Here is a 144179-nt window from a genome sequence, read left to right as displayed (position 1 = left end):
TACTTGTTATTATAAAATCATAAGGAAAGAAAAATTACCAACAGGATTTAAAAATTATCTCTGGAAGATAATTTTTTACTGTTTAAAATATCTCTAGCCATATGTATACACCATGTTATTCTTAAGAAACTTTATATTAACTCAGTATTTATAGGTGTTAAACTAGCCTGTCAATTCTTTCTTATACATATGAAACTAACATATCAATTCTTTTGTATTCAAAACTCAGAAATTATGGTTACTTGATTTTTTTAGTTTGTTTGTTCTTTCCTGATATGAAGTTTGAGTCCTGCTTGATAATCATAGATGTATTTGAAAACCTTTATATCTCCAGCTAGGATAATCATAATTTTATTACTATTTTTAATATCTAGATCATTCCTTCAATCTTTACCTACTATTCCAAAAGGCACAGATAGGAAATTAGAGTTGTTAGTGTGCTGTTTACAGGGAAATAAGAAGAAAACCTTGTGAATTTTCAAATAGGGTTTTATATTTCTTTCTTAGCTCATAGTAGTACTTTAAAATGACTCATAATTTCATACTCACAAAAGCATTTCTCATCTACAATTTAAAAGTTATCTTTTAAGATCAATTTTAAAAAGGAATCTTCTTGTAGCATCTTGAACTGGTGTTTTACTATTAAACCTTTTCATTACACTAAAAAATGCTTATAATTGTAATATCCCAGACATGAATATTTGCACATATTTATAAAAAATATTTTTATGTCCTTGAAACAGGTGTTAAAATATATAACTGAAAATTTTAATGTCATAGTTTTCTTCCCCTGGTATTGTTTTATTTTCAAAAGTTCAGAATTCTGCATAGGTTTGCATTGATTATACCAGGTTAGCATATTTTACAAATAGTTATCTTAACAGCTATGCTTTTCCTGAATAAGGCTATCTATTTCTAATCCAAAGGTATTTATCCAAATCCTTTTTTTCTGAGCCCCTTGTGTGCCTCAGATTAATTCATTACTCCCCAAACTGAAGGCCTTGTTCCTGACGCTTCCCTTTTCCCTGACTCTTTGTAACTTACACTGTTATCTGTTTTCCCCATTCTAGTAGACAGCATCACTGAATTGCTGCAGCAGGAAAGATATCGGACTCCATACTTCCTTGAAATTACTGCATCCAGTCACTCAGCAACTTCAGTATTTTCCACCTGTTTATCATTTTTCATATCTTATTATCATAATCTACTTTCTCACCTATAATCTTGAAATATTCAAGTTTTGCTTCCCTGATGTTTATCTTTATGTTGCTGCCAGAGTAATCTTTCTGAAATATATTTGTCAATCTTTTCATTACTCTTGGCTGTGAAGTTTGTTTTAGAATGATTTTTACTGTTTTTATTTGGCTGTTTCTAAAGCCAAATTCAACTTTTTAACTACAGTTTCATGGAAACTCTGGGTAATGGGCAGTGTTTAGTTTGCTTCCTGTCCACTCTGGAGCATTGCTTGTAGTGTTTTTTTGTTTTTGTTTTTTTTTACAATGCTGTCCTGTAAAATAATGTCATGTTTGCTACTCCCTGGTGCAGTGTAGTCTTTCCCCTTTCATTTGAAAAAAAGCATGGCACCAAATAAAATAAAATATATTTGTGATGATGTAACCCTTTACTTGTGTAACTAGATGCCTGTCACATGAAGAAAAAAGGTGACAGTTACTTTTTGCCATTTGACCCGGTCCTTCCGTTTTGTCTCTCTGTAGGGTTCCCAGTAACTGTGCTCTAGTTTTCCACATGACTTATTCACATTGTTTCACACCTCGTCCTTTTCTTGGGCTGCCCTTCGCAGAATCTTCCTCACACCCCGGCTCTGTACTCTGTCTTCTGAGACACAGCCCTTTGTCACAGCATTCCTTGAGCTTCACGGGCTCACCTGCCTCCTCTCTCCTTTATGTTCTTCCTGTCCTTGGTCCACTTCAGTTGCAGAGCTGTTGAAGGACACTTTTCTGCCCTCTTGTTTGTTTTTACATGTCTCTGCCTTGCCTAGAACACAGAACAGAATCGCTCTTTTCTTTACATTTCTAACTTCTCTGAGGACAGCGTCTATAATTTCTTAGACAACAGTGAATGTCATCTTACTGATTGACTGAATGACCAAATAAATGAATATGTTATCTGAAGTTGGGTTTTTGTTTTATTTTGTCTTGTTTTTATAGGAAGGAGCCACAAAGCCAGAGATTGTAGACAAAGAAAGTGATACAGATATTACTGAAAGGGCTCCCCAAGAGCAAAGAAATCATGACCGTTTGAGTTCTGTTGATGGAACACACAGAAATGATAGAAGTGGTAAGTAAGTGAATGTCTGCGGATTTTTTTCTATGCTTAAAAGCGCAGATAAAAACCTTTAAAGTGTATAGATGCAAATATGGCATCCATTTCTTTTTAAGTGTGTTTCTTTTGCTTTCTTTCTTCAGAAGTGTCCCAAGTACTACCAACTTTTTCTTCCTGAAAATGCTTCAACCCTCTGAAATTCTTTTCCACTAGTTCATTTTATTGAACTATTTGTGGATAGAGATAGACATATATGTATTAAAATTCATAGTAGTATCTGTGATTCTATTTTACAGATATGACATAAGAGAAGAGGAAGATATAGAATCACCTTGGGGTTCTGAGGTACTGTCTTCTGTTATTATTTTGAAATGTAAACAATGGAGTGATGTAAAAACGTAAACGCAGAAGATGCTGTGACTTTCTCACCTTTGGATTTGCCCATCAACATTTTTTTTTATTTTTAATCTGATTTTAATCTTTATTTTTAATTATTGATTTTTAATCAAGAAGATAATTCTGTGCTAAATACTACCATATAGTACACTTTAGCTCATTATCAAGGTTTACTTAATGAAATCAGTGTAATACAGAAACTGAGGCTTAGAAGTCATAAGGAAACTGTTTGTGTTCTGAAGTTACATTTATCTAAAAACTGAAACATTGTTCCAGGTGAGTCTATGATGAAATGTTCCTTTCTTTCTTTCTTCCTCTCTTCCTTCGATTTTTGTTGGAGTACAGTTGATTTACAATACTGTGTTAGGTTCAGGTGTGCAGCAAAGTGAACCAGTTATATCTCTCTATATGTATATCGCCTCTGTTTTAGATTCTTTTCCTGCATGGGCCAGTACAGAATGTTGAGTGGAGTTCCCTGTACGATACAGTAGGTCCTTACTAGTTATCTGTTTTATACACTGTAGTGTGTAGTGTGTTTGCGTCATCCCCAATCTCCCAAGCAAATGTATATTTCTTTGGCACATGTGCATGTGTAAAACTGCTGGAGAGGGCCAGAGAGAAACGGGTTGAATTGTGGTTTTTTACCATGTCAACATTGAAAAGATAGTGCTTGAAACTTGAAGGTATTATTAGGTTTGGATTGTCAAGTTAATCTGCAAGGAACATTTCTAGAGAAGCAAAAGCATAGCGAATAGTAAGAAATATGTGGCATAATAACAGCAGTTAGCTTTGCTTTGTGATGTTTTAGTGAGTACAAACCATTTTGGATAGTTTAACCAGCATGCGCAGAGAACCTTTATGGCAGCCATCCTTGAAGTAGCATGAAGCAGCAGTGCTCTGTTTGAAGGCGGCAGCTATGGAAGGAGATGAGAAGGGCCTGATCTCTTAGGTGCAGGGAGCTGCTGCCTGCTGATACAGCACCGTGTTTGAAGTCAGCATCCTGAATCTGTCACTTAGCAGCTGTGGATCTTGGCAAACCTGTCTTAACCGGGTTAAATGTAGGCAGTTTTTAAAAGTAGGATATTTTCTTCAAAAGGAATTAGGAAATCTTCCTGCAACTCAGTATTAATTTTAACAGAGTATCTCTGAGAGCCTTCCATGGAAGTATGTGGCTCTTTTATCTGGAGCTGCTGGTCAAAGAGGAAAAATTACGTTAAATGGACAAGTAGAAGGTAAGAACTATATTTTATAGAAAAGTCATTTGACAGAATGTTAATTTAAAAAGGAAACGCTGATATATTCTAATAGGCAAAGAAAATCACCTGTCAGATGTGTAGTGAGGTAAAAGACAAGAAAAGGAGGGAAGTAGTGTTCTTATTAGGTGTCAGCCACAGATTAAATTGAGAATCCAGTTTAAGGAGCTAAGTGACTTAGCTCCTGGACTTCCTTGGTGGTCCAGTGGTTAGGACTCTGTGCAATTAAGAGTCTCCAGTGCAGGGGATGCTGGTTCGATCCCTATTCAGGGAACTAAGATTCCATTTGACGCATGGGCCAAAAAAATAAAAAAAAAATTAATTCTATTTCAAGATACTCTATGGCCTGAGGAAGGTTGAGGAACAAGAGGAAAGGGAATGAGGGATTAGAGAGGCAGACGGTGTAGGGAGGAAATGAAGGAAAGGAAGCACAGGTCTGTGGGGGGAGGGGGCAATAAGTAAGATAACGCTTTAGAAAAAGGGAGAGTATTTGATATGGACGATGCATTTGAAGTGAGCGTCCAGCTCCAAAAGGTGTCAGAAAAGAACAGCAGAGCTTTCCCCTCTTCCTGTTTTTCTCATTGTTAGGAAGGCATTCAGGATTGCAGTCCCTGGGCATGCAGAGCTGTGCGTTATCCTCTGTGGAGGAGCACTGGCATAGGTGCTCAGCTGTAAATGTTTGAAAATTGGTGTCATACAAAATGTTGGTGCTTTATAGGATGCTGTCACATGGGCCAACAAAAGAGAACTAGAAAGAAGGAGCAAGCAGGGGCCGTGATACGGAGATCAAGGAACCTACAGCCTGATAGAGAGTCCACTGGAAAGTTTCCAACTTGTAATGCAGTTTCACTTTGGGGGGAAGTGTCAGAGTGAGGAAGTTGAGTCTAAGATTTCAGGAGAATAAATTAAGTTGAAGTAATGTAGAAGCAGTCTCAGTATAGACCAGAGTTTCTCAGATTTTAACTGGTAGCCTGGGGACCTTGTGTGAAGTGCACATACTGAGCAGGAAGTCTGAGAATCTGTGTTTCTAACAAGCTCTGCAAGTAGCAAGGGCGTAGCCTTACATTTAGAGAAATCTGGAAGTAGAGCTTTGGAGAGTTCAGGACAAGGAAAAGCATTATTTTGTTTTCTTTCTAAACATGTCTGTAGCCAGAGGGAAGCAAAGAGTTGAAGTAGCAATTACAGGTGTAAGATACCATTGCTAAGCAAAGAGGGAAAAAGAAGTGGTGGGGATGATCCATAGAAAGAATTTAAAGGGGGAAGAATTAGGACCACAGATCCAGAGATTACCCTTTATAGAGGAAAGAATCTAGTGAAAGGACAAAGGGAGGAAAGTAAGGCCTTAGGGAGGTGAGTTGGGAGTTGAGGAAACTTGAAGGAACTCCTTCTAGATGGCTTCAGTGTATTTGCAATGAGAAGAGATAAGATCATTGTTGCTCAGGAGAAAACTGGAAGTGGGAGGGGGTGCTAGAAGTGGGGGAAACTCCAGCCACTCCAAATACCTATCAGGCATCAAAGATATATGTTGCATCGTTATTTGTTATTCAAATTAGATTAATGTGACTATGGGGGCATTGAGGTTTTTGACAGTTGTTTCACAGAAATCCTTTGAAGCAGTAACATGGTGTACCAAACCAAACTAAGTTTTGAAACAAAACAGATTGATAGGGTTCATTCCGTAAATACTCAGTTCAGATCAGTCGCTCAGTCGTGTCCGACTCTTTGTGACCCCATGAATGGCAGCATGCCAGGCCTCCCTGGCATGGTCCATCACCAACTCCAGGAGTTCACTCAGATTCACGTCCATCGAGTCAGTGATGCCATCCAGCCATCTCATCCTCTGTCGTCCCCTTCTCCTGCCCCCAATCCCTCCCAGCATCAAAGTCTTTTCCAATGAGTCAACTCTTTGTATGGGGTGGCCTAAGTACTGGAGCTTCAGCTTTAGCATCATTCCTTCCAAAGAAATTGCAGGGCTGATCTCCTTCAGAATGGACTGGTTGGATGTCCTTGCAGTCCAAGGGACTCTCAAGAGTCTTCTCCAAAACCACAGTTCAAACGCATCAATTCTTCAGCACTCAGCTTTCTTCACAGTCCAACGCTCACATCCATACATGACCACAGGGAAAACCATAGCCTTGACTAGACGGACCTTAATCAGCAAAGTAATGTCTCTGCTTTTGAATATGTTATCTAGGTTGATCATGACTTTTCTCCCAAGGAGTAAGCGTCTTTTAATTTCATGGCTGCAGTCACCATCTGCAGTGATTTTGGAGCCCCCAAAAATAAAGTCTGACCCTGTTTCCACTGTTTCTCCATCTCTTTCCCAGGAAATGATGGGACTGGATGCCATGATCTTCGTTTTCTGAATGTTGAGCTTTAAGCCAACTTTTTCACTCTCCTCTTTCACTTTCATCAAGAGGCTTTTTAGTTCCTCTTCACTTTCTGCCATAAGGGTTGTGTCATCTGCATATCTGAGGTTATTGATATTTCTCCCAGCAATCTTGATTTCAGCTTGTTTCTTCCAGTCCAGCATTTCTCATGAGGTACTCTGCATATAAGTTAAATAAGAGGGTGACAATATACAACCTTGACATACTCCTTTTCCTATTTGGAACCAGTCTGTTGTTCCATGTCCAGTTCTAACTGTTAATTCCTGACCTGCATACAGATTTCTCAAGAGGCATGTCAGGTGGTCTGGTATTCCCATCTCTCAGAATTTTCCACAGTTTATTGTGATCCACACAGTCAAAGGCTTTGGCATAGTCAAGAAAGCAGAAAGAGATGTTTTTCTGAAACTCTCTTGCTTTTTCCATGATCCAGCAGATGTTGGCAATTTGATCTCTGGTTCCTCTGCCTTTTCTAAAACCAGCTTGAACATCAGGGAGTTCACGGTTCATGTATTGCTGAAACCTGGCTTGGAGAATTTTGAGCATTACTTTACTAGCATGTGAGATAAGTGCAATTGTGTGGTAGTTTGAGCATTCTTTGGCATTGTCTTTCTTTGGGATTGGAATGAAAACTGACCTTTTCCAGTCCTGTGGCCACTGCTGAGTTTTCCAAACTTGCTGGCCTATTGTGTGAAGCACTTTAACAGCATCATATTTCAGGATATGAAATAGCTCAACTGGAATGCCATCACCTCCACTAGCTTTGTTGGTAGTGATGTGTTGTAAAGCCCACTTGACTTCACATTCCAGGATGTCTGGCTCTAGATGAGTGATCACGCCATTGTGATTATCCAGGTCGTGGAGATCTTTTTTGTACAGTTCTTCTGTGTATTCTTGCCACCTCTTCTTAATATATTCTGCTTCTGTTAGGTCCATACCATTTCTGTCCTTTATCGAGCCCATTTTGGCATGAAATGTTCCCTTGGTATCTCTAATTTTCTTGAAGAGATCTCTACTCTTTCCCATTCTGTTGTTTTCTTCTATTTCTTTGCATTGATCACTGAAGAAGTCTTTCTTATCTCTTCTTGCTATTCTTTGGAACTCTGCATTCAGATGCTTATATCGTTCCTTTTCTCCTTTGCTTTTCACTTCTCTTCTTTTCACAGCTATTTGCAAGGCCTACCCAGACAGCCATTTTGCTTTTTTGCATTTCTTTTCCATGGGGAAGGTCTTGATCCCTGTCTCCTGTACAATGTCACGAACCTCATTCCATAGTTCATAGGGCACTCTATCTATCAGATCTAGGCCCTTAAATCTATTTCTCACTTCCACTGTATAATCATAAGGGATTTGATTTAGGTCATACCTGAATGGTCTAGCAGTTTGCCCTAGTTTCTTCAATTTGAGTCTGAATTTGGTAATAAGGAGTTCATGATCTGAGCCACAGTCAGCTCCTGGTCTTGTTTTTGTTGACTGTATAGAGCTTCTCCATCTTTGGCTGCAAAGAATACAATCAATCTGATTTCGGTGTTGACCATCTAGTGATGTCCATGTGTAGAGTCTTCTCTTCTGTTGTTGGAAGAGGGTGTTTGCTATGACCAATGTATTTTCTTGGTAAAACTCTATTAGTCTTTGCCCTGCTTCATTCTGCATCCAAAGGCCAAATTTGCCTGTTACTCCAGGTGTTTCTTGACTTTCTACTTTTGCATTCCAGTTCAGTTCAGTTCAGTTCAGTCACTCAGTCATGTCCGACTCTTTGCAACCCCATGAATCGCAGCATGGCAGTCCTCCCTGTCCATCACCATATCCCGGAGTTCACTCAGACTCACGTCCATTGAGTCCGTGATGCCATCCAGCCATCTCATCCTCAGCCGTCCCCTTCTCCTCCTGCCCCCAATCTCTCCCAGCATCAGAGTCTTTTCCAATGAGTCAACTCTTCGCATGAGGTGTCCAAAGTACTGGAGCTTCAGCTTTAGCATCATTCCTTCCAAAGTAATCCCAGGGTTGATCTCCTTCACAATGGACTGGTTGGATGTCCTTGCAGTCCAAGGGACTCTCAAGATTCTTCTCCAACACCACAGTTCAAACGCATCAATTCTTCGGCGCTCAGCTTTCTTCACAGTCCAACTCTCACATCCATACATGACCACAGGAAAAACCATAGCCTTTACTAGGCGGACCTTAGATAGCAAAGTAATGTCTCTGCTTTTGAATATGCTATCTAGGTTGGTCATAACCTTTCTTCCAAGGAGTAAGTGTCTTTTAATTTCATGGCTGCAGTCACCATCTGCAGTGATTTTGGAGCCCCCCAAAATAAAGTCTGACACTGTTTCCACTGTTTCCCCATCTATTTCCCATGAAGTGATGGGACCAGATCCCATGATCTTCGTTTTCTGAATGTTGAGCTTTAAGCCAACTTTTCCACTCTCCTCTTTCACTTTCATCAAGAGGCTTTTTAGCTCCTCTTCACTTTCTGCCATAAGGGTGGTGTCATCTGCATATCTGAGGTTATTGATATTTCTCCCGGTAATCTTGATTTCAGCTTGTGTTTCTTCCATTCCAGCGTTTTTCATGATGTGCTCTGCATATAAGTTAAATAAGCAGGGTGACAATGTACAGCCTTGACGTACTCCTTTTCCTATTTGGAACCAGTCTGTTGTTCCATGTCCAGTTCTAACTGTTAATTCCTGACCTGCATACAGATTTCTCAAGAGGCAAGTCAGGTGCTCTGGTATTCCCATCTCTTTCAGAATTTTCCACAGTTTATTGTGATCCACACAGTCAAAGGCTTTGGCATAGTCAAGAAAGCAGAAAGAGATGTTTTTCTGGAACTCTCTTGCTTTTTCCATGATCCAGCAGATGTTGGCAATTTGATCTCTGGTTCCTCTGCCTTTTCTAAAACCAGCTTGAACATCAGGGAGTCAACGGTTCACGTATTGCTGAAGTCTGGCTTGGAGAATTTTGAGCATTACTTCATACTTAAATTGAAGAAAGTAGGGAAAACTGCTAGACCATTCAGGTATGACCTAAATCAAATCCCTTATGATTATACAGTGGAAGTGAGAAATAGATTTAAGGGCCTAGATCTGATAGATAGAGTGCCCTATGAACTATGGAATGAGGTTCGTGACACTGTACAGGAGACAGGGATCAAGACCTTCCCCATGGAAAAGAAATGCAAGAAAGCAAAATGGCTGTCTGGGTAGGCCTTGCAAATAGCTGTGAAAAGAAGAGAAGTGAAAAGCAAAGGAGAAAAGGAACGATATAAGCATCTGAATGCAGAGTTCCAAAGAATAGCAAGAAGAGATAAGAAAGCCTTCTTCAGCGATCAATGCAAAGAAATAGAGGAAAACAACAGAATGGGAAAGAATAGAGATCTCTTCAAGAAAATCAGAGATATCAAGGGAACATTTCATGCCAAGATGGGCTCGATAAAGGACAGAAATGGTCTGTACCGAACAGAAGCAGAAGATATTAAGAAGAGGTGGCAAGAATACATGGAAGTATTGTACAAAAAAGATCTTCATGACTTAGATAATCATGATGTGATCACTCATCTTGAGCCAGACATCTTGGAATGTGAAGTCAAGTGGGCCTTAGAAGGCATCACTATGAGCAAAGCTAGTGGAAGTGATGGAATTCCAGTTGAGCTGTTTCAAATCTTGAAAGATGATGCTGTGAAAGTGCTGCACTCAATATGCCAGCAAATTTGGAAAACTCAGCAGTGGCCACAGGACTGGAAAAGGTCAGTTTTCATTCCAGTCCCCTATAATGCAAAGGACATCTTTTTTGGTTAGTTCTAAAAGGTCTTGTAGGTCTTCATAGAACCGTTCAACTTCAGCTTCTTCAGCGTTACTGGTTGGGGCATAGACTTAGATAACTGTGATATTGAATGGTTTGCCTTGGAGACGAACAGAGATCATTCTGTTGTTTTTGAGACTGCATCCAAGTACTGCATTTCGGACTCTTTTGTTGACCATGATGGTACTCCATTTCTTCTGAGGGATTCCTGCCCACAGTAGTAGATATAATGGTCATCTGAGTTAAATTCACCCATTCGAGTCCCTTTTAGTTCGCTGATTCCTAGAATGTCGACGTTCACCCTTGCCATCTCTTGTTTGAGCACTTCCAATTTGCCTTGATTCATGGACCTGACATTCCAGGTTCCTATGCAATATTGCTCTTTACAGCATTGGACCTTGCTTCTATCACCAGTCACATCCTCAGCTGGGTGTTGTTTTTTCTTTGGCTCCATCCCTTCATTCTTTCTGGAGTTATTTCTCCACTGATCTCCAGTAGCATATTGGGCACCTACTGACCTGGGGAGTTCCTCTTTCAGTATCCTATCATTTTGCCTTTTCATACTGTTCATGGGGTTCTCAAGGCAAGAATACTGTTCTCAATGGCAAAGTGGTTTGCCATTCCCTTCTCCAGTGGACCACATAAATACTAGAATTGTTAATTTTTGATAAGTACTACACTGATTTTGAAACATGCAAGATTCTTAATATCTAATAATTGTGTGACAGATAAATTTATTATTTCCTTTTTGATGATTGTATTTCAATATTGAGAATTTATTATACATTATTTTCCAGATGTGTCTTATATACCTTCTTGCATGATTGGATCGAGAGACTTTCAGATGGCTAACCTAGAGGAGCCAAGACATGTAGGCATACCAGTAGCCCACATGGGTATGAGAAAAAGTGAATATTTTTATGAACCATTATTCTACAAGTGTGTATCCCAGCTAATCAGTTCATTACTCTTTCTCTGATGAATAATGAATTATGCATTCAGTTGAACTATCATCCCAGCTGTGCACTTCTTAAATGACTGGACAGATTGAAGAACATGATAAATACTTGTAGTATAATGGTGTAAATGATACTGCTGTAGTGCATTCTAGATAATGCTGTTGCATTTTGCCATCTACTTTCACATTTATATCTTTGGGGTCATGATTTGTTCCTCTGATTAAGATCACTTTTCTCCTCATCAGTCGGCATGTTCACATTGGTCTGTGTGCACTTTAATATTTTATAAACTCATTGAAAACATAATGTTACTTCTGAAATCTTAACTGCATGTTTTGTTAAACCTTTATTTCTATTTTTTCTTCACTATGTATACTGGATTCATAGTCTGTCTTGCTGGTGTCCTAACATCCCCCTGAAAAGACACTGAAACCGAATGTATTCACTGCCAAGGCCGAGCACAAGGATTTCTGCTCAGTACTAACTCTGCATGAATGTAGAGCTGGCTTTCATGTTTACATGTAATTAACTCTATGTCCCTTTTGCCTTTTAGATTCTCCTGAGAAATATCCTAATGTGAAGGTAAAATCGTTTATGTTTTTATCTTGAATTATGAAATGTGGATTGTATCAAAGGTACATTATTTATTAACCAACTTGTTTCCAAACCCATTCAGCTTGCAGTCTTAGTGAAAGATTCTGTTCCTAGTAAAACAGTCGGAATGAAGGATTTACAAACATCCACTTCAGGTAAATTTTGCAATACACATGTAACTCTGAAAAGAGGGACACTGAAGTATTTGAAATGCTCAGTCTTCATGCTGCTAACTTTTTTTTTTGCAAATTTAATTGAAGCATTTGATATACATAAGGCAAATGTTATTGTTGGTATCCATGTTTTGAAAAAAAGATAGGTACAAGCATAAGAATAAGAAATTTTAAAAATGTAAACTTGAACTCAATATGTTTCTGTATATGTTTCAATACCCTGAAGTTCTCAGTTTGAAATCTGTATACTTCTTAGGGATTCTCAGAAATTAATTATTAGATCCTAAGATTTTTCCAGTGTCCAAAAATGCTTATTTGAACTCTGACCTTTACCTAGAGTAAAGCTTCTCTTGCTAATATATCAGTTGTATTTCAGCTTATAATTATTTCATTTTAGTGTTGTTATACAGATTAATGTAGGCCAACCAGATGTTTTGTTTTGCAGACTTTGTGTGTGTGTTGTGTTTGTGGTGCCTTTGATTATTAGAAGTAGGGGAAGTACTCATAGTTTAATGACTTTTTGGTAGACATAATCTTTTAAAACAGTGATTCTGAAAGTTTTGGCTTTAGGATCCTTTTGTACTTCTAAAAATTATTAGAATGCCACGGAACTTTTGTTTAAGTCGGTTGTATTTATTGATGTTCACCGTATTGGAAAACAAAGCTGAAAAACTTAAAATGCAAGAACACAGAACCATAATGGCTAATTCCATTTGTCATTAGAGTTATAATGTCACATATTTTGTCTCTGAAGAACTCCACTGTGCACTCAGAAGAGAATGAGAATGGAAGTAACATTTAGTGTTGTTATGAAAATAGTTCTGACCTCATGGACCCCCTGACTTGGTCTCTGAACTTCAGGGATTCTCAGGGCACACTTGAGAACCACAGTTTTAAACTGTTGAAGTGGTTAGATGTGAAATGATAAAGGGGGCCCTGAATTGAAACGGGGTTTAAAGTTTCAATTATACATTTCTTGCTTGTTTCTTTGACTTCTCTTAAGAAATTTAGACCTGACAGCTCTTTTTTTTTTTTTTTTTTTTTTTTTTTTTAAGCAAACATTTTTGTGTTATATTCCTTCTTGTCTCATGGTGCTCTGTGCTCTGTGGATCCAGTGTTGTCTTTGACTTCACATGGAAACAATTAGTCACACACAAGCCTATCATTTCTTATATGTTTGTGATGTTTATCCAAGGCTTAAAAAATGGGTTCTGAAGATATTGATAGATTGAAAAAAGGCTGTCTATTTGTAATTAAAGTAGTTGTTGTTGGTGATGTTCAGTCGCTAAATTGTGTCCAACTCTTTGTGACCCTATGGACTTTAGCATGCCAGGCCTCCCTGTCCCTCACCATCTCCCCGACTTTGCCTAGTCATGTCCACTGAATCAGTGATGCTATCCAACCATCTCATCCTCTGCTGTCTCCCTCTCCTCCCCTCAGTCTTTTCCATCATCAGGGTCTTTTCCAGTGAGTTGGCTCTTCACATCAAGTGTCCAAAGTATTGGAGCTTCAGTTTCAGCATCAGTCCTTTCAGTGTGTATTCAGGGTTAATTCCCCTTAGAATTGACTTGTTTGATCTCCGCTCTCCAGGGACTCTCAAGAGTCTTCTCTAGCATCAGTTCTTTGGCACTCAGCCTTCTTTATGGTCCAACTCTCACATCTTTCTGTGACTACTGCAAAATCCATAGCTTTGACTGTACAGACCTTTGTTGGAAAAGTGATGTCTTTGCTTTTTAATACATTGTCTTGGTTTGTACCATTAATTAAGGTAGTACCTCACACTAAACTGTGGAAAATTCTGAAAAAGATGGGAATACCAGACCACCTGACATGCCTCTTGAGAAATCTGTATGCAGGTCAGGAAGCAACATTTAGAACTGGACATGGAACAACAAACTGGTTCCAAATAGGAAAAGGAGTACGTCAAGGCTGTATATTGTCACCCTGCTTATTTAACATCTATGCAGAGTACATCATGAGAAACGCTGGACTGGAAGAAACACAAGCTGGAATCAAGATTGCCGGGAGAAATATCAATAACCTCAGATATGCAGATGACACCACTCTTAATGGCAGAAAGTGAAGAGGAACTAAAAAGCCTCTTGATGAAAGTGAAAGAGAAGAGTGAAAAAGTTGGCTTAAAGCTCAACATTCAGAAAACGAAGATCATGGGATCTGGTCCCATCACTTCATGGGAAATAGATGGGGAAACAGTGGAAACAGCATCAGACTTTATTGTTTTGGGCTCCAAAATCACTGCAGATGGTGACTGCAGCCATGAAATTAAAAGACGCTTACTCCTTGGAAGAAAAGTTATGACCAACCTAGATAGCATATTCAAAAGCAGAGACATTACTTTGCCGATGAAAGTCTGTCTAGTAAAGGTTATGGTTTTTCCTGTGGTCATGTATGGATGTGAGAGTTGGACTGTGAAGAAGGCTGAGCGCTGAAGAATTGATGCCTTTTAACTGTGGTATTGGAGAAGACTCTTGAGAGTCCCTTGGACTGCAAGGAGATCCAACCAGTCTGTTCTGAAGGAGATCAGCCCTGCGATTTCTTTGAAAGGAATGATGCTAAAGCTGAAACTCCAGTACTTTGGCCACCTCATGTGAGGAGTTGACTCATTGGAAAAGATTATGATGCTGGGAGGGATTGGGGGCAGGAGGAGAAGGGGACGAGGAAGGATGAGATGGCTGGATGGCATCACTGACTCGATGGATGTGAGTCTGAGTGAACTCTGGGAGTTGGTGATGGACAGGGAGGCCTGGCGTGCTGCGATTCATGCAGTCGCAAAGAGTCAGACACGACTGAGTGACTGAACTGAACTATTCAATAAAAGTGTTTTTAAAAGCATGGTCTCTAGAACACACAATATTGTCATGCATAATTCAATGTAACATAAATGCCATAAATTTTGTTAATAAAATATTTGTATGTTGAGGAAAAATAATTATTAAAAACATTCTTATGGAATACAAAATATGTAGTAGAGATTGAGTGAATCAAAGTAAGTAATACTAGAAAATTAGCAAGTAGAAAAAATGAGACATTAGTTAACATCTCTTCATGAATGGCAGTGAAGTGTAAGATATAATAAGCTCTGAAGGACTAGTGAGTGAGGGGAGAGGAGGGCATGGAACTGATCTCTGAAGTAAGACTGTACAAGTTAGTCAGAGTAGTATTCTTACTGACATTCTAACAAATGGAAACTGTTTTCAGAGTTTTCAGATTCCGATTCTCCTAGTTTGAGCCTCAATAATGAGACTTATCAAAGAGCAGGGAAGGGGGCATTCAAAAGTTCATCGGTGTCCACCGGTGTCACAATCAATGAGCAAAAATCAGTCAGCATCCACAAAATTTGGACAGATGACTGTAATAGATAAAAGATGACTTTGGAGTGGTGTTTCTGGGGAATTACACACTCCATGACCTGTGCCAGTTTCAGTTGCCAGAAAACAGAAAAAGCAAACAAGGTAATGCGGAAGCCCTGGGCACTCAGCTGTGGGCCACCTGGGCACGACCTAACTGTTATTCTGATGCTTCCAAATTAGATTTTGTGGCAAAACCTACCTTGTGCTGACTCCTTTTATGCAACCTACAGCCAAGCAATACCTCTTAGCAAGGTGTTTGCATTCTCCCTCTGGCCATAGTAATACAATAAATACTAAGAGAGTTAGGACAAAGTAAGTTTGTTTAGCCTAGTATTTAGCATACAGCTGAGAGTGGGTAGCAGGATTATATTTAGAACTCTCGGACTAGTTGGGAGACTTAGGTAGACATCTAGAGACTGCCTTTTCAAAATGTAACTTCATAGCAATATTAAAGGAGTACTGTATCATTTAAAAGCAGTATCAGTTCAGTTCAGTCGCTCAGTCATGTCCGACTCTTTGCGACCCCATGAATCACAGCACGCCAGGCCTCCCTGTCCATCACCAACTCCCAGAGTTCACTCAGACTCACGTCCATCGAGTCAGTGATGCCATCCAGCCATCTCATCCTCTGTTGTCCCCTTCTCCTGCCCCCAATCCCTCCCAGCATCAGAGTCTTTTCCAATGAGTCAACTCTTCGCATGAGGTGGCCAAAGTACTGGAGTTTCAGCTTTAGCATCATTCCCTCCAAAGAAATCCCAGGGTTGATCTCCTTCAGAATGGACTGGTTGGATCTCCTTGCAGTCCAAGGGACTCTCAAGAGTCTTCTCCAACACCACAGTTCAAAAGCAGTATATAGAAAGTCAATTCTGATTCTACCCAGTCTGTTGAGTAACCATGTCTAATATATGTTGTGCATAAATACCAACTAATTCAGCTCCTTTAATCAGTCATATGGTCAGAGCTATAGTAAGAAATCATATACTGTTTCTTTTTTTCACTCCTAGTTTTTTCTTTTCTATCCTCACCTATAGGGTTAACCTTGCATTTACAAAAGATTCTCAGTTATTTCCTAGAATAGTGACTACAAGCTATAAATGCAAAGTGTTTTGTTTTTTTTTAATCTATAGAAGTGACTTGTTTGCCCTTGTTTCTCCATTAGCTTGCTATGTCCACAAAACACAAATTCAGATAAAACCTATCCAGTCCCTTCAACAGAGGAAGATGTGAAATAGGAAAACTACAAAATAAATAGAAGCAACTTCAGACCATTCATGTAGATCATTTCTCATCTCAGTCGATACCATTTATAAAGTAACCAGCAGAGTCTACTCCTTCAGGGTCCCTGGATTTGTACATTTACTCATTTCATAAAGATTTATTCTATACTGGACTCAGAAAATTTTATATCCTAAATATTTCTGGAAATGCTCCCCCTGTTCAGTCCTGCATCACCTTTGTTTTTTTTTCCATTAATAATGCCTTCAGATTCATCTCCCTCCATTTGTTTGTATGCCCTTCAAATTCATTCCTATTGTAGCATTAAGAGTCACCTCTCTCAAAAGCAAGTGTGACTGTGAACCACTCTTCAAATCACATTAATGTCCAAACATCATAAAGTGACACATGAGGCTTTCATAATCTGACTTCTGCCTGACTCTTCATCTCTTGCCCTTTCTGTCATTTGCTATGGGATTCTGAATTGCTGGTGATGCCCTCCTGACCTGTCTCTGTACTTTCTCAGATATTTACCCTGTTGTGTGTGTGCTTCTCTCCCCATCTTGTTACAGCCTTGCATGCCTTCCCTCTCCTTCCCTTGGACTGTATAAGTTTCCTCTCAGGGATTATCTCTAGAAAAGCATTCCCTGACATGTTTTATCTACATTTTTCTTTAAACTCCAGAGTCTAGTACAGATCAGAAAGCTGATGAATAATTATTGAATAAAATAAATAAGGTCTAAAAAGTGATTTTTAAGAGCTTGTCCTGTGCAGTTTAGGAGCCTAGAAGATAGACATGTGAAAAAATAATTTACAATTCAGGTGATGAAGATACACTAGAAAAATCTATAAAATATTAAGGTAGCTACAAGGAAAGGGATACCTGTTTATCTGAGGAAAGATAGCTGTAATCAAGCACAACTTCACAAAGCAGGTTGAGTCTTAAAAGATGAGAAGTGATTTGTCAGAAGAGGACAGGGTAGCATTTCAGATTAAGGAATTAATAAAAGCATAAAAAGTAAGAAGAATTTCGTAAACCATGAATAATGTTGCAGTTGAAGCTTGGCATGTTGTTAAAAAGGTACTGTTATGAAGTAGAGAAGAGAATGTATTGTGACTTTATATGTCTGTCGTGTATTTTGAAATTTTGTTTTGTTTCTGATTGTTTTGTTCATTGATGTTTGGATGATTTTGTGAATGAATCTTTGAGCTGTTTGTGTGCCCATATCCTGGTGACATCTGGTATTTTCCAAATTGTTTGTTGAAATTTTAGATCATTGAAAGTATGTCGTAAAGAAGTAAATATTCAGCTGAAGATTGAGACTGATTTAAGATGTCATTTGATATTGTATTTTAAATACATGTTTTAAATAAAGATTATGTCTTTTATCTAAATATTCTAAGTAATTTTAACTAAACATACAGATTTGTCAGCAGAACTGGACTTAGAAATGACATCAGAGGAAGAAGAAGAAAAACCTGTTGGAGATGAAAATAGCCATTCCCAGGTATGTAAAAATGCAAATTTAAATTTCTGTTTTAATACTATTTCCTATGCTTCAACAGCATAATACAGTGTGTAGCAGAGGTCATAACAAATAAAATTACCTTTCAAAATTAGCCTTTTAGAATCAATAGATAATAATTTAATAGTTTTTATGGCACCTTAATTATTAAACTTCACATATTGTTAGAATCTATTATATTTATTGTTTGTTTTTGGAATTGAGGGAAAACAATTCCTGACTATTGTTTACTTCTTCCAGTTTTATAACTTCATTACATGATTAAGAAGGTGATATCAAATACTGAATTGTAAGAGTAAACAGTTGAAATTATGAACAATATGACAATGATGATCCCTGACCTAGATACATGTAGAGAGAAATCATTCCCAGTGGTTCAGGGTTTTCCATTGAAATTGCCAGTCAGTGATGCCAAGATGAAAGAGTCATTCTGTCTGTGATCTCGGCATAATTGATTAGGGGTGTACATTCAGGGAGAGAGTGGGGTCATAGAATCAACCCAGTTACCTATTAAGAGAATCAAAGCTTCCAGATTGGACCTTTGTTGTTAGGACACAAATAATAACTTTCTAATTTATCTCATTTTGGGGTGAGAAATCAATAAATATTACTAAAAATGCTTTATCCACTTTCATTGGTAGATATTAGAATAGAACTGAATGTAGGGGCTTCTTTGGTAGCTCAGCTGGTAAAGAATCCACCTGCAATGCAGGAGACCCCAGTTCATTTTCTGGGTCAGGAAATTCCCCTGGAGAAGGGTTCGGCTACCCACTCCAGTATTGTTGGGCTTCCCTGGTGGCTCAGATGGTAAAGAATCCACCTGTAATGTGTGAGACCTAGGTTTAATCCCTGGGTTGGGAAGATCCCCTGGAGGAGGATGTGGCAACCTATTCCAGGGTTCTTGCCTGGAGAATCCCCATGGACAGAGGAGCCTGGCGGGCTACATTCCTTAGGGATGGAAAGAGCCAGACATGACAGAGCACACACATAACTGAATGTAAGCAGGTAATATGTATTGATGAGTAACACTATCATAATATATAATTTGCATTAAAATTTAGGGATTTGTTCCTCTTTCTGATTGTTGTTAATTTGATTTTGGTTTCTAGTAATATAAAGTTTGTCTGTTTTGCATGTATTAGTCGTTAGAAAAAAATCTTACAAATGTGCTGTTGCTGCTGCTGCTGCTAAGTCGCTTCAGTCGTGTCCGACTTTGTGCGACCCCATAGACAGCAGCCCACCAGGCTCCCCCGTCCCTGGGATTCTCCAGGCAAGAACACTGGAGTGGGTTGCCATTTCCTTCTCCAATGCATGAAACTGAAAAGTCAAAGTGAAGTCGTTCAGTCGTGTCCGACTCTTAGCGACCCCATGGACTGCAGCCTACCAGGCTCCTCCATCCATGGGATTTTCCAGGCAAGGGTACTGGAGTGGGCTGCCATTGCCTTCTCTGCAAATGTGCTGTAGGGACTCTCTATTTAAGATATAGTGAGGTGAAATATTTTTAAGTGAGGAAGCCTTTATAACATTAAAAATCATCTAATTAATTTTCGGTAGATTTAACGTATGAATTACTTAATTCAAACAGTGACAAAATTGGGTTTGTGAGTTCATGTTTTTCCTCTATTTTAGGCTAAGGCAAGTTATTTTTCACTTCTTACTTGTGATCCGGTGGTTTGTGAGTAGCTAAGCATAGATTAAGAAGTTTAGTGTTAAATTTTAATAATTTTAGATTTCCAACATGGACACTTCAGGATATTTTAAATGACAAATACATGTACTTCCTTCCTCTTATGTATTTAATAACAATTTTAATAAAAATAAAAATAAAATTAGAATAAACAATATAAAATAAATTAAAAATAAAAAATTTAATAACAAATACATGTACTGCCTTCCCAATATATGTATAAGGCTTCCCTTGTGGCTCAGCTGGAAAAGAATTTGGCTGCAGTGCAGGAGACCTGGGCTCAATTCCTGGGTTGGGAAGATCCCCTAGAGAAAGAAAAGACTATCCACTCCAGTATTCTAGCCTGGGGAACTCCATGGTCTGTATAGTCCATAGGGTTGCAAACAGTCAGACACAATGGAGTGGCTTTCACTTTAACTTTCACATGTACTCCCACATATTCTTTAATCTTCACTTGCAGATATTTCTTTTGAGACAGACTTTTACATTATGTTGTTTAATAAAATGTAATAAGTTTTGACACCTGTGATTTTGTCACATAGGTAGTGTAAACTCCCACCCCCAAAAAATTATCTCCAAAGGAGAAAACTGAGTTTTGAGATGCTGTACGATTTTTCTTCCTTCCAGTAATAGATTTTTAAATTTCTTTGCTTGCTTGCTCTTTTGTGTAAGAGGTGCCTTGACTGAGTTTTAATAACAGACAAAAATCTGTGGGTATTCTCCTTTAAAAGGAAAAGGAGGTCAGCCCTATCCCCAGCTAAGGCATTAAATTACTTGGGCAGTCATGCTTTTATCTTATCTGATTCATTTGATTAATTCATTTGATAACTTATCAGATTCAAGGTTACAGAATTTTATCATCTCTTTTGGTGCCATAAAATGCTAGGGAATGCCACTTTAGGGGCTTTGAAGAAATCATTTAGTTTATCTTTGTGTATGATGTTAAGAAGGGTTCTAATTTCATTCTTTTACATGTAGCTGTCCAGTTTTCCCAGCACCATTTATTGAAGAGGCTGTCTTTTTCCCATTGTATATTCTTGCCTCCTTTGTCAAAACTAAGGTACTCATAGGTGCATGGGTTTATTTCTGGGCTTTCAGACTTGTTCCATTGGTGTATATTTCTGTTTTTGTGCCAGTACCATAATGTCTTTATGACTGTAGCTTTGTAGTATAATCTGAAGTCAAGAAGGTTGATTTCTCTGGCTTGATTGGACTAAAATGGATTAAAGACCTAAACGTAAGACTAGAAACTATAAAACTCTTAGAGGAAAACATAGGCAGAACACTCGATGATTTAAATCAAAGCAAGATCATCTGTGACCCACCTCCTAGAGTAATGGAAATAAAAACAAAAGTAAACATGTGGGACCTGATTAAACTTAAAAGCTTTTGCACAGCAAAGGAAACTATAAGCAAGGTGAAAAGACAATCCTAAGAATGGGAGAAAATAATAGCAAATGAAACAACTGACAAAGGATTAATTTCCAAAATATACAAGCAGCTCATACAACTCAATATCAGAAAAACAGTCCAATCAAAAAGTGGGGAAAATACCTAAATAGACATTTCTCCAAAGATGATATACAGATGGCTAACAAACACATGAAAAGATGCTCAACATCGTTCATTATTAGAGAAATACAAATCAAAACTACAATGAGAGATAACTGCACACCAGTCAGAATGGCCATCATCAAAAAGTCTACAAGCAATAAATGCTGGAGAGGGTGTGGAGAAAAGGGAACACTCTTGCACTGTTGGTGGGAATGTAAATTGATCCAGTCACTATGAAAGGCTATATGGAGATTCCTTAAAAAACTAGGAATAAAACTACCATATGACCCAGCAATCCCACTCCTAGGCATATACCCTGAGGAAACCAAAACTGAAAAAGACACATGTATCCCATCATTCATTGCAGCACTGTTGCTATAGTTAGAACATGGAAGCAACCTAGATGTCCATCAATAGATGAATGGATAAAGTTGTGGTTCATCACACAATGGAATATTACTCAGCCATAAAAAGGTATGCACTTGAGTCAGTTCTAATGAGGTGAATAAACCTAGAACCTATTATATAGAGTGAAGTAAGTCAGAAAGAGAAAGATAAATATTGTATTCTGACACATATATATGGAATCTAGGAAAATGTTACCGAAGAATTTATTTACAGGGCAGCAGTGGAGATTCAGTCATGGAGAATAGACTTATGGACTTGGAGCAAGGGGAAGAGAGGTTGAGATGCATGGAAAGAGTAACATGGAAACTTACATTACCATATGTAAAAAGATAGCCAACAGGAATTTGCTGTATGGCTCAGAAAACTCAAACAGGGGCTTTGTATCAACCTAGAGGGGTGTGATGGGGGGAAGGGGAGATGGGAGGCAGGTTCAAAAGGCAGGGGATATATGTATAACTTTGGCTGATTTATGTTGAGTTTTGACAGAAAACAACAAAATTTTGTAAAGCAATTTTGTTCAATTAAAAAATAATTTGAAAAAAAGAAAAAGACAAAAAAATCATTTAACCTTTCTTGGTTTTACTCCTATTTCTGGTAAATAATGGGGCTACAATAGATAATTATTTCTATACCCTTTAGCTATAAAGTTTGATGGTTATTGAATGTGGAATTGGGAAGCATTATTTATATTCCAGAATTCCACACTAACAACTCATCAGTTTCACTCTACTCCTTGTGTTTTGGTAAACTTTGGTTCATATATTTTAGTGAACACCATCACTTTTTTGTTATATCCTGGATCCAAATGAACAAAGAAATGTAAAAGGCAGTGGGGAAAGAATAGCTTTAGTGTTTTTGAAGCACTAAGGTGTCACATCCTCTAAATCTGTCTGTTTAATGGAAAATCCAGGTGGTAAAGACTGAAGAGGATAGATTTCGTGTGTTTTGTCTTTTTATTTCTGTCTCTGCCAGTTATATTGGGAAGACTGGGGATGAATAATTGCATCATCTTAAGGAAGCCTTTTTTGAAATTTTGTTTCTTTTTGTCAAACAAGAAGAAGTAGGATTTACAAATATTTCAGTGACTTGTTAATGATAAAATTAAAGTAAGCACAAAAAGATTTTTTTATCACTTAAAATCAGGCCAAACCCTGAGTCAAATAATAAAATTAATGAAAACAGCAAAAAAAGATGTTTATAATTAAGTAACAGAATTTCTTAGTGTCAAACTTTCATTAAAGGTTGAAGAAGAAAAGAAGAAGCACAAAAGTAGTGAAGCGGAAGTATCAGACCATGTATGTGATACTGCTGATGAGAGTGGATTGATTCAGCAGGGAAAGAGTGGAGGAAACAGCAATCAGGAGTTTGCTGCTATGGAGAATGAAGGTTCTGATCAGTTCAGTTCAGTCACTCAGTCGTGTCCAACTCTTTGCGACCCCATGAATCGCAGCACGCCAGGCCTCCCTGTCCATCACCAACTCCCGGACTTCACACAGACTCATGTCCATTGAGTCAGTGTTGCCATCCAGCCATCTCATCCTCTGTCGTCCCCTTCTCCTCCTGCCCCCAATCCCTCCCAGCATCAGAGTATTTTCCAATGAGTCAACTCTTTGAATGAGGTGACCAAAGTACTAGAGTTTCAGCTTTAGCATCATTCCTTCCAAAGAAATCCCAGGGATGATCTCCTTCAGAATAACAGCAGGTCATTTGTTATTTTTCTGTGAAATAAGTTTGGATGTGAGAGTTGGACTATAAAGAAAGCTGAGTGCTGAAGAATTGATGCTTTTGAACTGTGGTGTTGGAGAAGACTCTTGAGAGTCCCTTGGACTGCAAGGAAATCCAACAAGTCCATCCTAAAGGAAATCAGTCCTGGGTGTTCATTGGATGGACTGGTGTTGAAGCTGAAACTCCAATACTTTGGCCACCTGATGCGAATAGCTGAGTCATTGGAAAAGTCCCTGATGCTGGAAAAGATTGAGGGCAGGAGGAGAAGGGGACAACAGAGGAGAAAATGGTTGGATGGCATCACTGACTCAGTGGACATGGGTTTGGGTAAACTCCGGCAGTTGGTGATGGACAGGGAGGTCTGGCGTGCTGCAGTCCATTGGGTTGTTAAGAGTCAGATACGACTGAGTGACTAAACTGAACTGAACTGAACTGAGCTAATGGTTGTGATGATCACATTTTACATTTTGCTAGGGATATAGTTATTTTTATTTTTTGTCCTTTAGACATAATACTAAAGTTAATTTAACATACCACCATATTACAGTATTAGAGTATTCTGAATTTGACTGCCTACTTGCCTTTACCAGTGTTTGGTATATTTAAATATATTTTATGTCACTACTTAACATCTTTTCATTTCAGTTTGAGGACTTCTTTCAGCACTTCTTATGAAACAGGTCTAGTGGTGAGGAACTCCCTCACCTCTGATTTTTCTGGGAAAGTTTTTATTTCTCCTTCATTTCTGAAACATAACTTTTCTGGATAAAGTATTCTTGGTTGGCAGGTTTTTTTTCTCATATCACTTTGAGTATGTTCATGGATGGAAGCCAAATTGTTGTTGATGGTGGGGGAACTGATGAGGTACTGGTCTTTCAGCCATAATGCTGAAATCACCCCATCATGTGGGTGGTTTAAAAGTAAACTGCCTCGCCGCCCCTCCACCCCAAATATTTCCTTGATTTTTTCTTTCATGGTGTATGTGCCGCATGTCATTTAAAAAGTCACCCAAATTAAGCGTTACTTTTTTTTTTTTAGTTTTTTTTTTTTTTCCTTTTTGGCTGTGCTGGGTCTTTGAAGCTGCAGTGCTTGGGCTCCTCAGCGTGGTGGCTTCTCTTGATGCTGAGCATGGGCTCTAGGGTGCTGGCTTCAGTAATTGTGCAGCATGGGTTTAGTTGCCCCGTGGCATGTGGGGTCTTCCTGGACCAGGGATCGAACCAGTGCCCCCTCACTGGCAGGCAGACTCCTAAGTACTGGACCATCAGGGAAACCCCTAAATTAAGCATTATTGTATTTAAAAGCAAAACAGAAAATAAAGTGTAAATCTAATTATGACTCCCATGGGTAAGAGTCGTTGTGTTAGGCAGTGAACTCTAGGTTTCCAGTGTAGCCCTTGAGGTTCTTCCCAATGTCTCTCCAAAGATGCACCTCTCTGCTTTCTATCATATGTTTCATACTTTTCCTTCCAGGTTCCTAGGAAACAGACTAGATGCTAAGTGCCTGATCTTTGTGCTCCGTATTCTAATCTCCAAGTAGAATGATTTTCTCCATTTTTTCTTCTTTGTAACCTCTCTTCACTTCTTCTGTAAAGCCTTCCTTATTTCACTGATCACTTTCATATATCAACTCCTACATATCACATCATATCATAATTGTATATCTGTCTTTGAGGCAAGAATTTGTGTTTTCTTGCATATGGTTGGTACTTAATAACTATTTTGTGAATTAATCAATGATTTAAGATGGGTAAGTGTAGGAATTTTACAAGAATTTCTTCTTTATTCTTTATCAGTTGAATTATTAGAAAATATTGGCTTTTTTGTGGATTTTTTAAAAGTGATCCTGGCATGCATAGGAAGGAAGTAAAGAAAAAGGACACTAGCAAATGGACACCAGAAGAATGTGTGATTGCACCAATATTTGAAAAGACCGATTCACTGACTGGTGGTCTGCTGCATGTTAATGATGACAGCATTTTAAGTGAAGTGGATCAGGATGATGACAGGTAATATCTACAAATTCTTTATTTCTAGAGGAAGAAATAAGCACTGACTACTTCTTCTGGAAATAGAGCAGCATAATATAGTGTATAGACCAAGACAACAGATTCCTCAACTATAGTGGACAAACACTGCTGAAAGATTAAAGTGAAGACTGATGCCTTTGGCCAGAAATCATTTCAGTAAATAGTCTCCTTGAAAGCTGGACTGTACTGAATACATGTAAACATCCCTGTAGGGAATATTTGCTGGGACAGGCAATAGAGAACTAGATGGTAACTGAAGAGGAATGTGGAGTTCAAAGGAGTTTCTTGTTTTATGTTAGATGGGAGCTCTTAGAGTATGTATGCTGTTAGAAATGAGCCAGCAGAGGACGTGTTTATTGAGTTTAATCTTGTTTGCATTTCCAGTATTAGAAAGCTTATTGATTGTATGGCATTATCTTTAAACTATTACAGTAAACTTACTTACATAATACTTCTGTTATATATATAGTTTTATGGTAAGGGCTTGTTTGTTGGTTCTGAAGTGTAATATTCCTATGTAATTGCATGTGTGGATGATTCTATCCTACATAGATTTTAATTGCAAATAGAACTGCCTTATGACCCAGCAATCCCACTGCTGGGCATACACACCAAGGAAACCAGAATTGAAAGAGACACATATACCCCAATGTTCATTGCAGCACTGTTTATAATAGCCAGGACATGGAAACAACCTAGATGTCCATCAGTAGATGAATGGTTAAGAAAGCTGTGGTACATATACACAATGGAGTATTACTCAGCCATTAAAAAGAATACATTTGAATCAGTTCTAATGAGATGGATGAAACTGGAGCCGATTATACAGAGAGAAGTAAGCCAGAAAGAAATACAGCAATACAGTATACTAACACATATATATGGAATTTAGAAAGATGGCAATGATGACCCTGTATGCGACACAGCAAAAGAGACACATATGTGTAGAGCAGACTTTTGGACTCTGAAGGAGAGGGAAAGGGTGGGATGATTTGGGAGAATGGCATTGAAACATGTATACTATCATGTAAGAAATGAATCGCCAGTCTATGTCCAATGCAGGATACAGGATGCTTGGGGCTGGTGCACGGGGATGACCCAGAGAGATGTTATAGGGAGGGAGGTGGGAGGGGGGCTCATGTTTGGGAACGCATGTACACCCGTGGTGGATTCATGTCAATGTATGGCAAAACCATTACAGTATTGTAAAGTAAAATAAAGTAAAAATAAAAATTAAAAAAAAATAAAATTAAAAAAATGTAATCATGAACTTACAAACCCTTAGGCTATACTGAATAGGATTTGATCATTCCTTGATGATTCTATTTGATAGTAACATCGTGAGTAACTATGATTTTGTAAGATACACTGAACCATTACATCATATCAACGTCATAGTTGTTTGTAGATTCTAAGGAAAAGGGAAATTTTTGTTTATATTCAGCAGAAAAAAAAAACTACTGACAATCTTTCACAAATTAATTAATTTTGGTTTGTAAAGTTCTAAGTTAGAAAAACTATGCTTCCCATAATAAGAGTATTATCAAAACGTATTGTGTCCTCAATAAGTGTATATCAGATTCATGAATAAACAGCAGAATGGTTGAATGAATGCCTACTGATGAATTTCTTTACAAAAGCACGTGTTTAGTGAAAGTAGATTTCCAGCACTGCCTACCTCTAAAGTCTTTTTATTTTTGAGAAACGTGTTAAAATTCAGAAATTATTATTTATTGTTATAACTGGACATGGAATAATAATATAGACTCATTTGCTATCATATTACTTAATAAGACTTATTTAAATATTACTTTCTCAGCATATTTTTGAACTGCAGTGTTGAAGCCAGATTTCCTGAGTTTGAACTCTGGGTCTGTTGGTGACCTGCTGTGTGGGCTTGGGCAACTTACTCAGCCTTTCTGTGCTCCGTTTCTTCCTATGTAGAGGACCTAATGTATTACCTATCTCCCAGAATATTTGTGAGGATTAAGATGCCATTAAGACATATAAAGTGCTTATAATAATGCATAGCAGTTGCATAGGATGTCCTCAGAAGGCTAATATCATGGTTATTAAAACTGGGCTTCTTTCTTATAAGAACTTAAGGAATACTTCCCAGATAGGTTTTATTGCTGTGAAACATAGTTCTTATTGAAAATAATAACTGCAAGAAATCCTGGTATACTGGTTCCCTTCACATAATGCAAGTAATATTATGTTTTTCCTTTTCTTTGATCTAAATTAAATGCTTTATTAATATTATAAATGTATTTTGTTTGTCCTTTAATGTTACTCTTCTTTATTGTTTTAATCCTTTTATAAAAATATTACTTACCAATGCAAATGCAAAGATTTTATATAAAAAACAAAGTTTAAGTATTTGTATTTTTAAGTATTTAATATTAGCCTGAAAAGAATCATTTGTTTTTTCAGGCCTGCAAAGATAAAATCTAATGAAAATAACAATGTATAGTGAAAAAGTTAACTATAAAAAATATTTTCCTAGTAAAAAATACTTTGGAAAAGGAATAGTAGCAAAATATAAAATCTTGCTTTGTTGTAGAGACATATACTTTGACAACTTAATTTAGAAACACATTGATAAAGTTATCCTTTTGATAAAGAAAATCTGTCCTTTTAAAAAGTGTCTGTTTTTGCTTTAATGAAGAGATATTTATCACCTTTGTACAGTTAGTATGTTCTATAAGTATTTTAAGGACATTATGAAATAGTATTATTTATGCATAGGTGAAAGAACAAATTAATTCTGTGGATGACCTTGATGACTTAACTCAGTCATCTGAAACAGCTTCTGAGGATAGTGAGTTGCTTTACTATGAGAATTCCATGTTGCTAATTGAACAACTTGACACAAGGTGTACAGGTAGGACTGCAGTGTAAATATAAATACAATGCCTGTTTGTGTATGGTGTAGTAGCAATACATGTACACCTTGTCTAGTACTGCTCTAGAGCCAGGGATATGTTACAGTGCTGTGCATCTCAGAAGTAGGTTCTGTATTAAAAGAACACGAATGTGAGTGTATACTCTGCGCCACAGGCCTATGATCATTCTCACTCACTGTACCTTCTGTTGACTCTTCTTTCCAGTGCCTTCACCCAAGGTCAGATTAGCATCACTTTCCTTCTGGAATAGCTGAAATAATCTCAGAACTTCTTTCCCTGCCGTTCTACCTCCCAGAAGCTCAGTCCACACAGCAACTACAATTATTATCTATTTTTAAAAGTTCAGATCTCTTCATGTTACCCCTTTGCTTAAAGCCCAACTGTTGCTTCTCTTTGTGTCATGGTTAAAGGTCACAATTGTCTAGCTTCATCTTGTTTTATTTTTTACCCTTCTTTCCACATGAATTTTAGCATCAGCATATCAGTTTCCTAAAATGTCTGCTGGTCTTGTGTTTTCATTTTCATTCAGTTCAAAATATTTTGTAATTCTTCTTTTCATTACCTCTTTGATCCAAGGGTTATTTAGATCTGTGTGATTTAGTTTCCAAATATTGAGAGTTTTTCAGAGATCCTTCTGTGCTCTTGCTTCTTATGATTTGTTAGGTGCATCCAGAAGGACCCTGGGGCTAGGGCTGATTATTTCCTGCCTTGGAAGCAAGACCTTGCTGACCACCCTGTTCATTCTGCTGGTACCTAGGAGTTTTTCCAGCCTGGCTCATGAGAATAGATAGAATTCCTGGGACTGAGTGAGCACCAGTCACAGGTTCCTGTAGTCTTTTCAGGTGGTTTCTCCCTGGTCTCAGGTGGTTTCTCCCAGATGGGCGCTGTTCGTTCCTCTGCTGAATGCCAAGTGGCTCTTCTTCAGATCTCCAGGGTCCTTTTCCTCTCTGTTCCACTCTCTCCTCTCTGCGGTCCTGATCTGTGATCTCTGCCCACTTTGGTTTCACCAGACTGTCAGCTTCATCACCTCCTGTCAGGGAGTCTGGTTGACTCAGCTTCCATTCCTTCTCTCCACGTTGGGGCCTGGAAATTCTGTCCAGGCAGTGAGCTGGGGCGTTCCTTAGGCTAACCTCCTGTGTTTCCAGGATCATTGTCTTTCATTCCTTAAAGTCCTTTGTCATGAAAATCATCGTTTAATGTGTTTTTTGGCATCGTTTTTGCCTGCCCCACTCAGGAAGGTAAATCAGTAGCTGTTCACTCTGTTTTGGTTAAAAACATTTGGCAGCTGGAGACTGTGCACAGGGTTGTTCCTCCTACTCTAGTTACTATTTCCTGCTCATCCTTCATTTCTCAATGTGACAACTCTTCCCCAGGGAAATCTTTCCTGCACCCAATCTATGTCAAGTTCTGTTATGTGATTATAGAACTCTCTTTTCTTAGAGTACCCTCTGAGTTCATAATTATTTTATTTATCTTTCTGTTCTACTATACTTCAAGCTAAACAAGAGCCAGGGGAGTCTGTTTTAATTGCCGAGCTTAGAATAATGTCTTCCACATTGTAGACACTTAATATTTTTTCAATGCCTGGATGTGTGAATGTGAAAGGCACAGTCCATTATACTCAAAAATTACTCACATAATTTTTTTGTTTGTTTTTATCTTTTTTTCTTTATCATGCAGATTCTGTTAGCTTGTTGAAAATCTGGGATACGATTCTTGCGTATGAAAGATTCACTTCAGTTCAGTTCAGTCACTCAGTCGTGTCCAATTCTTTGTGACCCCATGGGTCGCAGCACACCAGGCCTCCCTGTCCATCACCAACTCCTGGAGTTCACTCAGATTCACGTCCATTGAGTCAGTGATGACATCCAGCCATCTCATCCTTTGTCATCCCCTTCTCCTCCTGCCCCCAATCCCTCCCAGCATCAAAGTCTTTTCCAAAGAGTCAACTCTTTGAATGAGGTGGCCAAAGTACTGGAGTTTCAGCTTTAGCATCATTCCTTCCAAAGAAATCCCAGGGCTGATCTCCTTCAGAATGGACTGGTTGGATCTCCTTGCAGTCAGAGGGACTCTCAAGAGTCTTCTCCAACACCACAGTTCAAAAGCATCAATTCTTCGGTGCTCAGCCTTCTTCACAGTCCAACTCTCACATCCATACATGAACTACTGGAAAAAACATAAGTGAAGTAAGTGAAGTCGCTCAGTCGTGTCCGACTCTTTTCAACCCCATGGACTGTAGCTTACTAGGCTCCTCTGTCCATGGGATTTTCCAGGCAATAGTACTGGAGTGGATTGCCATTTCCTTCTCTAGCGGATCTCCCCACCCAGGGATCGAACCCGGGTCTCCTGTATTGTAGACAGACACTTTACCATCTGAGCCACCAGGGAAGTCCTGGAAAAACCATAGCCTTGACTAGATGGACCTTCATCAGCAAAGTAATGTCTCTGCTTTTGAATATGCTATCTAGGTTGGTCATAACTTTTCTTCCAAGGAGTAAGTGTCTTTTAATTTCATGGCTGCAGTCACCATCTGCAGTGATTTTGGAGCCCAAAAAAATAAAGTCTGACACTGTTTCCACTGTTTCCCCATCTATTTCCCATGAAGTGATGGGACTGGATGCCATGATCTTTGTTTTCTGAATGTTGAGCTTTAAGCCAACTTTTTCACTCTCCTCTTTCACTTTCATCAAGAGGCTTTTTAGCTCCTCTTCACTTTCTGCCATAACGGTGGTGCCATCTGCATATCTCAGGTTATTGATATTTCTCCCGGCAATCTTGATTCCAGCTTGTTTCTTCCAGTCCAGCGTTTCTCATGATGTTCTCTGCATAGAAGTTAAATAAGTAGGGTGACAATATACAGCCTTGACGTACTCCTTTTCCTATTTGGAACCAGTCTGTTGTTCCATGTCCAGTTCTAACTGTTGCTTCCTGACCTGCATACAGATTTCTCAAGAGGCAGGTCAGGTGGTCTGGTATTCCCATCTCTTTCAGAATTTTCCACAGTTTATTGTGATCCATGCAGTCAAAAGCTTTGGCATAGTCAATAAAGCAGAAATAGATGTATTTCTGGAACTCTCTTGCTTTTTTGATGACCCAGTGGATGTTGGCAATTTGATGTCTGATTCCTCTGCCTTTTCTAAAGCCAGCTTGAACATCAGGGAGTTCACAGTTCACGTATTGCTGAAGCCTGGCTTGGAGAATTTTGAGCATTACTTTACTAGCATGTGAAATCAGTGCAATTGTGCAGTAGTTTGAGTAACCTAGATAGCATATTGAAAAGCAGAGATATTACTTTGCCAATAAAGGTCTGTCTAGTCAAGGCTTTGGTTTTTCCAGTGGTCGTGTATGGATGTGAGAGTTGGACTGTGAGGAAAGCTGAGCGCCGAAGAATTGATGCTTTTGAACTGTGGTTTTGGAGAAGACTCTTGAAAGTCCCTTGGACTGGAACGAGATCCAACCAGTCCATTCTGAAGGAGATCAGCCCTGGATGTTCTTTGGAAGGAATGATGCTAAAGCTGAACTCCAGTTCTTTGGCCACCTCATGTGAAGAGTTGACTCACTGGAAAAGACTGTAATGCTGGGAGGGATTGAGGGCAGGAGGAGAAGGGGATGACTGAGGATGAGATGGCTGGATGGCATCACCGACTTGATGGACGTGAATCTGAGTGAACTCCCGGAGTTTGTGATGGACAGGGAACCCTGGCGTGCTGAAATTCATGGGATTGCAAAGAGTCAGACACGACTGAGCGACTGAACTGATCTGAATATTGAACAGGACCTTAAACGGCCAAAAAGAATCTGACAAAGATGAATACAGCTGGAGGCATCTTCCTCTTCGACTTCAAAGTACATCAAGGAGCTGTAGTAACCATCCCAGTGAGGAACTGGCAGGAACATAGACACATGGACTCCAGGAAAGAATAGAGCCCAGGGATGAAGCCACATGTATGCGGTCAGTTCATGAAAATCAAACCAGGAGCGAGCGAAGAGGAAATGGCAGTCTTCTTAAGAAACAGTGACAGGAAAACTGGTCACCTACATGGAAGAACATCAGTGAAGGTCATCCTCTAGATCATCTAACAGAAATCGAAGTGAAAACCCGTCATTTTGCACATGTATGAAAGATTAGTGGGACTTAAAAAAGAGCGACTGTGAACTGCTTAGTGGAAAGATTAAAAAAGTGGAAAGTAAGGTTTGTGGGCTATGGAAAGAGCTGTCAGAAACCAAAGAAGTGAAATCACAGTTAGAACATCAGAAAGTGGAGTGGGAACAAGAGCTCGGCAGCTTGAGGTACTGTACATCTCTCTTTTAAAGAAATATTTGAACTATTGTTTCCTTTAATACTGCAGAGATGTAGATGTGTCGTAAGGACTAGCTTATCCTCTAGGATTTTACAGAGGAGAAAGTGGTACTAGTATTGTGGAGTGTGAAATTCTTGGAAATATAGCAGGTTCTTAACAGTGAATGCTTCTAATAACTTAATGTATGTTTTTCCTAATCATCATTTTCATGACCATAAAGAAGTCCACCATAATGGAAACCTTATTAATTATTTAGCACATTGACTTTTGGTTGTTTTTCACTTTCTGTTATATTTAATACTACAAGAAATGCTTTTTTCTATAAATTCATTTCTACCTTTCTAATTATTTTGAATATTTTCTTTAATAATATTGTATTATTTCGTCAAAGTATGAGAACTTAAAGAAGGTCTATGATCTATATTTCTAAACTATTCTTTAAGAAGTTTATATTACTTTACATTCCCATGCACAGATGTATACAGTAGTTATTTTTCTCAAGACAGAAAAAAATAATGGATGGAGTTTTATTCTTAACCCTCTGCATGAAAACTGTGAGAATTATTTAGTGTTTTTCATTATATTTTCCCCCATTTTACTATTTTAAGCATTATGTAGAGGGAATGAAAGTTATTATAGCAATGAATAATCTCATGATTTTCTAAGAAAAGCTGTATAAATTTTGCAGGTTCAGCTTAAAGCAAGAAGAGCAGAGAAGAAATGCTGATATGTTGTGTGAAAAAATTAGGGAGCAGTGCTGGGATTCATGGGGTCGCCATGCCCCGTTATCCAGGAGCCCGAGCCCTGACGGCCCTGAGGAGACAAAGCTCCCACCAGCTGGTCACCGAGCCCAGTCTGAAGGCAAAGCGTCCTGCCCCCGCGGGTCAGAGGGGGTTTGGCGCCCCCTGCGGGCCGGCAGAGAAGAGCAGGCAGCGCCGTGCTCACAGACCTCAGAGGGCTCACCCAGAAGCAGCTCTGCCGTGAGCACTCAGACTGGAAGCCCAAAATGAAATGGAGCAGAATAGCTCCATGACCCTCCTCAAAACAGGGCTAAGGAACAATCAGAGCCTGTATGGAATGCAGCCATAAAAAGGAACATATTTGAGTCCGTTCTAATGAAGGGGATGAACCTAGAACATATTAAACAGGGAAGACAGTCAGAAAGAGAAAAACATGGAATCTAGAAGGATGGGTCTGACGAATCTGTTCACATAGCAACAACGGAGATGCAGACATAGAGAACAGACTTATGGACAAGGGTGGGGAACAAGAGGGAGAGGGTGAGATGAATGGAGAGAGCAGCATGGATACATGTACACTGACATTTGCAAATAGACAACCAGTGGGAATTTGCTGTATGACTCAGGGAACTCAAACTATGGAGAACAGTGTGGAGATTCCTTAAAAAACTGGAAATAGAACTGCCTTATGACCCAGCAATCCCACTGCTGGGCATACACACGGAGGAAACCAGAATTGAAAGAGACACGTGTACCCTAGTGTTCATCACAGCACTGTTTATAATAGCCAGGACCTGGAAAAAACCTAGATGTCCATCAGCAGATGAATGGATAAGAAAGCTGTGGTACATATACACAACAGAGTATTACTCAGCCATTAAAAAGAATACATTTGAATTAGTTCTAATGAGGTGGCTGAAACTGGAGCTGATTATACAGAGTGAAGTAAGCCAGAAAGAAAAACACCAATACAGTATACTAACACATATATATGGAATTTAGAAAAATGGTAACAATAACCCACTATGCGAGACAGCAAAAGAAACACAGATGTATAGGACAATCTGCTGGACTCTGTGGGAGAGGGAGAGGGTGGGATGATTCGGGAGAATGGCATTGGGGTCGCAAAGAGTCGCACAGGACTGAGCAACTGAACTGAACTGAAGAGGAAGACCAATATAGTAAAGAAGTTGAAATGAAACAGCAACTTGAACTCACTCTCAGAGCACTGGAAATGGAACTGAAGACTGTGAGAAATGATCTGAATCAGGTAGAGCAATCTTTGGTGAAATTTTCAAATTTCTGACACTATGTCAATATTATGTATAGTATCCCTTTAATTTAATATGTATTTTTAGGTTTAGAACAAAATTGTTATCTGAAGAATGAACTGTGACATTTAGAGCTTAAGTTATTAATTTCTTGCCATTCTTGGCTTCTCATAGATGGTCTGTGTATGTTTTCTGAGTGGAGGAATGGACATAAATCAAGCTTAATCATTAACATAATGGTTGGCATTTTTGATAAATTAGACAGAGTAGTATTCTTAATTTCAATCCATGTATTAATTTTGGCTTTTTTATGTTAAAATACAAGCTAACTTGCGTTGACACTGTGAAGAAACTAGTTAAGTGCTTTGTAAAGAAATTTTCCTTCACAATACTATGTCTGCCTATGTTTTTGCTCTGTGATAAATTTAACAGGCATTTAAATTAAGATCTGAGTTATTCATCTGGGAATCCTTGTGCTTAAAAAGGCTACTTCCTTTAAACAGGGTTTTTTTTTTTTTCATTTTAGATTCTTCTGCTAAGCTTTTAACTTTTTTTTTTTTTTAATGTATAGGCCCAAAACTTCATATAATGTCTCTCCAGGTCATAGAAGAGCGAAATGACACTCAGAAGCAGCTTTCTCGAGAATGGAATGCCAGAATGTTACAGGATGGAATTCTGGCTAATCACCTTGCCAAAAATAAAAAAAAAGATATAGAAATGGCTAATAAGGAAATGAACTGAGGTATTTTCTATAGTCATTTTCAAATATGTGTATATGTCTCTGTGTATGTATATATTTTAGAAACCAACACTACACATCATAGAAAGTGTAGAGGATTTTGAAGGCCTATATATCTATATTTTGAGGAGGGAAACATTTTCCATCTGTTGGATTAAGTAATATTTGTAATTCAAATCCGTTTGTCTGCTGCAGATAGGTAGTGACACACAATGGCCTCATCCAAGGAGAGGCCTTTAATATTTTCCATAGGAATTGATCTCAAAGTTTTTGCAACTGTCTTGGAAGAGCCGGCACCCTGATTGTGGTTTAGGCAAGGAAGACCGTGTGTGGTCCACCATCGACTGCGCTACCCAACCAAGTCCCTCTGCCTCGGAGTGAATGTGTCGGTCTCTCCATGCACGGCATCATCTTCAGTGTCTAAATCAGAGTCCGTTCTTGGCTTCACTGTCATTTCTTTAACCAGTACCCTATCAATGACCTTTTCACATCATTTACAGGTTTTCAATTCATAAAAACTGTGCCATCAGTTGTTAAAACACTTTTGAACACCTTAAAAAGTTGTTTCTATAGAACAAACTTATAAAAGTCCCCCCTCCCCCTCTAAAGAAAACACACTTTGCTACTGACAGATATTCTGGTTGTTGGTAGTGATGTCATTTCCTCAAAAGATCACTAGGTTAGTTTATCACTTCCCTGATGGTAAGGAGGAATCTATAGGCAGTTCTGAGACCACATTTTGGATGTCATTCTTCTACTTGTGAGAAGATGAGCACTCTGCTCTGTGTGTCCTGTTTCAGTACAGGGAATTTTGAAAACAGTGATAGATATGCCATGATATATATTAGAGATGATTATTGTGTTTTTCATTGTATTTCCCCCATGTTACTATTTTAAACATTATGAAGAGATAATGAAAGTTATTGCTGTAGCAAATAATCTCATGATTTTTTAAGAAGAGCTCTCTACATTTTACCTTATTTACCATTAGTGTGTGTACCATGAGTGACATAAGAGGCTTACTTTGTATGTTTGTACTAAAGAAGTAACTGTGGTTTGATGTAAGAGGACTACTAGAGTCAGAAGACCTGGCGAAAAGCCTGCAGCTTATTTATATTTTTAACTTCTTCCTTTCCAGAATTATAGCTAATGAGTTAATTGATGTTTGTAGAAGTGCTTAGTACAGTTATCAAAAGGGATAATTCTTCTAACTGACTGTAAAAATGTTAGAAAGATAGCATAGTCTCAGAAAAGTTTTTTATGAAATTTAGTCTATTTAAATATATAGAGAGCTAAGCTGTTACTGTGAGGTAGCTGTGTAGGTTAGGTATCAGATGCAGTGTTTTTAAAGCTGGCAAGTAGTGCTGTTCATTGAATTATAGTTGATTTACAGTATTGTGTTGTTTCAGGTATTCAGCACAGTGTTTCAGCTATATATGTATATGTGTGTGTGTATATATATATATACACACATATATATAGGGCTTCCCTGCTGGCTCATACTGTAAAGAATCCGCCTGCAATACAGGAGACCTGGGTTTGATCCTTGGGTTGGGAAGGTCCTCTGGAGAAGGAAATGACCACCCACTCCAGTATTCTTCCCTGGAGAACTCCATGGGCAGAGGATTTTTCTTGTAGAATATTAAGTGTAGTTCCTTATGTTGATCCTTGTTGGTTATTTTATATATCAGCTCAGTTTCAGTTGAGTCGTGTCTGACTCTTTGCGACCCCATGGACTGCAGCACACCAGGCCTCCCTGTCCATCACCAACTCCCAGAGTTGACTCAAACCATGTCCACTGAGTTGGTGATACCATTCCAATCATCTCATCCTCTGTCATCCCCTTCTCCTTCCACCTTCAGTCTTTCCCAGCTTCAGGGTCTTTTCAAATGAGTCAGTTCTACCCATCAGGTGGCCAAAGTATTGGAGTTTCAGCTTTACCATCAGTCCTTCCAATGAACATTCAGAACTGATTTCCTTTAAGATGGACTTGTTGGATCTCCTTGCAGTCCAAGGGACTCTGAAGAGTCTTCTCCAACACTACAGTTCAAAAGTAACAATTCATATATTTCATATATACTGGTGTGTATATGTTAATCCCAACATCCTAATTTCTCCCTTCCCATACCTCCCTTTCACCTATGGTGACCATAAGTTTGTTTTCAGTGTCTGTGAAGATCTTTTTTTTTTGTAAATAAGTTCATTTTTAGATTCCACATGTCAGCAGTATGATATAATACTTGTCTTTGTCTGACTTACTTCACTTAGTGTGATAATGTCGAGGTCCAACATTCCTGTTGCTACAAATGCATTTCATTTTTATATGGCATAGTAGTATTCCATTGTACAAATAAACCATAGCAGATGCAATTTTTAAGTGTAGTCAGATCTATACATCTTTTGTTTAAGCCTTCCCAAGTTCATTGTAATTCAAAGAAAAGCCTTTCCAGTTCTGAGCTTCTTGAAAAGTCTCTTGGGGTTTCTTTTTTACTTTCACGGATTCATTGTCTTCAATTAAATTTTTGAACTTTTAGGTATTTGTGCATGTATAAAGTCTGAGTTTGAACCTTATTTTTTCCATTTGGAGACACACTTTGTGTAGTCTTTTCATTATATAAACATAGAGGTTAGTTTTTCATTTGAGAGGAAATCATGAAATGTCACTTTCACTTCAGTTCAGTTGCTCAGTCATGTCCGACTCTTGGCGACCCCATGAATCGCAGCATGCCAGGCCTCCCTGTCCATCACCAACTCATGGAGTTCACTCAGACTCGCATCCATTGAGTCAGTGATGCCATCCAGCCATCTCATCCTTGGTCGTTCCCTGCTCCTCCTGCCCTCAATCCCTCCCAGCATCAAAGTCTTTTCCAATGAGTCAACTCTTCAGATGAGGTGGCCAAAGTTCTGGAGTTTCAGCTTTAGCATCAATTATTCGGCACTCAGTCTTCTTTACAGTCCAACTCTCACATCCATACATGACCACAGGAAAAACCATAGCCTTGACTAAATGGACCTTTATCGGCAAAGTAATCTCTGCTTTTGAATATGCTATTTAGGTTGGTCATAACTTTTCTTCCAAGGAGTAAGCATCTATTAATTTCATGGCTGCAGTCACCATCTGCAGTGATTTTGGAGCCCCCAAAAAATAAAGTCTGATACTGTTTCCACTGTTTCCCCATCTATTTCCCATGAAGTGATGGGACTGGATGCCATGATCTTTGTTTTCTGAATGTTGAGCTTTAAGCCAACTTTTTCACTCTCCTCTTTCACTTTCATCAAGAGGCTTTTTAGTTCCTCTTCACTTTCTGCCATAAGGGTGGTGTCATCTGCATATCTGAGGTTATTGATATTTCTCCCGGCAATCTTGATTTCAGCTTGTGTTTCTTCCAGTCCAGCATTTCTCATGATGTATTCTGCATAGAAGTTAAATAAGCAGGGTGACAATATACAGCCTTGACGTACTCCTTTTCCTATTTGGAACCAGTCTGTTGTTCCATGTCCAGTTCTAACTTTTGCTTCCTGACCTGCATACAGATTTCTCAAGAGGCAGGTCAGGTGGTCTGGTATTCCCATCTCTTTCAGAATTTTCCATGGTTTATTGTGATCCACACAGTCAAAAGCTTTGGCATAGTCAATAAAGTAGAAATAGATGTTTTTCTGGAACTCTCTTGCTTTTTCCATGATCCAGCGGATGTTGGCAATTTGATCTCTGGTTCCTCTGCCTTTTCTAAAACCAGCTTGAACATCAGGAAGTTCACGGTTCACGTATTGCTGAAGCCTGGCTTGGAGAATTTTGAGTATTACTTTACTAGCATGTGAGATGAGTGCAATTGTGAGCATTCTTTGACATTAGCTTTCTTTGGGATTGGAATGAAAACTGACCTTTTCCAGTCCTGTGGCCACTGCTGAGTTTTCCAGACTTGCTGACATATTGAGTGCAGCACTTTGACAGCATCATCTTTCAGGATTTGAAATAGCTCCACTGGAATTCCATCACTTCTTTATTGAGTACTAATGAAAGTCTCCTTTGTTTCACTTAGGTTTCTGATAGTTGTGAAGAAGCAAAAGACCTGTTATGCAAGAACCACATGCTGCAGAATGAAATTGCCATGCTAAGACTGGAGATAGATGCAGTGAAACATCAGCACTGGGAAAAGGAAAAGAAATATTTTGATGACATTGAAATTGTAAAAGGAAAGAATGATGATCTTCAAAAGGCAATAAAACTGAATGAGGGAATGTCAACAAAGACTATATCCCAGTATATTAAGTCAGCTTAACGCTCCAACAGCTGAGAATACAATGCTAAACTCTAAGCTGGAGAATGAAAAAGAAAGCAAACGAAGACTGGAAACGGAAGTGGAATCCTACCGTTCTAGACTGGCTGCTGCCTCACACGATCATGATCCATGTCAGACATCAGAAAGAGACCTGGAACTTGCCTTCCAGAGAGCAAGAGATGAGTGGTTACACTTGCAGGACAAAATGAAGACCGATGTGGCTAACCTGAAAGATAACAACGAGATGCTTTCCCAGCAACTTCCTAGAGCGGAAAAGTAAGTTCAATAACCTAGAAATTAAGCTTTACCACACAAGAGATTCTCTCAGAGGAAAGATTTTGATGTTAGAACGTGTCCAGAGAGACCTAAGCCAAACAGAGTGTCAAAAGCAGGGAACTGAACACACGTATCAGAATGAACAAGGCAAAGTGAATAAATATATTGGAAAGCAGGAATCCTTAGAGGAGAGATTATCTTGACTCCAGAGTGAAAACATGTTGCTCCGACAGCAACTGGATGATGCACAAAACAGAGCTGACAGTAAAGAGAAAATGATCATTAGCATCCAAGACCAGTTTCAGCAGATCGTGAGAAAACTTCAGGCCAAATGTGAGAAACAATTTCTGATGCTAGAGGAAAGAAACAAGGAGTTAATCAAGGAGTGTAATCCTTTAAAAGAGAGAATGTGTCAGTACGAAAATGAGAAAGCAGAAAGAGAAGTAAGTATCCAGAAGAAGAAATTCTCATACTTGCTGAAAGAAAGTTCACAGTGATTCTTGATTCTGGCTAAATGTTGAATCTAGTTGAACATAAAAAATACATAGGCTGTGAATCTGTGGTCTCTAAACCAGCCTAAAAGTACACCTTGTATCCAGCAAATAAAAATTAGACCCAAGAGATGCTTTACTTTGAGTAGAGCATCGTATTGCTTATGAAATGTTAAGAGATTCAGTTCTAAATTATTAATATAGATAGTGTTAGTAATTTACTCTTTTACTATTAGGATAAGAATTTTAATCTTTATGTTACCACATTTCAGTATCATGATGAAGCAGAGAAGTGAAATGCTCAAACCTAAAATGAATATTTCAAAATTAATTTTCAGTTACATGGATTACCTTGACAGTCAATTCCAGGTTTCCCAGATGCTGTATTTTATTTTATTTTATTTTTTTAACTTAATTTTTACTTTATTTTACTTTATAATACTGTATTGGTTTTGCCATACATTGACATGAATCCACCACGGGTGTACATGGTTCATGTATTTTATATATTGTACTTTGGCTTCAGTAGCTTGTCATACCTTTTTGTCATATTTGTTGGTATAATTTTAATTTTATTTATATCAATTTGAATTAATTTGGGAAAATTTCAGCCTTGAATCATTTTTTCTTATGACCTCTCAATGCTTTAAAGGCATCTATTTGTCATTGAATCATAATTTGGGACTCGAGTGGTGAGCTTTAGCCAAACTATTGCTGATTTAACCTTCCCACTGCTATTTATGTTATTTACTTAGAGCATTTTTACAAACAATTTGCTCATAATTCTCGTTTTAAGGATCAATTAGTATCATTTGAATACAAGTTCGTCCACTAAAAATGAAGGATGGCAGGATTCGTGAGCAGCAGGAATAGAGTGAGTCAGGGAGAGGGTCGTAGGGGCTGCGGTCTGGAGGCAGGTGGAGGCCAGGATATCGAGGCTCCTTGAAGGCCATGGAGCAACCTCATTTTTAAAATTTCATTTTTCTTTTATATTGGAATATGGTTGATTTACAATTTTATGTTAGTTTCAGATGTACAGGAAATTGATTCAGTTATTCCTACACATATATCCATTATTTTTCAGTTCCTTTTCCCAGGTAGGTGACTACAGAATATTGAGTAGAGTTCCCTGTGCTCTCCAGTAGGTCCTTATGGTTAGCCAAGGGCAAAGTTGGGGAAGAGGGATAAATTAGGAGTTTGGGATTAATATAGACATACTACTAGATATAAAATAGATAAGCAACAAGGGAATGGCCTCATTTTTCTGCTGAGGTAGGAATCTATTGGAAACATCTGAGCACTGGTTGGAATATGTGAAGATCTCTGAGTTAATGAAAGCTTCTAATAAAAAAAGGAAAGGAAAATGTTTCCACAGTGTGGAATTTTCCATCACTTTTCCCACCTACACACTCATTTCTTTCTGGACGTGAGGTGGTGAAGCTCTGCACATTTATTGGGAGGGGCAGGGCATGGACAGTGGGGCCACATCCTTTGTCTGAGTAACTTAGTATCAGGAAGGCTGGAGGGTGGCCCCTTCTGTAGTTGTAACCAAACTCAGTGAGGAGGAAAAAGAAAGTGAGTTGCTGTCTGTGGTGATAATTTTCAAAGTACCTATGTTGGAGTTATCTATTATTAACATAATATAATAGTAAAGTGATTTGATAAACTCAGTGACAGAGCATCTTATTAGGCAGTTGTGAGACAACTTCAACAAGAACTGGCTGATACCCTCAAAAAGCAGTCTATGTCATAGGCGTCACTGGAGGTTGTCACGTTATCGTGCCAACTTAGAAGTTGAGGCACAGGATTTAAAGAAGAAGTTATGTCAACTCACAAGTCGGGTATGTATGAAAGTGAATATGTTGACTGTTTATACGTAGGATAAAGTGTTTTAGGACACTTGTTTTCATGGACAGCTTTCTTTTGTATTTTCATTGCAAGTAATATACTACAATTTTATTATCTTTTTAATGCACTCATTTCTAAAACTTGACTTTCATTCTGCCATTTGCATTATATATATTTTTCTTACATTATTTACCCTTAGAAAAGTTAAGAATTGTGCAGCATTCTTCACAGAAGTTGAGAGACTATTTCTTTGAAACAATACATTTTTTGTGTGTGATACCTGTATTGCTATGATAAGGCAGTCAGTCAGTCAGTTCAGTTCAGTCGACTCATTGGAAAAGATGGTAAGGCAAGCCAGATAAAATCAGAGGATGTTTAATGGAATGTTTCAGGAAATTATCTTTTCTCATCTTCACTTATGTCAATGACTGTAGAGTTTTATATATATATATATATATTTCATAGATTTCAGAATAATTTGTGCAGAAAAGGTATTATACAAACTAGTTGAAGATTTTAGATATATTATAAAAGCCTGGAGGTACTCAAATGGTGTATGGTATGTACATCCAAAATAGAGAATAAGAAGATTATTTAGACCCTGCCATTGGATTTTTAAAAAAAAGCTATTGAAATATAATTCAGGTATCATATAATTCACCCACTGAAAATGTGTATTCCACTATCTCTTAGTGTAGAAAGGTGTCACCTGTGACCAATTTTAGAGCCTTTCCATCACCCCGAAAAGGAAACCCTGCATCCCTTAGCCGCCCCTCATGGCCCCCCATCTCCCTCAGCCCCAGGCAAACACCAGTGTAGTATCTGTCTTGGGCTTTCATATAAATGGAATCACACAGTGTGTGCTCCTTTGTGATGAGCTTTTCTCATTTGATGTCATGTTTTTTATTTTCATCCATATTATGGAACGTTATCATTTCTTCTATTTCTGTCAATTGTCAAACAATAAACAGTATGTGGCTAAGCCGTTTATCCATTCACCATTTGATGAAGCTTTGGGTTGTTTCCACTTTGAGTCTATTAATAATGCTGCTGTGAACACTGATTTACAAGTTTCTGTGTGGACACACTTTTCTTTTCCTGTGGTTGGATTTTATCCTCAGAGTTAACTGGCTGATTTCACCTTTTCTTGGCCTTTGCTCAGACTGTCCTTTCAGTGTTCACAGTTTTGTTTTCTCTTGGGTTAGTCCTCCATTTATTCAGACCTGGTGCCCAGTCTCTTCTCATCCATGGAGCTTTCCTGACTGTCCAGTTCTCATTGAGCCTTTTCTCTTCAGCCTTTCTTATCTAGTCTGTGAAGAATATTTTAGCCCTTAATTTTATATTGTTGTCCTTTTTTTTCATGAGGGAGAATCTTGTCTAAGTATACATTGGTTTAACAGGGAATATTTATTGATATGCACAATCCTTGTCTGCATAAACAGAAAATATTTTAGCTTAACAGTTGTTAGGATACAACTAACTACTTTTTACCATACCAATAATTTCTTCTTGGAGATACTGGTATAGTAAAACTTTTATTAAGAAACTAAATTCTATTAGTCTAATAGAATAGAATTGTTCAATTAAATGCTCATTTTTTTCCCTGACTCTGGAATAAAAATGTAAATTTTCCTTCCTTCATTATGCAGCCAGAAGTGGGATTTATGGATTTCTAGCCTTTCACCAACTGTGAGGTTCTGGAGTTGGCTTCTCTGATACCCATAGCTTAATTTTCTCATCTGAGTACTTGCTAGACATTAACAGTTCCTGGGAATGAATTGATTCAGAACTTGATTTAGCAGTAGGGTAATATTTCCATGGCAGTGACTTCACCCTTCCTCTAATGGTCATGTTAAGTTCTATACCACTCCATCCAGGAGGTGCTCTTTGCATATTAACCCATGGTCATTGTCCACTGAATAGTACAGAGAGGAAGTAAGTTACAAATTATTATAAGTGGAGAACACTGCTAGTTGGTTAGTGGAGTCAGTGAACATTTTTGAAGTACTGGATGTATATGTTCTGGGCCTCGTGCTCACCCTTACTGCCACTTGTAATGGTATGGAGAGGGATTTCAGTGTGACTTGTATTGAAAATGACTTTTGTTGGCATGACATCTGCCTGATATATCAAATTGTTTTGCAGATAAAATACAGCGACCGTAATAATTCCAATTACAAACAGTTCTTATTCTATGCCACTTCCTCTTTTAAATAGTTTATGTATGTGGTTAGTCACTCAATCATGTCCAGTTCTTTGTGACCTCATGAACAGTAGCACACCAGGCTCCTCTGTCCATGGGATTCTCCAGACAAGAATACTGGAGCAGGTTTCCTTCTGGCAATACTGGCACCATTTCCTTCTCTCAAGTACATTATGTAAACTCTGCAATATAATCTTCCAAACATCCCACTGAGGTTGATGCTACCATTATCTCTATTTTATGGATGGAGAAACTGAGATACAGAAAGGTTAAGTGATTTGCTCTAGGACACGCAGCTCAGAACTGATGGAACTGTGACAGAGGCCCACACATTCTGGCTCCTGTGTAGCTACTGCCTCTCACACTAGGTCGTCACTAGCAGCAGTGTTAGCTGTCATAACTACTGGAAGATCTGCAGTCATTTACATATATGGATATTTAAAGTGATGGCCGATGTGGAGCCTGTATTAAAAAAAAAAAATTGTTTACCATAAGGTAGTTTTTTGTCTTTCTGCATTTGAGTAGTTTATAAATTTGTGTGTTTATTTGAGAAAATCTGATTTAAAACATGGATGATGTGTTTGAGTGCTGGAAGAGAGGTCAGTAACCTGCAGAGGGCAGACAGGAAATATTTTCACTTTGTGCACTGTAAGGTGTCTGTTGTAACAACTCATCTCTGCTGTATGGCAGGAAAGTAGCTGTTAACAGTATGCAGACAAAAGAGACAAAAACCAATGATGGCAGGTTTACTAGGTTATTAGTAGTTAAAACAGTTGTTTTTTCTTTTTTTTTTTTGTTGCAAGAAGCACAGGATCAACTTACAGAGGCTATGAGATGTGCTGGAAAACACAGGATCGCGTCAAAAAGTACGATTTAAAGCAGCGTTGAAAATAAATATAAAGCAGATAAACAGTATAATATAAGAATAGATCAATAGTGATAATAAACGCATTATCGTGAAGCTGTGTAACATTTCACCTTTGAGCTGTTATGAGATGCATAATCCACCCCCCCCATTATTTCCATATTTTGCATGTTATCCACAGGTGAAAAGTGAAAGTTTTAATCGCTCAGTCATGTCTGACTCTTAGCAACCCGTTGACTCTAGCCATCCAGGCTCCTTTGTCCATGGAATTCTCCAGGCAAGAATCCTGGAGTGGGTTGTCATTCCCTTCTCCAGGGGATCTTCCTGACTCAGGGATCGAACCTGGGTCTCCTGTGTTGCCAGCAGATTCTTTACCATCTGAGCCACCAGGGAAGGCGATTAGTCACAAATTGAAAAACAGTACAGTTGCCAAATCACCTACTTTTCAAAATGCTAAGAACCTATGTAATTGAATCTGCAGATGTTTGTTCAAAAACAGTGTGATATGTTAAAAATCTATGTGTGAAAGAATGCCGTGACAGTCCAAGGGTTAAAACTATGCCTTCCAAGGCAGAGGGTGTGGGTTTGATCCCTGGTTGGGGAGCTAGGACCCCAAGTGCCTCACAGCCAAAAAAACAAAACATAAAACAGAAGCAATATTGCAGTCAATTCAATAAAGACTTTAAAAATGGTCTACGTCAAAAAAAAATCTTTAAAAAAAACCCTATGTGTGAAAATAATTATTTTAAAATCTGCATTTTAGGCTTGAAATGGAAAATGCTGAGTTACAAACTACAGTGAAAAAGCAAGCGGGCAAAAATGAACAGCTTCAGAAAAACCTGTCAAGTACAAGATCAGTAAGTCAACCTCTTAATTTCTGTCATACTGAGAAAGGATTTTAAATTTTTTTTTTTTTGCTAATAATATATAAGAATATTTTGGACAATGTAAAAAGTTTCATTGATTAGCTTATTGTATTTTTATTGGTACTTCTTGCTACTAGTACTGTGATTCCTCTATAGAAGAAGTCGACTGAATTCATAAAATTAATGATTTTTATAGTAAGATTTTAATTAAAAAAATTGTGGCAGTCCAAAAGCAATATTTTATGTAGACCACATTTTGTTTGTTCATTCATCTGTCAATGAAATTCCACCTTCTGACTATTGTTAATAATGTTTCTTTGAACACTGGTACACAAACATCTATTTGAGTCCAGAATTTTGAGTAATGATTTGATTGAGAATCTTGAGTTTCTTTTGTAATCCAGATCTTTCTGTGAGATTTTTGAGAATGAATCATTTTAAATATTGTAGTATGTTCTCTTTATTAAGAATGAATACTATGTCTGTATAGAACCATTTTTCTGAACGAATGTATTTTTCATTTGTTGGATTTTTTTTTTAAGAGATGGGGGTTGCATGGGAATTTTTCAAAGATTATTTTAGTAAGGTGTGACTTAACGAAACCTGGAATATCTTGAACCATTGATGAAAATGATTTTAGAGCATCTCTAGAAAGTAAAATGTAAATATAGGCAGTCTTTAAAAAAACTTTCATTAACATTTAGTATTTTGTGTGTAAAAGTTTCTATTTTTAACAAATAAATGTTGGCAATTTAAATTCCAGAAAAATGATGAAATGAAAAATCATTTTAAGTTGTTTTAAGAAAAGTCATCATTTTGAAATCTGTTATTGGCATCAAATCAGGTTTAAAAACTGTGTTTACTATAAATTCATGTTAACTTGTGAACCCATGAGAAATAATCTTCTTAAGAAAGAATAAGTCTCTCCAGGTGTTTAAAAATAATTTTCTTAAATTGTTTTTTTTTCTAAGTCTGAGGATAAAAAGGAACAATTAAATACACTGAATTAAAACAATCTCTGGAAAATAGCTTGGACCAAGAAAAGAAGAAAAACAGTGAGTTAGAAAAAGAGATTACTGGGTAAGATTTTAATATTTCTGATAATCTAAACTATTAATAAAAGTATAATTTTATTTTATTTAAAACCTTAGACACAAATTCATTTTCATGTGTATTTTCATAATTAAACACATTATCCTATTTCAAAGTTTACTGTGGAAAGTCAGCACAATCTGAAATGGTTTTGAGTGAAGCAGTGTTGTACTTATCTGTAATGATTTCTAAAACAGTAACAATAGTAATGTCACTCTCTTCCTCATCATCTATGCTGAATTTTTACTTCTGCAAAGTATCTTTGTTCTTTTTGGTAATCCTGCCTTCTTTTAACTGTGTTCCTTCCCTTCATCATTCAAGTAATTTATTATCTAAAAACCTACCTGTGTTATTGTTGAACAACAGTAAAAAGTATTTTGATTTAGCTTATATTTTCTTTTTGCCCCCAAATTTTAGTTATAAAATGTACATACAAAAATCTATGTGTAACCTAAAGAATAATAAAATTAGTGACCATGTTTTGATCAGTAAGATAAAAAACTGCTTCTGTTTTTTTTTTTTTTTTTTGCTCAGTACAGTTAACCGTCACCATCTACAGATTCAGCCAACCCAAGACAAAAAGTATTCAGGGAAAAAAATTTGACAAGTTCCAAAAAGCAAAACTTGGATTGGTCTCAAGCTGGCAACTATTTCCATAGTGTTTACTCTGTATTTATAACTATTTACAAAGTGTTTACATTATATTAGATAATGTAAGTGACCTAGGGATGACTGAAAGTATAGGGAAGATGTGCTTAGGGAGACTTGAGCATCCATGGACTTTGTATCCACGGAGTGTTGGGGGATTTTTGAACCAATCCTCTGTGGATGCCAAGTGATGATTATACAAAGGGTTCTTCTCTGATTCTTTTTTTTTTTTTCCCACATGTCTAAGCATTTTATTTTCTTTTTATTTTTTATTTATTTTTTATTTTTTGAACTCTCTTGCTTTTATTTATTTATTTTTTAAATTTTAAAATCTTTAATTCTTACATGCATTCCCAAACATGAACCCCCCTCCCACCTCCCTCCCCATAACATCTCTCTGGGTCATCCCCATGCACCAGCCCCAAGCATGCTGTATCCTGCGTCAGACATCTGATTCTTATTAATATTTTTCTTTTTAAATTTTCTCTACATTGCCTTGCATTTTGTTAACAATGTGCTGGGCAAGATTTCTACATCTCTTAAAACAGTCTTGAAGAGACTGGTACACTCTCTCTCTCTTCTGATTTCCTTCTCAGCCTGGGTTTTTTCCCGCTTAACTCAGGCACCAAAGATTTTTCTTTTTTTTCAATTTTAAGTGAGAATCTTTTTTTTTTTTTTTTAATCTATTTTCTTTTCTTTTTGTAGAGCCTGTGGTCAGTAGGAACAAACGTGTCTTGTGTTTTTTCAAAAAACATTCATATATCATATCTCTTCATCTTTACCTTGAATACTGATCTCTGGTTTATAACTAATATTTAATAATAAATTAATATTTCACACTAGCATGCTAAAAATTGACTTTAACTTATTTATAAGAACTCATATATTACATATATCACACACAGTCTATTTAAATGTGATAAAATTTGTTTTCATAACATTTGTCTAAGATTAGAATTTAGTTATTATGCTTTCAAGGAATATTAAATTTGAACAATGACAAAGGATTCTAATGTAAAGATTTGTTTGTTTTATCTGATAGAGCATATATCTGTTTAATTATTAAATATCTGCTCTTAAAGAACTTACTCATTCTATACATTCCATCACCTTCTCCACTACAGATTTAAGAAACTCTTAGAAATGACAAGAAGGAAGTTAAATGAATATGAAAATGGAAAGCTTAGTTTCCACGGAGATTTAAAAACCAGTCAAACTGAAATGGATATTCAAATTAATATGTAAAACATAAGGTAATTTTTAATCAGTTTTAGAACCTCCAAATCACTTAATTTGGGAAAATATAAATCATTCCATGTTTTGAGCAGTGAAACACAGATTGGTCTATTAATTTTTTAGGTTGGACACTAGTAAAAAAGACAGCTTTTCCATATACCATTTTTAGATAAAAAGGGCACACTGTTGACTCTCTCTGTCTTGAACCCTGGCTGGTGATCTGAAGCTGAGCAGCATAGCATTAATGACCCCAAAACTTCCATTGTTTTTGATGACAGGTTTGTTGAAATCTAATGAACATACCATGCAGTTAATTCATTTAAACTGTACAGTTCAGTAACTTTATTGTGTTTAAAGAGTTATACAGGCATTACCACGTTAGAACATTTTAATCACCCTCCAAAGAAATCACCCTGTGCCAGTTTTCCGTTCCTGCTCTTCCCAGCCTGAGGGAACCATGACTCCACTCCCTGACTGTGGAGATGTCCCTTTTCTGGACATTTCATGTCAGTGGAATCACACAATATGGGATCCTTTGTGACTGCCTTCTTTCATTTAGCATAATATTTTCAAGGTACATCTAACATGTATCAGTATTTCCTTGCTTTTTTTGCTCAAAAATATTCTATTGTATGGACGTACCACATTTTATTTATCCATTCATCATCTGATGGACTTTTGGGGTTGTTTCTACTTTTTGGCTAATGTCAGTAATGTTGCTGTGAACATTTATGTCTAAGTTTTGGTGTGAACATATTTTTTCACTTCTTTTGGAATACAGTTATGAATAGAATTGCTGTATTACACAGCAACTCTGTTTAACCTTTTGAGGACCTGCCATACTGTTTTCCAGCATGGCTGCATCATTTTATATTTTTATCCAAAGTATGTAAAACATTCCCATTTCTATACATTCCTGTCAACACTAGTCATTACCTATCTCTGTGAGTATAGCCATCCTAGCAAGTATGAAGTGGCATCTCGTGATATTTTATTTCTTTCTCTGAGGAGAGGATAATGAAGATTGAGTTCTAGATTAGTAACTGCTCAAAGCTACCCATCTCTTTTAGAATTTCAGTAAATTGAGATGAGGTCAAAAGTCTGATTTTGGTAATTAAACTATTTCTAGTTATTTCTTATAGTTCAAATCATAGGTCTCATTGCTTACTAGTCTTCATTGTTTTCAAACTTGAGCAGAAATTCTAAAGAGTCACACCTGCCCATTTGTAAGAAATTGTAATTGAAGGGCACCTTGAAAGAAACTTCTTCCTGAATAGTTCTTAAGTCTTTCTTCTAGTTATTTGCTTCTTCTCATCAACATTGTCATTAAAAATTTCACCCACTTTTATATTCCACTTTATAGGAGATCAGTTTCTACCTGCATTTAAGTTATGCTTTTATTTTCTTTTTCAAAAATCCATTTTTCTGTTTTTTTCCTAATCAGCTTTAAGTTTAGTGGCTTCAATAAACAACATTGGTTTCGTTCAAAATCTACACTTAGGAAAAGGTGGCCAGGACGGCTGGCTTCTCGTCCTCTTGGCTTCTGGCAGGTCAGCTCGAGGGCTGGGGGCTGGAATCAGGTGAAGGTGTGTTCATTCCCATGCTTGATAGTTGGTATCTGTGGTTGGCTGGACTTTGGTGAAGGCAGACAAGTGAAACACCTACCCTGAACACCTAGGTTCTCTTTGCAGCCTGGGCTTACTCGCAACATCGAGCCTGGTTCCCAGGTTGAGAGCCAGGCAGAAGCTCTGCCACCTTGTCTAACCTCACTTTGCAGTTCACATAGCATCGCTTTCATCATCTTCTGTTCAATAGGAGCAAGTCAGTTTTACTTGGCCTATATTCTACCTTTTTTACTGAATAAAGACTTTAAAACTAATGGGTACATTTAAAAACTAGCACAGTTACTCACTGGCCACAATTTTTTCATATTCCTTCCAATGAAAAATACCCTTTTCCCTACTCATTCCCTCACAAGTCTCAGTTGTTAAGTGTCAGGCCCAGGCTCAAGTCGACGTCTTACCATCTCCATCAGGTACAGATGGCACATGGGGATGGATGTGATTTCTGGGTGTGATTTCTAGACTGTGACCCTGTGAGCACAACCCTCTCAGTACTAAGACTTGAGAACTAAAGGGGCAAGTTATCTGCCACCCACACCCCCACCATTCTGCTGAATGACTAGACTCTCCCGTCCAGAAATGGGAAACGGGAGGCACCATAGTCCATGGCACCTTGAGGTCCAGTTTGGTGCTGCCAGCTCTTTGATGAGGACTTGGTCCTGCCCATAGGAGTGCTTCTCCTTTGCTCTACCCTCTGAGCTCTGTGTGCTGTCCTTTTCAAAAGAAATGACCTCTGTCTATAGCTGAGTCATGTTTCTCAAGCCAGCTTCCTCTTTATTGAAATTCTAAGAAAATCCCAAAGGCCTAGTCTCATTTGTATGTCTTGGTCTCTGTTAGGTCAAGCACTGTTTTTTGCTGCCAAGTTTATCCTTTAAAGATTTTAGTGTCCTGTGAATTGGATTGGGCTTCACGTCATTGGAGAGGCTACCCTCACAAATCTTTTTTGAGAGAAGCTCTGCACCTTGGGCTTCTTGTAAAGCTTTGTAGGATGATGCCTTTAAAATTCTTATGCCCTTAAGATCTTTAAAGGAATTTGAGGCACCACCTTAAGTCTTTTCAAGATCTTAATGAAGGCTTTTACAGTCTACAGGCTTCACCTTTAGATCATGTTTTCCTGGCAGCACCCTAGATTTGATCTTAGCCCAGAAGCTGTTTCTCTCTTTTAGCATCATGTGACCACTGGACATGTGGAGATGCTGTAAAGGAGATAACAGATATTGAACCCAAATATAACTGGGCCTGGTTCCTTTATATTTAATAGTCCCCTCCCCTTTTTTTGATAGCTTCTCCCTCTCATTGATGTCACTTTCAGCTGGTTCGTAGCAAGAGTCTCCTTTCCACTGTGTTTCAGTGTCATTTTCTTCTCTTGCCTAGAAGCTGTCACCAGCAGACTCTTTAAGGGGCATCAGGATTCAGTTTACAATGTCATGAAGCCCTTTGGGTTTTCATTTCTTTCTCTGCATCCATTCAGACCTCACCTACCTCCAGGTTGAAAGGCATTCTCACATCTTTTAGTTCTTTTCTGTGAAGAAAGCTGAGCGCCGAAGAATTGATGCTTTTGAACTGTGGTGTTGGAGAAGACTCTTGAGAGTCCCTTGGACTACAAGGAAATCCAACCAGTCCATCCTAAAGGAGATCAGCCCTGGGTGTTCTTTGGAAGAAATGATGCTATAGCTAAAACTCCAGTACTTTGGCCACCTCATACGAAGAGTTTACTCATTGGAAAAGTCTCTGATGCTGGGAGGAAAAGGGGACGACAGAGGATGAGATGGCTTGATGGCATCACCGACTCGATGGGTGTGAGTTTGAGTGAACTCCAGGAGTTGGTGATGGACAGGGAGGCCTGGGGTGCTGCAGTTCATGGGGTCGCAAAGAGTTGGACATGACTGAGCAACTGAACTGAACTGAACTGAATGACATTTTTAATAACAGTATCTGTGCCAGGTATTTATTGCCAGCAAATTGTATAATAAACCACGTCAAAGCCTAGTGGTTCAAGGCAGCATTTACTTTGTTCACAAATCTGTGTTGGGGCAAGGCTCAGTGAGTGAGGCCAGCACGTTTCTTTTCCAGTCGGCATCAGCTAGGATGTCGTGAAGGTGGGGACCAGAGTCATCTGAAGATTAGTTCATGCACATGTCTGGCAGTTGGAGCGGGCTTTTGGATGGGACATTAGTTGGGGGGGGGGTTCAGTGGGGGCACTGACAAGGTGCTCAGTATGTGGTCTGGGCTTCTTTGCAGCATAGTGACTAATGCTACGGGTGGGCTTCCCACAGAGCAAAAGTCAGTTTCCCCAGACTCTGTCCAGTAGAAATCAGTTACTGAGGCCAGCACATATTTAAGGGGAGGGAATTTCAGAGAAAAGTGTCAAAGAATTTGTAGACAGTTTCAATACCACCACCTCCACTCACCTCGACTTACCGAGTAATCATTCTGTCTAAAGGAAAATTCTTTGCAACTCGGTGTCACTGAAATTCCCTGCAAAATTTGTTTGTTATTTTGTTTGGTATGGTCTGTTTTGTGAAAAGTAACAAATGATTACAAAAATGAGGCTTTTTTTTGTTGTTGTTGAGAAAAATGTATAGGTCATCTCACTAAGCTATTAGGAGATGGGATTTCTTTAACCTTTTTAATCATTTTTCTTTGGAATACAGTTCAAATTAGCAAAAGCTATTCACAGTTCAGAAAAAGACTTATGGGATTAGAATCCATATTTATAAGATTTATCAATGAGAGTCTTATTTTCACAATCTTCTTTTGGGAAGCGTTTATTAACTCAGCCCTAGATAACTGAATGCAGTATCCCTCAAACTTCTTTAACACATGGGGCATTAAGATGAGGGGAAGGAGTAATAGACATTCTGCTAAGAGGTTACTTGTAGTCATTTTATGGAGAAAAAATAGAAAAGAGCGTAAAATCAAGTGCAAATTTTGTGTGACAAAGATGATGATGGTGAAGAATATGTTTTGTGACTCTTGGTGGTTCGAACTTCTTTCTTGATTCTCTGAGTAATCCCTGGTCCTACATTCTACGATACAGATACCATCGTATCTATTTGATCCTCGGTTTGAGTTAGGCTGTGCTCAGTCCACTTGCTTCATTACCAAACAGTATTATTTTATTCTTGCAGATTGATGATCTTACAGCAGAGCTGGAAACCGCATCTTCAAAATGTCTGCACCTGGATGCAAAAAATCAAGTTCTTCGAGAGGAGTTATTATCTATGAAAGGAATGCAAAAGAAGTGTGAAAAACTAGAGAAGAATAAAAAGAAGTTGGAGCAAGAATCAGTAAACCTCAGAAGTCATATAGAAATGAATATGATAGAACGCAGTCAAGTAGAGCAGTATAAATGGGAGACTGAAGAAAGGGTGAGACAGGATCTCGTAGAGAAATTAAAGGAAGTCAACCTATTTTGCAGGTTAATTTGCTCATCTGTCATGTGCTTGAGTTCACCTCATTGTAAATTACGTTTTGGATCTAAACAGCTTATGTGTTTCCTCTACTTCCCTTAGAGCAGTTGGTTTGGTAGTTTTCTGGAAAGAAGAGGCCACTTGTTTCTCCCTTTAAATATTTCCATTTCCATCACAGTTATTACCAAATTGACCTATCAGAATGATTCTCACTAGAGAATCCTTTCATTTATAAGACCATTTGGTATAATACAAGACTACTAGGAGGAAAAGAAAATACTGTGGTTTAGAACTGGTACCATCCTCTTGAATTATTTTTAAGTTGTCTTGTTCAATTTTTGAAATTTTAAGTTGATCCTCTTGTTCTTTGAATTATCAGGTTATATAAGCACCACTATAACAATAATTCCACTTTAATTTTATAATTCACTTCACATTGTAAACTTCTGCTCTCTCTCTCTCTTTTTTTTTAACCTTTAAAATTGCTTTCTGAATCACTGACTCAAAACTAAAGGGAGCAAATATCATTTTCCAGGTTAATGATTATCTTAAAAATGTTATCTTTTAAAATTTGCCTTAGATACAAGCAGCATCTCAGGAGAACTTAGAGCAGTTACAAGAGAAGGGTAATGCTTCCATAAGAAGTCAGATGGAACTCAGAATTAAAGACTTGGAATCTGAACTCTCCAAGGTGAATACTTTGCAAGAGGATTCTCATAAAGCAGAGTTGGAAAAATATAAGCAACTCTGCCTAGTAGAACTAGAAGTTAGAAAGTGATTGGAAGGTAAACTAGACAAGTAAGTCAAAACATAAAATCACAGAAGGTAAATTTAGTTCGTCAATTTGTCTCTAAAGCCTAATTTTTATAGAGCGCTGTTCATGAGATTAGTAGGAAGTGAAAGCTAACTAGATGGTCACTGCTAGAGGGCGCCCTAAGACAAACTAGCAATACTGTGTCCTTTTAAGTTTTACCGCAGAATCAGAAACGACTGAAGTGACTTAGCAGCAGCAGCACACTGTATAAAGGCATGCTTGTGAAACTGGGGGCAATTACCACAGGGGTGAAAGGTAGGATAGTTCACAGAGTGGCTAGAAATAGTATAGTGACCTGACTGAGGCAGGGTGTTGAGGATGGAAAGGGCAGATCCCACCTCCAGTGCCTAGTCCAGGTTTGCCCACTGTCTGAAAGCAGAACACTCCTATGAAGCCTTTCATAAGCCAAAGCAGCATACAGCAAAGAAGCAGGTACCTGAGGGCACGTTCTGCTAGTTGAAGCCTAAACTGAATATGCACAAGTGAAGCACAGGTGTTCCCAGATAGGGTTCAGGGTTGTGGTGACTTGACACTGAGATGTGGGGTGTGGCTTCCAGGGAAGGAGCTCAGTGGGGCCAATCTCCCTGCTTGGGGAGCGTGATGCCTCTCACTGTAAAACGTACACTGAACCTTTTTATATGAAATTAAAAAGTCCCTTCAAAAAAAAATTTTTTTTTTCTAAAAGAGATGCTTACGTAGGCCTTTCCTAGAAGTGAAGTAACATAAAGTGAACTTTGGAAAAGCATGGGATGCTTGTAATTGTTCCTGGGGCTGGTTTAGCTCTTTTCAATCACCCATTGACTTTCTTGTCCTCCTCTCTAGATTGTGACTCTAGATGACTCCTCAGAGCCAAAAGCTTAATTTCTCTGAGGTCATTAGTGAAACCTGTATAGAAGGGTGGTGAAAGCAAATGCTTGAAAGTGGCTTTGTGGGATGCAGTGTTTCTTCATCCCTGAACTGTTTCCTGGAGGCAGGTGTGTCCCAGAGGACAGCAGGTTTCACTGTGAGGCCACCTCCCTTTCTCTCTGATGCCCTTTCTCTCCTCTCCCAATTGTGACTTGTTACTTGAGGAGCCCTAGAAACGTCTACTTCTTTAGAGCAAGGTTACAACTATCATTTTTTACAGGAGGTCTGCTCTGTGTTTTCAGTGTTCAAACAGTTTATTGAGAATTCCATTTACTATATGGCAGCCTTAAAAATGCAAATCATTAAGCTGGTGTTTTCCATCTTCCCCAGGATTCATGAGAGGCTGGCAGTGATCAGCACCAAACTTGAGGTGGAGAAAGAGCAGAACAAATCTTTACTCAGCACTCTTAGCACGAGGCCAGTCCTGGAGCCCTCTTGTGTCGGAAATTTCAATAATCCTTTAGAGCCCAATGGAAATCTTACTCCAAGAGCAAACATAGGGTTTCCTACCTCAATTCCACGCCCTTTGAATAACAGCATGGAGACTTACTTGACCAAGGTTAATTCTATTATCTTTTTTCCACTGGGTTTCAGATTTCTGATATGAATGATCCTTGCTTTTAATTTGGTGAACTTCTGAGTTGTTTATTTGACTTAATGCACACTAAGTAAAAGTGATAATTAGCTGTGCTAATAAAGGAGACAGAAATTTTATGATTCTTTTGTCCCAAAGTTCTTGATTTTTAGAGATACTTACTAAATTATTAAATTTCTTGAAAAGCTGTGTTTAAATTCTACTTTAGAAATGAAATCTTATTGCCTAGTATCCAAAAGTATTCTTTCAGATGTTTCACTTCATTTCTAATTGATTTCAGTTGGCAATGGTTCATAATCATTTCCAAGCTCTGCTGTACTCAACGAAGTTTTTCTATCTCTAAGCATAAGTGAATCACTGGCATCTAAACACTAACCACATATGGATGCTTTTTGTTTAAAGGAAGCCTAGATAAATCTTTTTTATGAATTAAGTAAACTTATAATACTAAACTAAAACATTAATTTCTAGTTTTAGCTTAACATTTTTTTGTCATTTTCTTACATAAATTTTGTCATTTCTTACAAAAATGACATTTTGGTCATTTCCTTTAATTGCTATTTTACCTATAGCATTTTAATTTAAAATTTAAAAAGAATCTTGCTGAGCATTTGTAGAATATTTCTAGATATGTAGTTAATTCAAACATTTAAATATTATAAATGAAGCTCACTTTATCTGTATCTTGACATCACCTGGATAAATGGTATCTAAGATAGCAGTGATGGGGAGTCTTGAAATTGCAACCAGTTTTCACTGTTCAATCATTGTGATTAAAATATCCATTTCAGTCAATGTGCACAGTTTTATAGTTTTAATGGTGTTTTCCTGATGTTTGGGATGCATGGAAAAGTAGCCCTTGTTAAATGCAGTCTCAACTTGTTTTCTCATTTGGTTTCTTGCCACCGTAGGAGAGCAATTAAGGTTTCTTTCACCGCACTGCATCTACATTGGGTCTTAGTACTTGAGAGCTGTGAACCTGGAGGACATGCTTTAGCTGTGCAGTCACAGCGGGCCTCTGAACACTTCATCCCAAGTCAGACACTTGCCTACACAGGCCTAAGAGGAGGAAGCAAATGCTTGACCCCCGTCCCAGACACAGGCTGCCTATTGCACACCCAAGTTCATGGTGCTGTAGGCGCATACATCTTTTCAAAGTAGAGATTTGGAACCAAGCAAGCACTCTCCCAAAACTCAGCCGTTAGGTAAATCTCCTCACCTCTCATAAGGAGGGTAGGAGTACAAGTCCTCACTTTGAAACTTCTCTCCTTCAAGTTCCCTGTCATGTTTTTTTGTTTTTTAATTTATGCTTTATAAATTAACTGTATCACCTGACTGCGACTTATAGGAGTTTGACAATAATTTATTCTTGTTCTTGCCTTTAAAACATGATTGAGTTAGAAAGCTACTATGTCATGTCATGCCACAAATATTATTGAACTATGTAAGAAGGTTTTACACATTCATTTTCTCTGCATCATAGTTAAAAATCTATGTGTTTTTTTCTTAATCTGAGGAAGTAGCTGGCATAGGACTCTGGACTCAGTAAGAAAGTCATTGGCTTTCTTACTTCTTTTGTAGAATTATGAACTTTGCCTAAATCATGACTCTCATATCTTAAAAAAAGTTTTTTTTTTCCCAAAGTAAAAACCTTTCTTAAAAAAAAAAAAAACACAAACTTTTGTGCGGAATCATATTATATAAAATGGAGACAAGTATAAAGCCTTTTAGCCAAAGGAGTGGCCAGAGGTCCTGTGTTTTTGTTAAATGGAAAAGTTTAAAGAAAACTGTAGATGTGTTCTCCTTAATAACATTCAGCTAAAACTACTGCCTCCATTTGAACAGGATCCTCACCTAGAAATCAAAATAAATGTGCATTTAGGGCAGGAGCTGTTAGGGGGAAAAGATAGTAATCTTGTGGGTCATTCCTAGGATCATGGGTCATTCTCTAATTCTTTGAAATTATGTGTACTCAATAGACTGATATTTATTGTACTTTTTACCAGATTAACGTTCCATATATAGGTTCTCTGTTATTTATAAGCAGAATAAGTAGGAATGCATTTTGTTTTATTTATGTGATTATTTTTCTACTTAAGTAATCTTCAAATTAGGTCTAGTCTCTAAAAGTATTATTTAAATGTCACATTTAGTAAGCTATATAACATTCCTATGATAATATCTCTTGCTTAACTTAAAGATAAATAATATTTGACTTATTTCAGATGTGGCAGGAGTTTGACAGGAGTATAACTAGAGAACTAAGAGAAGATATGTTGCCAAAATGTATGAATTAAATTTAGATATTAATTTATGAAATACACTGTAAATAATAAATGGCATCTCTTTCCATTGTTTGGATAACAGATGCTATGTTAAATGTTTTCTTCTTATACATAGCTAATGAAAAATGTGAAAGCATGAGCAGTCATAGTGAAAAATAGTCTTCTTCCTCATTTATTCATCATGTTCCATAATTTAAAAAAAAATCTCAAAAACTCTATGTATTTCTATTTATTCCTGGCTGTATACTTTTTCTACTACTGCCATCGCTGTGGAACTGCCCATCTGCACCCTGACACCATTCTCAGAAAGCGTGGAGTTCATCAACGTCTCAAGTGTCTGGTAGTGGTTAAGGATAGAACACCCAGTCAAGCAGTCATGTCTATGTAGCTGTCACTTGGTGTGTAACTTTATAATTACTGTGTCATTGACTTTGTCACTAGTTTATCTCTTGCCATCAGGAGAAGCTCCAAACACCTGCATCAATTTGGGTCCTTCTAAAGTAGTTGGCCTTATCTCTTCACCACCTTACTCTGCCCCTTAGCTGTGCATCTAACCAGCCAGACTGTATAGGATCCCACAGATTCGTTTCCTCACCTCTGGTCTTGGTACGTGCTTCTCCCCTCTGACTCTTGTACTTTTTCCTGTCCTTCAGGTACCTACTTCCATAGCACCTCCACCAAAAAGCTGGCAGTATTGACACAAAGCCGGCTGTCCCTTCTGAGTGTTCCTCGTGCCATCTTGTATACCTGTCTTAGTATTTATGACTCTGTATGGAGATTGTCTGCTCATCTCTTTTTACAGTTTATTGAATTATCATTTCTCAGGGTGACTGGGTCATCTTCATCTTGTAATTCCAGTGTTTATCACAGCACCTTAGCAGATAGTTATTGAGTAAATGAATGAAGAATGAGAAAAGCCAGAATACTCAGCCACATGTGGGACCATGGGCTGATTATATAATTGTAATCTTGTATTTTGTTTTCTGTCATTTATAGATATGTTTCATTTTTCAGAGCACTTAGAAATATCTCAGGTTTTTTTTTTTTTAACCGAGTTAACTCAAGTATTTTAGATAAAGAATGTAATCCTTTTTCTTTCCAGCTGCTGCTGAATTTAAATCTGAGTCCTATCGATTGTCTCCCCTAGGAGCTACAGATGGGTCAAATCTGTTTCAGAACCTGCTTTTGAAAACATCACAAGAATATGTACAGATTTTGAAGAAAAATGATCTGAAAGATAAATAGTAAAAATTTCCCTTCTGGACTATTTTCGTGACATTTTAGTTGTTTCTCATTAAACATGATGTGAAAATCTTTATTAAAGGAAAATATTTTTGTGTGTATGATGAAAATTTGTATGGTATTTTAAAAATACTACTTTAAATTAGTATTAATACTACTTTTAAACAGTAGTATCTAGGTACTTTTGATGCAAACAGTAGTATCTATGTACCCCATGTATTTTCTCTGCAGCTAACTTAAGCGATTTAAAAACCAGCACTGTTAAGTTTTCCATATTCAAAGTGAAAGTGTTAGTCACTCAGTCATGTCCGACTCTGCGACCAATGGACTGCAGTCCGCCAGACTCCTCTGTCCTCCACTATCTTGTGGGGTTAGCTCAAATTCATGTCCATTGAGTTGATGATGCTATCCAACCCTCTTGTCCTCTGTTGTCCCCTTTCTCCTCCTGCCTTCCATCTTTCCCAGCATAAGGGTCTTTTCTGATGAGTCAGCTCTTCACATCAAGTGGCTGAAGTATTGGAGCTTCAGCCTCAACATGAGTCCTTCCAATGAGTATTCAGGATTGATTTCCTTTAGGATTGACTGGTTTAATCTCCTTGCAATCCAAGGACTCTCGAGAATCTACTCCCAACACCACAGTTCAAAAGCATTAATTCTTTTTCAGTCAGCCTTCTTTATTATACAACTCTCATATCCATACATGACTACTAGAAAATAGTGTATATATGTTAATATCAATCTCCTAACTTGTCCTTCCCCTCATGTTTCCCCTTTCATAACCATAATTTGATTTTGAGATCTTGTGAGTTGGTTTCTGTTGTGTAAATAAGCTTATTTTTATTAAATTCCACATGTAAGTGATGTGATACTTGTTTTTCTCTGTCTGAGTTACTTCACTTAGGATTGCAATTTTGAGATCCATCTGTGTTGCCTCTAATGGCATTATTATTTCTTTTTATGGCCTAGTAATATTCCATGTTCGTTGTGTGTGTGTGTGTGTGTGTGTGTATACCGCATCTTCTTTATCCATTTTTCTGTTGATGGGCACTTAGGTTGCTTCAATGTCTTGGCTATTGTAAATAGTTCTGCAGTGAACATTGGGGTGCATGTACCTTTTTGAATTATTGTTTTCTCCAGATATATGCCCAGGACTGAGATTGCTGAATCATATGGCAACTCTATATTTAGTTTTTATAGAAAACTTTATATCTACAGTGGGTGTACCTAGTTGCATTCCATAAGCAGTGTAGAAGGGTTCCCTTTTCTCCACACTCTCTCTAGCATTTATTGTTTGTATATTTTTTGATGGTGGCTATTCTGATCGGTGTGAAATGATACCTTATTATAGTATTTCTGCATTTCTATAATAATTAGTGATGGGGAGCTTCCTTTCTGAGCATCCCTCGTGTGCTTTTTGGTCATCTGTAGGTGTTCCTTACAGAAATGTGTATTTAGATCTTATACTCATTTTTTGATCAGGTTGTTTGGTTTTTGATATTGAGCTCTTTGAGCTGTTTGAATATGTTGGAGATTAATCCCTTGTCAATTGCATCATTTGCAATTAGTCTGTGGGTTGTCGTCTGTCTTGTTTACGATTTCCTGCACTGTGGAAAAGCTTTTAAGTTTAATTAGATCCCATTTGCTTATTTCTGTTTTTATTTTCATTACTCTAAGAGGTGGTTGAAAAAAAATCCTGCTGTAATTTATGTCAGAGTGTGTTCTGCCTATATCCTACTCTGAGTTTTACAGGACCTGTCTTATATTTAGATGTTTAGTCCATTTTGAGTTTATTTTTGTGTATGATGTTAGGGAGTGTTCTAATTTCCTTCTTATACATGTAGCTGTTGAGTTTTCTCAGCACCACTTATTGAAGGGCCTGTGTTTTCTCCTTTGTATATAGTCTTGCCTCCTTTATCCTAGATTAATTGACCACAGGTACATAGGCTTCTCTCTGGACTTTCTGTCTTGTTCCATTGATCATTCAGTATATTTTTTTGTGCTAGTACTGTGTTTTGATTACTGAAGCTTGCAGAGTAGTCTGCAGTCAGGGTACCTGATTCTTTTGGCTCTTGCTTTTCTTTCTCAAGACTGCTTTTCTACTTGGGGTCTTTTGTTTCCATACACAGTGTAAAATTTTTTGTTCTAGTTGTGTGAAAAATGCCATTGGTAAATTGATAGAAATTGCACTGAATCTGTAGATTGCTTTGTATACTATAGTTATTTTGACAGTTATACAGTTATAATGTCACTTTCATTTCTGTATTTCAGTTTCCTCTCTTTCCTTCTTAGTTTAGGTAAGGGTTTATTGATATTGTTTGTTTCTTTCAGGAAATGAACTTACAGTTCTTGCATATGAGCACTGGGCTGGCACACCAGGCCTCTGTGCACATGGGCAATGTGTTTAGAGGTGTTCCTTAGCAACGGTCATTCTGGGATGAAAGATTCCAAACCGTTGAGCTTCCCAGCTGGGAGGTTGTGGCGGGAGGGCTCTGGCTTACCTGTAGTGCTTGAGTTGGGTTTAGGGGACTGTGAAGAGACGAGGGAGAGGTGAGGTGTGTTTAGAGTCCATAGGCTCTGCGATGAAGAAGATTTTTGGCTTCGGGAGTAAGAAGGGTGTGACGCCCTTTGGCTCCTCCATCAACCTGGTGAGAGACAGTGGTCATGGAATCAACTTCCAGCCCAGGTACCACATCCGAGACAAAGACCTCAGAAAGATCCACAAAGCTGCCATTGTGGGCAACGTAGCCAAAGTGCAGCATGTTCTGTTGTTTGGAAAAAATGGCCTGAACGACAGGGACAAGATGAAGAGGTAAGCGGGGTGGAAGAGCCTGGCAGAGATCCCTCCTGTGAGTTTCCCCTCCAAGGCTCCTAGATACCTTCCTGGGATCCAGTACCCCACAGACTTTATAGGCAGCAAAAAGCCTTAGCTGGTTTTGGACCCACTTATAATTCCTCTTGTAGAGCTTTACTGATAGTTTTGAAGTCATTTAACTGCATGTTGGTAATCACAGAAATGAAATGAAACATGAATAGCATCTGTTTTTCCTTTCTTCCTCCTGCTTTTTATTTGCATGGGTTAGCATGATGTACTTATGAGTAAAAGCTCTCAAGTTATATAGCCTTCAAGAAATCTTCTGAACTTTCTGGCTCTCACATTTTTTCTCATGTGATTTATGAAAGCACTTCTTCATGGGTCACCTATTGTGGATCATGGCAGTGGAGAGATTTCTGATGTTGTCAATATCTTATTTTTAATGTATATATTTTTTATACCATAAGGTTATATATTACAGAAAACTGCATAGTGAGCAAAATAATTCCCATGCCAAATCAACTTCTGGATTAAAAATTCTTCAGATACAATTCAATATCCATTTTATATCAGTGTACACTTAGGTATATGTCTTCTTTGATGAAGGACCTTAGAACACAGCTTTGAAGTTGGAAGCTGGCTGTGTTCTTGCATAGGAAGGTATTTTCTTAGGATGTATGGTCTTTCTATATTAAAAGCAAATCAATATTTCATGGTTTTAAAGATTTTGGGTTACATATGCTGTCTTTAATTGTTGTGATGGAATTAAACGTTTTGTATAGTAGAGGAAGATTTGCCCTTCTAGATATCAAAATGTGCTATAAGTGCCTACAAAGTGTTCATTCACTAACGACTGAAAAGATAGATAAATGAATGGAACAGAATGCCCAAACACCCAAATGTATGTAAAACTTTAGAACTTGAAAATGATGACCTTTTCTGTGAGAAATGATAAACTGTGTGTAGATGGTGGAGAAATAACCTGGTAAAAGAGAAAAGTAACTCAATTTTTATCTCACCAAAAAGTTTCAGGTAGAGTATGTATCAAATATTTCAAATATGCACAGTGAGAAAAGTACCAGAATAAAACTCAGATTCCTATTTATACATTTTTTATCCGCTGACAGACACCTTCTGTTTTTTCTATTTCTACTGTTTCTTAACCTTAATTTTTTTAAATTGGAGAATAATTGCTTTACAATGGTGTGTTGTGTTCTGCTGTATAACATCATAAATCAGTTGCAAGTATACATATATCCCCTTCCTTGTGAGCCTCCCTCCCACCCCAAAGACCTTTCTGAGAATGATTTCAAAAGTAAGAATTCTGGAGTTTCCTGGATTTTGGCACACACACACAAAGAAACAAAAGAAAAGAAATCTGGATGTTGATTTAACATTTTAACAACACAAACAATTTAAAACTCTCTGTAGATCAAGCTGTCTATAGGCAAGTCGGATTAGCAGACAGGGCTTGTCTTTTTGGCACTAATAGGAATGTGGCACAGATAAAAATGATTTCTCACTTTCAATTGTTTTTTAAGAATTTTTTTTGAGGATTGATATTTTCTGACAACTATCAGCCTTTTCAGAAGTCAAGGGAATCTAGGGAGTTCCTTGGTCGTCCAGTGGTTAAGACCCACTGCTGTGGGTCCAGGGTTCGATACCTGGTGGGGGAACTAAAATCCTGCCAGCTACTGGGATATATTGCACAACATGGGGCATATAGCAAATGTCATATAATAACTTTAAATGGAGTATGACCTATAAAAATTGTGAATCACTATGTTGTGTACCTGTAATATATAATAATATGTAATATGCATCATCTATATTTTAATTAAAAAGAAGAAGCCTTAGACAAAAAGACCTTATGGTAATTAGATCAACAGGAAAAATGAGAAATGAGCAAACAAAAATGCTACCAATTATAGTTGTACAGACATTGTGAATTATACATTTTGTTCCAATGTCAGAGACATTAAAATGTCAGAAAATGAACATATTATAATCATTGAAGTACATTGTTGTCTCTAATCCTCAAAATGTATCTGCAAAGGAGGTATGATGTCCTTTGACTTCATTGAGATGTTGTCCTTGTAAAATAGTAGTAATAATAATAAGTATGATTATATTATCTAACAGTTACTGAGCTGTTACTTGTGCCAGGAATGGTTCTAAGCTCTTTGCATGGATCTCAGTGAAGCATCGCAGTGCTATCCTGTGAGAGAACTATTTCTCTCTCTCCATTTTGTTGTTGAGGAAATTGAGGCACAGAGAGGCTGAGCGACAGCTAAGTGACAGAGTGAAAGTTAAATTCAAACCCAAGTTGAGCTGAATCTCAAGGTAATGGTCATTCAATTCAAGTAAATTGTTCTTTCATTACTGTGTTAAGAGGAGCTAAAGCTAATATATAATGTTCTTTCTCCAGAAGGAAATGAAATATTTGTTTTAGAGCGATAAGAATAGCATGCTATTGAATGTTTTCAATTACAAGAACAATTGTTTGTTTTGAAACAGGAACACTACAGTTTCCTGAAAACTCCTCTTGCTTTCATAGGACTGCCCTCCACTTGGCCTGTGCCAATGGCCATTCAGCGGTGGTAACTCTGCTCCTGGAAAGACAATGCCTGCTTAACCTCTGTGACAATGAAAACAGGACAGTGCTGATGAAGGTATGGGGCAGCGAACCGTGTCCACATGAGGTGGATGTGATTTAACTACTGAGACTAAAGTGAATGCATCTCATTTAGATATAGCAAACCAGTGAAGCTTGTGGACCATTTACTTTGAATTCCTAGAATTTACATTCTGTTTCTTGGTGCAACACTTACAGGCCATAGAATGCCAAGAAGAGGAGTGTGCGACTCTTCTGCTGGAGCATGGTGCTGACCCAAATGTCATGGATGTCAGTGGGAACACCACTCTCCACTATGCTGTCTTTTGCCAGAATATATCACTCGCAGCAAAGCTGCTTCCCTGCAATGCCCATATAGAAGCCAGGAACAAGGTATATCTCAACTAACTTTATTTACAAAATATTTGCAAAGCATTTTTTTTTTAAACTAGAAGTGTTTTATTTCTAACTATGTAGACAGGTAAACTGAATAGTGTCCATCAAGCCCTGTTACCATGGAAACAACTCCAAAGCCACTGCAGGGGTGGGTAAAAATGTTGGAGCCCACAGAGAGGGCAAAGCTCTGTCTCCTAGCCAGCCGTCTACCCCAGAAGGAAGATTTCCCATCAGAACGTGCCAGAGAGTGGGTGGTAGGCTCAGAGCCCACAAATGATGAAGGCCTGGGGGAAGTGATGTGAGGAGTGGCTGCTTCCAGGGGCTCAGGGAATGGGTGCCCCTGAGGGTGGGTGGGAGGAGGAAGGAGACCCAGTGCCCATGAGGGGGAGCCAGGTGAGTGTAAGTGGGCCTGGGAGGCAGCAGGCCTAGAGCCCTGAGCCCTCCAGGACCCTGGTTCTGAGATCCAGCCAAGAGGATCAGGTCATGTTTGACACCCAGCAAGGGTGTTCACTTGTGCTAGTGACCGCTTGGTTCACGATGTACACCTTGGGGTCTCCCATGCTCAGCCCCGGGGAGCTGCTCAGTGGGGTTGCAGCTGTACATGTGGAGCTGGTGGTGGCGAAGCCGCCTCTCTTGCTTTCTCCAGGACACATGTGACATCCTGCAGCTGCAGCCCCACCAGGAACTCCCTCCACTCTCACAGGTGGGCTCAGTTTTTCATCTTTGGGAGCTCCAGCCTTCCCTGTGTCAAAGTATTTTGAAGGAACCAAATTGTCTATGATTTCACTTTAAATCATGATATTTCTCAAGCATTAGAGAATAAAGCATTCCTTTATGTGTTTATGACTGGTATTTGTGATAACACTGCATTTGTTAAAGGTAAAACATTTTCCAAATATTTTCCTCCACTTAAGTGTGTGTGCGTGCATGTGGTTTTTTTTTTTTTTTTTTTGGTTATTAGTCTAAAATAACACAGTAAAGCAAAATTTGCCTCAGTAGACTTTGTCTTGAAATTCAAACATAATGAAAGCATTTTACAACATATTAGAAATCTTGCTGCTGTTCACAAATTCCCATTTTATGAAAAATGGTTTATATAAACACAGTTTCTCTCTCATTGCCCAAGTCTTAAGAGGGTAAAAGGAAAGGAAAAGGAACAAGCAAGTGAAAAGTGCAAGCCAAGCTGGAATTTTTGCAGTTGGGAAATGCCAAGAAGAGGATTTATTTATTTAATATTTATTTATTTGGCTGAGCTGGGCTTAGTTTCAGCATGTAGGATCTAGTTTCCTGACCACGGGTCGAAGCCAGGCCCTCTTTCCTGGGAGCATTGAGACCCAGCCATGGGACCACCATGGAAGTCCCGAGATTTTGTTTTGTGCTTTTTATTCCCTTCAGTTTATATATTTCTTATACACTTTTCTGTTTTCAGGGAAAATAGTTGTTATTTTGAAAAAGAGTGTGAGTGAATTGTAAACTTGCCTAGGTGCCAGTTTTACGAAGACTCTGATACAAACAGACTGACAGTGAACAGGTGGTGATTAAGTGGGAATTAAGAGAGAAGAGCTGGAAAAGGCAATGGCGACCCACTCCAGTACTCTTGCCTGGAAAATCCCATGGACAAAGGAAACTGGTAGGCTGCAGTCCATGGGGTTGCTAAGAGTAGGGCACGACTGAGCTACTTTACTGAAGAGCAAATAACTACCTGATATTACCCTATTCTGGCAGAACCATCCACTTAGATAAGAGTCTAGACTCTGCTCTCCCATCTAGAATGTCTTGATAGGAAAGAAGTAAGGGGTTTATAAATAATGAGATCAGGTTGCCTTTTGGTTTTGCTAGTCCCTGTTCTACCACTGTTTACCCAGGAAAATTTAAAAAACTGCAGTTTTGATGACTCTTGCCTCTTACACTTTTCTTTTTCATTCTAACCGTCATGTAAGAGAAGGAATTGGCCGTGTGAGTAAGAGATGATACTGGAGTGGTTGCTGCACTAATTCTCAGCTATATTCTGCTGGTGAACCACAGTTATTTGGGAAAACTTATTTTTAAAATGTATTAGCCTAGGCTGTTTGCTGTAAATTTTGACTGAGTAAATTGAGGAATGCTTGGGCGTGTGTATTTAGAACTATTCCCTTGAGATTCTGATCCAATCCTTGATGAATAACTATGGAGTGAATACATGTAATTTCTAAATGCACCCTTCACAAAAGAAAGTAGTCTCCTGAAGTGTTGGAGTTTGATCAATGCTAGCTACTTACATCAGCTCCCTCCTTTCCAACAATATTAGCCTGACTTTTTCTCTGCCCCTGTGTTTGAGACATTAAAAGGAGTATCTTTGGCAATATCTATGGGCTTGAACAATAACTCCTTTTCCTTCCAATCACTCATCAGTCAGTGACACTCCAAGAGTCTTTAGCGATTTGCTCATGGTGAAGTCACTTTGTCTATAGAGTCTGACCCTTTAAGGACTTTGCACCTTCACTTATTGTTCAAGTCATTAGGTCAACAGATGTTTGTTACTAACAGGCCTTTCCTGATTGAAGTAATAGTAACTCATGAGCTTTTTTTAGTGTCAGCTGCAGGACAGACTCTTGCAGTTTGTCTGTTAGAGTTGCTGATCCCTGGCATAAGCAGATGAGAGCTTTAAAACCCGTGAAGTTAGTAACAGTACAGAGGAGAATTGTTTTAAGCATTTATTTTCAGCAGGCTTGGTAACTCATGATCCCTTTTATTAACAATCTAGAAGAATTCTAGAGATAGACTGTAGTTTCAACAGGCAGTGGAAACATTCTTGACTGTGAATTATGAGTCTTTTTAAAAGAATTTATGTTTACTTGAATTATGAGTCTTAATAGCCATATTTATTACATATTGGGACCCACACTTTTTGTGAAACATATGATACTAAAGAAAGGAAAAGCTTCACATACCAATATTTGCTTTATACCCACCTGTTTGGAAACAGCAAACATAAAACCAAAAGTGGGCCGTAAATCAAACATGGCCCTTGGATATGTTTAGTTTACCTCCACAAACTGAGTCAACATTTCAAATTTAGGAGGCTCATGCAGAATTTCAGGCTTCTCCAAGGACCAAATCTAGACCCCCTTGGGCCCTTCCTACTGTTTGGTCTACACGCAGAGGCCACCCCTTCTGTGTGGGACATGTGTTTCTGGGGTTACCGGTCTCACCTGGCTTTTTCACTTACTTAGGTCATCAGCTTTCCATCCATAAGCATTTGAGTTTCCAATTTTTGATTGATAGTTTATTTTGATAAATATTTGAAGGTTTTTAAAGACAGTTTAATTAATCTATAATTGATTTCATATCTTAAAAAAATCTCTTAAGAAAGGGATTGAATTTTTCAAATTAGAATTGTTAAGTTGGTTGTGGCAGTTTTGCACTGAATAACTCTCACAAACACACAAGATTATAAGAGACAGTGCAGGGAGAGCTGGTGGAAGAGCAACTCCCCAAGAAAATGTTGAGCATGTATTTATTGGTAATTTTATGCTGCAGTCTTTAACTAAGAGCAGTAAAGCAAGACAGACACCAGAACTTTAGGATTTTGGAAGCTTCCTCCTGGCCGTCTGGAGGTAATCACATGAGAGTCATCAAGAAGGGTCTTTGAAGATAAGGTGGGGAGGGCACTCATTCTGCATGCAGTTAGCATCTAGCTAATGCTGACCTCTCAGCCAGAACGTCTAACTTAAGGAAGGGCAGTGGAAAGAGCAAGCAAGGAAGAGAGAATGAGTAAGATTCAATTCCAGGAGACATTTCTGAGAAAGCAGTAAAACAGGGTTCCTACAGTTGATTTTTTGAAAAAAAAAAAAAAAAGAAAGAAAAAAAATTCTCTCTTTGCATGTTCATGTAGAGAGTAATATTCCCACTGGAATGTCTGTAAACCTTTTGAGTTTACTCATGGTCATCCTTGGAGAGGTTATGCATGCTACAGATAGTATTATATATTTCTGCCTCAGCATTGTCCCTAAAATATGCAGTTGATACAGTAGCTAAATGATACCTGCACCCCCTGCATTGGGAGCTTGACACTTAGCCACTGGACCACCAGGGAAGGCCCAGAGGAGGAACATATTAAAGAGAAAGAAGGTGCACAAGGCAGTGAGGAGGGGGCTCTCTTTCATTTACTTTCTGACTTTTATTCTTAAGTTCAGAGAATCTATTGCACGATTTTAATTTCAGTTTAGAAATAGGTTAACTGGCACATTAGAAATGGTTTTCCCTGTTTTACAGGATGACCTGACACCACTGTTACTTGTGATACGTGAAAGGAGAGGGCAAATGGTGGAGTTTTTAGTAAAGAAAGAAACAAATATACATGCGGTTGATAAGATGAAAAGGTACTGTTGTTCTTTTTCTTTTTAAAACCCTTAGTGCTGTTCTAGGATTGTAATATCAAGGTTAAATGAATAAGAGGGTTCATTTGTGATCAGCACATCATCACTTAGGTAGAAAATCAATTATTCTGACTAGGAATTATGAACAGTATATAGCAGGAATGTATAGCAGGATTCATATTCCTTCATAATATTGACTCATGTCATATGCACCCTCTTTTTGTTTGGTTGGTTCATCTTGTAATAGCTGAGGGATTTCAAATTAGTTTTATTAGCTTTGTGACATATGGATTTTGCTTTTTAGTTTACTTCATGACAATATTGAGTTTCTTAATTCTTTTAAAAGAATTCTTTAACCTCTACTTTATATGTATATATTTTTATAAGATGCATAGTAAACCTAAAAGACTTGATTTTGCCTTTTGGATAATTCTTTATTTTAAATTACTTTGTTTGAAGAATGCTGATGTTACTAGGTTGCAAAAGAGTCAGATACAACATAGCGACTAAATAACAACAGCCACAAAAAGGTAATTATTACTCACTGTCACCAGATCCTGTGGGCTCATCAGTTTTTATCCTTTCTCATTTTAGTACATTTTGATATTTTCATTTTTAATGCAGGTAGAAGGAAGAAAGGTAGCTTTGATTGGATAAACAGTTCCTTTAACAAAGACAAGTCAGAGGTGGACGATACAGATGAAAATGATGGGCTTTAGATTCAGGCTAGGTTCAATTCCCAGGTTTCCTACCAATTAGGGTTATCATCAGCAAATAAGTTTCCTGATAAAAAAGGCAAATAGTAATGTATCTTTCAAAGGTGCCTGTGTGTAAGAAAGATTTCATATATAGTATTTCATTTTTAATGCCTATCACATGCTTGTCCACATCATTAACTGCCACCATGACTATGTTTATTCCCATTATTATCAATATTTTTGATTTAAACCTGCAAGTAGCCTTTCCTTAATCCAACCTCTAGCTGACTTTGAAGCTGAATATATCAGACTAAGGAGGAAATGGGGAATTTATCCCTTAAATAGTCTCTGCCTCAGATAAGTGACCTCAGTATCATTTCTTGTCCATCAAGGACTTTATTATTATTTTTAAAAAACATTTATTTATTTTGCTGCGTGGGGTCCTAGTTGTGGGAACTCTTAGTTGCAGCATATGGGGTCAAGTTCCCTGACCAGGGATGGAACCTAGGCCCCCCGCATTGGGAGCCTGGAGTCTTATCCACTGGCCCACCAGGGAAGTCCCCATCAGGGACTTTTGAAATAGTAAGTGCTCCTACCTGGCATCCCAGTGGGACAGGAGGCTTCTTTTCCATCCCTTCATTTTAGCCTTGGAGGTAATTTGCAAAGATGAACACTTGAACCTGTAAATGGTCAGTTCTTCATGAAAGGGCAAGGTGTTCACTTGGTAAAGCATATCAAATTAACTGTTTAAGGAAGTCAACTCAACTTTCTGAGGCTGAAGTCATCTCTCTGTTGTTTTAGAACAGCCCTCATGCTTGCTGTCAAGTATGAATCAGCAAATGTCGTCAGACTTCTCCTTCAGCAAGGTGCTGACATCATGTTTTTGGATGGACTGTAGAAGAATATGCTGTTATTGGTGGCTTTAATATGTAAGTTTTCACATTAAAATGCTAGTTCTCACTAAACTGCAGCCAAAAATAATTTTAACTGTTACTTGCTACATGACCAGTGAGAGTTCCAGTTTGGTGCAGGCAGTTTGGAGAATGGTGGTGAGATGTTCCCCCTCCAGAGCTGAAAGCCAAGCAAAGGCCAATTAGTTACTCTTGGCTGTGGGCTTCGGGTGCTTTATCTCAGGACATGTAGACCTTAATCCTTAGAAAGCTTGACATTAGCCATTTCATTCTGAGTGTGACCTCTTGGTATGGCGTATGAACAGTGTCACAGTTGTGATATTTCTAACTAGTTCTTTGGGTCTTGAAATACTTAGTTTAGCAGCAAATCCTGTTTTCCCTTAAGGACTTGCCTTTCTATATGCTTCTGCTTGAATTTTCCAAGAACCTGGAGGATTCCCTAAGGTCAAAGAGACAGTCCTCTTCCACTAGTCATTTGGAGGGGAGAAAATAGTTCCTTCTCATCATTCTGTTGCTTGCATTTATTCTACTGCTGCAGCACTGCTGCTACAGCTGGTCTTGACAGGGTCTGCTTGGCAGCTGGATCTGGAGTCTGGATGTGGCTCTATAAAGACCTTTAATAAAATCATTTTAAAAGGAAAAAAAGAAACTCATCCTGCAGTGGGCTCACGATTGACCTTTGCTCCCAGGCCACCCCTCTGGGTCCAGGTTCCCCAGCCTTTACGGTGATGCACACGTCAACTTCAGAGTGAGAGCTCCTTTGTTCTCATATATATGCTTGTCACTCAGTCACTATTGCAAACAAAGCACCAGCACCCAGTTTGGGCAGCTGGGCCGCCTAGCTTCCCCCTTCACTCAGAGACCTTATGTGGAGCCCACGTGGAAGCCTAGATCTTCCCGATGAGGTGCCCTTGAGGCTCTTATTTATCTTTTCCGCTAGCAGATGTCAGTGGGGACCATTTTAGGCTGTCAGAGAGGGTCAAGTGCTCCTGCAGAGATTGAGTAGACTCCCCCTTCCCCTTTGTATCTAGACTTGAACCTCAAGGCGGCTTTTTCTCCTGCAGGGGCACCTTTTCTTAGGTCACAGGTTCCCTGTCATCCTTCCCAGAGTAGTGGGTGCCAGCTTGCCTGAGATTCCCTAATTATGCTTGGCCCCTCAAGGGATCTGTTTCCTGTAATAATGAAAATCTTCCAAAGGATTTCTGTCTGCCTCCACCTTAAATGTTTTCAGAATCTGCCCCATAAGGAACCCATTCAGCAGAAATCCCTAAATCTCAAGTAAGATAGTTGGAATTCAGAGAGGTAAGCCCTGTCTAGAGCTTGCCAGTACCCACTGTAAGAGTAGGGATATGTCTTCCAAGTGAATTGGAGAGGAACATAGAGATTAAAAATCATTGTCAGAAAGATCTGCTGGTTCAGAGTTTGAGTAGGTAGAGAAGGAAGAGTAGTGGTCCAGGGCAGGTCTTGATTGTGATTAGTTTTCTGCTCTTGGTGTAATTATCTGCAATAATGGGGGATCATTATGTTCTCTAATGTAGTGAATGCCTATGTTATAAATAAATTTAGGTACACATTATCTAAAAGCTGAGATTCCCTACATTACAAACCACAAAGAACAGCTAATCACCAACAGTTTCATGCAACACTTGAATGTTAAACATATGAAAAGGCACACATTGGGATTTACTTGGAATTCCAAAGTAGTTACAGCAATAAAGTTGAAGATGAAATTATTCCACTTTTTGACTGTTTCTGCAAGCATTTTGGGGGCATATTATCTCGTTACATCCTGTTAACCCTCTTGTGAAATAAGGTAGTAATATCCCAGTTGTGTAGAGGAAGACTTTGAACTGAAGAAAAACAACTCCTCCAGGAACAAAGAGCAGTTGGTTATAGAACTAGGATTTGCAAGCTCGAGAGATTTTTCATATGCCAAGCTAAATCTAGTTAATTACTGGAGCTGTATGGCCCTGAGTTCATGATTACTTCATCTTCCTTTTCTATCTCCTTTCCTTTCAGTTCAGTCGCTCAGTCGCGTTCAACTCTTTGGGACCCCATGAACCGCAGCATGCCAGGCCTCCCGGTCCATCACCAACTCCCAGAGTTTACCCAAAATCATGTCCACTGAGTCGGTGATGCCATCCAACCATCTCATCTCCTGTCATCCCCTTCTCCTCCTGCCTTCAATCTTTCCCAGCATCAAGGTCTTTTCAAATGAGTCTGCTCTTCGCATCAGTTGGCCAAAATATTGGAGTTTCAGCTTTAACATCAGTCCTTCCAATGAACACCCAGGACTGATTTCCTTTAGGATGGACTGGTTGGATCTCCTTGCAGTCCAAGGGACTCTCAAGAGTCTTTTCCAAGACCACAGTCCAGAAGCATCAATTCTTCTGTGCTCAGCTTTCTTTATAGTCCAACTCTCACATCCATACATGACTACTGGAAAAACCATAATCTTGACTAGACAGACCTTTGTGGAGAAAGTAATGTCTCTGCTTTTGAATATGCTAAGTTGGTCTAACTTTCTTTCCAAGGAGTAAGCGTCTTTTAATTTCTTGGCTGCAGTCACCATCTGCAGTGATTTTGGAGCCCCCAAAAAAACAAAGTCAGTCACTGTTTCCCCATCTATTTGCCATGAAGTGATGGGACCGGATGCCATAATCTTAGTTTTCTGAATGTTGAGCTTTAAGCCAACTTTTTCACTCTCTTCTTTCACTTTCACCAAGAGGCTTTTTAGTTCTTTCTGCCGTTAGGTGGTGTTATCTGCATATCTGAGGTTATTGATATTTCTCCTGGCAATCTTGATTCCAGATTGTGCTTCATCCAGCCCAGTGTTTCTCATGATGTACTCTGCATATAAGTTAAATAAGCAGGGTAAAAATATACCTTTACTTTTTCCTTTACTACATGCTAAATAAAAGTTTATAGAACTTAGAAACTTGAAAAGTATGCAACAATTGAAGTTTTGATATTATCTCTGGTATTGCCTGAAATGATCTAAGAATTTGGTAGTTGTTTTTCATATCAGTGTTAAAATATTATTTATAGTATTTTTAATACATAGCTTTCACCAACTGATTTCTGAATATAAAGAAAAGAGATCTAAAACTTCTGAAAAAAGCAACCCAGATACGTCATCTGACACCAAATTACTCTCAGTGATTCTACCATAGATAAAGTAGAAATGAGGAAGTTTCAATAATGAAAGAACTGTGAAAAAATTAGTGTAAATTGCATGTGAATTTTATTTTTAAATTAATTTCTTTATACTCTAGTATTCAGAATTCTTTAAGAAGTTAATTGTAGGCGATTTAACATCAAAGACAGTATTGCCTGAAAAGAAATCCATCTCTTTAGTATGGCCCCTAAAGTCCTTAGATCTTTGTGTAAATCAGAAAAAAATTTTTAAGTGATTATGATGTATATTTCATCTATAGTCATAGCATAGCAGATTGGACATCTTATGAAAGTGAGCTTTCATTTTTAGAAATGGTTTGCATTTAGTGAATGAATAGTTAGTAGTTACTGTGTAGTGATTAGTCTCACTAAAATAGTTACCATCATTAAAACTGGGAACTTGAATAATCCCTTCCTGGTAAGATAAGAAATGATAAACAATAACTGCAAAGCTGAGCCAGTGTGCAGCATAGTAGTGAGAGATTATTTCTGAAAGATACCTACCAATTGTACAGAAGGCAGAAAAGCAATGCCTGGTTGAGAACAAGTTATTTTGCCTCTTGTACCAAGCAGGTCTAGATTACCTACTTCATTCCTTACAGATCCAGAGAGAATGAGAGAGGTGGACTTCATTAGGATCAGATATTTTCTTTTGTGTGTTGGACAATTGTCATGAGAGTGTAGTTTTGTAAGAACAAGATGTTCTCTTGCCATCAGTTAAAAGATTATGATAATAGATATTCAAATAGAACAACTTGGGACTCTGCAGGTTCTAATAAAAGCACAAAAATACTTTGCATTCACAAAAACAGCATTAGGTCCACTGGATGTAGCATCTAGCACATTGTACAGGGTATCCAATGATTCCTTTAATTGAGTGAAGTGAAAGTGAAGTCACTCAGTCGTGTCTGACTCAGGTGGCTTATTAGTAAAGAATCCACCCGCCAATGCAGGGGATACAGTTTGATCCCTGTGTTGGGAAGATCCCCTGGAGAAGAAAATGGCAACCCACTCCAGTACTCTTGCCTGGGAAATCCCATGGACAGAAGGGCCTGGTGAGCTGTAGTCCATGCGGTCACAAGAGTCAGACACGATTTGGTGACTGAACAACAAAAACTGTAGGTTGGTTTATTACACTAGTCAGAGGAGATACAGAGATGACAGTGTCTTGGTCTTAAATACTCTCAGAATAGAGTTATCTCTGGTTAATTTCTGTATTTTTCTAAAGAAAATTTTCAAAAAAACATGCTTATTTGTTTGTTCATTTGTTCACTAAACAGATAACTTTCAAGTGTCTTTTATATACTAAGCATTGTTCTGATGTCACAGGGTGCAAACATTGAAAAATAACTGCCCCTGCTCTCCTTGCTCAAGCTTGCAGTGCTCCTCTCCCCGTGTAGTCACTGCATGTGAGTCATCCCTCCAGCATCAGATCATGACGACCCCTGGGAAATGTTGTCCAACAGCACCAGACTCTGTGGCTCCCTCCATCCTTCCCTCCCTCCCCTTGTTCATCAGCTTAGGATGTGATGATGTATGGCTTCCAAGCTGAAAAAGCATGATTTCTATAAACATTAGCCATATAATGGGAAGGATTGATATAATGATATCCCTCACTAGTACACACCACTCTTTGGACCATCCTGCTCTGTGTGGTCCAGATACTCTTGAGCAATGGAAGGAGATAGTCTCAAGAGATTCTTTTTAAACATGTTAGTATATATATATGCACAGAAGCTGAACTTTTTTAAAGAAGTTCCATATCTATATATGTATAGTTAGAGAGAGAATTTTTTAAAAAAGTTCAGCTTCTGTGTACCCTACAGAAGCTCACCACTACAAGTCTATTCCCCATTCTCACCACTGAGTTGAGCCCCTTTACCCATTTCCCCTCCCCTACCTGCCTTTCTAGAGATTATCCTTTCTAAACCTGGAATCACTACGTCTTTCATGCTTCTCTTGCCTTTGGAAAGAGGGCCAGGAAGAGAAGACTTTTGTTTCCAATGTTTTACCTTGCTCTGAGGTTCAGTGCCTTTGACCAAGCTTCCCTGTGATAGGGCGTTTTCATTGTGAACTGAAGAGCCAGAGAAGTTGTCGTGTCCCAGCAAGACACCTATAGTCTCTGTTCAGCGCTCCAGGCAATAGAAATCCAGAAATACTGTGCTGTTTAAGTGTGCTATTGTCAGCTTATAGTACTGATTGTATTAATGGTATAGTATCATTTTCTCTCAGTCTCCTGGAGTTTGGTTAGGATTATGGTCATTGTAAAGAGCAGTTCTTTTCTTTGTTATTTTGTTTTGCATTTGATGACTATAAAGGGGAGGAGTGGTTCTTAGGCATTAGCGGCCTACGTGTATAGTACAACCACTGTTCCCTTCCTCTAGTGTGGCCTCCGGGTGTGGTTTGAAAGGAATACTTTTAAACAAAGCCTCAGTCTTGAAGTTTTAATATTCTGTATTTTTCTTCCATTGATTTAAAATGTATATTGCTTTTTTCTTTAATAGTGGATGAGAGTTCTGAAGAGGACTCTTCAAGGAGGTAGGATTTTATGGATGTTTTAAATTATATGTTTAACTAAGGGAACATGGAGAAGAGAAACTAATGTTTGTTGAGTGTTCTACTCTGGGTTAGACACTGCACTATGTGCTTAACATTTGTGACCTCATAGAGTCATCATAGCAGCTTTGTAAAGTAGCTGTGTCCTACTTTTACTTAATTATGCAACTGTGGTTTTAGGAGGTTTGACAATTGGCCTTCCTGGCTCTCAGGTCCATTCCCATTGCCCTCAGCAGAGACTGAGAAGTACCCATGTAGCATATAAGTTAAAGATATAAATTAGTTCTTTGACTTGAGTACATTTTAAGTTTCGACATGGTGGGGAAACTCCCTGTACTCCCATAGAGTAAAGGAGAAAAGTGGTGCCATCTCAGTAAGTGCTATCCCTGCTGACAGACCAAGACTCCCATTTTGGATGGACTCAGATTTGTCTCTGAACCTTGAACAGACAATGGAGAAGGAAAAGCCTATTCTTCCTCTTTGTTTTAAGTCATCAGGTTTATTCTTGGGCAAACAAGAATTATTGCAATCCATCAATTGGATTTTCAGTTGAGCTATTAGAACTTTTAGTGAAAACAAATAATTTCTAGGCTCTGCCGATACATTGGCTGTCACTCTCTGTTATGGAAACTAAGAATGCGTGTTAACTAGATATTTCATAGGTTGGGAGAGATGGATGCAGAAATAGGTAACAAAAAACTTTTTTGGAGACTTCCCTGGGGGTGCAATGGTTAAGATGGTTAGTAAGACATCTTCCAATATAGTCAGTGTGGGTTTGATAATCGGTCAGAGAAGCTAAGATTTCACATGACCTGGGGTCAGACAGCCAAAAAATAAAATAGAAGCATCATTGGAACTAATTCAGTAAAGACTTTAAAAGTGATCCACATCAAGAAATCTTTAAATTTTTTTTTAAAAAAAGCTGTTTTAAAACAGGCCAAATTTTATTCATGTCAAGAAAGTTCATTTAGTATATAGACAAACTTTCACTTTTTTTTTCCTTTTGTTCAAGGACATGAGATCACTTATTTTTATTGTATGTTTTTGCTTTAAAGGTTTCCCAACAAATATGGCATTGATTTAAGGCCTACATGAAACGATGATGTCTTAGATTTTAATACTAAGGTAAAGTGTTCTGTTGTGAAATTAGTTCTCCTGCTCTGAAATTAGTTTCATGTAGTATTTACTTTTATGATTAGACAGTGGAAGTGACAAATAGATTCAAGGGATTAGATCTGATAAACAGAGTGCCTGAAGAACTATGGATGGAGATTCATGACATTGTACAAGAGGCAGTTCTCAGGACCATCCCCAAGAAAAAGAAAAGCAAGAGGCAAAATGGTGTCTGAGGAGGTCTTCCAAATAGCTAAGGAAAGAAGAGAAGCAAAAGGCAAAGAGAAATGGAAAGATATACCCATTTGAATGCAGAGTTCCAAAGAATAGCAAAGAGAGATAAGAAAGCCTTTTTCAGTGGTGAATGCAGAGAAATAGAGGAAACAATAGAATGAGATCTCTTGAAGAAAATTAGAGATACCATGGGAACATTTCATGCAAAGATGGACACCATAAAGGATGAAATGGTATGGACATAACAGAAGCAGAAGATATTAAGATGAGGTGGCAAGAATACACAGAACTCTACAAAAAAGATCTTTATGACCCAGATAACCAGGATGGTGTGATCACTCACCTAGAGCCAAACATTCTGGAATGCGAAGTCAAGTAGGCCTTAAGAAGCATCACTATGAGCAAAGCTAGTGGAGGTGATGGAATTGCAGTTGAGCTATTTCAAATCCTGAAAGATGATGCTGTGAAAGTGCTGCACTCAATATGCCAGCAAGTCTGGAAAACTCATCAGTGGCCACAGGACTGGAAAAGGTCAGTTTTCCTTCCAATCCCAAAGAAAGGCAATGCCAAAGAATGTTCAAACTACCACATAATGGCACACATCTCACATGCTAGCAAAGTAATGCTCAAAATTTTCCAAGCCAGGCTTCAAGAGTACGTGAACCTTGAACTTCAGATGTTCAAGCTAGATTTAGAAAAGGCAGAGGAACCAGAGATCAAATTGTCAACATCCTCTGAATCATAGAAAAAGCAAGTGAGTTCCAGAAATGCATCTACTTCTGTTTTATTGACTGTGCTAAACTGTTTGACTCTGTGGATCACAACAAATTGTAGAAAATTCTTCAAGGGATATGAATAACTGACCATCTGACCTGCCTCTGGAGAAATCTGTATACAGGACAAGAAGCAACAGTTAGGACTGGATATGGAACATTAGACTGGTTTCAAATCAAGAAAGGAGTACATCAATGATGTAAATTGTCACCCTGCTTATTTAACTTATATGCAGAGTACATCATGTGAAATGCCGGGCTGGATGAAGCACAAGCTGGAATCAAGATAGCAAGAAGAAATATCAATAATCTCAGATACACAGATGACACCACCATGGTGGCACAAATTGAAGAACTAAAGAGCCTCTTGATGAAAGTGAAAGAAGAGAGTGAAAAAGTTGGCGTAAACTCAATATTCTGAAAACTAAGATCATGGCATCTGGTCCCATTACTTCATGGCAAATAGATGGGGAAACAATGGAAACAGTGACAGACTTCTTTTCTGGGGCTTCAAAATCACTGCAAATGGTGACTGCAGCCATGAAATTAAAAGATGCTTGCTCCTTGGATGAAAATCTATGCCCAACCTAGACAGCAGATTGAAAAGCAGGGACATTACTTTGCCAGCAAAGTTCTGGCAAAGCTATGGTTTCATATGGTTTTTCTAGTAGTCTACGCTACGGTTTTTCTAGTAGTCATGTATGGATCTGAGAGTTTGACTATAAAACAGGCTGAGTGCCGAATAATTGCTGCTTTTGAACTGTGGTGTTGGAGAAGACTCTTCAGAGTCCCTTGGACTGCAAGGAGATCCAATGAGTCCATTCTAAAGGAAATCAGTCCTGAATATTCATTGAAAGGACTGATGCTGAAGCTGAAACTCCAATAGTTTGGTCATCTGATGTGAAGAACTGACTCATTGGAAAATACCAGTTCTGGGAAAGTTTGAAGGTGGGAGGAGAAGGGGACGACAGAGGATGAGACGGTTGGATGGCATCACCGACTTAATGGACAAGAGTCTGTAAAACCTCTGGGAGTTGGTGATGAACAGGGAAGCCTGGTGTGCTGCAGTCCATGGGATCGCAAAGAGTTGCACACAACTGAGCAACTGAACTGAGCTGAACTTAGGTTGATATTTTCATAAAATTTGAAGAACAGTGTAGATGCATAAAAATATATTAATAAAATTATATGGAACAGAGGCTTTGCTCATAATATAAGCATGAGAATACTGAATAGTATAAGGCTCATGAATACTGATATGTTACTGATCTATTGTATATAAATTCTAAATATGTTTCTCCACATACATTATTATACTTGTTTTTTTTTTCCATAAAGTTTGTTCTTGACTAGAAATGTCTCACTTTTTCCTTTGTTCTTCCTCCTCTACCTTTTTAAAATTTTTTAAAAAGTATTTACTGTTAACCTAATTTTTCCTTGCAGAACACATTTCTTCAGTGTCTGTTCTTTCAGTCCATCTCTCTCTGTCTTTATTGTGAACCTGTTTGCTTATGGCTTTCTATTTAGAGTGTGGCTTTCATTCATGATCATTGCCCTATGGGTTTAACCTTGTTTTTTCCCTGTTTCATGGAAGCAGCTGAATTTTTTTCTCTGTTTCATTGGTCTCTAGCTGTTTGACAAACAGAATAGAAGTAGCTTATCCTGTCTGCAGTTCTAGCCCATCTAAATAAGGTTCTGTTAAAACCTAAACTTTCATATTTCCCTTCACAAGTGATAATCTATGTATATATTAATCATGGAAGTAAATTTCAAAATATAGCAGTTAATTTAAATGTCTTAGTTTTTCAATAGTGCTCTCTAAACTGCCGGGGATAAATTATTACCCTAGAACATTTTGGAAGAGAAAGTAATCTAGTGGGTGTCCTAGTATTTGTATAGCAGTCAATTAGGGGTACGGAGAGGAACATCTGGGGCTTCTGATGTCATCTGTCATGATCCTTTCCCCATGAGCAGGTCAGTCAGTGACAGAACTGGGATTTGAATCCACATCTGAATGACTCCAGAGCCTGTGCTCTTTGTGTTAGATCATAGAGGAATGGGGGATGCTTTAATTCTTTTATTCAGGTTGATACTTGTTATATTCTTCAAGCTCTTATTTTCTTCTCCAGCATGTCCTGAAATAAAAGTTAACAAAACTAATGAAGGCTTCTCAGCAATCCAAGAGAAACAGTAAGTTATTTGAGGACTGTCTTCCTGGTGTTATTCCTTGATTTGAAATGACACATGTTCTCATGTACTCTTTTCTGTTTTCACTGTAGCAGAAGCAAAATGTGGCATTTTGAGACCAGAGAGTACAACTTTCTCTCAGGACAATAATTCTGATAGTAACGTTGAAGATGTGGTTGAAACATTTCCCAAACCATCACCCTGGTTGGAGGGCATCTGTCACCCTGCCTTCCTATAGCCTGAGCCTGTTTCAAAACTTCTCAAGTCTGTAGCAGGCCTTGGTCGTAGCAAGGTAAGTTGTTCTATTTGTAACTCTTCTTTCACTGTATTTGTTCACAAACCAGTCCCCTGATCCTTATGGTGACAAAAAGGATCCCACCACAGAAACAGAAGCCCTCAAAGTCACGATATGAAATGGTGTGATAATAAGAGCCATACATGTGCCTGATTCAAATTTATAAATATTGGCATACTAACTGGGCCATTATGAAAGAAGAGAATCACAAAGCACTGAGGAAGAACAACTAGATGAATATGAAGATGGGGAGGAGGAGGATGAAGGGGACGAATTCCTTTTAGAAGGACAAGATGAATATCAGATGGAATGACGGTGAAGATGAGACAGATATTATACAAACACAACAGAAATAGTGGGGGTCAGTCAGACCAGGAACTCTATATTATAAATATACAATAAATTATTTAAAACTCAACTTAAGAAGAGAAAGTGAGGTCGTAAAAAAACAATGCTCAAACTCTTTTGAATGACATATAGCTGATTTTTATGAAGAACTAAAAAAAAATGTGTTCCTTATTTTTTTTGGTGGTTATTTTCGAGGTTGGTGGTGGTTCTTGTTTTTTCATTGAAGTGTAGTCAATTTAAAATACTGTGTAAGTTTCAGGTGTACAGGAATGTGATTTGTTTATACTTGTGTATGTGTATATATATATACATTTTGAATATACCTCCCTCTGGAAGTACATTTAAATTTGAAGTGATTTCTCTTTTTAAAAATATTCTCACTTTGAAATTAATGAAGCAATGTCTTCTATTTAACCTAGCAAAACTTTTGTTTAGAGATAATTCAAGATGAGTCCTGTTTTAGGCCTTCGGAGATGTATTATGAATTAAGAATTTCTGGCCCTTCTGTTTCTTGTGGTTTCTAACTTCAGTTCAGTTCAGTCGCTCAGTTGTGTCCGATGCTAAATACTTAATGTACTTATCTAATTTATCTTACTGTTTGCTATAGCCTTGGTGGGTTTTTTAGATCTTTCTGAAAATAAAGAGGAAGTACATAAGCATTTTATCTATTCTTTTTACTAAAATTATAATTTATAATTTTATAAATGAGATTCTTAATCTCTCTGCATTAAATGAGAAAATTTTCGGCTGCAACAGTCTGAAAGAAGAAATGTAGAAGTATACTTTTTCCTCTGGAGAGATTCTGCTTTCTTTTTTCTGAATGTCAGCAAATAATGGGTAATTACATACATTAAATGAATGAAATCACAATTTATGCTTTTTTCTTATATAGACTACTCGTTATTATAAAATCATAAGGAAAGAAAAATTACCACCAGAGTTTATAACATTGTCTGTGGAAGATATTTTTTCTTTTAAAAATATCTCTAGCAACATGTACATTCCACATCATTTTTATTTATTTATCTTTTATTTTAAATGGAGGCTAGTTATTTTACAATATTATAGTGGTTTTGCCGTACACTGACATGAATCAGCCATGGATGTACATGTGTTCCCCATCCTGAACTCCCCTCCCACCTCCCTCCCCATCCCAACCCTCTGGGTCATCCCAGTGTACCAGCCCTAAGCACTCTGTCTCCTTCATTGAACTTGGACTGGCGATCTGTTTCACATATGATAATAAACATGTTTCAATGATATTCTCTCAAGTCATTGCATCCTTGCCTTCTCCCATAGAGTCCAAAAGACTGTTCTTTACATCTGTGTCTCTTTTGCTGTCTCGCATATAGGGTTATTGTTACGATCTCTCTAAATTCCATATATATGTGTTAGTATACTGTATTGGTGTTTTTCTTTCTGGCTCACTTCACTCTGTATAATAGGCTCCAGTTTCATCCACCTCATTACAACTGATATAAATGTATTCTTTTTAATGGCTGTGTAATATTCCATTGTGTATATGTACCACAGCTTTCTTATCCATTCATTTTCTGATGGACATCTAGGTTGCTTACATGTCCTGGCTATTATAAACAGTGCTGTGATGAACATTGGGGTACACGTGTCTCTTTCACTTCTGGTTTCCTCGGTGTGTATGCCCAGCAGTGGGATTGCTGGGTCATATGGCAGTTCTATTTGCAATTTTTTAAGGAATCTCCACACTGTTCGCCATAGTGGCTGTACTAGTTTGCATTCCCATCAACAATGTAAGAGGGTTCCCTTTTCTCCACACTCTCTCCAGCATTTACTGTTTGTAGACTTCTGGATAGCAGTCATTCTGACCAACGTGAGATGGTACCTCATGGTGGTTTTGATTTGCATTTTTCTGATAATGAGTGATGTTGAGCATGTTTTCATGTGTTTGTTAGCCATCTGTATGTCTTCTTTGGAGAAATGTCTGTTTAGTTCTTTGGCCCATTTTTTGATTGGGTCGTTTATTTTTCTGAAATGAGGTGCAGGAGCTGCTCGTATATTTTTGAGATTAATTCTTTGTCAGTTGCTTCATTTGCTATTAATTCCTCCCATCCTGAAGGGTCTCTCTTCACCATCCTTATAGATTTATTTGTTGTGCAAAAGCCTTTAAGTTTAATTAGGTCCCTTTTGTTTATTTTTGCTTTTATTTCCATTACTCTGAGAGGTGGGTCATAGAGGACCCTGCTGTGATTTATGTCGGAGAGCATTTTACCTATGTTTTCCTCTAGGAGTTTTATAGTTTCTGGTCTTATGCTTAGATCTTTAATTCATTTTGAGTTTATTTTTGTGAATGGTGTTAGAAAGTGTTCTAGTTTCATTCTTTTACAAGTGGTTGACCAGTTTTCCCAGCATCACTTATTAAAGAGACTGTCTTTTCTCCATTGTATATTCTTGCCTCCTTTGTCATTGATAAGGTGTCCATAGGTGCATGGATTTATCTCTGGGCCTTCTATTTTGTTCCATTGATCTATATTTCTGTCTTTGTGCCAGTACCATACTGTCCTGATGACTGTAGCTTTGTAGTAGAGCCTGAAGTCAGGCAGGTTGATTCCTTCAGTTCTATTCTTCTTTCACAAGATTGCTTTGACTATTCGAAGTTTTTTTGTATTTCCATACAAATTGTGATAGTATTTGTTCTAGTTCTGTGAAAAATACCGTTGGTAGCTTGATAGTGATTGCATTAAATCTATATATTGCTTTGCGTAGTATACTCATTTTCACTATATTGATTCTTCCAATCCATGAACATGGTATATTTCTCCATCTATTTGTGTCCTCTTTGATTTCTTTCAACAGTGTTTTATAGTTTTCTATATATAAGTCTTTTGTTTCTTTAGGTAGGCATAGTCTAAGTGTTTTATTCTTTTCGTTGCAATGGTGAATGGAATTGTTTCCTTCATTTCTCTTTCTGCTTTCTCATTGTTCATGTATAGGAATGCCAAGGGATTTCTGTGTGTTAATTTTATATCCTGCAACTTTACTATATTCATTAATTAGCTCTAGTAGTTTTCTGGTGGAGTCTTTAGGGTTTTCTAGGTAGAAGATCATGTCATCTGCAAGCAGTCAAAGTTTTACTTCTTCTTTTCCAATCTGGATTCCTTTTATTTCTTTTTCTGCTCTGATTTCTGTGGCCAAGACTTCAAAAGCTATGTTGAATAGTAGTGGTGAGAGTGGGCACCCTTGTCTTGTTCCTGACTTTAGGGGAAATGCTTTCAATTTTTCACCACTGAGGATAATGTTTGCTGTGAGTTTGTCATATATAGCTTTTATTATGTTGAGGTATGTTCCTTCTGTTCCTGCCTTCCAGAAAGTTTTTATCATAAATGGATGTTGAATGGCTTTCTCTGTATCTATTGAGATAATCATATGGTTTTTATCTTTCAGTTTGTTAAGGTGATATATTACATTGATTGATTTGTGGATATTGAAAAATCCTTGCATCCCTGGGATAAAGCCCACTTGGTCATGATGTATGATCTTTTGAATATGTTGTTGGATTCTGTTTGCTAGAATTTTGTTAAGGATCTTTGCATCTATGCTCATCAGTGATATCAGCCTGTAGTTTTCTTTTTTTGTGGCATCTTTGTCTGGTTTTGGTATTAGGGTGATGTTGGCCTCATAGAACGAGTTTGGAAGTTTACCTTCCTCTGCAATTTTCTGGAAGAGTTTCAGTAGGATAGGTGTTAGCTCTTCTCTAAAATTTTGGTAGAATTCAGCTGTGAAGCTGTCTGGTCTTGGGCTTTTGTTTGCTGGAAGGTTTCTGATTACAGTTTCGATTTCCATGCTTGTGATGGGTCTGTTAAGATTTTCTATTTCTCCCTGGTTCAGTTTTGGAAAGTTGTACTTTTCTAAGAATTTGTCCATTTTATTGGCATATAGTTGTTGATAGTAGTCTCTTATGATCCTTTGTATTTCTGTTGTCTGTTGTGATTTCTCCACTTTCATTTCTAATTTTTGTTGATTTGATTTTTCTCCCTTTGTTTCTTGATGAGTCTGGCTAATGGTTTGTCAATTTTATTTATCTTCCCAAAGAAACAGCTTTTAGCTGTGTTTATTATGGTCTCTTTTGTTTCTTTTGCATTTCTTTCTGCCTTAATTTTTAAGATTTCTTTCCTTCTACTAACCCTGGGGTTCTTCATTTCTTCTTTTTCTAGTTGCTTTAGGTGTAGAGTTAGGTTATTTGACTTTTTTCTTGTTTCTTGAGGTAAGCCTGTATTACTCTGAGCCCTCCCCTTAGCACTGCTTTTACAGTGTCCCATAGGTTTTGGGTTGTTTTGTTTGCATTTTCCTTCACTTCTGTGCATATTTTGATTTCTTTTTTGATTTCTTCTGTCATTTGTTGGTTATTCAGAAGCATGTTGTTCAGCCTCCATATGTTGGAATTTTTAATAGTTTTTCTCCTGTAATTGACATCTAATCTTACTGCATTGTGGTCAGAAAAGATGTTTGGAATGATTTCAATTTTTTTTTTTTGAATTTACCAAGGCTAGATTTATGACCCAGGATGTGATTTATCCTGGAGAAGTTTCCATGTGCACTTGAGAAAAAGGTGAAATTAATTGTTTTGGGGTGAAATGTCCTATAGATAGCACTGAAGTCTAACTGGTCCATTGTATCATTTAAAGTTTGTGTTTCCTTGTTAATTTTCTGTTTAGTTGATGTATCCATAGGTGAGAGTGGGGCGTTAAAGTGTCCCACTATTATTGTGTTTTTGTTAATTTCCACTTTCATACTTGTTAGCATTTGCGTAACATATTGTGGTGCTCCTGTGTTGGTGCATATATATTTATAATTGTTATATCTTCTTCTTGGATTGATCCATTGGTCATTATATAGTTTCCTTCTTTGTCTCTTTTCACAGCCTTTATTTTAAAGTCTATTTTATCTTATATGAGTATTGCTACTCCTGCTTTCTTTTGGTCTCTACTTGCATCAAACAACTTTTTCCAGCCCTTCACTTTCAGTCTGTATGTGTCCCCTGTTTTGAAGTGGGTCTTTTATAGACAACATATATAGGGGGTCTAGTTTTTGTATCCATTCAGCCAGTCTTAGTCTTTTGGTTGGGGCATTCAACCCACTTACATTTAAGTTAATTATTGATAAGTATGATCCCGTTGCCATTTACTTTGTTGTTTTGGGTTTGAGTTTATATACCCTTTCTGTGTTTCCTGTCTAGAGAAGATCCTTTATTTATTATTTGTTGAAGAGCTGGTTTGGTGGTGCTGAATTCTCTCAGTTTTTGCTTGTCTGTAAAGCTTTTGATTTCTCCTTCATATTTGAATGAGCTCCTTGCTGGGTACAGTAATCTGGGTTGTAGGTTTTTCTCTTTCGTCACTTTAAGTGTGTCTTGCCATTCCCTTCTGGCCTGAAGAGTTTCTAGTGAAAGATCAGCTGTTATCCTTATGGGATTCCTCTTGTGTGTTATTTGTTGTTTTTCCCTTGCTGCTTTTAATATTTGTTCTTTGTGTTTGACCTTTGTTAATTTGATTAATATATGTCTTGGGGTGTTTCGCCTTGGGTTTATCCTATTTGGGACTCTCTGGATTTCTTGGACTTGGATGACTATTTCTTCCCCATTTTAGGGAAGTTTTCAACTATTATCACCTCAAATATTTTCTCACGGTCTTTCTTTTTGTCTTTTTCTTCTGGGACTCCTCTGATTTGAATGTTGGGGTATTTAGCATTGTCCCAGAGGTCTCTGAGGTTGTCCTCATTCCTTTTAATTCTTTTTTCTTTTTTCCTCTCTGTTTCATTTATTTCTACCATTTTATCTTCTACCTCACTTATCCTATCTTCTGCCACCGGTATTCAACTGTTGGTTCCCTCCAGAGTGTTTTTGATCTCATTTATTACATTATTCATTATTGACTGACTCTTTTATTTCTTCTAGGTCCTCGTTAAACATGTCTTGCATTTTCTCAATCCTTGTCTCCAGGCATTTATCTGTAACTCCATTTTGTTTTCAAGATTTTGGATCATTTTTACTATCATTATTCTGAATTCTTTTTCAGGTAGACTCCCTATCTCCTCTTCTTTGGTTTGGTTTGGTGGGCATTTATCATGTTCCTTTACCTGCTGAATATTTCTCTGCTTTTTCAACTTGTTTAGATTTCTGTGTTTGGGGTGGCCTTTCAGTATTCTGGCAGTTTGTGGTTCCTCTTTATTGTGGAGGTTCCTCACTGTGGGTGGAGTTGGATGATTGGTTTGTCAAGGTTTCCTGGTTAGGGAAGCTTGTGTCGGTGTTCTGGTGGGTGGAGCTGGATTTCTTCTGTCTGGAGTGCAATGAAGTGTCCAGTAGTGAGTTTGGGATGTCTATGGGTTTGGTGTGACTTTGGGAAGCCTGCATATTGAAGCTCAGGGCTATGTTCCTGCATTGCTGGAGAATTTGCCTGGCTTGTCTTGCTCTGGAACTTGTTGAATCTTGGGTGGTGCTTGCTTTCAGTGTAGGTATGGAGGCTTTTTGATGAGCCCTCATCGAGTAATGTTCCCAGGAGTCAGGAGTTCTCTGGTGCTCTCAGGTTTTGGACTTAAGCCTCCTGCCTCTGGTTTTCAGTCTGATTCTTACAGTAGCTTCAGGACTTCTCCATCTATCAAACACCAGTGATAAAACATGTAGGTTAATGATGAAAAGCTCCTCCACAGTGAGGAACACCTTGAGAGGTTCATAGAGTTACATGGAGAAGAGAAGAGGGAGAAGGGAGATAGAGGTGACCAGGAGTAGGAGAGGGGGAATCAAAAGAGGAGAGAGCCAGCTAGCCAGTAATCAATTCCCTATGTGCTGTCCACAGTCTGGATCCCTTGGAGAGGTTCACGGTGTTACAAAAAGAAGAGAAGAGGGAGGAAGGAGACAGAGGTGACCAGGAGGAGAAAAGAGTGAATGAAATGTAGAGAGACAGATCCAGGCACTAATCAGGTCCCTAAGTATTCTCCACAGTCTGGAGCACACAAAGAGAGTCACAGAGTTGGGTAAAGAAAAGAAGGGGGAGGGAGGAGATAGAGGCGACCTGGTGGAGACAAAGCAGAGTCATAAAGGGGAGAGAGCAATCAAGCCAGTAATCACACTCCCAAGTAAAAAAGGATACTGAAGATTGGGTTATTAAAGGTACAAAATTGATAAAAAATACCAAAAAGCAAAGATTAATAATCTAGAGTAGAGGTTGGATTCTGAAAAATACAATATTAGGAAAACAAAAAAAGTCATAAAAATTATGAAATAGAGATATGAAGTTTAGTTTAAAAATAGGGTCTTTTTTTTTTTTTTGCAAGGTAATAGTAGGTTATAAAAATGAAAATTAAAGGAGTAATATCAGGGGATGTTCAGCTTTAAGGAATCCAAATGTTTTTCTTTTCTTTTGTGTGCCATTTCTCAAGGATTCTCTGTTCCTCATCAGTTGCTGTAGGAACGAGCAGAGCTGCACACAGTTCCCAGGACTGAGATCCTGAGAAAGGGCACCTGCTTGGTCCCCTCAGTGACTCCCTCCAGTGACCTCACTCAAACATGATCTGCTCAGTTATGCCCCTCTCACTCAGGACATGCAATGTTTTCTGGCCCTTTGAAGATTGTTATTTGCCTGGCTTTGTTTTTGTTCAGTGTTTTTTTTTTTAACTGCCTAAACCTGCCTTGTACAAAGATATATAAACATGCTTTTCTGCAAACAAAGCACCCTTGTTTCACTCGAGACTTGGGTCCCCTGCATCCCTCTTCTCATCAACTCCAGTCTCCAGGTCCCAGTCTACAAAGACCATGACAGAGTAATAGAGAACTTAAAAAAAAATTAAAAATTTAAATAATGATAATAGTAAAAATGTATCTAGGAATTTCTCTGGAGCTGTTGTGGGGAGTATGGGGTCAGTTCAGTTTTAGATAGTTCCTTGATCCAGCTTATACTTCTCAAGGCCCCTTCCAATGTAGTCACTGCTAACTACAGGCTTTTAATCTGTTGCACCTGTCACTTTGAAAGCAGTTCCCTCTGTGTATTTTAGCTTCTTCTGTTTGCTGTTCTCTTCAGTGTCTAATTTCTGTCCTGACACAAGGGGGTGAAGGTGGTCACTTATTTATGCTCACTTGTTCAGTAATGCTATGGCGACAGAGGAGCACTGCAAACAAATATCACTGGCATGTGTGGGGAGTGCTTGCAGTGTCTTGGCCACACTGGGTTTGCCCGTGCTCATGTTGTGTGCACTTTCCCAGTATATACTTCTCAGGCTTTAGGTTGCTCTGCCAGGGAACTATCTGAGGCGGGCCCTGGGTTGCGTGCACTACCAAGGTTCTAAGCCGCTCAGGTTCAGGTTCTCAGGTACTCCACAAAGGGGCAGAACTCAGTTGGGCCTGCGTTTTGTGCCCTTCCCAGGTCCGAGCAGCTCAGGCAACCAGGTGCTTGGTGAGCGCTGTCTCCCCAGGTGGGGAGTGTGTTTTATCACCTCCTCGGTCCCAGCCGCTCGGTTTCCTGGATGGCAGTGGGTGCGCCCATCTCCAGTGTGCCGTATGTCTCTTCTGGGGAGCTGATCTCTGCTGTGACCCTTCCGGCAGGAGTCAACCATCCAGAATCCTAAGGGGTCTTGGTTAGCGATTGGGTGCCTGCTTGCTGCTTGGTAGAAGGTGCCTCTCTGGGGCTGAGTTTGCCTCTTTCCAGCTCTGGCTGCCCCCTCTTGCCTCCCTGTCTCCAGTGGGGGATGGGCCGATCCGCAGCCATCTAGTTCTCCTCTGGTTTTTGCTCAGTCCTTTGTTTTATGAGTGGGCCTGGCAGTGCCTTAGGTTAGGGGTTTTTGCAGGATAGTTCTCTCTCTCTCTCTTTTGTTTTTCCTCTCTCTCTCTCTCTCTCTCTGGCTATCCCACAGTTTGGATAGCTATCTCATGTTAGTTCCCTTAGATTGTCCCCTCAGGGCACTCAGGTCCAGTCCTTACCCTAAGCAGTACAGCCCACCCCTCCCTGTTCAGCCCCCACTTGCTGGTGGTGGATGGAAGCACAGGGAGTTCCAGTTAGGCACGTGATCTGTGGGTTTTATCTATTTATCTATTTATTTTTCCTCCCGGTTATGTTGCCCTCTGAGATTCCAAAACTCCCCACAGACCCACTGGTGAGAGTGTTTCCTGGTGTCTGGAAACTTCTCCCCTTTTAAGACTTCCTCCCTGGGATGGATCTCCATCCTTACCTCTTTTGTATCTCTTTTTATCTTTTATATTTTGTGCTACCTCCTTTCAAAGACAATGGGCTGCCTTTCTGGGTGCCTGATGTCCTCTGCGAGCATTCAGAAGTTGTTTTGTGGAATTTGCTCAGCGTTTAAATTTTCTTTCACTGAACTTGTGAGGGAGAAAGTGGTCTGCCTGTCCTATTCCTCTGCCATCTTAGGACTGTGCCCCCCCATATCATTTTTAAGAAACTTTATTAATTTCAGTGTTTATAGATGTTAAATTACCATGTCAATTCTTTGTTATACATGTGAAACTAGCGTGTGAATTTTTCCATATAGAAAAGTTAGTCATTGTGGTTACTTGATTTTTTTAGTTGGTTTTATCTTTCCCGTTGTAAATATTGAGTCCTTGTTGATCATCATAAATGTATTTGAAAACTTTTAAACCTTCAACTTGGATAATCATAGTTTTACTCCTTTTTTTATATCTAGGTCATTCCTTTAATCTTTACCTGCCATTCCAAAAGACATAGATAAGAAGGTAGAGTCATTAGTGTGCTGTTTACAGGGAAAGAAGCAGTAAACCATGTGAATGTTCAAATAGGGTTGTAAAAAATTTATTCTTAAATGAAGGATAATTGCTTTCCAGAATTTTGTTGTTTTCTGTCAGACATCAGCAAGAATCAGTCTTAGGGACACCCATGTCCCCTCCCTCCCAAACCCCTCTCCAATCTCCCTCTCCATGCCACCCTTCTCAATTGTTGAGGAGCCTCTTTTTGAGTTCCCTGAGTGATAGGGCAAATTCCCATTGGCTATCTATTTTACATATGGAATTGTAAGTTTCCATGTTACTCTTTCCATCCATCTCACCCTCTCCCCTCTTCCCCTTCACCCATGTCCCTAAGTCTGTTCTGTCTGTCTGTTTCTCCATTGCTGCCCTGCAAATAAATTCGTCAGTACCATCTTTCTAGACTCCATACATATGCGTTAGTATCAGATATTTATATTTCTCTTCCTGACTTACTTCACTATGTATAATAGGCTCCAGGTTCATCCACCTCAATAGAACTGACTCAAACGCGTTCCTTTTTACAGCTGAGTAACGTTCCTTTGTATATATGTACCACCACATCTTCATCGGAGAAGGCAACGGCACCCCACTCCAGTACTCTTGCCTGGAAAATCCCATGGACGGAAGAGCCTGGTAGGCTGCAGTCTATGGGATCGTGAAGATTTGGACACGACTGAGCGACTTCACTTTCACTTTTCACTTTCATGCATTGGAGAAGGAAATGGCAACCCACTCCAGTATTCTTGCCTGGAGAATCCCAGGGATGGCGGAGCCTGGTGGGCTGCCATCTATGGGGTCGCACAGAGTTGGACACGACTGAAGTGACTTAGCAGCAGCAGCAGCACATCTTCATCCATTCATGTGTTGATGGCCATCTAAGTTACTTCCATGTTCTAGCTATCATAAACAGTGCTGCAATGAACATCGGGGTGCATGTGTCTTTTTCCATTTTGGTTTCCTCAGGGTATTCTCCTAGGAGTGGGATTGCTAGGGCATATGATGGTTTTATTCCTAGTTTCTTAAGGAACATGTATACCGTCTTCCATAGTGGTTGTATCAATTTATCTTGCCACCAGCAGTGCAAGAGGATTCCTTTTCCCCCAACACCCTCTCTGGCATTCATTATTTGTAGACTTTTTGATGATGGCCATTCTGTCTGGTGTGAGGTGGTAAAGAATTGTGGCTGAGTGGTAAAGAATCTGCTTTCAGTTGGAGACCTGGGTTTGATCCCTGAGTCGGGAAGGCGGGCATGACAACTCACTCCAGTATTCTTGCCTGGAGAATCCAATGGACAGGGGAGCCTGGAAGGCTTCAGTCCTAGGGTGGCACAGAGTTGGACATGACTGAAGCGACTAAGCAGCAGCAGAGGTAACAGACTTTTGGATGATGGCCATTCTGCCTGGTGTGAGGTGATATCTCATTGTAGCTTTGATTTTTATTTCTACCGTTTTTTTTTTTTTTTTTTTTTTTTTTTACCAAATCAACATTGACAAGATAGTGCTTGAAGCTTGAAAGTATTACTACATTTGGATTGTCAAGTTGATCTGCTAGGAACATTTCAAGAGAAGCAAAAGCATGTGAAATAGTAATAAATATATGGGGCTATAATAACAGCAGTTAGCTTTAGTGATGTTTTAGTAAGTGCAAACCATTTTGCATAGCTTAAGCAGCATGTGCAGAGTACCTTTATGGCAGCCGTAATTGAAGTAACATAACATAACAGTGCCCTGTTTGAAGGTGGCAGCTATGGAAGGAGATAAGAAGGGCCTGATCTCTTAGATGTGGCAGCCACTGCTTGGTGATGCAGCACCATGTTTGAATTCAGTATCCTGGTTCTGTCATATAGCAACAGTGGGATCTTGGCAAAACCTGTCTTAACAAGGTTAAAAGTAGGGTATTTCTTCAAAAGTGATTAGGAAAACTGCATGCAACTCATTATTTTCATCCATTCTAGCAGAGTATCTCTGAGAGCCTTCCATGGAAGTATGTGGATCATTTACTTGGAACTCCTGGTCAAAGAGGAAAAAAGACATTAAATGGACAAGTAGAAGGTAAGAACTATATTGTACAGAAAAATAATTTGACAGAATGTTGATTGAAAATGAGAATGCTGATACATTCTAATAGGCAAAGAAAATCACCTGTTGGATGGGTAGTGAGAAAAAGGATGAGAAAAGGAGGGCAATTATGTATCTTATCAGGTGTCTACTACAGATTACATTGAGAATCCAGTTTAAGGAGCTAAATAATTAGTTCTTAGACTTACTTCGCGGTCCAATGTTTAAAACTTTGTCCTGTTAAGACTCTCCAATGCAGGTGGTGCAGTTTTGATCCCTGCTTAAGGAATTAAGATTCCATGTGACACATGATCAAAAACAAATTATTAGTTCTGTTTCAGGATACTCTATGACCTAAGGAAGGTCAAGAAATAAGAGGCAGGAGGGAATGAAGGATGAGAGAGGCAGAGGGTACAGGGAGGAAATGAAGAAAAGGAAGCACAGGTCTGTGGGGGAAGGGGGCAATAAGTAATGAAGGTCTTTAGATAAAGGGAGACTATTTGACATGGACGGTGAATTTGAAGTGAGCTTCTGGCACCAAAACTTCTCAGAGAAGAATAGCAAAGTTCTTGCCTCTTCCTGTTTACTTGTAATTAGGAAGACGTTCAGAACTGCGGTCCCTGAGCGCGCAGAGTGGTGTGTCATCCTCTGGGGGAGCATTGCCATAGGTGCTCAGCTGTAATGTGTGCAAATCGGTGTCATATGAAATGTTGCTGCTTTCCAGCATGGTGTCACATGGGACAAAACAAGAGAGCTGGAAAGAAGGAGAGAGCAGGGGGCGTGATGGGGAGACCAAGGATCCCACAGCCTCATAGAGAGTCCACTGGAAGGTTTCCAACTTCTAATGCCATTTCAGTTTGGGGGATGGGGGCGTGTTTGCGTGAGGAAACGGAGGCTGAGATTTCCAGAGAATGAATTAAGTTGAAGTCATGTAGAAGCAGACTCCGCGTAGGCCAGAGTTTCTCAAATTTTAATTAGTTGCTTGGGGACCATGTGTGAAGTGCACGTGCTGAGGAGGAGGTCTGAGATTCTGTGTTTTTGACAAGCTCTCTGAGTAGCAAGGGTGTCGCCTTGCATATAGCGAAATCTGGAAGAAGAGCATTGGGTAGTGCAGGACATAACAGGATCAAAGAAAAGCATTATTTTGTGTTTCTTTCTTAGCGTGTTTATAGCCAGAGGAAAGCAAAGAGTTGAAGTAGCAGTTATAGGTGTAAGATACCATTGCTAAGCAAAGAGGGAGAAAGAAATGGTAGGTGTCAGGGAATGTTTAACTTTAGGACTCCTGTATGTTGTTTTCTGTTTCTCATGAACCCTCTGTTCCTTATCAGTTCCTGGTATACCAGGAACAAGTGGAGCAGCACGCAGTTCCCAGGACTGAGGTCATGGGATGGAACACATACATGGATTTCCTTCAGTAACTTTTACCCTACAGTAAAACTGTTTAGTCACGACCCTCTTACTCAAGATATGGATTTTCTTCTGGCCTTGCGACGATTGTTATTCCTCGTTATTCCATTGGTAACAGTTGTTGTACGTCTGGCTTTTGTTGTTTTCTTAACTTTATTTTTTTGCCTAAAGCTTCCTTGTATAACAATATATAAACTCACACAAACACGAATAATGCACCCTTGTTCCACTAGAGACTTGGGGCTCCCGTGTCCTTCCTTCTCTCCCTGGCTAGTTCTTTGGAGCATAGAGGCCTGCCGAGCTCACTTTGTCACCCGGGCTTGCAAGACCTCCTTGAGAGGACGCCCTGTGCCTTAGTGAGCAGTACAAGCCCTATCCTAGGGCTTTATTGGTTTTCCATGTAACCCAGGGAATATTAGTCTCTCTCTTTTGCTTTCTTTTCATCGACTGTGGTCCACCAGGCCCCAGGCTGTAAAGAAGACCTCAGGTAGGTATGATCCATAGAAAGGATGTCAGTGGGGAAGATTTAAGTCTGCAGATGCAGAGATTACTACCCTTTGGATAGGAGAGAATCTAGTGAAAGGACAAAAGGAGGAAAGGAAGGCCTTAGGGAGGTGAGTTTGGAGTTGATGAGGACACTTCAGAGAACTCCTTCTAGATGACTGCAGTGTATTTGCCCTGAAAAGAGATAAGATCATTATTGCTCCAGAGAATCCTGGAGGTGGGAGGGGGTGCAAGAAGTGGGGGAAACCACAGCCTCTCCCGAGTAACTCTTAGGCATCAAAGATATATGTTGTGCTGGTATTTGTTACTCAAATTAGATTAATTTGAAAAAAGAGGGATTGACTTTTTTTTTTAAAGATAGCTGATTCTTTGAAAGTTGTTTCATCAAAATCCTTTGAAGCATTAGCATGATGTACCAAACCAAACTAAATTTTGAAGCCAAACAGATTAATAGGGTTCATTCCCTACATGCTAGAAATACTTCTAATAAATACTACACTGATTTTGAAACATGTAAGATTTTTAATTTCTAATAATTCTGTGGCAATTAAATGTAGTATTTCCTTTTCACTATCTTTAGTGGATTCCTATGTCTGTCTTACCAGTGTGCTAAAATCCCCCTAAAAACAAGACACTAAAACTGAATGTATTCAGTGCCAAGGCTGAGCATGAGGATTCTGCTTGGTACTAACTCTGCATGAATGTACAGCTAGCTTTCATATTTACATGTAATTAACTTTGTGTCCCTTTTTCCTTTTAGATTCTCCTGGGAAATACCCTAACGTGAAGGCAAAAATGTTTATGATTTTATCTTGAATTCTGAACTGTGGATCGTCTCCTATGTACATTATTTAATAATCAACTTGTTTCCAAACCCCATTCAGTCAGCAGTCAGAATGAAAGAGTCTATTCCTAATAAAACAGTCAGAATGAAGGATTTACAAACATCCAGTTCAGATAAATTTTGCAGTACACAGTTAACTCTGGAAAGAGGGACACTGAACTATTTGAAATGCTCAGTCTTCATACTTCTAATATTTTCTTTGCAAATTTAATTTAAGAATGGGACATACATAAAGCAAATGTTATTGTTGATACCTGTGTTTTGAAACAAAAGATATTTACAAGGATAAGAACAAGAAATTTTTAAATTGTAAGCTTCAACTCAACATGTTTCTGTATATGCTTTGATACTCTAAAGTTCTCAGTTTGGAATCTCTATACGTCTCAGGAACTCTCCGAGATTAAACTTTAGACTCTAAGTTTTTTCTAATGTCCAAAAATGCTTGTTTTAACTCTAACCTTTCCCTAGAGTAAAACTTCACTTGCTAATATGTCAGTTGTATTTCAGCTTATAATTGTTTCATTATAGTATCATTACACAGATGAATGTAGGCCAATCAGATGTTTTGATGAGCAGACTGTGTGTGTGTGTGCTGTATGTGCATGTGTGTGTGTGTGTGAGTTTGTGGTTTTGATTATTAGAAGTAGGGAAAGTAATCATACTTTAATGGCTATTGGATAGATATGATCTTTTGAAACAGTGATTCTGAAAGTTGTTGGCTTTAGGATCCTATTATACTTCTAAAAACTACTGAGAATTCCAAGGAACTTTTGTTTATGTCTATTGATGTTTACTATATGGGAGTTCAGCTGAGTTCAGTCGCTCAGTCGTGTCCGACTCTTTGCGATCCCATGGACTGCAGCACACCAGGCTTCACTGTCCATCAGAACTCCCAGAGTTTACTCAGACTCAAGTCCATCGAGTTGGTGATGCCATCCAACCATCTCATCCTCTATCTTCCCCCTCTCCTCCTGCTTCCAGTCTTTGCCAGCATCAGGGTCTTTTCCAGTAAGTCAGTTCTTCACATCAGGTGCCCAAAGTATTGGAGTTTCAGCTTCAGCATCGGTCCTTTCAATGAATATTCAGGACTGAATTCCCTTCGGATGGAGTGGTTGGATATCCTTGCAGTCCAAGGGACTCTCAAGAGTCTTCTCCAACACTACAATTCAAAAACCATCAATTCTTCAGTGTGCAGCTTTCTGTACAGTCCAACTCTCAGAACCATACATGACTAATGGAAAAACCATAGCTTGGACGAGACAGATTGATGTTGGAAAAGTAATGTCTCTGCTTTTTAATATGCTGTCAAGGTCGGTCATAGCTTTTCTTCCAAGGAGCAAATGTCTTTTAATTTCACGGGTGCAGTCACCATCTGCAGTGATTTTTGAGGCCCCCAAAATTAAGTCTGTCACTGTTTCCATTCTTTCCCCATCTATTTGCATGAAGGGATGGGACAAGGTGCCATGATCTGAGTTTTTTGAATGTTCAGTTTTAAACCAACCTTTTCACTCTCCTCTTTCACTTTCATCCAAAGGCTCTTTAGTTCTTCTTCGATTTCTGCTATAAGGGTGGTGTCATCTGCATATCTGTGGTTATTGATATTTCTTCCAGCTATCTTGATTTCAGCTTGTGCTTCATCCAGCCCGGAATGTTGCATGATGTATTCTGCATATAAGTTAAATAAACAGGGTGACAGTATACAGCCTTGATGTACTCCTTTCCCTATTTGGAATCAGTCTGTTGTTCCATGTCCAGTTCTAAGTGTTGCTTCTTGACCTGCATACAGATTTCTCAGGAGGTAGGTCAGGTGGTCTGGTATTCCCATCTCTGGAAGAATTTTCCAGTTTGTTGTGATCCTCACTGTTCAAAGCTTTGGGGGTGGTCAATACACAGAAGTACATGTTTTTCTGGAACTCTCGCTTTTTTGATGATCCAGTGGATGTTGTCAGTTTGATCTCTGGTTCCTCTGCCTTTTCTAAATCCAGCTTGAATGTCTGGAATTTCACGTTTCATGTGCTGTTGAGGCCTGGCCTGGAGAATTTTGAGTATTACTTTGCTAGCGTGTGAGATGAGGGCAATTGTGCAGTAGTTTGAGCATTCTTTGGCATTGCCTTTCGTTGGGACTGGAATGAAAACTGACCATTTCCAGTCCTGTAGCCACTGCTGAGATTTCCAGATTTGCTGGCATATTGAGTGCAGCCCTTTCATAGCATCATCTGTTAGGATTTGAAATAGCTCAACTGCAATTCCATCACCTCCACCAGATTTGTTCATAGTGAAGCTTCCTAAGGCTCACTTGACTTCACATTCCAGGATGTCTGGCTCTAAGTAAAGAGCCATCTGCTTATCACACCATCATGCTTATCTGGATCATGAAGATCTTTTCTATACAGTTTTTTTTTGTGTGTTCTTACCAACTCTTCTTAATATCTTCTGCATCTGTTAGGTCCATACTATTTCTCTCCTTTATTGTGTCCATTTTTGCATAAAATGGTCCCTTGGTATCTCTTACTCTCTTGAGGAGATCTCTAGTCTTTCCCATTCCATTATTTTCCTCTATTTCTTTGCATTGACCACTGAGAAAGGCTTTCTTATCTCTCCTTGCTATTCTTTGGAACTCTCCATTCAAATGGGTATATCTTTCCTGTTTTCCCTTGCCTTTAGCTTCTCTTCTTTTCTCAGCTATTTGTAAGGCCTTGTCAGACAACCATTTTGCCTTTTTGCATTTCTTTTTCTCTGGGATGTTCTTGATCAATGCCTCCTGTACAATGTCACGAATCTCCGTCCATAGTTCTTCAGGCACTCTGTCTATCAAAACTAATCCCTTGAATCTGTTTGTCACATCCACTGTATAATCCTAAGGGATTTGATTTAGGTCATACCTGGATGGTCTAGTGGTTTTCCCTAATTTCTTCAATTTAAGTCTGAATTTGGCAATAAGGAGTTCATGATCTGAGCCACAGTCAGCTCCCGGTCTTGTTTTTGCTGACTGTATAGCTTGTCTCCATCTTTGGCTGCAAAGAATAGAATCAGTCTGATTTGGTCATTGACCATCTGGTGATGTCCATGTGTAGAGTCTTCCCTTGTGTTGTTGGAAGAGGGTGTTTGCTATGACCAGTACGTTCTCTTGGCAAAGCTCTGGTCACCTTTGTCCTGCTTCATTTTGTACTTGAAGGCCAAATTTACCTGTTACTCCAGGTATCTTGTGAATTCCTACTTGTACATTGCAGTCCCCTATATTGAAAAGAACATCTTTTTTTTCAGTGTTAGTTCTAGAAGGTCTTGTAGACCATCATAGAACCGTTCAACTTCAGCTTGTTCAGCGTTACTGGTCAGAGCACAGACTTGCATTACTGTGATATTGAATGGTTTGCCTTGGAAATGAACAGAAATCATTCTGTCATTTTTGAGATTGCACCCAAGTACTGCATTTGGGACTCTTGTTGACTGTGATGGCTACACCATTTGCTCTAAGGGATTCTTGCCCGCAGTAGTAGACGTAATGGTCATCTGAGTTAAATTCACCCATTCCAGTCCAGTTGGGGTCTTCCCTGGTAGCTCAGTTGGTAAAGAATCTACCTGCTGTGGAGGAGACCCGAGTTCGATGCCGAGGTCAGGAAGATCTCCTGAGGAAGGAAATGGCAACTGTCACGGGAGTGTATGTTCCTCCATTCTTTGTCTCGTCACAACAAAGATTTGGAGTGACGGACATTAAAGCCCTCAGCTCATCACAGCTCTTGGGTCTTGGACAAACCTTGTTATAGCGCTTAGGCAAATCAGTGTTACAGCTCTATCTTATTAGAAGTTAGCAGGAGATTCCATCCTTGAAGCGTGAGAGCAAGCCAACCCAAAGACTTGAAGGGAAGAGAGTGGAGGAGTGTGTGGGGGAGGGAGAGAGAGAGAAAGAGCACACACACGTGGGAGAGAAAGAGGGAGAGAGTGCTTTGGCTCCTCCTTTTATATGTTTTTCTTCCACCTGGGCCTGCCCTATGCAAATTGGGCTTAGCCAGGAGTGTTGTTTGTTCTACCTGAAGTCTTCACTCTGGTCCTGGAACCTTTTTTTCTATTTTCATGGGCTTTTCCCTTCCTTGTCTTTTAGCCACCGCCATTTTGGACTCCTTTTCCCTATTCTACCTACCTAACAGCAACCCACTCCAGCATTCTTGCTTGGAAAATCCTATCACCAGAGGAGTCTGGCGAGCTACAAATAGCCAATGGGGTCAGAAGTGTCGGACATGACATACGTCCTAAACCACAAACCAGTCCATTTTAGTTCACTGATTCCTAGAATGTCGATGTTTACTCTTGCCATCTTCTGCTTGACCGTTTCCAGTTTGCCTTGATTCATGGACCTAATATTCCAGGTTCCTATGCAGTATTGCTCTTTACAGCCTTGGTCTTGACTCCCATCACCAGTCACATCCATAGCTAGGTGTTGTTTTTGCTTTGGCTCCGTCTCTTCATTCTTTCTGGATTTATTTCTCCACCGATCTCTAGTAGCATATTGGATACCTACTCACCTGGGGAGTTCATCTTTCAGTGTCCAGTCTTTGTGCCTTTTCATACTGTTCATGGAGTTCTTAAGGCAAGAATACTGAAGTGGTTTTCCCTTCTCTTCTGCAGTGGACCATGTTTTGTCAGAACGTTCCAGCATGACCTGTCTGTCTTGGATGGCCCTTCACGGCATGACTCGCTCATAATTTCACTGAGTTAGACAAGTCTGTGGTCCATGTGATCAGTTTGGTTTGTTTTCTGTGATTGAAGTTTTCAGTCTGCCTGCCCTTTGATGGATAAGGATAAGAGGCTTATGGAAACTTCATGATGGGAAAGACTGACAGAAGGGGAAACTGGATCCTGTTCAGATGGGCAGGGCCATGATCAGTAAATCTTTAATCCAATTTTCTGTTGATGGGTGGGGCTGTGTTCCCTCCCTGTTGTTTGACCTGAGGCCAAACTATGGTGGAGGTAATGAAGATAATGGCACCTCCTTCAACAGGTCCCATGCATGCACTGCTGCACTCAGTGACCCTGACTGTGCAGCAAGCCACCTCCAACCCTCGCCTCAGCCAGAGAATCCTGGAAAATAAACTAAAAATGGTAAAAATACAGGCACACACAATCATAATGGCTAATTCCACTAGTCATTAGAGTTCTGATGTCACATATCCTGTCTCTGGAGAACTCCTGTGTGCACTCAGAACATAACTGAGCATGGAAATAACATTTAGAGTTGTTGTGAAAAGAGTTTTGACCTCTTGGATCCTCTGGCCCAGTGGGTCTCTGGACTTCAGGAATTCTCAGGGCACACTACAGAACCAGCATTTTAAACCATTGGCATGGTTGGATGTGAAATGATAAAGGGACCCTTGTGTTGACACGGGGTTTAAAGTTTCACTTTTACATTTCTTGCTTGTTTCTTTGATTTCTCTTGAGAAATCTAGACCTGAGAGTTCCCCTTTTTTGTTAAGCAAATATTTCTGTGTTGCATTCATTCTTCCCTCATGGTGCTCTGTGATCCAGTGTGGTCCTAGACTTATCCTATTTTCACGTGGAAACAATTGGTCACCCACAAGAGTATCATGTCTCATATAAGTTTATGATGTCTATCCAGGGCTTAAAAATCAGTTCTGAAGATATTGATAATCAGAGGAAAGACCATCTCATTGTAATTAAAGAAGTTGTCATTGGTGGTGGTGATCAGTCGCTAAGTCAGGTCCAACTCTTTGTGAGCCCATGGACTGCAGCACGCTAGGCCTCCCTGTGCCTCACCATCTCCCGGAGTATGCCCAAGTTCATATCCATTGCATCAGTGATGCTATCCCACCATCTCATCCTCTACCATCCCATTCTCTTCCTGCCCTCAATCTTTCCCAGCATCAGGGTCTTTTCCAGTGATTCAGCTCTTCACATCAGGTGTCCAAAGTATTGGACCTTTAGTTTCAGCATCAGTCCTTCCAGTGATTTCTGCATTGATTTCAGCATTGATTTCTCTTAGGATTTTGGACTGGTTTGATCTTTGCTGTCCAATGGACTCTCAGATGTCTTCTCTAGCACCACTGTTTGAAAGCATCAGTTCTTTGGGACTCAGCCTTCTTTATGGTCCAACACTCACATCTGTATGGGACTACTGAAGAAATCATGGCTTTGGCTGTACGGGCTTTTGTCAGCAAAGTGATGTCTTTGCTTTTTTTTTTATGTCTTTGCTTTTTAATGTTGTCTAGGTTTGTAACATTAATTAAAGTAGTAGCATTCATTAAAAGTGTTTTTAAAACCATGGTCTCTAGAACACACAGTATTATAAGGCATAATTAAGTGTAAAAGAAGGTAGATATACATTTTCTTAATAATATATTTGTATATTGAAAAATAGTCATGTATGGATGTGAGAGTTGGACTATAAAGAAAGCTGAACGCAGAAGAATTGATGCTTTTGAACTGCAGTGTTGGAGAAGACTCTTGAGAGTCCCTTGGACTGCAAGGAGATCCAACCAGTCCATCCTACAGGAAATCAGTCCTGGGTGTTCATTGGAAGGACTGATGTTGAAGCTGAAACTCCAATATTTTGGCCACCTGATGTGAAGAGCTGACTCATTGGAAAAGACCCTGATATTGGGAAAGATTGAGGGCAGGAGGAGAAGGGGCCGACAGAGGATGAGATGGATGGCATCACTGACACAATGGACATGAGTTTGGGAAGACTCCAGGAGTTGGTGATGTACAGGAAGGCCTGGCGTGCTGCAGTTCATGAGGTTGCAAAGAGTTGGAGATGATTGAGTGACTGAACTGAACTGAACTGATGTTGAAAAAATAATTATTGGTAAAGTTCTTATGGAATATAGAATATGTAATAGAAGTTGAGTGAATCAAAATCAGTAATACTAGGCAATGAAAAAGTAGAAGAAATGAGACACACTAGTTTACATCTCTTCATGAATGACAGTGACATGTGAGATACTCTAAGCTGTGAAGGACTAGTGAGTTTCAGGGGAGAGGAGGACATGGAACTGATTCTCTGAAGAAAGACTTTGTACAAGTTAGTCAGAGTTGTATTCTCACATTCTAATAAATCGAGACTTTGTTTTCACATTTTTCAAATTGGGCTTCTGCCGCTCTGAGCCTCAATAATGAGACTTGTCAAAGAGCCAGGCATTTGAAAGTTGACGGTCAGTGTGCGTTTGTGTCCCATTCAATGACCAAAAATCAGTCAGCATCCACAGAATTTGGACAGAAGACTGTAATAGATAAAACGAAGATGAAGACTGCAGCGGTTTTCCCGGTAGGGAATTACTCGCTCCATCAGCTATGCAAGTCGGAGCTGCCAGGAAACAGAAGAAGCAAAGAAGGTAATGCAGAAACCCAGAGCACTCAGCTGTGGGCCACCTGGGCACACCCTTACCGTCCTTCTGATGGTTCCAAATTAGATTTTGTGGCAAAGTCTACCTTGTGCTGACTCCTTTTATGCAACCTGCTGCTGCTGCCACTGCTAACTTGCTTCAGTCGTGTCCGACTCTGTGCGACCCCATAGATGGCAACCCACCAGGCTCCCCCGTGCCTGGGATTCTCCAGGCAAGAACACTGGAGTGGGTTGCCATTTTCTTCTCCAATGCATGAAAGTGAAAAGTGAAAGTGAAGTTACTCAGTCGTGTCTGACTCTTCACGACCCCATGGACTGCAGCTTACCAGGCTCCTCCATCCATGGGATTTTCCAGGCAAGAGTACTGGAATGAGGTGCCATTGCCTTCTCCGTTTATGCAACCTACAGCCAATCAATACCTCTTAGCAAGGTGTTTGCATTCTCCCTCTGACCATAGTAATATAATAAATAATAGAGTTAGGAAAAAGTAAGTTCGTTCAGGCTGGTATTTAGCATACACCTGAGAGTGGGTAGCAGGATTCTGTTTAGAACTCTGAGACTAGTTGGGAGACTAGGTAGCCATCTAGAGACTGCCTTCTCAAAATGGGACTTCGTAGTGATGTTTTTATATGTCTGTCAATTCATAAGTATTAGTTATGATTATATTCAGTAGAACTGCAAAATCAACTCTGATACCAAATAGTAAAATATTTCTTGTGTTTTCTGTGACTTCGTATTTTTTAGAATTGACTTTCCCAGTGGGAATGGGAGTCATGGGAAATTTGCTATATAGTACCTCATTCTCAGCTGTGTCCACATACTATATCAACTTGTTTTAGTATTTGTAATGAATTAAGAGTTCACAAGGGAGCTTGGTATAAAGGAGTGGTGTATCACTTAAACGCAGTATATAGAAAGTCAATTCTAATTCTACTAGGATGCCCAGTCTATTGAGTAACCATGTCTAAGAATGTATTGTCCATAAATACTAATTAATTTAGCATACGGTCAGGACTATGGTAAGAAATCATGCACTGTTTCTTTTTTCACTCCTGTACTTTTTTCTTTTCTATCCTCACCTTGCATTTACAGAATATTCTCAGTTATCTCCTAGAATAGTGACTACAGGCTCTAAACTCACCATGTTTGTCTTTTTTTCTTTTAATCTATACAACTGAGTTGTTTGCTCTTGTTTCTCTGTGAGCTTGGTAGGTCCAAGAAAAACAAATTCAAATAAAATGCCTACAGGAGTCCCTTCAACACTGGACGATGTGAGATAGGAAAACTACAGAATAGATAGAAGCCACTTCAGTCAGTTCATGTGGATCATTTTCTTCTCAGTCAATACATTTTATAAAATAACGAGCAATTATTTTATCCTTCAGGGTCCCTGGATTTGTACATTTATTTGTTTCTTAAAGATTTAGTCTATACTGTACCCTAAAAGTTTTATACCTTAAATATTTCTGTAAAAACTCCCTCAGTTCAGGCCTGCATCACCTTGTTATTCCCAGTATTAATGCCTTCAGATTCACCTTCCTCCGGTTATTTTTATGCCCTTCATATTCCTCCCTCCCGTGGTGTTTAGAGCCACCAGTCTCAAAAGCAAATGTGACCATGAGGCACTCTGAGTCACATTAATGTCTAGACCTCTTAAGGCGCCATTGATGCTCTCATAATCTGCCTTCTGCCTGACCCTTTATCTCTAGCCCTTTCAGTCCTTTGCTCTAGAATTCTGAACTGCTGCTGGCACCCTCGTCACTTGTCCCTGTTGTTGTTCAGTTGCTCAGTGGTGTCTGATTCTATATGTGGCCACAGCACACCAGGCTTTCCTGTCCTTCACCATCTCCTGGCGCTTACTCAACTCACATTCATGGAGCTGGTGATGCCATCCAAACATCTCATCCTCTGTCATTCCCTTCTGCTCCCGACTTCAACCTTTCCCAGAATCAGAGTCTTTTCTAATAAGTAAGCTCTTCGAATCCGGTGGCCAAAGTACTGGAACTTCAGTGCCAGCATCAGTCTTTCCAATGAATGTTCAAAACTGATTTTGTTTAGGATTGACTGTTTTGATCTCCTTGCAGTCCAAGGCACTGTCATGAGTCTTTTCGAACACCACAGTTGAAAAGCATCAGTTCTTGGGTGCTCAATCTTCTTTTTGGTCCAACTCTCATATCCATACATGACAACTGGAAAAGCCTTTGTTTTGACTAGACGACCTTTGTCAGCAAAGTAAAGTCTCTGCTTTTTAATATGCTAAGTTTGTCATATCTTTTCTTCTAAGGAGCAGGTGTCCTTTAATTTCATGACTGCATTCACCATCTGCATTGATTTTGGAGCCCAAGAAAATGAAGTATGTTTCTGTTCTCATTGTTTCGCCATCTCTTTGCCACGAAGTGATGGGAATGGATGCCATTACCTTCGTCAGTCCCATCCCTTCACTTTGGACAAATATCTACCCTGTGGTGTGTGTGCTTCTCTCCCCATCTTGCTACAGCCTGAAATGCTCTCCCTCTCCTGCCCTCTGTTCCCTTGAACTGTGTAAGTCTGCCCTCAGGCATTATCATCTCTAGAAAAGCCATCCCTGACACATTTTTCTACATTTTTCGTTAAACTACAGTGTCTAGTACTGAGCGGAAACCCGAGAAATAATTATTGAATGAGAGACACTGGGGCTCTGTATCAACCTAGAGGGGTGGGATGGGGAGGGAGATGAGAAGGAGGTTCAAAAGTGCCGATATATGTGTACCTATGGCTGATTCATGTTGAGGTTTGACAGAAAACAACAAAATTCTGTAAAGCAGTTATCCTTCAAAAAAAAAAAATTCTATATTTACCGAGATGACTTTTAAGAGCTTGTCCTCTGCAGTCTAGGAGCCAAGAAGATAGGCATATAAAGGAATAATTTACTGTTCATGTCTATATCTATCACTAGGAAAATCTAGAAAGATACACTAGAAAAATCTTTAAAGTACTAAGGTAGCCACAAGGAAAGGCATACCTCTTTATCAGGGGAAAGATGGCAGTAATCAAAGGCAACTTCACAAAGAAGGTTGAGCCTTAAAAGATGAAAAGTAATTTGTCAGAAAACTAGAGGGAAGCATTTCAGATGAAGGAACTGATTAAAGCTAAAAAGCAAGAGGAATTTTGTAAACCCTGAATAATGTTGCAGTTGATGGTTGGCATGTTGTTAAAAAGGTCCTGTTATGAAGTAGAGAAGAGAATGTATGGTGACTTTATATGTCTGTCCTGTATTTTGTTTGGTTTCTTATTGCTTTGTTCACTGCTGTTTGGATTGCGAAGGCAGTAGCATCCCACTCCAGTACTCTTGCCTGGAAAATCCCATGGATGGAGGAGCCTGGTAGGCTGCAGTCCATGGGATCGCTAGGAGTCGGACACGACTGAGTGACTTCACTTTCATTTTTCACTTTCATGCATTAGAGAAGGAAATGGCAACCCACTCCAGTATTCTTGCCTGGAGAATCCCAGGGATAGGGGAGCCTGGTGGGCTGCCATCTATGGGGTCGCACAGAGTTGGACACGACTGAAGCGACTTAGCAGCAGCAGCAGTGACTGAATCTTTGAGCTGTTTGTGTGCCTGCAACCTGGTGACAGCTAGTATTTCCCAAATGGTTTGTTGAAGTTTTTAGGTCATTGGAAGTAGTTCTTAAAGAAGTAAATATTCAGCTGAAGATTAAGATTGATTTAATGTCATTTCACACAATGTTTTAGATCTATGTTTTAAGTGAGGATTATGTCTTTTATCTAAACATTCGAAGTAATATTAACTAAACATGCAGATCTGTCAAGAGAACTAGACTTGGAAATGATAACAGAGGAAGAACAAGAAAAACTTGATGAAGATGAGAAAACCATGCACAGGTATGTAAAACTGTAAATTTCAATATCTGGTGTAGTACTGTATAAGAAAATGTATATCAAACAAGGCAAATTAGAATGGAAAGATAAGTTAAAGTCCATCACGAATGAGTTAAAGTGGAAGTTCAGTGAAATTTTGTGAGGAATACCAAATTACCGTTTCTCCTGAGGAAGATCCACTAAGTGATAACCCTAAAGAAGGAGCAAACCAAAAGGAAATATTTCCTAATCTTACAAATAATATACCTGATTGTGAGGAAAAAGGTGCATTTGGAATATCTGTCTCTCTAGTATTCCAAGCATTTCCTGAACAAAAAGAACCCAGTCTCAAAAATGTTTTTCTGTAGTCTGTAAAGTCTGGGTCCCTTGGATAGGCTCGTGGGTCATCTTCAAAGCTTTGTTTCCCTGAAAATAAAGTAGACTTTGAAAATTATCAGCTAGACATTGAACATGTGTTTATGAAAATTGAGGAGAGTTTTTGTAATGATACAGAAAATAAAAAAGTAGGGGAGCCGGTAGTTATATTCGAAGTGAAAGACCAAGAGATTGATAAGCAGATGTCACAAAAATGAAGCAAGATCCCACTAATCAGAAATTAGACATGGGACAGGCATGTCATTCTAGTCTGTGGCTTGTCTACTCTGGTGAGATGAAACATCGAATTCAAATAAAAATTCACGTTCCCCTTGCTGTTGTTAAAATACTGATCTGAAAAATAAAGCAATACAGGACTGGTTCCAGAAGCCACTGCATGCAGATAATTGCGGTGCTAGTGACAATAAAAGCGTGGAGCCCGAATTAGAAAATGGGAATTCTTCTCCACCTAATAGTCACAGCGCATCTGAAGTGCATGTAAATTAAGAATTAGAGAAGGATATGTTTAAGAATGAAATAGGCATGTTTCGAGTAGAGTTGCTGGCTCTGGAAAAAGATAAAATTTAACTTCCGAAAGAGTTTCTCATTTTCTCTTGCTTTGATTTTTCTCTTTCTTAATGATGTGGTCCATTTTGATTTTCCATTTATGAATAAATTGGGGTCATCCAAAGAAGTAATTGTGTAGAAATCGATTATCTCAATAACAGGAATTCAGGAAACTATTTTCATGGCTTTTGTCCTTCAATCAATTCTAATATCTAATTCTTCTCCATCAGTCTTCATATGGACTGGGAAACTCATTTAGCTATGTGCTATGTGGTCTTCTGAGCCAGAATAAGCACCAAGGAAATTGCTTAAGAAGAATAATCAGCTAGGGTTTTGTGTCTTACCCCCCCCCCCCCCCTTTAACTCTGTTGGGTTAAATATAAGTTATATTTCCATAGAATGGGAAGAATGACTGAGAGATGAGACATGAACATGTGTTCCCTCTAATCTCTTCATTGTGGTTGAATATGTGTGATCTTCTCTGCTTTCCGGAATCGCTGGGCACTTAGATTTCCAGTATGGCTGCTTCAGCATCTTTTAAATAACAAATACATGTGCTCCCACATACGCTTTAATCAGCACTCTCAGATGTTTGTTTTGAGACAGACCTTTCCATTATGTTGTTTACTAAAATGTAGAAAGTTTTGACATGTGTGATTTTGTTACATAGATAGTGTGTATGTGTGTGTGTATAAAAGTTGCTCAGTCATGTCCAACTGTTTGCAAACCCTTGGTCTGTAGCCTGCCAGGCTCCTCTGTCCATGGAATTCCCCAGGCTAGAAAGAATACCAGAGTGGCTAGCTGTTCCCTTCTACAGAGGATCTTCCTAATCTAGGGCTTGAACCCAGGTCTCCTGCATTGAAGGTGGATTCTTTAATATTTGAGTCACCCGGGAAGACCATATGAGCAAAAAAAAAATTAAGTGTTTCTCTACAAAGGAGAAGACTGAGTTCTGAGATGCTATGAGATTTTTCTTTTTTTAAGTAATAAGGTTTTTTAAATTGTTCGTTTACTCTTTTGTGTAAGAGGTGCTCTGACTGAGTTTGAACAGACAAAAAGACAAAAAAAGAAAGAAAGAAAGAAACAAACAAACAAAAAAACTCTTATGTATTCTCCTGTTTAAAAAAAAAAGGAGATGAACCTTACCCCCAACTAAGGCATTGAGTTACTGTGCCAAAGTCACACTTTTAACTTATCTGATTAATCTGATGAATTCATTTGGTAATATATAACATTTGACATTCCAGAATTGTATCATCTCTTCTGGTGGCATAAAATGCTATGGAGTGCCTGTTTAGGGGCCTTAAAGAAAACCTTGAACATTTTTTGATTTTATTGCTGTTTTTGGTAAATAGTGAGGCAATACTAGGAAATTATTTCTATACCCTCTAGCTGTAAGGTTTGGTGGTTATTGAATGTGGAATTGGGAGGCATTACTTATATTCCAGAATTCCACACTAACTAACAACTCCTCAATTTCATTCTGCTCCTTGTGTTTTGGTAAACTCTGGTTCACCTTGACTTTTTTTGCTATCTCCCAGATGGAAGTGAAAAATGAATTGTAAAAGGCAGAGGGGGAAGAATAGCTTTAGTGCAGAGAGAAGAATGTTTCCTTTCTGAGGCATGAAGGTGTCACATCCTCTACATCTGGCTGTTTAATGGAAACTCCAGGTGGTAAAGACCAAAGAGGACAGATTTTGTGTCTTTGTCTTTGTATTTCTCTGTCTCTGCCAGTCAGATGGGGAAGACTGAATATTAATAATTGCATCTTATTAAGAAAGCCAATTTTGAAATTTTGGGAATTTTGTTCTTTTCCTCAAACAGAAAGGAGCAGATTTTACAAACATTTCAGTGACTTGTAAGTGATAAAATTAAAATAAACACAGAAATATTTTTATCACTTAAATTCAGGGTGAGCACTGAGTCAAATAATAAAATTGAAAACAAAGATCTTTATAATCAGTACATAGCAATTATTCTTAGTGTTAAACTTCCATTAAAGGTTGAAGAAGAAAAGAAGCACAAAAGTAGTGAAGTGGAAGTATCAGAGAATGTATGCAATGCTGCTGATGAGAGTGGATTGTTTCAGCAGAGAAAGTGTGGAGGAAATAGCAACCAGGAGTTTCCTGCTATGCAGAATGAGGGTTCTGATAGGTAATCCTATATCAATATTTAACAGCACGTCCCTTGTTATTTTCCTATAAAATAATTTCTAACTTGAGCTAATGTTTGTGATGTACAGATTTTATATTTTACTAGAGATATAGTTATTTTTTAATACTCTTGTTCTTATTTACTAGAGTTCCTTTGTTAACATACCACCATGTTACATATTGGAATATTCTGGATTTGACTGCATACTTGTCTTAATCAGTGTGTTGTATATTTAAATTTGTTTCATCGCTAATGAACATCCTTTCATCTCAGTTTGAGGACTTCTTTCAGCATTTCTCATGAGGCGGGACTAGTGGTGATGAACTCCATCAGGTTTGCTTTGTCTGGGACAGTCTTTATTTCTCTTTCATTTCTGAAAGACAACTTTTCTGGAAAGAGTACTCTTGGCTGGCTGGTTTTTCTCTCCTAGCTCTTTGAGTGTGTCCATGGATGGAGGCGAGATTGCATTGGTGGCGGGAGAATTGATGAGGCATCGGTCTTTCAGCCATGATGCCACTGTCGCCACATCATGCGGGTGGTTTAAAAGTGAACTCTTCTCCCCTGGCCAAATATTTCCTTGGTTTCTTCTTTCATGGTATACATGCCTCATGTCATTTAAAATACCACCTAAATTAAGTGTGGCTTTTCTCTGTGAATTCTCTTTTTGACTTATTTTTGGCTGCGCTGGGTCTTTGCTGCCACAGTGCTTGGGCTTCTCAGTGTGGTGGCTTCTCTGGATGCTGAGCGTGGGCTCTAGGGTGCTGGCTTCAGTAGCTGTGGAGCACGATTTAGTTGCACCATGGCATGCAGGATCTTCCCTGACCAGGAATGGAACACCTGCCCCCTTTATTGGTAGGTGGACTCCTAAGCACTGGACTACCAGGGAAGTCCCTAAATTCACCATTATTATATTTAGTAGCAAAATAAAAAATATAATGTAAATCTACTTATGACTCCCATGTCTAAGAGTCAAGGCGCTTAGCCAGTGGACTCCAGGTTTTCAGCGTAGCCCTTGAGGCTCTTCTCAGTGTCTTTCCAGATGCATCTCTCTACTTTCTTCCATGTATTTTGTGCTCTTCCTTCCAGGTTTCTCGGAAACAACCCAGATGTCCTGTGCCTGATGTTTGTGCTCACATTTGAGTCTCCAAGTAGAATGATTTTCTCCCTTTTCTGTTTCTCATGACCTCCTCTCTTCACTTCTGCAAATCCTTCCTTATTTCACTTATTACTTTCATATGTCGTTTTATACATCATAATTGTATCATAATCATATCTGTGTTTGAAAGAAGAATTTGTTTTCTTGCATATGGTTGGTACTCTATAACTGTCTTGTGAATTAATCAATGACTTAAGATGGGTAAGAGTTGGAATTTTATAAGAACTGATTGTTTTTTATTCTTTACCAGTTGAATTATTAGAAAACATTGGCTTTTTTGTGGACTTTTTAAAGTAGCTATCCTGGTGTGCACAGGAAGGAAGTAAAGAAAAAGAATGATGACAAATGGACACCGGAAGAACGTGTGATTGCACCAATATTTGAAAAGACTGATTCCTTGACTGGTGGTCTGCTGCACGTGAATGATGACAGCATTTTAAGGGAAGTGGATCAGGGTGATGACAGGTACATTCTCCAGATTCCTTGTTTGTAGGGGAAGAAATATTAACACTGAATACTTCTTCTGGAAATAGAGCAGCAATATACAGTGCTCAGGCTAAGATCGCTCAACTCTAGTGGATGAATACTGCTCAAAGGTTAAGGTGAGGACCAGTGCCTTTGGCCAGAAGTCATTTCAGTAAACAGTCCCCTTGGAAGCTGGACTGTAATGAATACATGTAAACATTCAGTAGGGAATGTTATTGGGACAGGAAATGAAGAACTGGATGGTAACTGAAGAGGAATGTGGAGTTCACAGGTGTTACTTGTTTTATGTTAAGAAGGGAGCTTTTAGAGTATGTATGCTATTGGAAGGAGAAGGCAATGGCAACCCACTCCAGTACTCTTGCCTGGCAAACCCCATGGATGGAGGAGCCTGGTAGGCTGCAGTCCATGGGGTCGCTAGGAGTCAGACACTACTGAGCGACTTCACTTTCACTTTTCACTTTCACTTTTCACTTTCCACTTTCATGCATTGGAGAAGGAAATGGCAACCCACTCCAGTGTTCTTGCCTGGAGAATCCCAGGGATGGGGGAGCCTGGCGGGCTGCCATCTATGGGGTCACACAGAGTTGGACACGACTGAAGTGACATAGCAGTAGCAGCAGCATGGTATTGGAAATGAGCCAGCAGAGGGTGTGTTTATTTAGTTTAGTCTTGTTTGCATTTCCAATACTAGGAAGCTTATTGATTGTATGACATTATCTTTAAACTATTACAGTAAACTAATTGTACATAATACTTCTGTTCATGTATAGTTTTATGGTAAGGGCTTGTTCATTGGTTCTGAAGTGTAATATTTCTATGTAATGGAATATGCAGATGATTGCTTAAGTTAATTCTATCATATATAGATTTTCAAAAATTATGTAATTGTGAATTTACAAACACTTAGGCTGTACTGAATAGGATATGGTCATTCCTTGATGATTCTAGTTGATAGTAACATGGTGGGTAACTATGATTCTGTAAGGTGCTCTGAAACATCACATCATATTAACTTCATAGTTGTTTATAGATTTCAAGGAAAAGGGGAAGATTTTGTTTATATTCAATAGAAAAACATTATTAGCAGTCTTTCACAAATTATTCCTTTTGCATGATAAAGATTTAAATGACAAAACCCGTGCTTCCTTTACTAAGCGTGTCATTAACACATATTGTGTGCTCAATACATGTATGTCAGATGCATGAAGAAACAGCAGAATGGATGAATGAATGCCTATTGATGAATTTCTTTACAGAAAACAAAACTTTATTGACAGTAATTTGCAGGCTTGCCTACCTCTGAAGTCTTTTTAATTTTTGAGAAATATGTTTTAAGATTCAGAAATCATTACTTATAGCTATAGCTAGACCTGAAATAATACCATAGATTCATTTGCTATCATATTACTTTAAAAGGCTTTTCAATATTACTTTCTCAACATATTTTGGAAGAGCAGTGTTGAAGCCAGACTTCCTGGGTTTGAATTCTGGGTCTGTTGGTGACATGCTGAGTGGGCTTGGGCAAGTTCCTCAGCCTTTGTGTGCTCCATTTCCTCCTATACCTATCTCCCAGAATGACTGTGAGGATTAAAATGCCTTTAGGACATGTCAGGTGTTTCTAATAATGCATGGCCGATGCATAGGACATCCTCAAAAAGCTAATATCTTGGTTATTCAAATGGATTTCTTTCTTAGAAGGACTGAAGGAATACCTCCCAGATAGGTAGTATTGCCATAAAAGTTAGTTCTTATGGAAAAGGACAGGTGCAAAAAACACTTGTATACTGTTTCCTATCACACAACACAAGTAACTTTATGTTTTTCCTTTCCTTGGATCTAACTTTAAGACTTTATTAATATTACTGATATATTTTCTGTGTCCTTTAATGCTTCTTTTATTTATTTCTGCATCCTTTATAGACAATTACTTGCCAATGCAAAGAGTTTATATAAAAAAGGAAAGTTTAGGTATTGTTTGTATTTTTGAATATTTAATATTAGCCTGAAAAGAATCATTTGTTCTTTTAGGTCTGCAAGGAAAACACCGTATGAAAAGAAGAAGGTATAGTAAAAAAAAATGAACTTTAAAAAATATTATCCTTATCGAAAATACTTTGTCAAAGGAATAGTGGTAAAAAAGAAAATCATCCTTTGTTGTAGAGAAGTTTACTTTGAACACATCATTTAGAAACACTGTTGATAAAGTTATCCTTTTGATAAAAATCTCTTCTTTTAAGAAATGTCTGTTTTTGTTTTGATACGGAGATTTATCACCTCTGTACACTTGGTGTATTTATACATATTTTAAGGACATTGTGAAACAGTATTGTTTACGTGTAGGTCAAAGAACAAATCAATTATGTGAACAACTTGGATGACTTAACTCAGTCGTCCGAGACTGATTCTGAGTATGGTGATGTGCTTTACAAATTCCACATTGCAAGAACCTCTTGACGTGGGGTGTAAAGGTAGGACCGCAGTGTAAATGTTAACGGAAAGCCTGTCTGTATATAGAGTAGTGATATATGCACACCTTCTCAGTACTGCTCTAGAACCAGGGATATGTTACAGTGCTGTGTGTAGGGAACAAGGTATAAAGAAGGTTGAGAAGTGCTTGCAAACGAGACTCTCAACCAGGGCTGAACATTCTTGCAAACGAGATGTTCTGCCCAGTGTAGGGAACTAGGTTTAAGGAAGGTTGAGAAGTGCTTGCAAACGAGACTCTCAACCAGGGCTGAACATTCTTGCAAACGAGATGTTCAGCTAAGAATCCTGTTTGTTCCCGTGGGAAAAGAACATTTCTTGCACACAAGGATGTTTCTCTGATTCCTCAAAAGGAACAGACCCTGGGACAAAACGGATTCTAAGTTGATAAGGAAGTTCCCCAAAACACAGTCTTAGCTGCAGTAAATAAGTCAAGGTAAAGGTTATCTCGCCCTGCGCCTGCACACTGTATAGTCTCTGAATCATAGTGCTTGGCAGCTTGCCCTGTAGGTTGTTGTGCTAGGGATATAAAATAAAGTAGCTGTAAGAAGCAAGTGTTAAAATATAAAGATTCAAACCACTCTGCAGTGTTGGTGTTTCATTCCGTCGCCAGCAGCTGTGCATCTCAGAAGTTTCTTTTGCATTAAAAGGACATGAAAGTGAGTGTATACTCTGAGCCACAGGCCTATGATCCTCTCACTCACTGTACCTTCTGTTAACTCTTCTTTCCTATGCCTCCACCCACGGTCAGGTCAGCATCATTTTCCTCCGAGAGTAACTGAAATAATGTCAGGACTTCTTTCCCTGCCACTCCACCTGGCAGAACCTTGGTCTGCACAGCAACTGTAATTATTGCCTATTTTTAAACATTCAGGTCTCATCATGCTACCCCCTTGCTTCAAGCCCAACTGTTGCCTCTCTTTGCTGCCTGGTTAAAGGTCAAAATTGTGTAGTTCCATCTGGTTTTAGTTTTCACCCTTCTTTCTACATGAATTCTAGAATCAGCTTGTCCGTTTCCTAAAATGTCTGCTGGTCTTAACATTTTCATTTTCCTTCAGTTTAAAATACTTTGTACTTTCTCTTTTCATTACCTCTTTGATCCAAGGGTTATTTAGATCCGTGTGATTTAGTTTCCAAATATTGAGAGTTTTCCAGAGATCCTTCTGTGCTCTTGCTTCTCATGATTCATTAGGTGCATCCAGAGGGGCCTTGGGGCTAGGGCTGATTATTTCCTGCCTTGGAAGCAAGACCTTGCTGACTACCCTGTTCATTCTGCTGGTACCTAGGAGTTTTTCCATCCTGGCTCATGAGAAAAGATAGAATTCCTGGGACTGAGTGAGCACCAGTCATATGTTCCTATAGTCTTTTCAGATGGTTTCTCCCTGGTCTCAGGTGGTTTCTCCCAGATGGGCGCTATTCGTTCCTCTGTTGAATGCCCGAGGGACTCCTCCTCAGATCTCCAGGGTCCTTTCCCTCTCTGTTCCTCTCTCTCCTCTCTGCGGTTCTGATCTTTGATCTCTGCCCACTTTGGTTTCACCAGACTATCAGCTTCATTACCTCCTGTCAGGGAGTCTGGCTGACTCAGCTTCCATTCCTTCTCTCCATGTTGGGGCCTGGAAATTCTGTCCAGGCAGTGAGCTGGGGCATTCCTTAGGCTAACCTTGAGTGTTTCCATGATCATTGTCTTTCGTTCCCTGAAGTCCTTTGTCATGAAAATCATTGTTTAATGTATTTTTTCGGCATTGTTTTTGCTCACTCCACTCAGGAAGGTAAATCAGTAGCTGTTCACTCTGTCTTGGTTAAAACATATGGCAGCTGGAGACTGTTCACAGGGTTGTTCCTCCTACTCTACTTACTACTTCCTGCTCATCCTTCATTTCTCAGTGTGACATCTCTTCCCCAGGGAAATCTTTCCTGGACCCAGTCTATATCAAGTTCTGCTATGTGATCATAGAACTCTCTTTTCTTAGAGTATCTATCTGAGTTCATATTTATTTTATTTGTCTTTGTCTGCTACTAGGTTTCAAGCTAAACAAGAGCCAGGGGCATCTGTTTTATTTGCAGAGCTTAGAATAACAATGTCTTCCACATTATAGACCCTTAATACTTGTTCAGTGCATGGATGAGTGAACGTGAAAGGCACAGTCTTTTACACTCAAAAATTACTCACATAATTTTTCGTTTGTTTCTGTCTTTGTTTTCTTCATCATGCAGATTCTGTTAGCTTGTTGAAAATTCAAGATACAATTCTGTCGCATGAAAGATTAGTAGATTTTCAAAGAAGCCAAAGAAGCCACTGTGAATTACTTAGAGGAGAATTTTACAGAATGAAAAGTAAGGTTCGTGGGCTACAAAAAGAGCTGTCAGAAACCAAAGAAGTGAAATCACAGTTAGAGCATCAGAAAGTGGAGTGGGAACATGAGCGCAGCAGCTTGAGGTACTGTACACCTCACTTTTAAAGAAATATTTGAACTATTGTTTGCTTTAATACTGCAGAGACATAGACGTGTTATAAGGACTAACTTATCCTCTAGGATTTTACAGAGGAGAAAGTGTTATTAGTATTGTGGAATGTGAAATTCTTGGAAATAATATATCAAGTTCTTAACACTAAATGCTTCTAATACCTTAATGTATATTTTTCCAAATCATCATTTTCATGACCATACAAAAGTCTGCCATAATGGAAACCCCATTAAATATTTACCAAATTGACTTTCAGTTGTTTTTCACTTTTCTGTGTTCTATTTAATACTGCAAGGAACACCTTTTTATAAATGCATTTCTACCTTTCTAATTATTTTAACTACATTTTCTTTAATAATATCATATAATTTGGTCAAAGTATGAGAACATAAAAAAGATCTGTGATCTATATTTCTAAACTATTCTTAGGAAAGTTTTTATTACTTTACATTCCCACCCATAGATTTATGAATTAGCCATTTTTCTCAAGAGAAAATGAAAACAAAATTTTATGCAGTTTTTTTCTTAACCCTCTGTCTGAAAACAGTGACCATTATTAAATGTTTTTCATTGTATTCCTCCCCACGTTTACTATTTTAAACATTGTGAAGAGGGAACGAAAGTTATTGCAGCAGTGAATAATCTCATGATTTTCTAAGAAGAGGTTTAAATTTTGCAGATTCACCTTAAAGCAAGAAGAGAATAGAAGAAATGCCGAGATGTTATATGAAAAAATGAGGGAACATTTAAGAAGAAAAGAAGACCAATATAATAAAGAAGCTGAAGTGAAACAGCACTTAGAACTCACTCTCCAAGCAGTAGAAATGAAACTGAAGCCTGAGAGAAATAATCTGAATCAGGTAGAGTAATCTTTAGTGAAAATTTCAAATTTCTAACATGATTTTATCAATATTATTCATAATATCCCCCTTTTTTTAAAAAAAATGCCATTTATTTAGTGTCATTTTGTTCAGTGTTATAGGAAATTTTAGGTTAATTGTTAAAAACAAAACAAAAGAAATTCAGTTCCCAAAGAAACAAGGCTAGAAATAAGAATTGTATGATCCTGACATGCTGGGTGCACTTTTTCAAGCAGAGGGAGGAAGAGGTCACGTCAGTACTCACACAATAGATCCTGAGAAACCACAGGGTTGAGAATGGTGTAGAAACTGGAGGTTAAGCTCTCAGCCCACCTCAGGCAACCAATCCTTCAGCCTCGACAGACCATTCGTGAGTGAATAGGTCTAGAAGAGAAGGGGTGCTGGGAGGGACCATCATGCCTAATTTTACATCAGGTTGCCTCTGGCCTTCAATCTGGCAGGCGGCTGAGGGTCGTGGACCCCTCTCCCTCTGTGCCCATCACCCTCCAGTCCACCTGCCCCATGAACAGCTCAGAGCTGGCTCCAGCTACCCCAGCTGAGTCCTCAAGGACAGGTGTTAACTGGCGTCCTTGAGAGGTGCAGGAATTTTTTTCCAGCAGTTGGTAGAAACCAGACACTCTTGAAGTTGGTTATCCTTCCTTCTGCAGAGTTCTCAAGTGGCATCTCAGAGCAGAGGTATATGCTCCCACACCCGATGTCCCTCTCAAACATGGACTGGGTCCCATCCCCAAGGTCCTAGCAGCAGATCTCCCACAACGAAAAGCTCTCGGGAAGAGCTTGGGGAAGTAGTATTTGTAATTCAAATCCATTTGTCTAGAGCAGTCAGGTAGTGACATACAATGGCCTCATCCAAGGAGAGGCCTTTAATGTTTTCCATAGGAATCGATCTCAAATCTTTTGTGACTATCTTGGTGGAGCCGGGCCCCTGATTGTGGTTTAGGCAAGGAAGACCGTGTGTGGTCCACCATTGACTGTGCTACCCGACCAAGTCCCTCTGCCTTGGAGTGAATGTGTCGGTCACTCCATGCGTATCATCACCTTCAGTGTCTAAATCAGAGTCCGTTTTTGGCTCCACTGTCATTTCTTTAACCAATACCCTGTCAGCGACCTTTTCACATCATTTACTGTTTTTCATTTTGTAAAAACTGCAACATCAGTTGTAAAAACACTTTTGAACACTTTAAAAAGTTGTTTCTTTAGAACAACATATAAAAGTGCCTCCCCCACACCAACGGGAGAAAAAAAAAGAGAACTCTTGCTACCAATTAAAGATATTCTGGGTTTTGGTAATGATTTCACTTCCTCGATTGATCATTAGGTTAGTTTATCACTTCCCCTGATGGTAAGGAGGAAGCTATAGGCAGTTCAGAGACCACATTTTGAATGTCATTCTTCTGCTTGTGAGAAAATGAGCACTCTGCTCTGTGAGTGTCTTATTTCAGTACAAGGAACTTTTGAAAACAGTGATAGATATGCCATAATATATATTTAGTGATAGTTATTAACTGTTTTTCATTGTATTTTCCCCATCTTACTATTTTAAACATTATGGACAGATAATGAAAGTTATTGCAGCAGAAAATAATCTCATAGTTTTCTAAGAGCTTTCTAAATTTTACCTTATTTACCATTAGTGTATGTACCATGAATGAAATAGGAAGCTTATTTTGTATTGATGTGTTTGTACTAGAGACATGTGTTTTGGTGTAAGAAGACTAGTAGAGTCCAAAGACATGGCGAAAAGGCTGCAGCTTACTCATATTTTTAACTTTTTCCTTTCCAGAATCATTACAGCGAATGAGTTAATTAATATTTGTACAACTGCCTAGTACAGTTGTTAATAGGTGTAATTCTTGTAATTGCCTATTAAAATGTTAGAAGGCAGCATATTCCCAAGGAAAAACTTTTTGTACAAAATTTAGTCTATTTATACAGAGGTAAGGCTCTTACTGTGAAATAGATGTATAGGAGGCATCAAATACAGTGTTTATAAACCTAGAAAGTGGTGTTGTTTATTGAACTATAGTTCATTAACAATATTCTGTTAGTTTCAGGTATACAGCACAGTGATTCAGATATATATATATAATATATATATATATATATTATATATATATATATGTGTGTGTGTGTGTGTGTGTGTGTGTGTGTATTATATAAATGGGGCTTCCCTGCTGGCTCAGACTGTAAAGAATCTGCCTGCAGTGCAGGAGACCTGGGTTCAATCCTTGGGTTGGGAAGATCCCCTGGAGAAGGTGGAGAAGGCAATGGCAACCCACTCCAGTACTCTTGCCTGGAAAATCCCATGGACGGCGGAGCCTGGTAGGCTGCAGTCCGTGGGGTTGCTAAGAGTCAGACACGACTGAGCGACTTCACTTTCACTTTTCACTTTCATGCATTGGAGAAGGAAATGACAGCCCACTACAGTGTTCTTGCCTGGAGAATCCCAGGGACACGGGAGCCTGGTGGGCTGCAGTCTATGGGTTCTCACAGAGTCAGATACGACTGAAACGACTTAGCAGCAGCAGCCTGGAGAAGGAAATGGCTACCCACTCCAGTATTCTTGCCTGGGAAATCCAATGGACAGAGGAGCCTGGCAGGCTATAGTCTGTGGGGTCGCAAAGTGTTGGACATGACTGAGTGACTAATACACATACACACTCACACACACACTCACACATACACACATATTCTGTTTCAGATTCTTCTTGCAGAATATTAAGTGTAGTTCCTTATGTTGTACAGTACATCTCTCTTGGTTATTTTATATCTACTAGTGTGTATATGTTAATCCCAACATCCTAATATATCCCTTCCCCTACCCCGCTTTCCCCTGTGGTCACCATAAGTTTGTTTTCTGTGTCCATGAGTCTCTTTCTGTTGTGTGAATAAGTTCACTTTAGATTCTACATATAAGCAGTATGATATAATGCTTGTCTTTGTCTGACTTACATAACTTACGGTGATAATGTCTAGGTCCATCCCTGTTGCTGCAAATAGCATTATTTCCTTCTTTTTTATGGCTTACTAGTTTTCCATTATATAAATATTCCACATCAGATGCAATTTTTAAGTGTAGTCAGATCTATGAATCTTTTATTTTAAGCCTTCTGGGTTTGTTGTAGTTCAGAAAGAAGCCTTTCCAGTTCTGAGCTTCTTGAAAATTCTCTTGGGATTTCTTTTTTACTTTCGTGGATTCATTGTCTTCCACTAAATGTTTGAATCTTTGGGAATTTCTGCTTGCATAAAGTCTGAGGATTGAATTGAACCTTATTTTTCCCTGTTGGAGACACACTTGGTGCAGTCTTCTCATTGTATGGAATGTCACTTTATTGAGTACTAGCTAAAAATCTCCTTTGTTTTACTTAGGTTTCTGATAGTTGTGAAGAAGCAAAAGACCTATTGCACAAAAACCACAAGCTGCAGGATGAACTTCCCACGCTGAGACTGGAGATAGATGCACTGAAACATCAGCACCGGGAAAAGGAAGAGAACTATTTTGAGGACATGGAAATTCTCAAAGTAAAGGATGATGATCTACAAAAGGCAGTAAAACTGAGTGAGGAAACGTTAACAAAGACTATATCCCACTATACAGGCCAGCTTAATGCTCTGACAGCTGAGAATACAATGCTAACCTCTAAGCTGGAGAACGAAAAAGAAAGTAAACAAAGACTGGAAACGGACGTGAAATCCTACCGTTCTAGACTGGCTGCTGCCTTACACGATCATGATCAAGGTCAGACATCAGGAAGAGACCCGGAACTTGCCTTCCAGAGAGCGAGAGACTAGTGGTTATGCTTGCAGGACAAAATGAAGTTTGATGTGGCTAATCTAAGCGATAACAATGAGAAGCTTTCCCAGAACTATCTACAGTGGAAAGTATCTTCAATAAGCTGAAAATCAAGCTGCATCACACGAGAGATGATCTTAGAGAAAAGACTTTGATGTTAGAACATGTCCAGAGAGATCTAAGCCAATCAGAGTGTCAAAAGCAGGAAATTGAACACATATATCAGAACGAACACAGCAAAGTGAATACATACCTTGGAAAGCAGAAATCCTTAGAGGAGAGATTATCTCAACTCCAGAGTGAAAAACGTGTTGCTCCGACAGCAACTGGGTAATGCACGAAACAGAGCCGACAGTAAAGAGAAGATGGTCATTAGCATCCAAGACCAGTTTCAGCAGATCGTGAGAACACTTCAGGCCGAACGTAAGAAACAAGGTCTGATGCTAGAGGAAAGAAACAAGTAGTTGATCAAGGAGTGTAATCGTTTAAAAGAGAGAATGTATTGGTATGAAAATGAGAAAGCAGAAGGAGAAGTGAGTATCCAGAAGGAGAAATAATTCTCAGACTTCCTGAAAGAAAGTTCAAAGTGATTCTTGATTCTGGCTAAATGTTGAATCTAGTTGAGTATAAAAAATATACAAGCTGTGAATCTATGGTCTCTAAACCAGCCTAAAAGCATAACTTGTATCCAGAAAAAAATACATAAAGCCATAAAGAAAAACACAAGAAAGCTACACACACACCAGATGCAAATAAGCTCAGGGGAAGGGCACTCAATCTGCCCCGGGTGGGGAGCGAGTTGATGACATCCACGGGAAGCAGGCAGGGATGGAAACTGCAGATCCAACCACTCCCCTGGATGAGGTGTTTCCAGAAAGGGCTCTGGGTCTCTGTCCAGAGCGGGGGCCCGTTATCCCTGCAGGGGTGGGTCAGTCATCGTGGGCATCTGGGTCTTGGGCAGGAGGCAGGGCAGGCTCTCCCTGCAGAGGTGGTGACTCATCCCCTGACTCGGGTTCTCCTGCCAAAGCCCGAGCAGGTACAGGTGCAGGTGGAGGTGGATGTTCTCATTAAGGGCGTGGGACATCGGTGCCTGTGGCTGGGGGTCCTGCAGGCACAGACGTCCGATATGCCCAGTGTGTTGGCCAGTACCCAGCTGGCCCAGTGTCTTTGGGAAGGGAAGTCTCAGGTCTCGATCTCCCCTCAGTGGATCCCTGGGTCCTGGACCTGTAGCACCCACTGCTGTAGGGAGAGGACTTGGAAGTGGAGTCTGGTTGTAATGAGAGGCCAGTGCTAGAGCTGTGAGAGAAGAGAAGGTTACCCATCGCCAGCATTTTGATGTGTGTATACGGGGACAGAAAGCTTCCCAGAGAATCACAAAGAATACCCAGGATAGGATGCATTCTGACTGCAGTGTGAAAGATGGGTGGTGTGAGGCCAGGCTTTGTTCCAGGCCCAGACCCAGCTCTAGGGGACTCCTCCCTGTGTAGCTCAGCACCCCCTCTCCACACACTCACATGCACAGCCCCAGCCTCTTCACCTCTGTACTCTGTAGTGCTGTGCTCCAGGTCCACCTGATGCCTCTGAGGCAGGGGTTCTCAGGGCTCAGGGTCAGAGCCGGGTGTGCTGAGCTCCATAGCAGCCTGAGACTGGGCCCCGGGGTGTGTCCTGGGTGGTGTGTGGAGCAGGCCTTCCCCGCTTCCTCTTCATTCCCAGTTGGGCTGATCCCTCCATGGGCACGCTCACCTGGACCCTGCACTGGGCTTCACGGGCAGGGGGATGGTGATCCGACACTTCCCTCTGGGAGGTTACTGGAGTGCCCCCCTCATCGGCCACATCAACTGGGAAGCTCTGAAATGACACTGAGTGTCAGCCAGCCCTGCCTGGTGTTTACTGACTTGGGCCTGACCAATATGGCGGCTGCTTCTGCCTGCTCGAAATTCTGCTGCCAGCAGAAACATGTGTCTGCTCAGGTACCCACCCTGGACGAAGGAGACCCCCCTGAGGGTGTGGGGTCTTCCTGGGCAGCCGGTGCTTCCTGGACTCTCCCCATTCTGCCTAGCCTGCTCTCCCCTGGTGTGTGGACACACCCAGCCCACAGACTTCTGAGCCACATCCAAGGGGCTTGCTTGAGGCAGAGATACCCCAGGAAACCCCCATCCACACACACAGGGAAAGGACTCAGGTTTACCTGGATGGGATGGGAGAGGGGACCTGGCCCAGGCTGGAGCTCCCGTGTTACCTTTCTGTTCCTTTGGGCAAAAGGCCAGAGGCCTCTTGGGCGGGGTGTCCTAGGCAGCACCGACTGCATTCCAACACACTCTGCTGGTGAGCTCTCCCGAGGCCCCAGCCTCTGGCAAGGGGCAAACAGCTAAACATCCCGGCTGCCTGTGAACTGGCTGGGGGCTCCTCTCTGCTGTGAGGCCTGGAGATCCGGTTTCTGTGTTCTGTTGGGTTCTGTTGCCAGGAAGTGACGTCATTTCCTGGGTTCCTTGCCGAGGTCCCTTACACAAAGCTCCCCAAGCGAACCTATGGGTTTCTGTCTGTTCACCCACCCCCTTAGGCCATGTGCAGGCACAGTGACACCCACACTGCTCACCCCACAGCTTTGGCAGGCCTGGGTGCAGCCAGGGCCTGAGCTCTGAGGGCACAGCTCTTTCAGACAGGCTCCTTCTTCTCATCTGTGATGTGGCCCTTGACAAGCCATATGCCCCTCAGGGTTTCCCTAGTCTCTCCATCTGCAGAGTGGGGTCAATATCTCATCTACTGCCTTGGTCTGTCAGCCTACAACACCTACATGCCTTTCATGGGGCTGGTATCACATGGAGCTTGTGCCCTGGGACTTTCCAAAAGCAATATTCAATACATGGCTGACCTAGCACAGAATGGGGCAGAAACAGGGCTGGATGGGCTCTGGGACCTTGGAAAAGGCAATCCCCCTTCCTGCCATTTTGGGACCCAGCCCTCCCCCTCCACCAATGGAAGACTGAAAGGAAGACTGGAAGGTCACCTTCTCTTATTTAAAAGAGGACCCAACTTTCTGGTCCTCTTTTTTTCCATTGAGATTCTGGTTCAAGTGCCCCATCTCGGCTTCTGTGGGTGGCTGAGCCTATAATGGCTCCCTGCATTCTTCTCCTTTACTCTCATAAGCTTGGGTCATTTTCCCACTTCTGCAGTGGATGGGCACTGTAATTACTTCTAACTTGAGATAGATTTATGAAAAAGTCTGTAAAATCTACTCATTTCCTCTCTTTTGTTCAGTGTCTCTCTCTAGACATGTCATTCTTTTCCTTTCGAAATTCAGTCTCTGTCTTCCTTTTTCTCTTTCTCTCTGTCTCTCCTGTGGATGGATGGATGCCTTTGAATGCACATGGATATTGTTAGATTACGGATAGGATTTAGGGATAGGTTAGAGTGAGCTAAAGTGTTTAGTTTGGAGTTGGTGTTGGGGGATGGCACAAGAGTGGTGCTTTTTTTCTTGGAGACTTGAGTGCTGTTTGTTCTTAGTCTATTTTACATAGGAACCGCTTATCAGATACATCACTTGCAAGTCGTCTCTTATGTTCAGTTTACTATCTTTTTGATTTGTGAAAGCTTGAATCCCTGGTGGCTCAGATGGTAAAGCGTCTGCCCGCAATGTGGGACCATGATTTGATCCCTGGGATGGGAACATCCCCTGGAGAAGGAAATAGCAACCCACTGCTGTACTCTTGCCTAGAAAATTCCATGGATGGAGGAGCCTGGTGGGCTACAGTCCATGGAGTCACAAAGAGTCAGACACGTCTGAGCGACTACAATTTACCTGTGGTTGACACACAGATTTGTAGTTTCAACACCACTAAAGGTTGTGTGCGGGTGCAGGAGGGCCGAGAGGAGCTACTCCATGTTCAAGGTCAGGAGGGGTGGCCCTGATGAGATACCCCTCGTCCAAGGTAAGGAGTAGTGGCTGCACTTTGCTGGAGCAGCCATGAATACATACTCCACGACCAAGGTAAGAGAAACCCAAGTAAGATGGTAGTCATTGTGTGATGGCATCAGAAGGCAGACACACTGAGACCATAATCACAGACAACTAGCCAATCTGATCACATGGACCACAACCTTGTCTAACTCAATGAAACTAGGACATGCCATGAGGGGCCGCCCAAGGTGGACCAGACATGTTGGAAAGGGCTGACAGACTGTGGTCCACTGGAGAACGGAATGGCAAACCACTTCAGTTTTCTTACCTTGAGAACCCCATGAACAGTATGAAAAGGCAAAATGAGAGGATACTGAAAGAGGAACTCCCAGGTCGGTTAGTGCCCAATATGATACTGGAGATCAGTGGAGAAATAACTCCAGAAAGACTGAAGGGATGAAGCCAAAGCAAACACAATACCCAGTTGTGGATGTGACTGGTGAAACAAGCAAGGTCCGATGCTGTAAAAAGCAATATTGCATAAGAACCTGGAATGTTAGGTTCAGGAATCAAGGCAAATTGGAAGAGGTCAAACAGGAGATGGCAAGAGTGAACATTGACATTTTAGGAATCAGCAAACTAAAATGGACTGGGATGGGAGAACGTAAGTCAGATGACCATTATATCTACTACTGTGGGCAGGAGTCCCTTAGAAGAAATGGAGTAGCCATCGTAGTCAACAAAAGAATCTGAAATGCAGTACTTGGATGCCCTCTCAAAAACGACAGAATAATCTCTGTTCCTCTCCAAGGCAAACCACTCAATATCAGGTAATTCAAGCCTATGCCCCAACCAGTAATGCTGAAGACGTTGACGTTGAAAGGTTCTATGAAGACTTTCAAGATCTTTTAGAACTAACACCCCATAAAGTTGTCCTTTTCATTCTAGGGGACTGGAATGCAAAAGTAGGAAGTCAAGAAACACCTGGAATAAATTTGGCCTTGGAGTACAGAATGAAGCAGAGCAAATAATAGAATTTTGCCAGGAGAATGCACTGGTCATAGCAAACTCCTGCTTCCAACAACACAAGAGAAGACTCTACACATGGACATCATCAGATGGTCAACACGGAAATCAGACTGGTTATATTCTTTGCAGCCAAAGGCAGAGACGCTGCCTACAGTGTGCAAAAACAAGACGAGCAGCTGAGTGGCTCAGACCATGAACTTTTTATTGTTAAATTTATACTTAAATTGAAGAAAGTAGGAAAAACCACTAGACAGGTGGTTTTTATTCAGGTATGACATAAATCAAATCCCTGATGATTATATAGTGGAAGTGAGAAATATATTTAACGGATTAGACCTGATAGACTGCCTGATGAACTATGGATGGAGGTTCATGACATTGTACAGGAACAGGGATCAAGACCATCCCAAAGAAAAAGAAAGGCGAAAAAGCAAAATGGCTGTCTGAGGAGGCCTTACAAATAGCTGTGAACAGAAGAGAAAAGAAAAGCAAAGGAAAAAAGGAAAGATATAAGCAATGAACACATAGTTCCAAAGAATATCAAGGAGAGATAAGACAGCCTTTAGGAGCGAACAATGCAAAGAAATAGAGGAAAACAGCAGAGTGGAAAAGACTAGAGATCTCTTCCAGAAAATTAGAGATACCAAGGGATCATTTCATGCAAAGATGAGCTCGATTAAGACAGAAATGGTATGGACCTAACAGAAGTAGAAGATATAAAGAAGAAGTGACAAGAATTCACAGAACTGTACCAGAAAGATCTTCACAACCCAGATAATCACGATGGTGTGATCACTCAATTATTATCAGACATCCTGGAATGTGAAGTCAAGTGGGCCTTAGCATCACTACGAAGAAACTAGTGCAGGTGATGGATTGCCAGTGGAGCTCTGTCAAATCCTGAAAGATGATGCTATGAAAGGGCTGCACTTGATATGCCAGCAAATTTGGAAAACTCAGCAGTGGCCACAGGGCTGGAAAAGGTCAGATTTCATTCCAAGGCCAAAGAATGCTCAAACTACTGCACAGTTGCACTCATCTCACATGCTGGTAAAGTAATGCTCAAAATTCTCCAAGCGAGGCTTCAGCAATACATGAACCGTGAACTTCCAGATATTTAAGCTGATTTTAGAAAAAGCAGAGGAACCAGAGATCAAATTGCCAACATCTGCTGAATCATCAAAAAAGCAAGAGTTCTAGAAAAACATTTGTTTCTGCTTTATTGACTATGCCAAAGCCTTTGACTGTGTGGATCACAATAAAGTGTTGGAAAATTTTCAAGAGATGGGAATACCAGACCACCTGACCTGCCTCTTGAGAAACCTATATGCAGGTCACGAAGCAAAAGTTAGAACTTGATATGGAACAACAGACTGGTTCCAAATAGGGAAAGGAGTACGTCAAGGCTGTATATTGTCCCCCTGCTTCTATATCGTTTATGCAGACAACATCATGAGAAAGGCTGGGCTGGAAGAAGCACAAGCTGGAATCAAGATTGCCAGGAGAAATATCAATAACCTCAGATATGCAGATGGCAAACCCTTATGGCAGAAAGTGAAGAGGAACTAAAGAGCCTCTTGATAAAAGTGAAAGAGGATTGTGAAAACATTGTCTTCAAGCTCAACATTCAGAAAACAAAGATCATGGCACCTTTTCCATCACATCATGGCAAATAGATGGGGAATTGTGGATACAGTGTCAGACATTATTTTGAGGAGGCTCCAAAATCACTGCAGATGGTGTGTGCAGCCGTGAAATTAAAAGACACTTACTCCTTGAAAGGAAAGTTATGACCAACCTAGATAGCATATTCAAAAGCAGAGACATTAATTACTTTGCCAACAAAGTTCCGTCTAGTCAAGGCTATGGTTTTCCCAGTTGTCATGTATGGATGTAAGAGTTGGACTGTGAAGAATGCTGAGTTCCGAAAAATTGACGCTTTGGAACTGTGGTGTTGGAGAAGACTCTTGAGAGTCCCTTGGACTCCAAAGAGATCCAACCAGTGCATTCTGAAGGAGGGCAGCCCTGGGATTTCTTTGGAAGGAATGATGCTAAAGCTGAAACTCCAGTACTTCGGCCACCTCAGGCGAAGTGTTGGCTCATTGGAAAAGACCCTGATGCTGGGAGGGATTGAGGGCAGGAGGAGAAGGGGACGACAAAGAATGAGATGGCTGGATGGCATCATTGACTCAATGGACGTGAATCTGAGTGAACTCCGTGAGTTGGTGATGGACAGGGAGGCCTAGCGTGCTGTGTTTCTTGGAGTTGCAGAGTCGGACACGACAGAGCGACTGAACTGAACCGAACTGAATATGTAAAGGAAGAGAGTAGGCCCATTTGGGCTATTTTGCACCCACTGGGAAAGTAAGTTGGATCCCTGCCTCACAAAACACCACCATAGCAATTAAGACACATACGAAGAACCAACAATTGAAAGGAAAACTTGAGAAATTTTATAACAATTTGTGATGAGTGAATACCTTACTTTATAATCAAGATATAATGCATTTTTAAAGATTTGTTAGTTTAAGGCATAGAGCAAGGTGATTGAGGAATTCAGTGTCTCAGGGGCTTCCTTGGACAAAATTCACTCCATTTGAGGGGCCCCTGGAACATGTCCTGTACTCAGAACAGGCAAGAATTCTGAAAGCCCAGAGCAGCATGTGGTGGTGCTAGTGGGCATTTTTTTCACTGAATCAATTATTCTACCATGACACACAGAAGAAGCCTAGATGCTAGGAGGGCGATCTCCAAGCCTATCTTCAAACAGGAGGCCTTGCTCCCTTGAATAGTGTTGTGTGAAACTACGCCTGGGAAGGGAAGAGGTGTGTCATGAGTATTTTGTCTGCAGAGAACAAAGTGCTGTGTAGAGACGTTGTGCAAGCTCGTCCCAGGACACAGAGCACAAGGACACAGTGACCTGATTCTCAGCCCTGCTCTTGGGGCATCGCACTGTCTCTACCCTGACATATGGTGAGGCCCTCACAGGTGTCCTGAAGAGTATGGGCACATGACCTGAATCTGTCCAATCTGTGTGTTCCATCCTCCCTTGCTACCGTGATGGGCTCAGGACTTGGGCAGTGACCAATCGGGACCCAGGCCCGGGACTCAGGCTGCAATCAAGGGGAAGCAGAGCTCTGGTTCTGCTGAAAGGGGCGGGGCTGGTGAGGTCAGTCTACAACAGTGGGAGGAGCGTGAGGTCAGCCTGGGGCAATTGGTGACCTTTCTGCTCCCGTCAGGGCAGAGGCACTGGATTGAGAAAGAGGGCGCTGCTGAGCCCAGGTTTTGGGAGCGCTGGCTCCTGCTGTGGTCTTGAAGCTCCACCTGAGACTGGAGGGAAGCCGTTTGCCGGTGAGCCCTCCTGCTTATCTGTGAGCTTGTGGAACCACGCTGGTTTTCTGTCCAGCGGGCTAAGTGGAGACCCTGCAAATACAAGTGCGTTGGTTTTGGCTGGCTTCAGGGAAGAAATGCCAGATGGCACTGGGAGACTTCAGTCTAATCTGCATTCAGGCGATATCTCTTGAAAGTGAAGGGACAAGTCCTTCTATCGTGTCCGACACTTTTCGACCCCATAGACTTTGTATTCATGGAATTCTGCATGCAGGAATACTGGAGTGGGCAGCCTTTCCCTTCTCCAGGGGATCTTCCAATCCCAGGGGTCGAACCCAGGTCTCTGCATGCAGGCAGATTCTTTATCTCCTGAGCCACAAAGAGGCCCAAGATTATTGGACTGGGTAGCCTGACCCTTCTGCAGCAGATCAGGATTTCCTGACCCAGGAACCAAACTGGGCTCTCCTGCAATGCAGGAGTTTACGTCACCAGCTGAGGTATCAGGGAAGCCCAATATCTCTTAACACCAGCTACTAATTGTAGGATTACCCTAAAGAGTCGTCACAGGTTTAAGGTACCAACCTATTAAGGTAGCAATCAATGGCCTTATTCTAGAGGACAAAACTTGAGCTCTAAGAAGGGGGTAACTCAGGTATAGCAAGGAAGTGTGTACACAGACAAACCCTGCAGTTCCTGCTGTTAGAACTCAGGGAGGCCACATGGTGAAGCTTGGCTGTGTGACAGGGGCTAAGGCACCCAGCCCACACTGGGTGCTGCAGGGACCTGACTTGGTAACTGCCGTCTGGCAGCTCGGAGACCCACAAAGTCAGTTTGCACTGAAGAAAGGAATGGCACGTCCCTTCATCCGCCCTGCCACACCCTCTGGGTCCTCCCACACCCTGCTCCCTTTCTCTTGCTTTCTGAGGAAATTAGAGTCATGCTCATGTGACCACATTGCCTGTTCAATGTTCACAGGCTACCATTGGAGCTGCTAAAACAGAGGCAAAGAGCCTTTGGCCCTGAGTATCTCTCTTTCCTTTGCACCATCGAGGCCCTCCTCCACCCTTAAACACCAGCGGCCTTTTCTGAGATGCACAGGCACCCTCCCTCATTTTGCAACAAGTTGTATCCAGTGCTGTCCTTTCAATGCCTCCCTTGAAACTCAGCTCATGTGCTCCTTTGCCTGCATGGTGGCCCACCTGGCTGCTGTGGGAGGGACAGAGCTGACTGTGAATCCAAAGCTCAGATCTGACAGCTGAGAATCTGTGTATAAAGGACCTGATTATTCACACTGTAAAGGTTGAAGTAGGCTCCAGGGGTCCAGAACTAGGGCTTGGGCCAAAGTGACTCCACAGGCTTTAGCATGCCAGGGGAGACTTCTGGCTGTAGTGAGGGTGGGGCGAGTTTCTTGAGGTTCTGAAGGCCCACTGTGTGCAGGTTCACGGTGCATAGAGAAGAGAAGTTGGAGTCTACCCTGGAGGTGGTCGCAGCTCATGGCTGAGCTAGACAGGCAGGCAGGTCCTGAAAGCACCTGAGCTGCCTTCCTGAAGGAGGGAGTGGGGCAGAGGAAGAGACCCACGTCTGCTCCCTCGTGTGGTACCCGGGGCATGTTGACACCAGAGTAAACACTTACACAGTGATGACCATCACTGCTCTCTGCAAAGGGTTTACACTGGCATGTGTCTTCATCTGAGAAGTCAGGCCATCTCAAAACTACACTGGCCATGGGCATGGCCTGTCCACCCTCACATGTTTCTTCTCTTCCTTATTGAACATTCATTTCCAAGAGGGTTTTTGGGCCATAGGATGTTGTGTTTTCTCTAGCTTTGTCCAATGAGGAACGCTTTTTGGTTGTTGGTGTTGTTCATTTTCCAGCTCTCTCTTTTGGCTTCTTCTGTGAATTTGTTTGTGGATCAGGAAGAGCTCTGCATCTCCCTTCTGACTGAGATGTCACATTTACAACAGGAATGCCTATATGGAGGTTCGGATTACGTTTGCCAAAAGGGCTTGGTTTTGCAGATGACATCCTGAAAGTACCTACACTGTCCTTTCAGTTACCCAAACTGTACTTCAAATGAAATAAGAAGAATTCTCAAGCTTAGTCTTACAATATGTGGAGAGTCAGAAAAATCACCTGGAGAATGAAAAAGCTACCCACTCCAATATTCTGGCCTAGATAACTCCATGGACTGTAAAAACCATGGGACTGCAAAGAGTCTAACAAGACTAAGCACCCATAATGTTCCCTTTCTGTCAGAAAAATAATCAATTTTTCTATCATTTCAGTGATTGGCCTTGATTGTGGACACCAAAAAAATGGGAAGAAGTGGAGAAAGAAGACTGAATGTTGTCAGGTGGGGGAGGGAGGAATGGGGAGTGCTTGACATGAATCTAGGCTTTGCTGGGAAGTGGGGGGATAGAATGAGAAGATGCAAATGTAGACATTGGTGATGGTTACACAGCATTGTGAAGGCCTTAATATTCCCAAATTACATCAATTAAAGTAAAATTTATTAACAAAACTTAACAGAAAAAATACATGAAGCCATAAAAAAATAAAACATCACAAGAAAGCTACACACACACCAGATGCAAATAAGCTCAGGGGAAGGGCACTCAATCTGCCCTGGGTGAGGAGCGAGTTGATGGCATCCACCTGAAGCAGGCAGGGACAGAGGCTGCAGAGCCAACTGCTCCACTGGACGACATGTTTCCTGAAAGGGCTCTGGGTCTTTGTCCAGAACGGGGGCCTGTTCTCCCTGCAAGGGTGGGTCAGTCATAGTGGGCATCTGGGTCTTGGGCAGAGGGCAGGGCAGTTTCTCCCTGCAGAGGTAGTGACTCATCCCCTGACTCGGGATCTCCTACCAAAACCTGAGCAGGTACAGGTGCAAGTGGAAGTGGATATTCTCGCTGAGGGGGTGGGGCATCGGTGCCTGTGGCTGGGGGTCCTGCAGGCACAGACGTCCGATATGCCCAGTGTGCTGACCAGTACTCAGCTGGCCTGGTGTCTTTGGGATTTGAAGTCTCAGGTCTCGATCTCCCCTCAGTAGATCCCTGGGTCCTGGCTCTGTAGCACCCACAGCTATAGGGACAGGACTTGGAAGTGGAGTCTGGTTGTAATGAGAGGCCAGTGCTAGAGCTGTGAGAGAAGGGAATGTTACCCATCGTCAGCATTTTGATGTGTGTATACGGGGACAGAAAGCTTCCCAGAGAATCACAAAGAATACCCAGCATAGGATGCACTCTGACTACAGTGTGAAAGATGAGTGTTGTGAGGCCAGGCTTTGTTCAAGGCCCAGACCCAGCCATGAGGGACTCTTCCCACCTTCCCTCTTGAGCCTCGAAAGGGTCCTTGACACCCTCGAGGCAACTCAAGAAGTTCCCCGACATACCCATCTCCACTCGAGAGGAATACCGAGGGTCCCGCCACAACTCAAGAAAAGCCCCATTTTCCTTCCTCATATCGAGATGAGGGTCCGTTTCCCTGCTTTGTCAGGAAAGGAGTCCCGGTGTTCCCGTCCCACCTCAGTAGGAGGCTGTCTCAACTTGAAACTCGAGAGGAACTCCAGGGGTCATGCCACAATTCCAAGAGACCCCGATGTCCTAATCCACTCCAGATAAACCTGATTCCCCTGCACTGCCTCGACTGTCACCCAGAGTATTGGCTCCAAGCACGATGGCAGTTGTGACAGCCCTGTGGCAGCACAAGAGAAAGCGACTGATTCCTATGTCAACTCGACAGAAGGCTGACACTGCTTTGACAGCTCGAGAGGAAAGTGGACTTGCGTGTCTCCACATGAGACAAGGACTGACTCCCCTGTGGAAACTCCATAGGAACCCCGAGATCCATATCAGCACTGTAGAGGAAACCTGAGGTTCCAGCCTCAACTCCAGATGTGGACCTCAGCCCCGGCACTGACTGGATAGGAATCCCGAGAGGCCCCTCGCAACTCACATGGAGACTAGACTTTCCTGAGGCAACACGAGTGGTTCCCTGAGGTCCCTGTCCTAACTCGAGAGGAACCCCAAGTTTCATGCCCAAAATCGAGAAAAACCAGGAGATTCTCTCCTCAACGCAAGATGTGGCTCTTTTCGGCTGTGGAGTCTCGACAGAAATCCCACCTACCCTCTTGAGCCTCGAAAGGGTCCTTGACACCCTTGATGCAACTCAAGAAGTTCTCTGATGTACCCGTCTCCACTCGAGAGGAACACTGAAGGTCCCGCCACAACTCAAGAAGAGCCCCGTTTTCCTTCCTCCTCTCTAGATGAGAGTCTATTTCCCTGCTTCGTCGGGAAAGGAATCCCAATGTTCCCGTCACACCTCAAGAGGAGGTGGTCTCAACTTAAAACTCGAGAGGAACTCCAGGGGTCGTGACACCATTCCAAAATATCCCGATGTCCCAATCCACTCCAGATAAAGCTGATTCCCCTGCACTGACTCGACTGTAATCCCAAGTATCAACTCGAAACACGATGACAGGTGTGACAGCCCTATGGCACCTCGAGAGAAAGCCACCGATCCGTTTGTCAAGTCGAAAGGATGCCTGACACTACATTTACAGCTCGAGAGGAAAGCAGACTCACATGTCTCCACATGAGACGAGGCGTGACTCCCCTGTAGAAACTCTGTAGGAACCCCGATGCCTAGAGCCAGCATGGGGAATCCTGCCCATTGCAAAGGTCATTTTGAAGATGGTCTGGCAGAAGTCAAAGGCTGAGATCAGGCCTCCGGGATACCGCTGGTTTTTCCTGAGCATCTACCCCCAAATCCAGAGTCTGCCTGCTTCATTGTACTGTGCTTTCCACTCTTCTGGCATAACAGGGGGCCATGCCTGACCACCTTTCTCTGGAAAGAGTTAACTTAGAGCTCCAGTTAACAGTCTCCTGCATATAAAAGGAGTGTCTCAGCTCAAACCCCTCTGATGGCTCTCTAACTTGCCTGACAGTTAGAGACTTTTACAACTTGTGATTGTTTACAGCCCCTCAACCGCGAGAGGCATGAAGCTTAAAGCATCTTAAAGATATAGAGCCTTTTCTAAAGAGCTAAGAATTATATTGGTGATAGTTTTCACTGTTGAGTCAATGACTGCTACCAGGCCTCCATATTCTTTATCTCTTAGGCACCTGGAGGATATTAATAATGTAATATGGATGCAGAAATAGGAATATAGTAATTTTGATGTTAGCAACACTAGACTTTTGAGTTAGTGAATTTTCTCTTTGTTATAAATCACTGTACTCCTCTTTCTTTGTTATAAATAGTTGTGTCCTTGTTATGTAAGAATGTAACTTTATTTAGTGCTTTCTGAGAGTGGCACCAGACTTTAGTAAGAACAACACTTTTAAAGCAAATAAGTTTTCTGGTTGACAGACCCTTATCTGAAAAGGGCCATAAAATGCTAATAGGCCTAGCCAGAAGATGATGTAAATCACCTAAGACTTGTGTATGCAGGTAGGTATGCAGAGAGAAAGCCTGGTCTTGATAAGAGTCAGGGCTGCTGACATTGCATAACTTTGTATTATCCATTGATCTCTATGTACAACCAAAAGTATAAAAGCTTTCCTGAACAATAAAGAATGGGCCAGTTCCTGGAAAGACTGGTTCCCCCGTGTCTTGTCTTTCTTACTCTATTTTCTGGCTGATCCCCATCTGGGGCATAGATTCTAGCCATGTCTATTATTTGCCCGGGCTTCTAAGACCCATGTGGGAGGGAGCCCAAGGCGGGGCACCCTCTGCTATTCAAGGGGGCGCCTGTGGCCCTACGTAGACTGTTCAAGTCCCTTGTTTCGGGGCGTTATAGGCTTTCTATGTAAACCAAGGAATACAGCCTCTTTCCTCCTCTAAATTTCCTACTACACTATTCTTTTCTAATCTCTCTTTATATTTCCAAATAAATAAGTTTTTCCTCATCGACTCTGTCCCCACTTCTAATTATGTGGATCCACCGGGGCTGGACCTCGGCACACCAAGATCCATGTCAGCACTGAAGTGGAACCCTGATGTTCTGGCCTCAACTTCAGATGAGGACCTCGGCCCGGGCAATGACTGGAGAGGAATCCTGAGAGGCCCCTTGCAACTCACATGGAGACTGGACTTTTTTGAGGCAACATGAGAGGGTCTCTGAGGTCCCCACCTTAACTCAAGAGGAAAATCAAGTTTCCTGCCACACCTTGAGAAAAACCAGGAGATTCTCCCCTCAATGCGAGATGGGTCCCTTTTCTGCTGAGGTGTCTCTAGAGAAATCCCACCTTCCTTTGAGCCTTGAAAGGGTCCTTGACACCCTTGATGCAACTCAAGAAGTTCCCCAACATACAGGTCTCCACTTGAGAGGAACACCGAGTGTCTTGCCACAACTCAAGAAGAGCCCCAGTTTTCCCTCCTTATCTCGAGTTGAGGGTGAATTTCCCTGCTTCATAGGGAAAAGGAATCCCGGCATTCCCGTCGCACCTCAGAGGAGGTACTCTCAACTTGACACTCGAGAGGAACTCGAAGAGTAGTGCCACAATTCCAACAGACTCCGATGTCCCAATGCACTCCAGATATAACTGATTCCCCTGCACTGACTCGACTGTCACCCCGAATATCAACTGAAAACACGATGGAGTTGTGACAGCCATGTGGTAGCTCGAGAGAAAGCCACAGATCCTATGTCAACTCGACAGGAAGCCTGACATTACTTTGACAGCTTGAGAGGAAAATGGACTTGCATGTCTCCAAGAGAGGCGAGGCCTGACTCCCCTGTTGAAACTCCATAGGAACCCCAAGATCCATGTCAGCCCTGGAGAGGAAACCTGAGGTTCCAGCTTCAGTTCCAGATGAGAACATATGCCCTGGAACTGACTGGAGAGGAATCCAAGAGGCCCCTTACAACTCGCATGGACACCTGACTTTCCTGAGGCAACACTAGCGGGTCCCTGAGGTCCCAGTTGGAACTAGAGAGGAACCCCAAGTTTCCTTCCGCAACTCGAGAAAAACCAGGAGATTATCCCCTCAACGTGAGATGAGGTCCTTTTACACTGCGGCATCCCAAGAGAAAATCCACCTTCCCTCTTGAGCCTCAAAAAGGTCCTTGACACCCTGGATGCAACTCAAGATGTTCCCCGACATAACCATCTCCACTCGAGAGGAACACCGAGGGTCCTGCCACAACTCAAAAAGAGGCCCGTTTTTCCCTCCTCATCTCGAGATGAGGGTCCATTTCCCTGCTTCATCAAGAAAGGAATCCCAACGTTCCCGTTGCACAACAAGTGGAGGCTCTCTCATCTTGAAACTCGAGAGGAACTCCATGGGTCGTGCCACAATCCAACAGACCCTAACATACTCATTCACTCCAGATAGACCTGATTCCCCTGCACTGACTCGACTGTCACCCCGAGTATCGACCCACAACACGATGGCAGGTGTGACAGCCATGTGGCACATTTGGTGAAAGCCACATCCTTATTTCGACTCAACAGGAAGCCTGACACTGCTGTTACAGCTTGAGAGGAAAGCGGACTTGCTTGTCTCCACACGAGATGAGTCCTGACTCCCCTGTTGAAACTCCATAGGTACCCCAAGATCCATGTCAGCACTGGAGAGGAACCCTGATGTTCCAGCCTCAGCTCCAGATGAGGACCTAGCACCCAGCACCGACTGGAGAGGAATCCCGAGAGGCCGTTTGCAACTCGCATGGAGACTGGACTTTCCTGAGGCAACACAAGTGGGTCCTTGAGGTCCCCATCTTAACTCGAGAGGAACTCCAAGTTTCCTGCCGCAACTCGTGAAAGATCAGGAGATTCTCCCCTCAATGCGAGCTGAGGCCTTTCTCACTGTGGCATCTCAAGAGAAATCCCACCTTCCCTCTTGAGCCTCAAAAGGGTCCTTGACACCCTTGATACAACTGAAGAAGTTCCCTGACATACCCGTCTCCACTCGAGAGGAACACCGAGGGTCCTGCCACAACTCAAGAAGAGCCCCATTTTTCCTCCTCATCTCGAGATGAAGGTCCATTTCCCTGCTTCGTTGGGAGAGGAATCCCGGCATTCCCGTCACACCTCAAGAGGAGGCGTTCTCCACTTGATAGTCGAGAGGAACGCAAGGGGTTGTGCCACAATTCCAAAAGACCCTGTTGTCCCAATCCATCCAGATACAACTGATTCTCCTGCACTGACTCGACTGTCACCCCGAGTATCGAGTCACAGCACAATGGTACGTGTGACAGCCCTGTGGCACCTTGAGAGAAAGTCACAGATCTCTATGTCAACTCCACAGGAAGCCTGACACTGCTGTTACAGCTTGAGAGGAAAGTGGACTTGCATGTCTCCACACGTGACGAGGCCTGACTCCCCTGTTGAAAGTTCATAGGAACCCCAAGATCTATGTCAGCACTAGAGAGGAATCCTGAGGTTCTGGCCTCAGCTCCTGATGAGGACCTAGGACCCGGCACCGACTGGAGAGGAATTCCGAGAGGCCCCTCACAACTCGCATGGAGAATGGACTTTCCTGAGGCCCCACGAGCAGGTCCCTGAGGTTTCCGTGGTAACTCGAGAGGAACTCCAAGTTTCCAACCTCAACTCTAGAAAAATCAGGAGATTCTCCTCTCAACGCGAGATGAGGCCCTTTTCCACTGCAGCGTCTCGAGAGAGATCGCACCTTTCCTTTTGAGCCTTGAAAGGGTCCTTGACGCCCTGGATGCAACTCAAGAAGTTCCCCGACATACCCGTCTCCACTCTAGAGGAACACCGAGGGTCCTGCCACAACTCAAGAAGAGCCCCGTTTATCCCTCCTCACCTCGAGATGTTGGTCCATTTCCCTGCTTCGTCAGGAAAGGAATCCTGGCATTCCTGTTGCACCTCAAGCGGAGGCGGTCTCCACTTGAAGCTCGAGAGGAACTGGGGGCATGCTACCGGGGTCCAGCACCAGTTGGTTCCAGGGTATCTGAAGCCTGACGACTAGGCCAGAGAGGTATATAGATATAGATCTATAGACGTAGAGTTATAGGGTAAGGTAAGACAACTGTTAAGATATTAGAGGAGAGAAAGAGGCTGATATTCCTTGGTTTACACAGAAAGCTAATAAAGTCTCAAGACAAGAGACTTGCTCTGTTCTCGTAGGCCACAGGCTCCCGCTTGAATAGCAGAGGGTGCCCCGCCTTAGGCTCCCTCTCGCATGGGTCTTAGATGCCCGGGTAGAAAAGTGAACGCAGAGAGGCTCTGTGTTCGAATGTATCAGCCTGAAAAAGAGAGGGAGTGAGAGGGAGAAGGAAAGAAATAATTGGTATGAGGGATGTCTAGCTTGTGCAAAAACCCCATAACTTTATCTTCAAAAGGTGCTTATATACCCTAAGTTTTACATAATGGAAGATGCAGAGTCGTGAAGGGTCAACAGTCCTGACTCTTATCAATATCAGGCTTTCTTTCTGCATACCTTTCGGAATACAAAAGGTCTCAGGTGATTTACATTATCTTCTGGTCAGGAGGCCTCTTAACATTTTATGGCATTTTTCTTTGATAAATGTTAATCAACCAAAAAACTCATTTTCCCTTGACGTGTCTTTTCTTTAATCTGCATCACCCTCAAAGTACTAAATAAAGTTACATCCTTATAGAACAAAGATGCAATTGGTTATAACAAAGAAAGTACTTAACTCAAAGATCTAATGTTGCTACTTGTTTTTTCTAGACAAACTATATTAATTAATGCACTCCCGGGTACACAACAAATAAAGGATATGAAAACTTGGCAGCAAGTATTGGCTCAACAATGAAACCCTTAACCAGTTCTATTCTAATGATTTTTTAATCCCTCAAAAGGCTCTACATTCCTAGATTTTTTAAAGCAACCTGTGCCTCTCGGGGTTGGGTGGCTGTAAACAATCACATACATAGCAGTAAAAGTCTGGATAAACCTGTCAGGCAAGTTAGAAAGCTATCAGATGGGTCTGAATTGAAACACTCCAAAAAGGCACAGGAGACTTATTAACTAGAGATCTAAGTTAATTGTCTCTAGAGAAAAGTGGTTGAGGATAGCCCCCTCCCCCCCACCCTGCCCCGTTAATGTCAGATGTGTTGGTGAGAGACATGAAATAATAAAACAGACAGATTCTGGTTCCTGAGTAGATGCTCAGGCAGAGGACCTCTAGAGACCTGATCCGCCTTGCCACGTCAGGCTCTTCCACATGACCTTGTCATGAGTGGGATTTCACGTACAGTCTTCCAGCATTGTGCCACAATTCAAAAAGACCCCAATCAACTCGAGATAAACATGATTCCCCTGCACTTACTCAACTGTCACACCAAGTATCGACTCAAAACATGATGGCAGGTGTGACAGCCCTGTGGCACCTCGAGAGAAAGCCACAGATGCCTATGTCAACTTGACAAGAAGCCTGACACTAATTTTCCAGCTCAAGAGGAAAGCGGACTTGCATGTTTCCATATGAGACGAGGCCTGACTCCCCTGTTGAAACTGTATAGGAACCCCAAAATCCATATCAACACTGGGGAGGAACACAGGCATTCCGGCCTCAACTCCAGATGAGGAGCTAGGCCCTGGCACCAACTGGAGAGGAATCCCGAGAGGACCCTCGCAACTCGCATGGAGACTTGACTTTCCTGAGGCAACATGAGCGGTTCCCTGAGGTCCCCGTCGTAACTTGAGAGGAACCCCGCGGTTCATGCTGCAACTTGAAAAAATCAGGAGATTCTCCCCTAAACGTGAGATGAGGCCCTTTTCCTCTGCAGCATTTTGAGAGAAATCCTACCTTCCCTCTTGAGCATCAAAAGAGTCCTTGACACCCTTGATGCAACTCAAAGAAGCTCCCTGACATACCCATCTCCACTCGAGAGGAACACCGAGTGTCCTGGCACAATTCAAGAAGGTCCCCGTTTTTCCCTCCTCATCTCAAGGTGAGGGTCCATTTCCCTGCTTCGACAGGAAAAGAATCCCGGCGTTCCCGTCACACCTCAAGAGGAGGCGGTCTCCACTTGAAACTCAAGAGAAACTCTGCTGGGGTCCAGCCCTGGTGCATCCAGGGTAAATCAAAGTGGGGATGGACTCGGCGTTTACAGGAAATTTGTTTAATTGAAGATATGGAGAGAAATTAGGGAAGAATAGTGTAGTAGGAAAATTAGTGGAGAAAAGAGACTGAACATTTGGTTTATGTGGAGAACGAATAAAACCCCGGGACAAGGGGTTTGCACCGCCTATTAGGCCACAGGCATCTTCCTGGTCTCCCAGAGGAGTGGAGACACAAAGTGCCTCCCCGTTCACATCTTAGAAGCCCAGGCAAAATTAGTAGTTCTGGCAAGCTTCCACGCACCAGATGGGAATTCAACCAGAAAAGAAGAGAGCGAGAAAACACGACACGGGTAAACGTCTTTCCAGGAACTGGTCCTGTTTCTTCGTTTTCCAAGGCCGCTTCTATACTTTAAGTCATACATAGAGATAAATGGGAAATACAAAGTCACGTGGGGTCAGCAGTCCTGACCTTTATTGAAACCACTCTTTCTTTCTGCATTCCTTCCGATATACAAAGTTCTCAGGTGATTTACATCAACTTCTGGCCAAGAGGCCTGCTAACATTTTATGACCCTTTCTGATGATGATTAGTCAACCAGAAAACTTATTTTCCCCAAAGGTGATTTTTCTTAAGTCAGGCACCACCCTCTGAAGGCACGAGATAAAGTTGCATTCCTACAGGGCAAAGGTGCAGTGGGCTATGATCAAGAAAAGAATTTACTTAGCCTAAGGTCTAACGTGATTAATATCAAGGTTTGCCGGGGTCTAGCCCTGGTGAATCCAGGGAATTCGAAGCAGGGATGGCGTCGGTGAGGAAAAAACTTATTTATTTATTAATATAAGATTAGATTAGGAAGAAATAGTGTAGTAGGAAAATTAAGCGGAGAAAGAAGGCTGAATAACTTGGCTTCCGGGAAGGCCAATAAAGTTCCAGACAAGAAGCTTGCACTATCTACATTGGGCCACTGGCGCCCACTTGAATATTGGGGGGGTGCCCCACCTTGGGCTCCCCCTCGCATGGATTTTAAAAGCCGGGACAAGTAAGTAGACATGGTGAGCCGCCCCGCTCCAGGTGGGAATTCAGCCTGAAATTAGAGTAAAGAGGAGACATGGGGGAAACCATTCCAGTGACTGGCTCCCTCCCCTATTGTCTAGAAAAGCCTTTTATACCTTTTTCTTTTTGTACATAGAGATCAATGGGAAATACAAAATTATGCAGTGTTAGCAGTCCAGACTCTTATCAAAACCAGGCTTTTCTCTCTGCATATCTAATTGTATACACAAGTCTTAGGTGATTTACATCATCTTCAGGCCAAAAAGGGCCAATTAACATTTTACAGCCTTTTTTTCTGATAAGGGTTTGTCAACCAGAAGACTTATCTGTGTTGATCTTCCCAAAGTCTGGTGCCACTCTCAGAAAGCACTAAATAAAGTTACATTCTTACATAGCAAGGACACAAGAGGAGTGCAGTGATATATAAGAAAAGAAGTAATTAACTCAAAAGTCTAGTGTTGCTAACATCAAAACTACTATATATCTTTTTCCATTTCCTGTTTACATTGATTAACATCCTCCCAGGTGCCTAAAAGATAAAGAATATGGAGGCCTGGCAGCAGTCATTGAGTCAATTGTGAAAACCCTCTACCAATATAATTTTTAACTCTTTAGAAAAGTCTCTGTATCTTTAAGATGATTTTAAGCTTTGTGCCTCTCAAAGTTGGGGGGCTGTAAGCAATTCACAAGCTGTAAGAAGTCCGGGGTAACCTGTTAGGCAAGCTAGAGAGTTATCAGAGGGGGTTTAACTGAAACATCCCTTTCAAATGCAGAAGGCTAAAGCCCTGATTTGACTTTTTCCAGAGAATATTAGAAGAGTGGAAAATCAGGCAGATTCTTATTTTTTTTGGTGGGGGGTGGATGCTCAGGAAATTCCATGGGGAAAACCTGAGATCTGATTAGTCTTGCCATCAGAGCTCTGCCACATGACCTTGTCACGGGTGGAATTCCTCACACTGGCTCCCGGCAAAGGTTAATACTTATTTCTCCTATATGCTAGTTATATCAGTAGGTGTGTATAAGGGGCAAGGGATATGGAGGCTTAGCAGCCAATATTGGCTTAACAATAAAACCCTCCACCGGTATAATTTCTAACTAATTCACTAATACTATACTCATAATTTTCTACTTTTCAAAAAAATCTGTATTTAGAAAGTTTATTGCATCTCGTGCCTCTCACGGTTGGGAGGCTGGGAACAATAACATGTGGCCAGACAAATCTATCAGGCAGGCTAGAGAGCCATCAGAGGAGCTTGTGGACTGAAACACTCT

General features: G+C 40.1%; 1 pseudogene; it reads left to right on the top strand.

The window, feature by feature from the left end:
- Window positions 1-62576: 62576 nt before the first annotated feature.
- LOC128058276 (ankyrin repeat domain-containing protein 26-like) lies at window positions 62577-123184 on the top strand (annotated as a pseudogene).
- The last annotated feature ends 20995 nt before the right edge of the window (window positions 123185-144179 follow it).

Source organism: Budorcas taxicolor, chromosome 13 (assembly GCF_023091745.1).
Source record: "Budorcas taxicolor isolate Tak-1 chromosome 13, Takin1.1, whole genome shotgun sequence".
NCBI classification, from domain to species: Eukaryota; Metazoa; Chordata; class Mammalia; order Artiodactyla; family Bovidae; genus Budorcas; species Budorcas taxicolor.
Note: the sequence above shows the minus strand (reverse complement) of the source record. Positions and strands in the feature narration are given on the sequence as shown.